General features: G+C 41.0%; 7 protein-coding genes and 3 long non-coding RNA genes across 16 annotated transcripts; 3 read left to right on the plus strand and 7 right to left on the minus strand.

Annotated features, from left to right (window-relative positions):
• Positions 1-410: 410 nt before the first annotated feature.
• LOC145434303 (uncharacterized) lies at positions 411-7,121 on the plus strand. Its single transcript, XM_080311669.1, has 8 exons — positions 411-556; positions 3,097-3,323; positions 3,441-3,555; positions 4,209-4,435; positions 4,576-4,699; positions 4,960-5,186; positions 6,389-6,513; positions 6,935-7,121. The coding sequence occupies exons 1-7, from the start codon at positions 481-483 to the stop codon at positions 6,506-6,508; spliced, it is 1,116 nt and encodes a 371-aa protein (XP_080167795.1). The 5' UTR covers positions 411-480; the 3' UTR covers positions 6,509-6,513; positions 6,935-7,121.
• Positions 7,122-9,224: 2,103 nt separating this feature from the next.
• On the minus strand, positions 9,225-23,522 carry LOC145434305 (protocadherin beta-11-like). The gene is made up of 16 exons (XM_080311670.1): positions 21,257-23,522; positions 19,747-19,936; positions 19,570-19,683; positions 18,748-18,884; positions 18,480-18,691; positions 18,269-18,417; positions 15,344-15,626; positions 14,784-14,961; positions 13,758-13,898; positions 13,518-13,688; positions 12,923-13,093; positions 11,854-12,072; positions 10,643-10,885; positions 10,469-10,577; positions 10,268-10,405; positions 9,225-10,018 (listed from the first exon to the last, which is right to left on the minus strand). The coding sequence occupies exons 1-16, from the start codon at positions 21,602-21,604 to the stop codon at positions 9,249-9,251; spliced, it is 3,573 nt and encodes a 1,190-aa protein (XP_080167796.1). The 5' UTR covers positions 21,605-23,522; the 3' UTR covers positions 9,225-9,248.
• A 6,329-nt stretch (positions 23,523-29,851) lies between these two features.
• Positions 29,852-31,983, plus strand: LOC145434306 (uncharacterized). 2 transcript variants are annotated; one of them, XR_013913325.1, is made up of 5 exons: positions 29,852-30,527; positions 31,352-31,465; positions 31,541-31,664; positions 31,736-31,799; positions 31,853-31,983. It is a non-coding gene; the product is annotated as an uncharacterized LOC145434306 (long non-coding RNA). The 2 variants fall into 2 exon arrangements; XR_013913324.1 differs by having other exon boundaries at positions 29,853-31,465.
• Positions 31,984-35,693: 3,710 nt separating this feature from the next.
• LOC145457231 (WD repeat and SOCS box-containing protein 1-like) lies at positions 35,694-46,177 on the minus strand. 2 transcript variants are annotated; one of them, XM_080335429.1, is made up of 11 exons: positions 46,081-46,177; positions 45,836-46,013; positions 42,674-42,825; positions 41,800-41,909; positions 41,459-41,581; positions 40,925-41,106; positions 40,739-40,855; positions 38,487-38,594; positions 38,348-38,408; positions 38,217-38,292; positions 35,959-36,126 (listed from the first exon to the last, which is right to left on the minus strand). In XM_080335429.1, the coding sequence occupies exons 1-11, from the start codon at positions 46,142-46,144 to the stop codon at positions 36,107-36,109; spliced, it is 1,191 nt and encodes a 396-aa protein (XP_080191555.1). In that variant the 5' UTR covers positions 46,145-46,177; the 3' UTR covers positions 35,959-36,106. The 2 variants fall into 2 exon arrangements, with proteins under 2 accessions (XP_080191546.1, XP_080191555.1); XM_080335420.1 differs by lacking the exons at positions 38,217-38,292; positions 38,348-38,408 and having other exon boundaries at positions 35,694-36,126.
• A 7,975-nt stretch (positions 46,178-54,152) lies between these two features.
• Positions 54,153-55,920, minus strand: LOC145434307 (uncharacterized). The gene is made up of 2 exons (XR_013913326.1): positions 55,374-55,920; positions 54,153-55,304 (listed from the first exon to the last, which is right to left on the minus strand). It is a non-coding gene; the product is annotated as an uncharacterized LOC145434307 (long non-coding RNA).
• Positions 55,921-68,976: 13,056 nt separating this feature from the next.
• On the minus strand, positions 68,977-95,821 carry LOC145434308 (solute carrier family 22 member 4-like). The gene is made up of 11 exons (XM_080311672.1): positions 95,618-95,821; positions 95,298-95,519; positions 95,138-95,238; positions 89,963-90,117; positions 89,719-89,890; positions 88,876-88,996; positions 88,699-88,817; positions 73,951-74,165; positions 71,828-72,010; positions 71,622-71,760; positions 68,977-69,581 (listed from the first exon to the last, which is right to left on the minus strand). Exons 1-11 carry the CDS (start codon positions 95,804-95,806, stop codon positions 69,479-69,481), a joined length of 1,719 nt encoding a protein of 572 aa, XP_080167798.1. The 5' UTR covers positions 95,807-95,821; the 3' UTR covers positions 68,977-69,478.
• On the plus strand, positions 90,129-92,680 carry LOC145434309 (uncharacterized). Its single transcript, XR_013913327.1, has 2 exons — positions 90,129-91,469; positions 92,489-92,680. It is a non-coding gene; the product is annotated as an uncharacterized LOC145434309 (long non-coding RNA).
• A 6,370-nt stretch (positions 95,822-102,191) lies between the features above and the next one.
• Positions 102,192-114,345, minus strand: LOC145434310 (retinaldehyde-binding protein 1-like). The gene is made up of 10 exons (XM_080311673.1): positions 114,273-114,345; positions 113,035-113,145; positions 110,868-110,941; positions 109,380-109,507; positions 109,198-109,313; positions 108,578-108,640; positions 108,345-108,503; positions 105,833-105,943; positions 104,052-104,180; positions 102,192-102,409 (listed from the first exon to the last, which is right to left on the minus strand). Exons 1-10 carry the CDS (start codon positions 114,279-114,281, stop codon positions 102,377-102,379), a joined length of 933 nt encoding a protein of 310 aa, XP_080167799.1. The 5' UTR covers positions 114,282-114,345; the 3' UTR covers positions 102,192-102,376.
• A 7,054-nt stretch (positions 114,346-121,399) lies between these two features.
• LOC145434433 (uncharacterized protein F54H12.2-like) lies at positions 121,400-122,662 on the minus strand. Its single transcript, XM_080311780.1, has one exon. It carries the CDS (start codon positions 122,660-122,662, stop codon positions 121,400-121,402), a length of 1,263 nt encoding a protein of 420 aa, XP_080167906.1.
• Positions 122,663-127,649: 4,987 nt separating this feature from the next.
• On the minus strand, positions 127,650-135,000 carry LOC145434311 (uncharacterized). Of its 5 annotated transcripts, none has more exons than XM_080311677.1 (6): positions 134,865-135,000; positions 133,252-133,476; positions 129,341-129,368; positions 129,047-129,281; positions 128,915-128,992; positions 128,494-128,660 (listed from the first exon to the last, which is right to left on the minus strand). In XM_080311677.1, the coding sequence occupies exons 2-6, from the start codon at positions 133,473-133,475 to the stop codon at positions 128,641-128,643; spliced, it is 585 nt and encodes a 194-aa protein (XP_080167803.1). In that variant the 5' UTR covers position 133,476; positions 134,865-135,000; the 3' UTR covers positions 128,494-128,640. The 5 variants fall into 5 exon arrangements, with proteins under 5 accessions (XP_080167801.1, XP_080167800.1, XP_080167803.1 ...); XM_080311676.1 differs by having other exon boundaries at positions 128,660-128,858; XM_080311678.1 differs by lacking the exons at positions 133,252-133,476; positions 134,865-135,000 and adding an exon at positions 129,428-129,831 and having other exon boundaries at positions 128,660-128,858.
• Positions 135,001-141,597: the final 6,597 nt, after the last annotated feature.

A 141,597-nucleotide genomic window follows, 5' to 3' on the forward strand; every position in this document is an offset into this window, starting at 1 on the left:
GTGGAAATTTCAATAAATTGCAGCTCCATTACGGTGGCGTTCTGAAGAAAATGGCTGCGGCCAAATTTTTTTTTGTTTTTCCGTTCAATTTCAGACCACATCAGTTTTTGAGCGCAGTGCCCCTTTAAGGCTTTGTAATAAGGATCCAGACCACCCCATACGTAGGTTAAACGTTTCAACTTTGCGACATATGAGGGTAGAACCCTGGTTCGGCCTGTTTGAAACGTTGAAACCTCGCCTACGCATTTATCAAGAGATGTTCACTCCCGTAATGCCATCGTGGGAGTCGGCCGTGGGGGAATCTGAGATAATCATAATTTTGGGACATGAAAATATTGAAATCCCAGACGTCATTTCTGTCGCAAGAATTTTCAAGATAAAGGAGAATGACTGCGGCTATAGTATCCGTAACAAAGTTTTAAATCAATATAAATATTTTTTTCAGCTATTTTTACGATCATATATAGACGATCCTTCAATATGGCGACTGCTAGGATTGCCATGTTCGCATTAGTTTTACTGATGGCGGGAACAGTCGAAATGACACGACTAGAACGTAAGTATTCGTTTTCACGCCCTATTACCTTATAAATCAGGGGCGGGCAACATACGACCCGCGGGCCGGATCCGGCTCGCGAAGGGATTTTGTCCGGCCCGCGGACAGTTTTCCGTCATACATGATAATGTGGCCCGCAGCCCCAGTCTGCCGAGATTCCTCACTACTTGCTTACTTCGTCAAATTTCAGTGACTGTATTTTATTATATGTGCGTATCCGCAGGGTGCGAGAGCGGAGCTTACGCGTAAGTTCGTCGAAGCGAGAAGACTTGCATTATCGGCATTTACGATGTACTCAACCCTAATGTCGTTTGTGGTAATCATGGTGTTTGTCGACTGCAATGATCATTTACACCAAGCTGATATATCATATTTTTGAATCCGTAACTGCCGACTTGTAGCACGGCACACTTCCATAGGCTTTCGTAAGACACCGCTTATGTCAGGGGTCGCCAACTCAAAATGAGTCGCGGGCCACTTTTCAAATTTCGTGGAGGACGCGGGCCGCATGAATTCAATATCGAGATTAATTAGGCCACACAGTTGAACAAGGACGCTATCTCGTCCCCTACTCAACCCTAATAAATTGATATCTTGGTAAATTTGGGGTACCGGGCTTATCGAACGCCTTGAAATCTTAATTAAGGATTGCACTGTGTTGTTCGTTGATCAGCTGGAAGCAGACACAACGGCGCCTGTATGACAATGCTATTCTCAAATCCACATTGTATCGTCATTATCCGCGAGAAATGGCTTTGAAGTGCCATTGCTGTCGTTAAAGTACATTCATTAAATACGATATATTCCTTGTATACGTGGATAAATGGGCGAATAATGTATCGATTCAGGTATCCGGCCCGCCAAGTACTTAATTTTCCTATATCCCGCCCGCCGACTGGAGAAGTTGCCCGCCCCTGTTATATATGATAGCTGCGTACCAGAGATGAGCATGGATTAGGATTAGGTTTTGAAAAAACAGGATTTGTGAAATTTTGTCGGATTTGGATTGGATTTGGATTAGACATTTTTTTCAGAACGGATTAGGATTTGGATTGGATTTACCTATTTTCTGGGAGATTAAAATGTCGTGTGGCGAATGAGAGAGAGAGAGAGAGAGAGAGAGTCTTTATTTTCATCGAACCAAAATACATAACAAACGGCAGTGATGGTGGTACAGAAAATATGCGTGCACAGTATTCGGTATTAGATAGGAATGATCGATAAGACCGTGAATGTCATCTAGTCTGATCACACCAGCATCAAACAGGTACACTTGACTCAGAACAGTCTGGCTGTAAAAAAAATGTTTAGTTAGGAAAGGAAAATAGAAAAAAATTAAACAATGGTAGCAAATGATCAATGAAGCAATGTCTGGGCGAGGTAGGGCAACAGTGTTAGTGTAACGACAAGAGGTGATCAAGTAGGGCTTTTTTGAATCTATTATAAGGCAATTCACGGATATGTGATGGTAATGCATTCCAGATGATAGGTCCCGAGTAGTCGATAGATCTCTTAGTTAGGTTGCTATTGGGTTGGGGTAAGTAGACGTTTCCTTTAGACGAAGATCTCGTGTAATGGGAATGGACATGTTTAGCAGGTATGAAAAAGTCATCAAACACAGGAGGGAGACTATTGGAAAAATATTTGTGAACAACTTTTGATACTTCGAAGCGATACAGTTCATCAACTCGCAAAATTCGATGCTTACGGTAGTAAGGCGATAAATTGGTACGTAAAGGTACAGATGAGATCAGCCGTATCGCACGGTTTTGCAGGGTTCGAACTCTGCACAAAAATGTTGTACATGCATTTCCCCATACTACGATTCCATATTGCAGATGCGAGTGGAAAAGAGAGAAGTAGATGGTTCGTAGTACTGATCTGGAAACCAAAGATTGGAGACGGGTCATTATTCCCACACACCGAGCTAGTTTTGATATTGTGCATTCAATATGCTGCTTCCAAGACAATGCGACAAACTTTATTCAGATCAGTTATTAATGTACTTATGGTTACTAAGTTTTCTTGAATCAAGTGAATCGTTGGTTGTGAATGCAAATTTTCGAATCCCTCCATTGCATAAATTAGTATTTTTTCTGAATTTCCAGTTGGAATCGGATTAGGATTGGACATGGACTTGAATATGAAAAAGTTATGGATTGGGATTAGGATTTGGATTTGAAGGTTCGGATTTGGATTGGATTGGGACATAGAAATTTCAAATCCGCTCATCTCTGCTGCGTACTAGCACAATTTCGGATTATTTCAGTATTTCGGCTCTTAATCATGGTCGTGCAAATTTTGGTGCACATTAAATTGGGAAAGCGCATATATGCATGTGCATGTGCACTGAATTCTACGATGGGTTTTCAGATGGCTAGGCTACGTCTTATATTCTTACATGAGCACTGAGCAGCCATATATTGCATAACCTTACATCTCCCACATGACCATTGTATTGTATAGTGTATACACACAACCTACGGCTTTTCATCGTGACCACTGAATAACTCTCATTGGCCTTCGTGCTGTAACTGCAGCTGGATCTTCGTTCCATTTCCAATATGACGGCGGTGACTACTGGGTTCGAATCGATTGGTGGGGAACTGTATCATTTGCCGACGCGCAATCCGATTGTAAAACGAAGTACTCAGCAGAGGTGTATCAAGACGTAAATGCCGCTGAATTGGCGGAGGTTCAGTCTCAAGTCGAACAAAAGATTCCAGGAGACTGGAACGAAGTCATGCTATGGACAGACGATGATGGTGTAAGTATCATACAAGTACTCATACGAAACATATGTTATAATGACCGAAGAAATGACGACGTGGATCGTCATTAATTCCGATATTGATGACTATGGCTCGCAATATTCTTCGTATAGACTGCCGAAACAAAAGATTTATTGGTGATATGGAGACCGGGTACTGGTGGACCAAACAGGATTGAGAGCAAGCCTGTCAGCTACAAGGCTCACGGATACGTTTGCTACAAGCCCCGTAATTATCATTTTTATTTTTTAAAAATTATTGGCATGTTCGATGCTCGTGAAACAATGCTCAGTGAGCTGTTGATATTTTGAATCAATAGAGGGTATGACGTGTCGTAAGATAGTACTGTCAGTAAACAAATTTTGCAAATTAGGTGAGGTATTCTTTAGTTGCAACATGCTGCTCAGAACACAGCGTGGCAGATCCGGAATTACCGTATTCACATCAGGGCAGCTCCGAAACGGCTATTCGGTGAAGTTGCATAAAATTAATTCATTTCTCTTGTGGTGGTTTCCAAAGTGGGCGCCAGCGTCCCCTGGGGGCATTAGTGACCTCAACAGGAGCGCTAGCTATTAACTGGGAGAATGAGAGTGCGGAGCAAGAGGGGTGTTATGAACCATAGAAATCAGCGTGGTTAATCGAATAATATATATTTAAAAGTGTATTCTAATAAGAGGTATATGAATATGTGCAGAGGTGGTCTAAGTACTGTTGTCTTGATTTGTTTTCGCAAATGTCATGGTGACAGAAATACATAAGCATAGGAATCCCGTAACAGACATTTTCACAAGACTTTGACATGTCGTACAATCATTATATTCCTGCTCATTGTCCGGTGTCCTTGAATATACGCTACAGTCTGTTCATTATATCGTTCCCAGCCATCGGCCACACTTACGAATTCCAGTATTCCGGAAATGACTATTGGGTTTGGATTGATTGGTGGGGGACGGTCAGCTTTGCAGAAGCTCAAACGCAATGTTCAAGTCATTCTGCCGAACTTGTAAGCATTTTCGACGGGGCTCAGGAGGCTGAAATAGAGAGACAAGTAGAATACAGGATTCCAACCGACTGGTCTGAAGTGATGCTGTGGACCAAAGACAGCCAGGTATTATAAATAATGTTGTTCTGGGGCGAAAAAATAGATTCCCATTGCATAGCAATATCGAAATGATACGCTGTGCAGGCTAGAGTAACCTTGCCAAACATTGAAAGATTCCGTAACGTTGCTTCGATTGCTTGTCACAGAGCACAGGAACGAATGTCATGCTTGTTGTATGGAGAGAAGGAACAGGGGGTCCGAATAGAAAAGAGAATCACTCGCCGAGTTACAAAGGCCACGGATACGTGTGTATCAAAAGGAATAACGAACGTAAGCCAACTCGCTAATATATGGAAGGTGCATATGAAATTGCTAATCGAAGAAGCTTGTTTGTGAGATGTTGGCCTATGTCTGCGAGCCTTGCGTTTCAGCGCCAGTTAACTATGTTATGATCTGAACCCAGATCTGTATCCATTATCACTTTCTGTAGGTGATAAAGTTTGATCGATAACTTCAATGGATGTGGGTGATCGCATCGCCCAGGTGATCTTTTTCAGCGTGGGGGATTCATATTTCTCAATACTTTTCAGCTGGGAATTCCTACCAGTTCGATTTCGGCGGCGTTCGTTATTGGGTTATGATTGATTGGTGGGGCACGACCAGTTATGGCGACGCCCAGAATGCCTGCAGCACCGAACACGACGCTGAAGTAGCCACCGCTCAAAATGCTGAGGTTTACGGCGAATTGCGCAAGCAAATCGAGTATCGCATTCCTCTCACATGGCGCGAAGTCATGCTTTGGACTGGTGACAGCAACGTATGTGCAATGTCCATTAAAATTCACCCGAAGAAAACTTATTTTAGATAGTGTTTATAGATTGCAGTCTATAGTCAGCATAAAGTTGATCGACTCGGAAATAATGCTACAAAAATTAACGCATGTTGCGATGCCTTAGCCAGTGTTGGGATGACTCGAGTCATGACTTGACTCGAGTCAGACTCGAGTCAACTTTTTCGTATGACTTGACTTGACTCGAGTCACTTTGCAAAAATGACTTGACTTGACTTGACTCGGCGCTTAAGAAATGTGGATTGACTCGTGACTCGGAGCAAAATTTACGAGTCAATTTCAAGTCATTAAGTATAAGGTGTCGATTAAATCACCCTATCTTATGTATGTTTGGGTTGTTCGCGATACGCCTGTGTCACTTATGAGAGAAACCAGTCATTGATTGATTGAAGGTTTAACTGATCCTCCATTGTTACATCACAAATAAATTGACCGCAAACGAAACGATCACAGCTTACGTTGTCGTAGTAGCAATAGATTCATCAAGTAAAAACGTATCTTTGTTTCTTAGACGGCTCAGATGCTTACATTGCGCACTGATCACATTCACCAACACTCTTGTATGATTTAATAAACCTAAGGAATATATAGGTTATGCGTTTATATTCTCACGGATGTGTAGATGGGTAGTGAATTGTAACATATCAATTTGTTCAACTTCCCGAGGCTTCGTATTCGATCCTCTATGTTGGCCGATAATAACATACTGTAGCATGTAGCTAGTTACTCACGTATTTTATTAGCAGTTCTTCGAGTGCGTGAGCGATACATCACCTTTTTGCATGTATATTCATTTTTATTTCATTATTTGATTCAAGCTTAATGGCCAATTATTCTGTCCATTCATTCAGTTAGTAAAATGTAATGACTTTGCATCATCTATCATACTTCGAAAATTCAATTTAACTTGAATTATGACTTGACTCGTGACTTGACTTGACTTGACTCGACTTGACTCGAGTCACCTCCAAAAAACGAGTGACTTGACTTGACTCGAGTCACCTTTGAAAATCGATTGACTTGACTTGACTCGAGTCAAAATGTGCAATGACTCGAGATGACTCGTGACTCGAAGGTAGTGACTTGATCCCAACACTGCCCTTAGCTAATGTCGGTGGTTCGTAAGTTTGCAGATATTCTTGCTAAATTTTGTTTATGTGCGTTTACAGGTCGCTAACACCCATGTGATGCTTGTGGTTTCGAGAGACGGGACAGATGGACCGAATCGCAAAGAAGACCACCCGGACGCTTACAAAGGACATGGATACATTTGTCAGAAGCAGATATAATTCGGGTGAGACAAACCTGAGCTGTTCCGAAAAATTGCCCATCTCAGTTTTCCAAGTCGCATTGAAAGCATTTCGGTTATAGTACTGAAATGAATTCTGTATGCTTACATTTCATGTACTATTTGCTCATGCCGGCGAACTATATAGGATAGCCTACGTATAAGCAAAGCAGATGTCTTGCGATATCCGCGATGTGGACGGAACCAAAGCGGTATATAAGATATTTATCGGATGCTTTGTCCACAGTGTATATAACACATCGACTCGAACTATTTTTCGTTTTCTTCCGTATGACGTTATAAATCCCGCCACTCGAATACTCGACTGGAAAAAGAACAACAGATTTTCCTTGCTAAAATATGTCGACAAGTTTTGATTTGCTGCCGACCTTCATTTGCTATAATAATGTATACCACAAATTTTCAGGCCGTGCTCCACGTGACGAGAAAGGCGATGGATCTTTCGACAGGATATGCTCATGAATGTCGGCATCTATATGCTCATTGCTCATACTCAGATTGGGAATACTTTAATCACTTCACTTTATTGACATCGTGTGGTGCAATTCACTTGAACGGATTTCGCTTTTGAAAATACATTATAGCATGCTTGACATCCGTTCGACTTTGTATTTCGCGTTTGAGTTTTCAGTATAGTGCGATAGAACTCGACGACGGCTCGCCCAAATGGGCAACTGCGGCTGTAAATCAACCATCGTCAGTTTATATTTTCATCGGAACAAGACACACACAGTGTACAATGCGAAAAGGCACAATGCCGAACTCCAGCTGTGGTTGAAGAAGCGGTCTTTTAAACTGGCATCTATCTGCTTCTGCCACAGGGCTCAATTTTCACAGTTCCTTTTTCGACGTTAGTCCGCATCTCTTTCTCGCAGTTTCCATTCCTTGCCAGAGCGTTCTTTCATCCGGTCTTTTTCTGAGCTTTTTGTCGCCGTAAGAACAGCGACGCGTGGAAAAAGGAGCCTATAATAACCTCCGAAGCGGAATCGAACCCAAGCCGCCTGGGCGGTAGGCGCATATCGTCACAACCACGCCAGCTCCCCGCGCACCAACCACATTTGTTATTTAGAGACGCACACAAACTTATATAGCGAAAGTGCGATATGTTGCCCTTGTACATGCCGACGAGTTCAGTCTTTTGCCCCACAGCGCTCATAACTAGCTTTACTTATCTAATATATTAATCTTATTATATAATTAATAATATATAGAACTGGTAAATACACACACATAATCCGGGGAGCAACCTGCCCCCAAAGGAAAATGGCGAGATTAAAGAAAATTTTTAAAATTTCAGTGATATAGTCAAATTGTTATTCCTATGCAATTCATGAAGAGGTCAGATTACAGAATTGCGGTGGATGAAGAATTGTCAGGGTCTGTAAGCAGAGGTAGAGATGATTGAAGATGAACAATCTAAATTACAGGAATTATGTTGTGATTCACGCGCACAAGTGTAATTTTAGTCCAGCGGTGCATTAAAGGCATTTCGGAAAATATGCACAGTGTCCAATAGCGTGGTCTTTTGGATCATGTCGAATCGAACGTTACTCGGAATCTGTTAGATATGTCACATGCGTCACATACGACCCCTGTAACGCTAATGACTATTACTTATCTATTCTCCCAAAGTCAGGAGTTTCCTCGTTTATGTTATACGCTGAGAAATTAGTGAGCACACGGGGCCACTTTTGATTTAGCAGTAGTTCTTTTTTCTCGTACATATGATATAGCAATGGTATCTGTATCTACGATCTATATTGCCAGAGTATCTTTGAGTGTAATGAAATCACATGTACAGTGGTGTTATAGATAGCACACCGACAAACTCTCGTCCTATAGTCGATGTGTAGCAAGTATATAGCAACGTGCGTTTAGTGGAGGCAAGTGAGGAAATGCCAGTTATTGGTATTTTTCTACTGATGTTCGTGAATAACCAATTTTCAAAATTTCTACTCCCAAAATTACCCGAATTGGCAAAAATGACGAAAGGAGACGTGAGGCAGAGATGAGCCATATGCAAGCTTCACTTTTGATAGCGACGCGACTTCATAATTTATAATAACTGGTGTAATTCGAATGGTATTGTCGCACCAATGATTCCAAATACATGAATAAGGTCAGGGCTACAGAACCCCCAAAAAAATCGCCCGCGAGTGTAAAAATAACTGAAGCAATACAGGGTAAAGCATGAATTCAATCCTAACAATAAGACATGCGCAGCGATGAAATGCGCTAACGGATATCGACATAACAAGAGGACGGTGCGTTGCAGTATGAATTGTCAAGTTGCGATGCCCAATATTTAGCGCGGAGCAAATACCTTCTCTCCCTGATGTAGCTAGCTGTTCCGTATTTTTCAAACGTACCTTCCATTATGAATACGTAGTACCTGTTAGCGTGATTTACGTACAAAAAGTGCTAATGCTAATGTGATACGAAGCAAGTCGTCATTTGAATCAGCTACTCGTTTGGGTTTTATGTATTTGCGAATCTAAATGTAAAAGGGAATCAGTCTCCCAAGCCATGAACCTCACCGCACGTCACTGTATCAATACCCGCAATCTAAGAAATCGGAAGAAAAATCTAATTAATGTCTTAGTATAGAGAAATCTTCCTGACAGCTTCACAAGCGCTTCAAAACTTTAACTGCAATTCTCCGCACATAAAAATGATGTATGGTATATTTATTTAAAAAAAACGAATAAAAAATAACTATATCAACGTTTCATTATTCGATCAAAGTTCGATATTACTTGCTCAGTGCATTGTATCGCGGATTCAGTCAAGGAAACCTTTTCGTCGCACTCGTCGTCTTTGGTAATTCTGTCTTGTATATCGTCATAGCGAGAAGCGTGTTGTTCGGGTATAGATTCGGGATGCGGGTGTCTACGAAGAGAGCTTCGTCGAGAATGGGTTTTTCCTAGCGACCCCGCGCGGCTCGATCTGCCCAAACTTCCGCTCGAAAAATTAACATCACTTGATTGGTAGTTCTGTGGTGTTGCACAAGCAGACTGGGGTCTTTGTGTGCTATTTAGTCTTCCGTGATATTCGGTGTTATTGCGGACGGTGAATGATTGTCTACGGGAGTCTGTTACGTCAGTTCTGTAGTACAAATCTGGGCGACTGGTCTCCGGGAAATAGCTTTGTGAAGAAAAGTCGTTCGAACGTGAATCAGGGCGATACCAATCACTACCTGATCCCTGTCGAGAATGCGAAGGGGTGCCGTGGTACGATAACTGGCTAGATCTCCTTGTGAGAGATGGATATTCCGAAAAATTGGCTGGATTTCGACAGGTGTGTAAAGGTGGGTTGGCCAGATCTAGCATCACTCGAAGAGGTTGTGTTTCGCTTATTGTCTCCAGACTGCGCGGGTCGTTGCTAATGGAATCGAGATAGTAACTTTGTGATAATCCCCTCTCTCCATTAGCGTATGCGTAGTTGACCACATCGCTGTTGCTATCGTTCCGGTATGTGTCCCGGCTGTAACCTGTGAAATGTTGCGTCTCAGTTACAGACGAAAGTTAACATTTATATAGCGATATACCAACAGATGATGTGTCAAGACACAGGTTGGAGAAATAATATGAAATATGTCGACTTCTTTTTACTAATATCAGTAGGATTTACAGCGGTTTACGTGCATTGTAATTTCCTGCTGTTGATATTTTGAATCCATACAGTGTATTGTATTGTATACCCCACCATGCTCTAGCACAAAAGGAAGAACTGCTTATACCTGGATCTGACGCAGCTGGCATCCAGCATTCATCAGAGTGGCCGTAATTTCGACATGCAGGTGTACATCGCTCACCCATATTGGCTGGGTATCTGTACTGCATTGCGCGTGTTGGCGGATGTGAAATATGTGACTTATCTGAAAAATATAATTTATTCGTAATTCCCTAAAATATATATATCACAATAGGTTGTCACATACCTCTGTCACCTATGCAACTGTCTGTGTCCTTGTCACTGTCACCTCTTCCACTATCGCCATCTCCGGTGGGTATCTCAGGAGTTTTTGATCTTGCAGTTTCGTTCAAGTCCTGTTATTAACACAATATGTATTTGATCAGCTGCCAATGCATTACATTCACATTCGATTACTCACCTCTCTTTGTCTACTGAATGTCGTGAATTTCAGTTCATTCTCGCTGGTTTGTGCTGCCATGGAGGCCTTGTCGGATAGCGACACACAATCCGTCCGTCTGTCCGCGCGCGTTCGTTTCAAGGAAGCGGGCAACGTATTGACAGATTCAGCCTTATCGGAAGTACGGATATTGATTGTACTCGCGCACGACAGTCCGCCTCTTGATCCGATTTCTTCTGTGCGAAAGTTATACACCTGGAACTCCTGCAAATCACGTAATAGAGTGAGGCGATGTTATTAGAGTTTAAGTAAAAATGCATTGAAGACCTTTCAGTTCATCTTTTTATTTGAGTACATGGAAAGATGTGGTTACAGTTGGTATCATTGGTGCTCAAGAAGAAGTACTAACTTAAATTTTGCTCAATTACAGGCAGAAGCAGGGATTTCGAAGAAATGTCAAAACTACGTCAATTGGAAGTAAAAAATGAAGATTTGAAAAGTTCTCAAGTATGCAGTTACAAAAACGTAGATTGGGTGGAGACGTCGCATAATTTCGATGGCCGATCGAAGGAGGTTACCTTCGAAATTGCAGGATCCATCTAACGCCAGTACAAATCGATGCAACTTTCCAAAATAACTTTATAGTTACCTCGATACAGTGGCTATTCCACCAGTTCGTTATGACAATTTCACTGACAAACGTGATGTAAATATATATACTTTATGTGTACAAGTTTTAACTTTACAAAATCCAAAGTCTAAAAAGTGAGTAGTCTTGCGTAAACCAATGTCAAGTAGAACTGGATGCAGTAAAAATACAAAACCACTTGAATAAGTACTGCAAGTCGGGAAATCTGGTTGAATACTTAGAAAAAGTAGAGGTATGATGTATACTTCATCACTGACCCCCCTCTGAGCCGGGAGGTGATGACTATGTCATGTCCGTTCAAATGTTAACATCACCTAAAGGTTTAATTTTAGTGGCCTGCATAAACTGGACTGCGATGCATGGAACTATACACGTGCATGATGACTGTATTTGCGACTGGCTGCGTTCGTATGGATAGCCCGGCGGCAAACAGCGGTTTAACCGAAAGACGACTCACTCATCGTACCAAGTCAAGAGTCCTAACAATGACACGTGAAGCCTTAAAGTTACATCTTTTTGTCTTAGCGATAATATAGGATGAGAATGACTCTCATAATGCGCTTGCGCACATAAACATGCTTACCTTTTTCTCTCTCCGACATTTCAGTACAATGCACACGAGTACTACGAGGAGTATTAGGGTTATTGACGCCAGGCTCGACAGTATGATCGCGGTTATTTTCGTGTTTTGCTCTTCGTCGTCTTCGTGATAATTTGGTATCACTTCCGACAAGGGCAAGTCAACCACTTTGACGCTGATTGGCATCGTAGATTGCAACGGAGGAGAGCCTTTATCGCTCGCCTGTGATCACGAGAGAAGGTATAAATTCGGAGTTCAGCGTTATATCTTTAATCGGCTAATTCAATGCACGCTATACGATTACTAAAATTATTATATGTAATAGGAGACGTGCAATTTTTAGTTCGCAAGTATCCTCAGTTCAAGGAGGATCCATAAAAAATAGTTGATCATATCCGGGATTTGTGGCGTGTTAATTAAAATAATCCAACAGAACACCCGACGAAAGGCGCATAAACGGAAACGTATTAAAGAGCGAGGAATCTTCAAAGAACGAATACAGCAATCATGAACACTATCGCTGTTGATTAAGGAGGTTGACGTGGATGTTAAATTGTCCGACACTCATGCATCGCATTGTCTTTAGTAGATTGCGTTTGTACATTGTATGTGTGTTTTGAAGATGAAAGTAGTAGCGTCACTGGGTTATGGTAATGCTGTTCGATCCTTACGATGTTAATAGCAATAAAGCGTCTCTACAAATCTAAGTCCTGTCCGTACATCGCACGCCCTGTATAACATATATCGTCTTGTGGCAGAACAAGACGAGATCAGAGGAGGAACCAAGTGAGTGCCTACAAGCGTTCATGATTACACGAATCCCCTTTGAAAGCGCTCATACGCATGGAACAAGCTAATAATAATCAATCCGATTATCCATCAATATTTTAAAAATTTCCAGGCAGTTTAATAAGGGGAGATGATCTGCATATTGTAGAATCAATATCTTACACTTGACAGCATTTGTTCGTCTCTATCACTAGCAATCGTGACTTAGTCGCCACACGCCTATAACATAAAGCGATTTGCAAAGCGTATAATACTTGATAGTGGTGCGTCAAAATTATTTTACCTTGATCAAAAGGGTATGGTCTCCAAGTAACTCCGTCAGTTTATTACTGGCGTTGAAGCGTATGCTGCCAGTGACTGGATCAATCAAAAACTTTTGCGATTTGTCGCTACCATCTTCAGCCGCGATGGCGTACCATACTTCAGCGTTGTTCCCGGAATCCCGATCCAGAGTCTGGGAAATCGTAATTCAGAGTCAGTTTTCCAAATTTTTTTTCGGGCCTTGTAAACATAGCATGAGTAGCTGTTCAAACATAGCATACCGTAATATATTATAATCCACAATACTTAATCACAAGCAAAATATGTAGGACTCGAAAACGCAGCATGTAAAAGAAGTGGTAGGATAAACAGTGTCGTAATCGTAGAAATGCCTAATATTAATATTCCTGCAGATAGGCTAATGCATGCGAAGATAGTTTTGACCATACATGGTTTTGGAGAGTTTCTCTGCTATTGCCGTATATTATGGTAGAGGTAAACTAATCAAGTGCATTCATTCAGATTGAACATACGTGTCCAGCGCGTACGCAATTATTAAACAGTTGAGAGCCCCTGAAATAGACGTGCCACTTATTCATTAGCTCTGGCCTTCTTACCTTAATTCGTATGATTGTTCTATCTTCAAGTATCGTTGCATATACGGTTGAATTCGGAGCGCCGGGTTTGATAAAAGTGGGCGGATGATCATTCACGTCGGTAACTTTCACAGTGACGGTAAGATTGGATTTCTTTGATGGCTTACCAAGATCCCGAGCAACGGCTAGAATCTGCATATGTTGAAAAGTCATGTATGTTGCTGGCAATGCCATCCAATACATTGCAAATAGCTAACTGACCTTCCACGCCGGCCTTGACTCCCAGTCTAGCTTCCCAACTAATTTTATGCTTCCTGAGATTGAATCGATTGCGAAAATTCTTCCTCCGCCGATGAGGGAATAGCGAACTTCTCCGTTTTTTGATTCTTCAAATTCTCCATTCTACAGAGAAGATGTCATTCGACTTTATTCACATTTCATACTACTGACGTAACACAATTCTCAAGTAATAATCAAGATATGCAGTATTTATTTCCACCAAAAGTAAAATGTGCATAAATACGTAGATTTATTCGGAAGGATGTAGCATTTATTCAGAAAAATAGACGTGTTCTTGCTAAAATCGAATTGTCAAAATTGTGGGCCCAGCCAACAGAAAGTTGTGGACAATTTGATTCGTGAATATCGGGAGGTCTCGCGAGTGCTATTACGTCACAATATAAGCATGACGTGGCTCGATTTCCAAAATAGTTTCCTTCCCTGCCATCAAATGACCAGTGTCTGTTCATGATGGATGAATATATATTTAAACTCGGCATAAGCGAATGATGTTTCTATTTGGCAGCAGATAGCAATCCACTTGATATCAATTTATCAGAGTGCTATTAACTATAGTTCCTTCGCGTTTGGCCTACACGAAAGAGTTTATTATTTAAAATCAGGCTGATAATATTCAGGTAGAGGCGAGGCATGAAATTAAGGTTTTAGAATACTTTGGTAAGCTTCAAAATCGTTGCTTGGGAAAAGCCATCTGCACTATAATTATTGGGAAGCAAGCAGACTATATTAAATGCTTCAATGATAAGTGATTATTGTTGCAAAAACAAGAGCCCCTACGTATACACAAACACATTAAACCAAATGTCGGTAGGGGAATCAACTTCACTACAATGAGTATAGACAGTTAAATTATAAAAGTGGACTTTGTCGGCTAGTCATTATCAACCTCTGAGTAAAATGTTCTGATCAGCAGTTACGTATATACGATCAATATACTGGATAGCGCTAAATTGTGGAGGCTACTGGGCTTGTGCTCCTGCGGCTTACCTGAGAGAGGGAGAGAGCTGGTGCTCGAATGGAGTCGAGATCTGTTGCGTGCACTGAGTCAATCTCACTTCCCACTTTCATGTTTTCAGCGAGCGTCACAAAATGATGCGCTGACCCGAATTTCGGCGCGTGATCGTTAAAGTCGAGAATCAAAACTTTCAAGAGCTTCGTCGAACATCTGCAGACGATAAATTTAATGAAATAAGAAAGCTTAATAATGTAAAAGATGACTGCTACCAAGAGTCGAATATTCCCCACCACTGCTTTCCAGCGGTCATGATATTACTTGGTAGATTACAGTCAATACAAGTCTACCTAAATTCGCATCTAGTCTTCAAGAATTTATCGTAATTGGCAGTAAATACCAAGCAGTATCAGGCTGGTATGATAAGGATTTCTTCATTGAGCTCGTGTTATAGATCGATCATATTGCTATCAGTATATGTAATATGTATATAACCTATCATATAACGTAAATTAGAATACTCGCTTATGATAACGGCATTTTAACTGCACTCTATGATGCAGTCGAATATGCCACAGACAACTCATCTACTCACTTTTTTGGAACTCCTCTATCGCACGCTTTGATTTTTATCAGATACTGATTTTCCAATTCTCGATCCAAATGGCGGTTGGTTGAGATCAAATTGTCCTTGAGGACAAAATAATTCGTTCTGTCCGTGCTCTTACTTGCGGTACTGGACTCTGATTCGTTCTCGTTGGATAGTACTCGAATCGAATCGATCATGAGAATCACTTGGCCTGCTTGGCCGTGATCCGCGTCCGACGCGGTGACGTGTGCCAGGTACGTGCCCAGCTCGGCATTTTCAGAAACGCAAGCTGCAAGCAAAATAATATACATTTTACATATACAAATTTTCAGTTAAGAAATTCTAGGACGGGTGATTGAATTTCAATTAATATTTTTGGAAAGTAACCGGATGATTTCTACGAAATCATAACGTTCGATGTAGGCGGGTGTAGAAAACATATGGCGAGTATACAGCGATGAGATGCTGCCATCAAGATGACATTTCATCGATGCGCGGTCAAATTAAATAGTACCCAGCCTATAGGCACTAACTCTGTTGTATCTTGTAAGATAATGCATGCAGATGCATATATTGAGGAACGTTCCTCAAATAGGCAGATAGGCCTACGTACAAGTATCGACAGTCATCATAAATGATTTTGATTTTAGTATCACGTTTGAAGAGAGCTGCCTAAATTGCAATATCTGATTTCCATTTTCTTGACGAGTGAGAGACTGTGGGTTAGGGCTGTTCAAAAATAACCTTTTTCCTGAATTTTGCTGATTACTTGATTAAATCGTCAGGTTGCCTTAAAAAACGACGCACACCAAATTTGAATTCATTCCAACCAATATTCGCGGATTTCGTAGAGTTTGAAAATTCACTACGAAATCCGCGAATATTGGTTGGAATGAATTCAAATTTGGTGTGCGTCGTTTTTTAAGGCAACCTAACGATTTAATCAAGTAATCAGCAAGATTCAAGAATAAAGGTTATTTTTGAACAGCCCTACTGTGGGTGTTCGAAATAGGGATGGTGTGAACCTCTAAAAGGTTCAGGTTCGTGTGAACGCGAACCGTTTTGAAAGGTTCTGTGTGAACGCGAACGTGAACCTCATGACGTCACGTGACGTCATATTACTAATTCCAACCCTTCATTTCAGTGAACGAGTGAAGTGATAGCCTGTAATGTACACGATACCCAACGACGATCGGGCCACATTATGCCACAATGCTGAAGTACAATGAAGTGGTTTTAAACGTCGCCAAATGTATTAACTGGGCGCATCAAATGATATAATAATCCCATAAAATCAATATCTTTCGTCGCTTCGACGAGGACTTGCAAGGGAATATAAGCTTACACCTTAACGGTCTAGGCCAGACCGGGCGAATGTATTCGGCCTCTGAGTATTGCTACGTTGATATTGAGCAGAGTGTAAAACGGGTTTCTATACTTGCTACTAATATTACCCCATTAACAAGTTTTACAGCAGTAGCCAACACCCCAATCGCACGAATTTGGTTTTTATGATACATTAAACATATAAAGTCAAGATTGACTCCGTACGCCTGCTAGATTTTTTACATCAGGCAACGATATCAATTTCATTGATTGGCTGAATAAGCATCATTCGATGACTACCTACATGTAGTGTATTTCGCTCTTGATGTGTGATTGCGAGTCAAGCTTACAGCAGAGAGTCACTAAATATTCACTACGGAAAGCTGGATATTTCGAGCAAACTTTTGTAACAAAGCAAGTAAAATCTTTGGGATTGGCAAGGTGCAAGCTAGTTTAGTGTTGATTTTTTTATGCTGCAAAGCGCCGTGCATCGAGTGGCCCGCAGTTGAAATGCAATAAATTTCAACCAAAAATATTATAATGAAGTGAAAATTGTAATATATGAAAAAGGTTCACAGTGCAGAACCTACCAAGGTTCGTTTGTGAACGTGAACCTCTAAATTTATGAGGTTCACATGCAGAACGCGAACGTGAACCTCAAGTCCATACCATCCCTAGTTCGAATATAGTGACAGTGCTAAATGCTCTACCAGTATCGCTTCCGCCATATCCTGTATTGAACGGTTGAAGTTAACCATCTATAGATACTGGTTGTTTTGTCACTTGGAAAATTCGTTATATGTTGCGGTGATGGTAATGTCAACACCATCTCTAACGGAATGTACCGATAGCAGCGGCATTAACATTAGATCACTCAAGTAATCGAATAATCTCTTGTTTATGACTGCCACAGCTAATCGATACTCCCGAATGTCCGCTATCGCGTGGAGTCTTTGATCAAGACGCGTTGTTGATATTTGTAACACTGAAACAGTGTGTGTAATACACTCGTGCTATTATACTCCATCCGCGATTGGCGGGAGTAGTCGAATCATAATCAATGGCAGCACCGTGAACAGCAAATGTCAAAATATACTCGGAATGTTGAGTAAACCCAGTGTAGAATGAATGGGAAATACCTTATTTCTTAGTACACATGAATATCCGTCTTGGTAATGAACGACCATGGCTACATATAAATACACCATTCTTGTAAAATGTTTTGGAGTTACACAATCAAAATCCTTGGCGATACAGCAATATTTTATCGATTCCATTTGGACGTATTCTATGTGGATTTCGTTACAATTGAGTCAATGCTGCTTCAAGTGCAATGAGCGCAAACACGTATAGGAGGAATGATACACGGGTTACCGAGTGCTGAGTGGTAACTAATTTATATGTCTGGCTGAGAATGAGCTGAGATCATCATCAGCAATGTTACGAAGCTATTGATCCATAATTTGCAGTCGTCGTTATCGCAATCATATTTCATCGGGGACATCAATTCAAAATACCATACGAAATAAGATGTGAGTAGTGAAGCTTGTGGGTAAAGCTTTAGAGTGTTCCGTACAATTTTATCATCTTTAAAAGTTCACCAACCTGCATCGTTTGGACCTCGGATGATAACATTGACATCGATCTGAGGGGCATTATCGTTGACGTCTGTGATATGTATCATGAGAACGGTCCTTCCGATTTTCTTTCCCGTAAGTCCAGGCGAATCTTCAGCAGCAAGAATTATTTTCACCCTTGAAATTACAGCGATGATAACTCAGCCGACCAATACATCCGTATTTATTCAATATGTTACTTTTTCTTTTCCTCTCTGTCTGGTGAGCGTCTTAGCTTCACTTCCCCGGACCTACGATCGACAGACACGAATCTGCGCGCAGATATCGAATTCCCGGTGCTTGGAACAAAGTACCGTACTTCACCGAAGAGTCCTTTGTCCAGATCGCTAGCGTGGACGGTCGCTATCACATGTCCAACTGGGAGATTTTCTCTAAGTCTCAAATCATAAACCTGAAAGGGAGTCATGCAGATTTTGCGAATACACCAATCCTACAAGAATATCATACCGATTCATCAAAAACAGGGGCGTTGTCGTTAACGTCGATGACGTTGATGCGAAGAGATAACTGAGCGGAACGTTTGATGGGAGATCCGCCATCCGTCGCTATCAGATCCACATCAAATTGCGGGGTGTTTTCGTAGTCTGAAATAGTGACTCGTGAATGGCCTGTCCACATTTGCCGACCAGGTAACACGCAGAAGCAGATATAGTTTAAGATATCCCTCGCTAACATGGCGTTCCAGTCAGAAAATTATAGCGATTGGTCGAATTGGCTGTTCCACTGCGTAACATATGCTACATGTTACCAGACAACTAGAAAATTTCCAGCTTTTGCAGGTCAGACGCACGTTGGTGGTTCAATTATCGAATCAGACAGAATTGAATTCTAAAGGCAAGATTTTTCATCGCCCTATAGAAAGGACAAACGCCTCAAACTGGCCACGTTATAATGCACATTATACGCCATGACAAGCACATTATACGCACATTAGAAATTAGGCTACAATCTGTGCGGTTGGTAACATTGTTCGCACCAGTCATGATAAGTACCTAGCAACAAGCAGCAATCTCGATGTCTTCGATACAGTCTAGGTGTAGAAGCAATTCCAAGCACATCAAAGTCAATATGGGCATTTGTGCTATCGCAATTATTATGCTTGACTTGCTGTAAATGACCGTGTAATTGTTGTCGCCGTTTCCGTCTAATAGGGTTACCAGAAACTACCGCACTTCGAACGTAGAAGCGTAAATTTTTCTGCGGGTTGGCGACGAAGTCATTCAGACAAAGCGCAATTTGTTCCAATTTACATCAATCAAATGGACAAACCTAATGGCGACTGAAGACTCAAATGCAGATGTTGAGCCCCTGTGTCATCTTCATATTCGTTCACCACAAAATGATCATTTCTTGTCATGGTGTAGTGAATTACCGCATTTTGATCTGAGAATGCAATAGAATACAATGAGAAAAACGTGTTTTGTTAATATTGAAACTTTTACTTACTCATATCCTCGTCGGTAGCCATGAACTGGTCAATATTGATCGTTGACTGCACGGGCGTATCCTCGCTAATGTTCAACTGGAAGATTCCACTTCGTGGTGCTGTTGGAAATTTCGGGGAATGATCGTTCACGTCGGTGACAATCAGCTCAAAATTTTGTAGACGGAAATGATTTTGTGGCAGCATCGCAGTCTGAAAGACAACATTCTGATAAAGTTTTGCGCGTTTGCTCCTAATGGGTTGAAATATGAAGGCTAGCTTAAGCTGGTAAATCCATTGAGATTTTTGTATTGACAAGACAAAAACACGGCTGTGAACAAGCAGTTACCCCGAAGGACTTATGAGCTAAATGATTCCAACTTCCAGGGTATGCGAAGCCAGCAGCCAAAAGTATCATCAATGGAAACATGCGTACACTGTACCGGCCAGCTATAGGCCTAGGCCCTAGCTAGAACAAAATAATTTTCCTGGTTTACATTATAGGTATGCTTTGGATTGCTCCAGGTTAACTCAGGCACTTGTGAGCAGAAAGTATCATCGATCCAATGGTAGATTCAATCATTAATATTAGATCTTAGAAAGTCAGATATCAGCAATGATCGATTCGGGCTGAAGGTGCATGATGCCTCTACAATAGTCCTTCCAATGAAAATAATATATCTCTCCCACGGGAAATAATGATGAGCGGAATCAATGAAATAATAATATAGAACTTCACCATAAGCATATTAATCAACACTTTGACTTTTTAATATCGATCGTCAAACTGAGTCCAAAATTAGATCCGCGGATGCTCGACAGCAGCAGTTTTTTTGACATTTAACATGCGGGCACGATTCAGAAATATTGGTTACAATTTGGACATCACAACTTGGTTCATTTTGATGGGAATTTGCATTGCCTTACGAGGTTGCCTCTCATTATCACCGAAAAGAAAACAAAGTTTAACATTAAAGAATTTCTGTATCCATGGCTTGTCAGCGGGATATGGCGAAGTTGCGACTTTATTGTGAGTCTTGAACACGCAATAGGTTGCTATTGTGTACAGATCGAGTTAGGGGAATCTCCTATACTCCAGTCAGGAAATTGAACGTATCCGACACTTCATTAACAACGATTACCAGTTTGGATTTACGGACTCACACATACATATTGTACATTGTACAATGTACATCGTACGCATACATGAGGGACTTTATAAGCAAAACCTATGGAGCACGTGACTTTCTCAAGTCTCTCAAGTTCGTCATCGTACTACGAGTTGCAAGAATGCTCAATTGCTCATGCGTCGCCTACGTTACCGTAGTCCCCAATTCATGTTTATTAGCATTATTATGAACTAGTCACTCGGTTTTATTCCCCATCATAATAAAGTTTACCTTATTATCGAACGCAAACGGTGTGATAATAAACTGATTGTTGTATATATGCAATACAGAAAATGATTAATAGTAGGTGGTGCAGGTGCAAGCACGGAACATAATTTATATCTGGAAGTCAGTATTTGCATACCTGTACCGTGATTGTACATTCCAGCTCAAAATCCTCACCGCATTCAGTCTCTCTGTCTGCCGGCTCATTGACAGATATAACTCCAGAAAGGCGGTCAATTTTCAGCCATTTCCTACCGGGTATGACCACTTTATTTCCGATTTTCATTCGTTGTCCCAGTATTTCAAAGTACCGCCCAGGCAAGTCATTGAACCTCACATTAAACATCTGAGGTAAATTAGCCACTACGGTGCCTGGTTCCTGCTCTTCTTGGAATTCCATTCGATGCTTTCTAGGGTTGAGTTGGCAATTTGCTTCCATTATCACAATGAGACTCGTAATAGCGAATAGACGGCGTCCCAGCAGCATTATAGTCGTATATGTTCCAATATTTTCACTCTAGCTGATGTAGTCCTCACACACTCAATTCTTGTCGCTGAGTATTCGTCGTCTGTGTTCCTCAGTCTCGTATCATTTGATGCGAAATCTTATTGACTCGATTATTCCGGTTCATAAAATCTAGAGTCACTAATGCTGTAACAGAGTAAGAACTATACATCAGTCATTCGTGAATAACCCCGTCGCTTTTGATCATCTACTAAATACCATTTCCGTGACAGACTGCTCAATAGATATTACACGGTTGGATTCGTTTCGGTGCTAATAGCGATTATAAATCCACTTAGTGTATTGATTTCTGTATAATTTTTTCACGGGTTGAGCGTGGAAAGTGAAATAAAACTTTACGGCGCAATTGTAGTTCTAAAGGCCGGCTACACCGTGAAATTGAATTAGCTATTCCGGCTGAGGTCACACATGTTAGAAATGAGCCACGTTTACGCGCGACTACACGATCTCCCTGTACAATAGATGTCGAATTTATGCATATAACTGACAATACGTGGGCGATTCTAATTTGTTCGCCGATCTCTGAATCATTGATTTCACGCAGACTTTGACTGTAGAATTTTAGCGACCCCACTCTTGCTTGAAGAAACTTTCTACCAGCTACCATAGCATGCTTCCTTTATCGTTAAAAGGTATCCCCAGATGGCAGCGCGTGCGTAAGTCTTATGAAAAATCCGAAATAGGTAACTTTCCTTCACCGCCACACTCCACATGATGGGCGACAAATTAAAGGAGTATAGAATGGAACTCGCATTCATTATGAGCTGCGATGCTGGCGATTTTACTACGACTCTATTTAGTAGACTTTATGCTATTATTGCTGAACCTGGGGATGGGATTTACTCATTCTGATAAAGTTGTGAGGAGGCGAAACCAAAGCTAGGTTTTGGTGGTAATCGATACAGTTGTTTGTCGCAGAAGCACTTCTTATTCCCCGCCATGTTTTGCAGTAACGTATATGCAGTCTGTTTACAAATGTCGACGCATACATAAAGAGCTGGTGTATCGAGCCGTATAATTACGCATTTGTCAACGCGAGACAATGTGACGACACTAGTACACTACTTGTCAAGATAACAACCCCATAAGAGAATTCAGATAGAAGATTATAATCCCCTGCGTACGTATTTATAAATATGTTTGAACCAACTTCCGGAATCACACCAACAATTAATTTTATATTTTATGCCATCGTCAAATCAATATAAGCACCGGATTCAAATGACCTTAATCAACCAGGCGCCGAAGATATTCCGACGCGTATTGTTCCGAACTCTAAAGACGATGAACATGGTATTATATTTGAGCATTCATAGTGTATGTAATCCCAGCTCTCCGTCTAATGCTCCTATATTGCGACGACGGCTTCAGAAATCTCCGACGGATTGAAGTCGCAAATCTACGGGCTTATCTTTCTTCTATGACTCGCCTTGCGAATAATCGGATGGAAGCGAGTGCTCACGGGGGGTTTCGTGAGACGATAACGGTTGAAATGAAGTGTTGTAACTGCACTGCACTGCATAAGTCAGTATGTGGTATGTGATGCATTGTACATTGCCCAATGCCCATTGGCAAAATGTCAGCGGAATTGTCTTACTAGATTGAGCGAAATATAGGCTGGTAGCTGTTTAGCAAGAAAGTAGTAAGCGACTATGTATTTGGATACACCCAACAGAACAACACGAATACACTTATCATACCACATCAACCATCAGGGGCAAGAATTTGAAGTGACCTTTTGACCGCGAATACGACCGTTACGCGATGTTCATTATGCTTATTACTGAGTGGTGAGTATGCGCCCAACGACTGGAACGCCATCATTTCCTGTTGCGACGGGATGGAGATCCTAATTAGAAGCGGCCAGCGCAGAAAGATAAGTGGGTTTGAAGTTGCAGTCGGTGATTGCAGCAGGACAGATGTGTCCGTTTCAGACGCAGTTTGCATCCGCAAGATATACTCAAAGATTAACTTACCCGTGTGAACAGAACTTCATAGATAGCCGGATGCTCACCATTCCATAATGAATTGTACTAAATTTTAAATTACCTCGCATTCTAGGCCTGTTACAATATAGTAGACTACGACAGAATAGCCCACACAACTGCTGGCTCTGGCTGTTGTAGATTTTGCGAACTCAACCTCGATTCTATAGTTACAACGACAACTGATACCTATAGTGACAACTGACAAGGTTGACCCCTACCTTTCATGATTCTGTCTCGTGTCAAAATAGTCGCTTGTTATCATACTATTCAGAGGCTAACGGGCTCGTCCAAGCAAAAGACTTCTTCAAATCAGAGATCGAGAGAAGCGTGAGAACAAGTGCGATGGAAAGAGCAACGTAATCCACAATCTATAATAATGGCTGTGGTATTGAACAAAGGGATGGAAGAAATTTCCAACATACTCAAGATTCTATTAGAAACCACGAGTATTAAACTCTGGAAAATTTCAGTTCCATTAGTTTCGCAATTTTAAAAGTACAAACTCGCGAGCGCGCTATATCTTTCTACGCTCTCTTCTCCTTCAACTGTCACATGATAAATCCATATGAGGGACTGACATCCGCAGATGTATTGATTTTCAGATAATATACCGACGGAAAGACTCCGTCTTATTCTGACTTTGATGATATAACTTCAGTAACGGAACAGTGGCTACATAGAACTATCACATTGTAACATAGCATTGTACAGTACAGTTGATTCAATATCATGAAAACGCAACTCTCTAAATCGGTATCTTCCCGTCGAACATTTTTCCGATATCAAATGGACCATCTGACTATAAGGTTAGCATTTCCAAGTGATATAACGGCAGTCTTGATAATGCAGAGGAGACTGACCTCTCGTGCTAGCGAACCACCTATAGAAATTCCTGCTATTGCGGTAGTTTTAAACTTTCTAGGAACTGATACTAACAAGTATATTGTAATATTTTAGGAGCCGGCGTTGCATAATATATGGAATGGACCACGTCATTGCTGCACAGTGCACATGCACATCAATTAAGCTTGACTGATTTGCAATTCGATGCCTATGTGTGACTTCTGACTTCACACAACCATTGCGGTAAAATAGCCAGATGAGATTTATGACTATATGCTTTGTCTCTGAGTATATTCCCGAGACACTTCCGCTTCAGAAGTATCCTTTTACTTGATCCAATTTCGAAAAAAAAGATTCATGCTGCATGGACCAATTCTATGCCATAATCACTACGAGCTGCTTATTTTTTTATCAATCGCAATACAACAAATCATATATGAGAAATTTCGTTTCACTAATGACCAAAGTCTATATGCAATGCATTCATGCACGACCTGCCATCGCTTCACTGTTATCCCGTGCGAAAACAATATTTTCTCAATGACAAAATTAAAATGATAATTTACAACGAATTGACGGGTCGATTTGTATACGCCGAATTTCCCCAAAATAATCTCACGAGAACCTGTGATCTACCTTGACTACGACGACCAAGACATGTTAGCCACTAAATATGCACATGCAGTGTACAGATGATATTCATTTTACGCTTAAATGTATATACACTACAGCCATACAATTGCTTAACAAATCACGCTTATAATACGACGAAAATCAGAATTAGTCACTGCCTGATCACCTGACGGATGGTTTGTAATATTGGGATGGTCCGATCATTGCCAGACGTAACTACTATTGTGTTATTTTCCAACCGTCGAATCCAAGCTAAATTTCGTACAGAAAGGACAATATTGATATTCCTATTTAGTTTGCAATTACTACAGCAAATTGAAGATACCTGAGAACATGATTAGGGCGGAACAAAAAATTCAATTGAATACATTGGATACATCAACATCATTCAACATATAGCCCGACCGTGTAGCAATTATAAAACAATACATGGTGGGCGTGCTATTTCAGTGGACGTTTTGTTTGAGCGGTGAGTTTATTTATCAGGCGTCCCCTCCTAGGTATATCAATTTTCCCTTGAAATCGTGTTACTCAGTGAAGATACAACTTGGATAGGATTTCATTACAATGATGCCACCATTGGGAAAACGCTTCTTGCCTGGAAAAACCATGTACCATCAACGGACGCTCTGTCATTCATTCTGGGCTGATATGGAATCGAAAAGTTGTCTTTGTGTTTATACTTTTCTTTGCATCCACCGTTGATACTGAATCGTCATCGTGACAGGGAAACGGTATATTGTACCAATAGTGTATGGGTCTTGGTATTGGCACGGATAGCAATCAGAATCCATCAAGCGCCGCGATATATTGTTCGATATTATATTCCGTATAACACGTATAGTAATTTGTTATATTTGACGGGTTCGTTCGATTTCTAGAATATCCCTACTGTAGTATAGAAATATATGCTATATATGATCTTGATGCCACCCAAAACCACCGTCATGATATGGGATAATCTCACAAATTCCTGCTCCGTTCGTATATAAATTACTATAGTATGCCGTAAGCTAATCAAGAGTGGACGGAATGCCGATGCTATAGTTGAATCGAATTTCGTTTTCGTGATGTTGCCGAGACCATGTCCATAACGCAGGCATATCCTGACTTGCCCATCGACTGCTGCTATACTAGGGCTGTTCAAAAATAACTTTTTTTTACGGAGTCCAGCCATTCACTTATTAAATCGTCAGGTTTCCCTAAAAAACGCTGCACACAAAATTTGGTTCAATTCTAACAAGTATAGGAATCCGCAGATCCAATTAAAATTTTTAATTTATTAGGGAAAATTTTAAAAAAAAATTTAAATTTTTTTGCCAACTCCATCAAATTGTTGAGCTGTCTTCAAAGGCGATGCAAAACAAATTTGACTCAATTCCAACCGGTAGAAGCGGAGTTATGTGAGTTTTTCGCTGATAATTCTCGGATTGAGTCAAAGTTGTTTTGCATCGCCTTTGAAGACAGCTCAACAATTTAATGGGGTTGGCAAAAAAATTTGAAATTTTTTTTTTAAATTTGAAATTTAAAAAAAAAATTTCCGCTAATAAATTAAAAATTTTAATTGGACCTGCGTAGTCCTATACTTGTTAGAATTGAACCAAATTTGGTGTGCAGCGTTCTTCAGATTAACCTGACAATTTAATCAGTGAATGGCTGGAATCCGGGAAAAAAAGTTATTTTTGAACACATGAACAGCCCTACTGCTATACGCAGTACGCATACACCCTGAACCCCGTATATATCTTTTATTTTCTATATAGATAGCTTCTTCGGTCCGTGGACATATGAGCATGCGACATTACAGCATGCGGCACCTCGGCATGCGACAATTTGGCATGCGACACATGAGCATGTGGGTTAAATTACGGGTTAGGGTTAGGTTAGGGTTGGATTTATGGTTGGGTTAGGGTTAGGCTTTAGATTAGGATATATATAAGGGTTAATTTCAGGGCTATGTTTCGGGTTAGGGTAAGTTTTTGGGTTATACAGTCACATGCTGATGTGTTTTATGCTGAACAATCGTTTTCCAATGTTGCCGCATGCTCATATGTCGGGCAACCACCAATGGGTTGCGGATTCGAGCCTTCAAGGCCGACCGATTTCGATTCCAGAATTCCTGCCCAAGTGTTGGAGGTTTATCTAGGCTCCTCCTCGCCACGTGATCCGCGTTAGCGGGTCTTATAAAAAGGCTAGAAGTGGACCGTGCTGCAAGTCGGTAAATACGGAATAATATTAAAGATTACCGGACTGGTGTTAAATGACAAATGTAGTCGAAACACCATGCGTATCAAACAAACAAACACATTGATTGGATTGTGGAAACAAACTGGTAGGGGATCACTGCTGTAAGGTTCAAAGCAGGGCCTTGGAGCCGGAGCCGGAGCCCGGAGCCCCGGAGCCGTGCATTTTCACCGGAGCTGGAGCCGGAGCCGGAGCTCTACATAAAATTCAGCTGGAGCCGGAGCCGGAGCTGGAGCCCGTTATTTGAGGAGTAGCTCCGGCTCCGACGTATTTCATAAGATGCTATTATATATGCAACAACCACATCTGCTGATTTATCATAATTGAACAGCAGGCCTGAATTTTAATGCTGTGCACAGCAATGGCATAGACTAAAGTGCGTTATAGTGCAACTATCATGGTATCGACAATTGACATGTATTCATTATGACGTCACAAGCCGGCACGGCGGCACCTATGTCTTCGTTGCTACATCGGATGTTACTGACGGCTGACAGACTCTGGATTACTATAGATAACTAACCTACGGGTAGATTAGTAATACATATATAGACCAGGAATGGCCAACCTTTTCGGCTAAAGGGGCACATGCAATTTACGAACGAGTGCGTGGTCCACTAGCCGCGCCAAGCGGGTAAAGTTTTTAAAGTTTATAAATGAACTAGGTCAATAATATTATTACTTGAGCATATTGCGGGTCTACTGTATACCGCCCACTAGGCTCAGTTTGCAAGGACACGACTATTCGGCGTCTGGCCACATCGATATCGAAGGTCTCAGATAATATGCGACAATCATTTTGTGCCTACATTTAACCGTCGACGATCTTTATGCGAGCGCACACGAGAAAAGTCTTTCTCCCGTAATTGCGAATACGGTTAGACTCAATCGGGTAAATTAGGCGTTTTTCTTTCCTTTTAAAGTAGGAGGTAGGCTACCAAGCAAGAAATCGTGTGACAATTAAACACTCGAAGCGTGAAGAAAAATTTCACTACTATTTTAGTTTATTGTAATGTACGACGATTTACTGAAAATGTGACTGGACCCTGGATCTGCCAATGCGTCGGAACTGATATTTTAGTCATCAACATCCCAAGTGTCGCAGCCAGACTTGTAATTTTTGGGTGGCATTGCAAGTTCACAATCTGAGCAATTCATTTTCGATAATATAATAGGAAATTACCTCGCGGGTCACGCAAAACCCTCTCGCGGGCCAAATTTGGCCCGCGAGTTGGCCACCCCTGATATAGACAGGCCCATTTGATAATTTCAGAGCCGGAGCCGGAGCTGGAGCCGGAGCAGTGGTAATAATGCGGCTCCGGAGCTGGAGCCGGAGCCGGAGCTAATGTATGATAGAAGAAAGCTCCGGAGCCGGAGCAGTTTAAATTTACGGCTGCTCCAAAGCCCTGGTTCAAAGGCATGCATATACTCTTGTAATTTGACACATTCGTCAATCTTGCATCGGTGACTCAGCGATATTTTTATTTCTTTTGCTATTTACAATAGACAGAAACATATCTTAACGCAAAATATCCATACGGTCACACAGACCAAATATTGCCGACATTTCGAACTTGATTCACCGTGTGCTAACATTCCCTAGTGATGAGAGTCAGCCGAAAACCTTTCAATGAACAAATCAGGAATATGAACAATGGACATATTGATTCTTGCAATTCATTCTGATGTGTCTATTATGATAACCAAGTGCGGACTAAAAAATGACTAGAAAAAATTATTGACTCAATACTGTGACTACTCGATTTTTCGTACAATCACTCGGACTCGACTGAGCTTGGACTTAACTCGATGACAAACAAATGACTCGACTTGACTAGAAAGCTGTGAATGAATTGTAACTCGGAGCCTGAGACGGGGTTAAACCCGCTAGACGCCAACCCGCCACACGCCAAACGCCACCCTGCGGCTGAGTCTCTACGTGGCGTCTGGCGTCTGAACGTGTTGAAAGTTGAAACGCAGACTGGCGGCTGAATCGCTACATGGCGTCTGGCGTGTGAACGTGTTGAAGCGCAGACTGGCGGCTGAATTGCTACATGGCGTCTGGCGTCTGAACGTGTTGAAACGCAGACTGGCGGCTGAATTGCTACATGGCGTCTGGCGTGTGAACGAGTTGAGACGCAGACTGGCGGATGAAGTGCTATATGGCGTCCAACATTTTAGGACGCTGTACTACAACATGGCGTTCGGCAATTTTGTGACGCCGCGTTAGATATCGGAATCATGAACTGAACCACAAGTTTGTATTTCTTTCTAATTAGAGATATAATTCTATTGCTAGGTTTATATAGCTCAGTGGTTGAAACGCAGACTGGCGGCTGAATTGCTACATGGCGTCTGGAGTGTGATCGGCTTGAAACACAGACTGGCGGATGAAGTGCTATATGGCGACTGGCGTTCAACATTTTAGGACACCGTACTGCGACTTGGCGTTCGGCGTCTGGCAATTTTGAGACGCTGTGCAGTGTGCAGGTAGCCAGTTGCATAGCGTCTGGTGTATAGGATATGATTTATAGGCAAAGTTACTCATTGAGATGGAAGGGAGTGCTGGTGAATCAAAGTGATTTATCGCTGCATTATTATCTTCCTCGATGGAGGAATAATGTCTGGTACCATAGTGTCCTATATGGTGTTTATATAGCTCAGTGGTCTCGACACAAGTAAATCTCACGGCTCAATGAAATCGGTCCACGTCATACTTTAGTTACATTTAGTCAAAGGCAAATTGACGGCGATTTTTGACTGGCTTGCCGACCATTCAATTTGATGAAACGGGTATCAATTGAAAGCTGACGCTGCACTGATTACGAAAATATAAATAATGTTTCGTTCGATGCCCTGGAACCCCCATAATAAGCCTCGAATTTTTAATTGTTATGGAAATTGACATAGTGACGCAACAATGCTGTCTGGCGAAACGAGATCGACACTATGCTGCTACAGTTATTTGTTTGGTTGCTGGATGTGTTTCCTTGTAGCAATGGCAGAAATGACTTTAGCTGAGGACTTGACGCACCTTATTAAAATCGTTACAGTTGAAGAAAATAGTTGCAGTCCATGCGACATCAGTCTTGAAACTGTGCAAAAGCTACATGATCATATTGAGGTAGTACACTGGGCTAACCGTGTAGAACATACCGTCCGGCCAGATTTACAAGGTTTGTCGATATTTTGTTTTATAGCCTACTTGCATACCGTCCTTCGCACTTCTTAGAACTAGCCTTTTTATTCATAATCGCATGACGTAGCTGGCTAGCGACGTAGTTACGTAGATTACATCAGACGCAAGACGTCAGTACGTACAAATTAGACGCAGCCCGTGGCGTCTGCCTAGCTGATATATCCGACGCCACGCGTCGACATATACAAGTTAGATGCACCCATGGCGTCTGAATAGTTGATATACCAGACGCAAAGCGTCGGAATGTACAAATTAGATGCATCCTGTGGAATCTCGATAGAGGATAGACGATATACATACAGACTCGAAACGGCGACAATCGACATGCACAATTTAGACGCAGCCCGTGGCGGCTGCATAGCTGATATATCCGATGCCACGCGTCGACATATACAAGCTGGATGCACCCGTGGCGTCTGAATAGTTGATATACCAGACGCAAAGCGTCGGAATGTACAAATTAGATGCATCCTGTGGAATCTCGATAGAGCATAGACGATATACATACAGACTCGAAACGGTGACAATCGACATGCACAAATTAGACGCAGCCCGTGGCGGCTGCATAGCTGATATATCCGACGCCACGCGTCGACATATACAAGCTAGATGCACCCCGTTACATCCACTGCAGCAGATGGCAAACGCCAAAATATCTATTTATCCAATACTCAGTTTGAAATTCTTCTTCTTCATTTAATTGTAATTGTATTTGCAGCATGTCTGGGTGAAATACTAAATTCAGGGGTATCCTTTGCCCTCTCAATTCGGAGTTTGACATTTTAATATATATTTATACAGGTATATAGAATGACATTGTACTCCAAAAGAAAGTTTGTGACAAGTCCAAGGACTGAATTGGACAGGACTGATGTACAAAAAGATGGATATAAATGTGGAGTACTTGCTTTGAAGGTATTTGATACTTTCATGTATAATTATGTAGTATGGCTCGAATCGAATAAATGATTTGTACCCTACTCTCACTAGGCTGCTGAACTCTACTGTACAAGTGAGGCATCAATTCCTGATGTAGATCTACAGTTCGATCATTCTGCACGAGCTTGTGAAGACTACCGAAAGTACTATGGCCAACTTCTACTTGATGAGACCGGTATGATACTCCATGTCACATTGATGTGAATCAAGCAAAATTATAATAATATCAAACTATTTTCTGTACAGATGACGGAGAATTGGCAAATTATTGCAATGAATGAAGTAGTCAAATGCAATGATCACGGATTGGGTATGGATTTGAAAAGTTGATTTGTCCAGTATGATAATCCAAGTATTTTATAGGTTGCATGTGACGGCTGTGACCGGCGGACATACCAGGATTGCTGTTACCCAGGGCAAGATCTACCATCTGGTCATTTTTATTGTGCTCGTTGCACTGCAGAATAATTTGAATATAGTTACTTGAATTCTCATTCATCTCCATGCGAGTGTAAGGAGGGGCAGCAGAGACTAGTCAGGGGGAACCGGAGCTACGCAGTTGTTTTTAGTTATTAGGATTACTGATTTCGCAAAACCTGGCAATAGAATTATATCTCTAATTAGAAAGAAATACAAAATTGTGGTTCAGTTCATGATTCCGATATCTAACGCGGCGTCACAAAATTGCCGAACGCCATGTTGCAGTACAGCGTCCTAAAATGTTGGACGCCATATAGCACTTCATTCGCCAGTCTGCGTCTCAACCCATTCAGACGCCATGTAGCAATTCAGCCGCCAGTCTGCATTTCAACACGTTCACACGCCAGACGCCATGCAGCAATTCAGCCGCCAGTCTGCGTTTCAACACGTTCACACGCCAGACGCCACGTAGAGACTTAGCCGCAGGGTGGCGTTTGGCGTGTGGCGGGTTGGCGTCTAAGCGGGTTTAACCCCTGTTGCGGAGCCTCGTGACTTGGTTACAAAACCCTGCAGAAATGACAACCAATATTCCTGCCGCTGGTCTGCAGAAATGACTTTTGGCTCAAATAGTTCAAAGGGATAGCCAAATTTCTGATTTATTCACATTGCTACATACGCGATGAAAAATTATTTCAACAAAACACGTTGTCCAAAGAGCACAAGTAACTTATGCGCATGCGATTGGTAGGCCTATTGGTTTACCAAAGTACCAAGACACTTAACGTGGTTATCAATGTCCGTCCATAATGTCCTATATGGCTTGGACTGTGGGCACAAGCAAATATCACGGCTAAGTGAAATTGGTCAACGTCACACTTTCCATTTGGCTAAAGGCAATTTAACCTTAATTTTTGACCGGCTTGCCGAGCGATAAATTTGATAAAAATCACCTTAAAAAAAACGAGTGACTTGACGTGACTCGAGTCACCTTGGAACATCGATTGACTTGACTTGACTTGAGTCAAAATGTGCAATGACTCGAGATGACTCGCGACTCGAAGGTAGTGACTTGATCCCAACACTGGTTCACAAATCATATTCATGTGGTCCATGATTCTCCCTCCACTCCATGGCTAAGAGCAAATCGGCCTCTTGGAGTTTCACTGCCACCCAGCGTGGCATAAAATGGAAATAGTTAGCTCGGCACTTCTGATCAACTATACGTATGGTTAATGGAAACTCTCGTGACGGCTTTCCGATATAGAATTCATTTTGTTCATCGAAAGCGCCGAATATATGTATGCATGTAATTGCGTATGTAGGATAGGGTTGCCATACGTCTGGAATTTCCCGGACATGTCCGGAGTTTCACTGTTCGAACTAGTGTGCGGGAGGAATTTTTAAAATATGCTAAATGTCCGGAATTTTGAAGACTGGACGTAGGCTCATAATTTTTTCGTAAATTAACGTGAAAACATTATTTTGGGGAAAATCTATGCTGATGCATGATATTTTTTTCGCGATGCGCGCGATTTACTATCACATATATTGATTTTAATATGGGGACCACCACCCTCGCGAAAAGTGCCATAAAATATAAATAAAAACAACCTTCATTTACTGGAATAAGCCTAATTGTAATCGCAATTATAGGAGAACGGTATTTTCCTAGAGATCGTTAAGGCCGTTTAAATGCAATATTCAATGATAGTGGTTCCAAACTTGGCGATCGTTTGCCTTTATTCTGTGGTTTGCGAATATGATGAACGTATAATCAGCTTCCAAAATAGCCCGTGAGTAAGTCTGGGCAAAGGTGCTGACTTCTTTTAGTAATCAGCTCGTCAAATTTTGATCCGGGCCACGAAACATTTTCAAATTGGAGATGGAGTCGTGACCATAAAAGGTTGGAAACCACTGAATGTGGGGTGTTTATAACGCTCCGTCGTGCGCATCGGCATAAGGCTGATCAACAATCTTATGAACATGACTTACCAATGTACAATTACGCTCGCTGTATTTTCGAACTCATCATCCTCCACCAGCTCTACCACTAACTCTGATCATGTGGACGAAGAGTATAGTAACTATAGTAACTATATAGTAATATATGGAACAACCAATATTAATGACAGAATTCATTCAAAAAATCTAACGACCAGATGCATTTACAAAACCAGATTCATATAGCAACCCCCCCCCCCATCCCCTAGAAGTTGCATCGATTACCCTATGGTGGGCTGAAAATAATAGTTTATTTGGGTGGGGAGGGACTGAAAAATGTGGTTTCGGTCCCGGCTACATAACACACAGCCACATACATACTTCTGAATACGGCTGGGCACATACTCGAATCTGAATCGAGTATTAATTTTAATGATTCGAGTCGAGTACTGAAAGACGAATTTTTCGAGTAGGCCAACTGAAAATATACGCTCCTCACCACTGAAAGTTAATTTATCAACCAGAATTGTGGTTTCGATACTATTTTCCACTGTGGAGGCCTTGGAACCTTTATTGACCTATAGCAGCATGCGAAACATATTGTACAAAGCCATGAACGTTACTGGAAATAACACATTTACGAAGTCATGATCATCACACAACATTGTCACGTTGTAATCAGTGCAACGAAATCGGTAAGGTAGAAAAAAATGCGACAGTATCTTTAATGTTATGCATGTAATAGGGATTATGTTCTTTGTCGTGGCATAAAAGGTACATATTTGGAATATTATATTCTGTCATGACGTCGTTATGAGTGATACTCGATTACTCGACTCGACTCGAAGCATATACATAATATGTGATTCAGAATCCAATCGCACAGGCACTCAATTTTGCCCAGCCCCACTGCTGAACTGGATCTGGACCACCTCTGGTTTATGAGCAAAGCTTTGCTCGTGTGACGTCAAAACTCATTTTTAAATCCTCTAGTGGGCGCTAAAGAATGTCCCGGAATTTGTGTCACAGAAATATGGTAACCCTAGGACGAGCTAATGCACATTGCACAGCCCATATTTACCATCGAACTTTTTCGCGATTTCGAGTCAGTTGCTCATATACTTTCAACCAGATTTTTCGGTGAGACGTTGAATTTATTTCCAAAAATTATTGTACTCATGAAACATGCTGAATTGCTGGTTTTATGAGGTTTTCCAACTAATTGCCCCATCAGCTCTCCTGGATTGTTATTACTAACAATGTTCGACGTTACGCGCCACTTTAGGGATTTTTACATGCGCGAATCTGCATGATGCAAAGAAAAAGACAGCCTATCAAATTTTCTAACATCTTATGGGTTGTAGATAATTTGAATGATATTTTGTGTAAATAATTTCACGATCTCGTCCATAAGCTCATACAAGTTTCTTCGAAAGTATTTAAACAATTACGACATAATTTCTATACATACTTTGTAAAACTAAACGGCGGATTTTATAACACTTCTTTAGATAACTTACACAAACTGAGACATTGCTAACCTGTTGTAGGCCTATATATTGTAGATCTTTCATGTTGGTTGTTATAGTTCTTGAAATAGTCTAAACTTTGATTGCCATTAGCCTCCCAGTGTGAGTGAGAACGACTCATTTCGAGCCTGTCCTGGTTACTCGCGTAGGCTTGAGTTCAAAACGTTTTTCATACTCGGCATGATTGGTTTTCATTTGACTCCTGTCCTAGTAGTACGATACGTCGCTCGCTGTCCTAGTAGTACGATACGTCGCTCGCTGCAATATACTCATTTACTCACCCTTATACCCACAGTAAGATGTGTAATCCGAGACCGATATCTCATAACGCTCCAATAAAACCAACAAGTGCTTTGACCAAAATCCTGTGTGTCTCAAACATAACCGAACGGCGAACAATTTCCCAAGTACGCGATTCCCTGAGTTCCATCCCACCTCTGATATTTTTTTCATTTTTAGTCGTTATTATAGAAAATGTGTTTTCAGCGTAGACAGGAAAATAAACCATGGTTTGTTGCGTATGCATAAAAACGACCAGCAATCCCGACAAGACAGCACGCGGGGTCGAAACAGACGAACTAGACTTCGGACGGAACATATTGCAGGTAGCGACGAATAACAGGCGGCAGCAGCACCTCGTCGAGAGCAGCGGGCGGCATGAAGCGTCGAATTGCCAGACGGCACAAATGCTTCAGGGGCATCACCGAAACTTCCACCTCCAGCAGGCTCAGCGAACCGTCTGTGTGTCTGGAAAGGAAAGGACCATCAAGAAACGTTAATGGGCAAAGCGAAAACAAGGCAACGGAGCGACAAGTGTTAGATTGGATGGGAAGATCGCGCGCGAAGCCTTTTGACAAAGGTGTTGTCAATCATATCCCGATTATGTACGTACGCGATAGTGTTCACGCCACTGTCCTCTATCAAATCGATTGTTAACGCTTATTGCTGAGGATCAGTCGCCCAAAAACACGCATTCAGACTCAATGTACCAAATAGCCTGCTTCTCAAATTTAGACAGCTATAAAACTTTGGGTGGTTCTCAAGGGTCACCATATGTTCTTCTTTTGCATGAAATTGAAAATATCCTCCGAGGACGCCTAAATGTCCCCCTTTTTTAGTCAACACCACAGAAATATCGTGGGTAAATCGGGAATCCGAGGCACAGCGATGACCTCATTTTCTTAGTCCGCACACCAAGACTTCCAGTAAATATATATAAATCAGCTGTTTTCACTTTCAGAAAAGCAACTTTTATGAATTTCAAAAAGTGTCCTCCCTTTGGTATTCCAAAATATGGTAACCCTAGGTTATGCAACTCTTCTACGACCGACATCATCACAACCAGACAATGTAGGCCCTGCTAGCACGATATCATAGTCTAGTTTCGAGATCGCATCTATTCGCGGCACCATTAGTTAGACGCCAAGGCGCATCTCGCAATTTCAAAATAGTCACCGCCGATTAACTGTCAAAAGTGTGCGACCTCTCGACCAAACCTACTTTTCGAAATTACTCCCTGCAGTAGTTTTAACATGTCTGCTAAATTATTACTTCTACTTGCAGCGGAGTAGAAATTTACATGACTTTTACTTGGGTAGTCACTAGGGATGGTGTGAACGTGAGGTTCACGTTCGCGTTCTGTGTGTGAACCTCCGAAATTTAGAGGTTCGCGTTCACAACAGAACCTTGGTAGGTTCTGCACTGTGAACCTTTTTCATATATTGCAATTTTCACTTCATTATAACATCTTTGGTTCATATTAATTGCATTTCAACTGCGGGCCACTCTATATGCATGGCGCTGGCAGCATTAAAAATTAACACTATAAACGAGCATGCACCTTGACAATCTCAAAAGTTTTACTTGCTTTGTAACAAATGTTTACTCGAAATATTCAGCTTTCCGTTTGTGAATATTTAGTGTCTCTCTGCTGTGAGTTTGACCTGCGATCACACAACATCACGAGCGAAATACGTAGTCAGCGAATGATGCTTATATTCAACCAATCAATGAGATTGATATCGTTTTCTGATGCAAAAAAGCTAGCAGGGGTACGGGGCAATCTTGACTTCATATCTTTACTGCATCACGAGAACCAAATCCTTGTGATTGAGGTGTTGTCTACTGCTGTAAAACTTGTTATTGGGGTAATATCGGTAGCAAGTATAGAAAACAGTTTTACACTCAGCTCAATATCAATGTAGCGATAGGCTACTCAGACGCCGAATACATTGTCCGGTCTGGCCTAGACCGTTAAGGCGTAAGCTTATATTCCCTGGTAAGTCCTCGTCGAAATTGTTGGCAAAGCGACGGAAGATATTGATTTTATAGGAGTATTATATCCTTTGATTGCCTCAGTTGAAACATTTAGTGACGTTTAAAACGCCAACATGTACTTCTGCATTGTGGCATGATGTGGCCCGAGTCGTCGCTAGGTATCGTGTACGCTAATATAGGCTATCACTTCATTGAAAGATAGGGTTGGAATTAGCAATATGACGTCACGTGACGTCATGAGGTTCACGTTCGTGTTCACACAGAACATTTCAAAAAGGTTCGCGTTCACACGAACCTGAACCTTTCAGAGGTTCACACCATCCCTAGTAGTCACCTGACTACTTTGACTCGATCTAAATTCTTCATTAAGGTTCGGAGGAGGCCTGTCCTATGTGTACAAATTCACAACATTGCATCTGCTGCGACTTGGGTAACATCAATGAATGCTATAACTCCGTAAGGCATCTTGCTTCAAAGACTCAATATTGCACATTCAACGTTCTACCCTGACGCATACGACCGCCGAAAACTATCTCGAAACGGCAAAAATGAAACAATACTTCGCGTAATCACAGTGGGTTGCATACGAATACATTCTCTTGTCATCGTCCAGCGATCTGTTCCCCGTGTATGATGCTGCAATGAAAGCGGTGTCAACGAAAAAGCACTACTGCTACGCATACACTGATACCGCCCAACAACAGCGAGGCGCCGCATTTCCGAACGCTCGTCCCGCAGTCCGTAAAGTGTCGCTTTTAAGCACCAGAAAAAGAGATTCGACACGGCAGTGACGGTGCGTCACCGAGTTCATAAAAGAAGGAAAATCTCACCCCACAGCGATCGTGGATCCGTCGGGCGAAAACGTACACGACGCGCCGGGTTTGTTGACCTCGGTCGACCGCGAAGCTTTGTTGAACCAAAGGTTCCAGACGCGTAACCTGGACAGAACGAGATTGGCATTTCATTGAGTGTGCTCTTGGGGCTTGGACTTTCTCAGAAAGGCTGCGTTTTGGCGCGACTTCAAATAAATCGTTCTGAGTTCTCACGACTAAGGCTGGGTGGGTACACAGATTCGAGTAGGGCGAATAGCACCGAAATTAACAACGAGAAGCATGGCTTTATACTTTCTTTCAGCACCGCAGAAGGTTGTGCATGCGCATGTTCGTGAATATGTCATCATAGTGTCCTATATGGTGTCGACACAAGCAAATCTCACGCCTCAGTGAAATTGATTCACGTCACGATTTCCATTTGGCTACAGGCAATTTGACGGTCCTTTTTGACCGGCTTGCCGAGCATTAAATTTGGTAAAACGGGTATCAATCGAAAGCTGACTCTGCAATGAGTACGAAAATATAAATTTTATTCCACTCGCGGCCCTGGAACTCCCACAATCAGCCTCGAATTTTTCATTGTTATGGAGATCGGCATAGGGATGCAACAATGCTGTCTGGCTCTTTTGCTATTGAGCTACTCTCTCGTTTCGCCTACTCGTACTCGTACCCGTACTCGCACTACACTCGACTCGATCCAAACGACTTGTTGACATGAAATTTCGTGGAAAATACCATGGAAATTACGATATCGATTCCAAAACGCTATTACATGCTAGTTGCCTATACAGCTCCAAATGACAACAGAACGGTCATTGCATACTTTTGTAACTGTGGTTATTTGTATCTCACTAAAATCCTAATTTCATCCGAGGTCTTTTTAGCATCAAATCTATCGGTGAATAAAAAATGTTGCGGTCCGGTTATTTATGAATTGTTCTAGGCCGGAATGACTGGGACCTATAGTCACGTTATTTTACTTTATCATATATGACGCGCGAATTCGAATCAGGATTCCTGTCTGTTTAATATCCGAACTCCTTACATCTATGTTCTATATCGCCGCTGGCACAAGTCACCAAGGGATATGAAGAATGAAAGCAACTACATTGAGTAATGATTGATCAGAGATACACGTCTCGACGGCGCCAGGAAGACAATGATCCCCATTGTATTGACAATGGTTACTGACAGGTGACAAAATTACTGCTACGTGCCGCCAAATCGGGAAGACATATCGTTTCGTCCGTTCTACGTTGAGCGAAACCTACTTCGAAGGACATGATACGAATGGATTTCGCAGTCCCCTGTTTGACAAAGCTTAAGTGACTGTTGTCTAACTGCATTTTTAGGCTACCGCAGCTGCAGTTTCAGTAAATCCGCGTCATTTTCGTGAGTGAAATCAACCCGAAAACAGGCGATACCGACCCTGTATCGCATCAAGATAAATGCTACTCTTGAGCTTGAACCTATTTGTGCCACCATTAGTTGTTCTGCGTCTCGCCAGATAGGATGTTGTTTCGTCACTCTCGAGTATTAGTACTGGAGGCTTAACCAGGCTCTTCGCCACTGGGTTGTGCGTTTAGGCACGACCGAGGTCGCCTACAGAATTCCTACCAAGGTTTGGGGGTTTATCTAGGCTTCTTCTTGCCACCCGATCCGCGTTAGCGGGTCTCAAAGCCTAGATCGAAAGTGTATCGTGCTAGAAGTTGGCAGATCAGGAGTCGTACTGAAAACAATATCGGCTTGGTGTAAATGAATACTAAACACCAAGAATACTAAAACAACAACCACAATAGCGTGCATTACAAAGACGATTCAACTTCTTTCCAGAAGTTGCTGTCCTATTCGAAGCGTATACCCCGGAAGCCAACGCTATATAAGTGGTGCCCGTGCGTACGCGAAGCGTGCTTTAACACCCGAAGAAGCTCAATTACTAGGTTTCAGAGATGAGCGGAATTAATAATAATTACTAATCCAAATCTTGTTCCGGATTAGAGATTCGCAGTACGCCCAGATTCAACTCTATATCCGGAAATGACTGATCTTTTTATAGCCACATGGAAATAGTAATTACTAGAGATACTATTCCATAACGGGGTTAAACACTGAACGTTGCATTCTGGTGTTAAATTTTGTTACGGCTAGGTTCATGTCATGCTGCATTCGAAGTAATGGCAGATTTGCCTGAAAACTCGCTCATTCGTCCAGCAAAACATCACACAAACGTCAGCAGAGAAGTATCAAACCTGTTATCTTCGCAAAGCGTGGCCAGTTGACTTCCGTCTGGGGAGAATCGCACACACGTCAGCCACGAACCGTTAGCACCGCCCGCGAAAATCGGCTCGGGAAGGGGGTTCACGTGACTAAAACACCAATGAAATTGAGTGAATGCGTGCGTGCACTAAAAGACTCCGTCAAGCTGCGTCACATACCCTAGAATTAACAACTGTTGCGTGGTCCCGGGATCCCATAATATAGCCGTCGTGTCGTTAGAGGCGGTGGCCAGCAGAGCGCCGTCGGGCGACCAGGCGCAAGACGTTACGTCATTTTTGTGTCCTCGCAGTGGCTTGCAATAAGAGGCGCTGCGTTTGTGCTCCAGCCTCCACAGTAAAACCTGCGACGGAGCGGCGTTGAATTTCCGCGAAAAATATCGCCAATAGGCGCTGTCGTCAACACGTTTGGCGGTGACTGAAATTGATCCCGGAAAGGACGAGTGACGTCGCTACTCATTCCGAAATGAGTTCCGGTCGACATTGATAATGATTTGGGATGGGAGCAATGACTCGCATTCGATTTCTCGAATCAGAATCGAGCATCGAAATTATGCGCCTCTTTTAACTAAGAAAATTATATATAGCTTCGATTCTTTCTTCCCACCGCGGCACCCTTGAAACCAAATGTTTACATTCGCTCTGCCGATCCTGACAGAGGCTGCTACAATATCATATCGGACCAACGGGACTCACCGTCCTTCCTTTTCCAACCGAGCAAATGAGCGGCGCGGTCGGGCTGCAAGAACATTCTAAAATCGGCAGCGGATGCTTGTTCAGCGTCAGCGTCATATTCCCGTCGTCGTTCAGGTCCCAGACCTTGCCAAACGAAAAGGGTTAACGTATGGAGACCGGAGTTGATCAAAGTACTTCAAAGCTACTCCAAGGGGAAGTAGAAATGGAGAATGGGTTAAAATTACCCAAGTAAGTAGTTTCAAAATGTGGATTTCGACGAGGGATCGTAGGTAGAACACGTCTTTACTGAACAATGAACACTTCTATTAGAGACGTGCCGACAACGAAGCAAAATATTTTACCTTCATGGTGCGATCCTTCGAGCTGGATATCAAAAGTAGTTCTTTGTCATTCATGAAAGACAGGCTCGTAATGCACACTCTGTGGTCCATCAAATTGTAGATCAGCTCACCTGCGAGCGAGAGGATGGAATAGTACAAACGGTAACAGCGATGCGATCTCTAGATCTGACATGTTTCATTTGTTCATCATTGACCGAAGACCGAGAATACGCTAGCCTACAAATTACCACGCACTGACTTCACCAATCATGATACGCAAGCTTTTCGATTGTAAAAATATCTTCAAAGCATTTGTATATCATTGCGCAGTGAAAATATACGCTTCTTGCGATAGCAGTCGTATAATCCGCTTGTAAGGCAGGTTGCAGGCACTCTCGCCAACAAAAATTGAACATATCACTGCGATACTATCACAACATCACGGGCTGTTCATTTCGGCTCGAAATCAATTATAGCCTGGAGCCATGGGCTCTGCACGTTTATATTATGTGGCTATAAGAAGCCGTGTGACGTCACAATCACTAGAGATAGGTGACGGAATAGTCACTAGAGAACGCACGTTAGTTTTTGCCAAAATTATTCCATAATGAAGAGCAGGAATGAAGTACGGTCGGTTAGCTACGGACCAACAAAATCGAAACAATGCAGTCAGGGCTATATGGTGGTAATATACACGTGAGGCATATGAATATTGAAATGTAACCGCGTCAACGCATATCATAACTATTTCTTCTCGGAGCCCGATTCAGGCCGTGATGCCCAACGCTGAAATTACGAAATGTGCGAGGTCTTTTGGGATCACAAAATCAAAATCACGAACTTGAAATATACGCGAGAGCCATACTCTCGTTACTTGAAAATTTTATATCCTTACCAGAATCTGGATTCCATAACTTGATCTTGCCGCAAGCCAGGCCGGTCGCCAATAAAAACACCTTGGATTTGTCAGAGTCGATCTTGGTGGATACCGGACTGAACACCATCGCCATTACACTTTGCGAACAATCGATCGTGTTGCAGTGAAACCTGAACACAACGAAGGCAGATTGGTGGTAGTGGTCTCACACGACAGGCAGTTTATAGATTTGGAGATACTGCACAGAATAGGAATTTGTGCAGTTACGAATAGAACCAAATCTGATCTGAATGTAACTTTTGTGCGAATTTCAGACTATAATGAATATCCACCGCAAATTAGCGTGAATTCTGCTGCACGAGTCGGATGTTTGTTGACCTCCGGTGAACCCCTGAGACTGGCTGGCTCAGTAAACCATCGGAGATCGTTCGAATCCAGGTCAAGAACCACCGACTTAGGACGTTTTACCACTTGCCTCTCTGCTCTGCTTATGAGGAGTGGGCAAAACGGAGCATACCAGACACCATCGCATTGCGTACAAAACAAGAATCGGTTTTCATAAGCCATTCGCCGCCTGTAGCCTGTGTACTGAATTTGTGACGTCATTTGTATTTGGTACGTTACTATATATCAAGTAATATTTTCGTACCTTGTAATTTATTTTGAGCTACGAGCATCGCCTATGCACGCATGCTTGCAGCCGGTCGTATTTTCGATTGGTAATTCTGCGCTATGATGATAGGCCACTTAGCTGAAGATGCAACTTGACGGACATGGCAAAAAAATTAACCGACCGTAAGCGTGGTTATTCGGATGGCAATGGTGGGGGGGGGGGTGCGATTGGATTACTGGCACACCTTCAAAGTTATCAAGCGCGACGCCTACGAAGTACTTGAAAACGAATTAATGACACCGCAGATTAGTATACAATTGAAATAAAATTGCACGGTTACAATTTCATAAAGATAGGCCCTCTGTGCGAGTAATTGCTACAACAACCAAGATTACCGACATGGGTCACAGTTTAACGGTTGGATTCCTCGATAAATTACCAAATACCGCACCCATTTACTAGCATTACCGCCGGAAACCATCGATGCACCATTCCTGCGGTCGAACAACCGACCGGAACCTCATAATGCAAGGTTGCTCAGTTGATTTTGAGCAATAGGTCTCACAAAAAAACAACAGCTCGACATTCCTGTCATGAATAAATTACGGCTAAAACACCTTCCAAAGGGCAATATAACGCTGTCGAAGTAAGCGGGTAACTACATAAACATCCGTGTCTCAAATATCGAATGAAAATGCCTGAAAAACATAATCCCGCATAATGGTTTGTGACGATGCGTAATACTACGTGCAGATTTGCAAAATGACAGTTATTACGACTACAAACCGTTTGGAGGTGTGGTAGACGAAAATTAACAGACAATTTCAATTTTACTTTCAATGCAAACAGATCTCAAGCGGAGTATTGGCAACGAAGACGGGCATCGTGCAAGTTAGGTCAGAGTCTGTAATACAATCGAAGCAACGCAAATTACAGCACAGGTTATGTGCAAGCTTTCGGGCGCACATGGCCATGGGCGCATGTAAGTGCGATTTCAAATGAGAACCGACAAGCGATCCTGATCACTTTCGATAACACTTGACGCGATTAGACACTATATCTGTTTCGGTCCAAACATCGGGGAATTATTAGTATTGTTACAACAAACATCCATGCAATCCATCAAAAAAATCCGCTAATAGTACAATATTGGTTCAAATCAACATTTGGTAGCATGATACCTGTAGCTATGCGTCTAGGCGATTTGTAAGCCCCATTAATGTAATAAACTGGTCGCATTGATATTGATTCATTGCGGTTATCGCGCAATAGGTCCTCAAGTTTGCATGTCCACTTGTCTAGATAGAGATTCTCGATTTAGTGAAAATCTAGCAATTACTATCGCGCAGTTCCGACAGTGGTTCAAGATATTATGTCAACCAAAACATCAATACATATTGCATTTCGGCCATTTTTGATATCCGACGTCGCAAGTCATATCCTAAACAGTAAGATTATAATGGGTAGAGCATTTGCAGTGAATGAATATTTACAAGGTGACACCATATATGACATCGATGCTGTTATGGCTGATTTTGTTCATACATATAGCCATCTTTTGTATATGAATACTGGATAGTATATCGTTAGAGGCATGAAATCTATGAAGTTAACGCACGATTCTGCCAACGACCGAAGTAATTAGTAGGACCTAAATAGTGTATGGATTGGTAAACTGTATAATGCACAATTGCACAAAATGTACATTCAACTGTAATCTTGACCTTACCTTGAACTATTCGAGATTGTAAATTATGCTCGGGGTGCTGCACAATGCAAATTCATTATAATATTTAGCCTCGCACTGTGCTTACATGTGAGTACAAATGTACTGAATCTGCACTTTCAATATCGGACAATTATATTGATTAGCCCATACCACTCGCCTGATATGTTATGAGGACACAAGAAGCCAATGGTCTTCGTTGAGTATAACAAATACGCCAAGAATGTACGCAACCGTTGTGACTAACTAATTCTGTTTCAATATTAACTAATATGAAACACCACGTTTATATCATTTCATCATCACTTATTTTGAAGATCACCAGTTAAATGATTGGACCTGTATGACATGTCAAAGTAGTTAAGCTACCGTTTACCAACAGCATCGCAACCGTTCCAGTTGCGGCACAAGGGCGAAGGGTGGAAACACACCAATGACTCTTGGGATGAAATCATGTTCACATCGATATTAGTCAAGATATCGTCAGATAAATCATCGTGCCTCTCGGTCTGAAACAGGCGTTTCCAACTCAAAGGTGGTAAAGGGCGCATTTCCCAGCTCGGTAGACGGCACTGGCCGCAACAAGGCGCAACATTACAGCACTTCTCACGCTATGAATGCAGCATTTAGGGGGCGAAACTATGTGAGAGCCAACGATGTAGCCTGAATCCGAGTGTAAATTGTGATATATGGCACTTCCCGAATTTGGCACTTGGTGAATTCGGCACTCGGTACGTATGTATTAATGTATTAGTGTCGTTAAGCGTTAGGTTAGGAATGTTAGGATTGCCATTAGGGGCCGCGAAGTGCCGAATTCACTGGTAATTTAACTGTCACATACTTTTGACATTCGGGATCATCAGAAACGGTTCGCAGTCGGACTACGTCCACGAAGCCGTTACCGCGTGACCACGCCAGCAAGGAACTGTCAGGCGAAAACGCGTTGCAATAGCTTTCCAAGGAGTTGCGACTACCGGTTCGTCCATTGTGCAATCGGAATCTCTGCTCTTGAAAGCCTTCTGCAACACAATCACGGGCAATGTACTTTAGGCAGAGACTAACGTACGAAAAATTCGCAAGACCAACCGAGAGCATGATCCTCTGCAAAGAATCTGGTCCTTGGCGTGACGTTTGAAGATTTCTTTGTCATTAATGGGTTGATCAATGTTAAACTTATATATCTGCAACATCAAAAGATCAGCGTGTAATCGGTCGAACAGTAATTTTGGGCGGTGTCTGTACTAGCCACATACTAACAAGTCATTGGCTATTACGATAAAGGCGTGTTCGCAATAACTCACACTCATGAGCTACGTCATCGAAATAACATCAGTCGTCAAGGTCGTAAAAATCAACATAGTCTCTTTGCTACTGAGTCGATTTGTTGTATCTCGTCCTATTACGATAACTTCGACTTATTTTGTTATCAACAGTAATTATTGAAACAGCGCACTGACCATGAGTGACGCATGTGTGAACACTAGGGCTGTTCAAAAATTACTTTTTTTCCCCGATTCAAGCCGGTCACCTCTTAAATCGTCAGGTTGCAGTAGAAAACCTTGCTCACCAAATTTCACTCGATTCCAACCAGTAATGGCCTCCGCAGATCCAATTAAAATTTTTAATTTATTATGGAAAATTAAAAAAAAAAAATTCCAAATTTTTCTGCCAACCCTATGAAATTGTTGAGCTGTCTTCGAAGACGTTGCAAAACAAATTTGAGTCAATTCCGACCAGTAGAAGCGGAGTTATGTGAGTTTTTCGTTGACAAATCGCGGATTATCCACCGATCAAGGATAATCCGGGGAATATCATCGAAAAACTCACATAACTCCGCTTCTACTGGTCGGAATTGACTCAAATTTGTTTTGCAACGTCTTGGAAGACAGCTCAACAATTTCATGGGGTTGGCAGAAAAATTTGGAAATTTTTTTTTTTAATTTTCCATAATAAATTAAAAATTTTAATTGGATCTGCGGAGACCTTTACTGGTTGGAATCGAGTGAAATTTGGTGAGCAAGGTTTTCTACTGCAACCTGACGATTTAAGAGGTGACCGGCTTGAATCGGGGAAAAAAAGTTATTTTTGAACAGCCCTAGTGAACACTGAACAGGAATATCACAAAACACTGCGTAATTATGGCAAATATAATGTCGCATTATTCTAAGTCATATAGAAAGTCGTCTCATATTCTCATGGCTGTTAAATTGCAAATGGTATAGGTTTTATCTATTCACTGACAGTGCGGGATTTGGAACCAAGACAATGAACTCTTCAGAATCACGTGTAGCGGCTGTAGGCATAGGAATAGTGCTTCACCGCACCATCTATGGTCCACCACAACGGAGTCTTATATAGGCTATTTAATGTATATCCACATCCAATCTAAACATAAAGCAGACAGAAACATCTACTCGTTAAATACCAGTAATAATGACATCGCAAGGAACATACCCTGTTGAGCCTTCAACAGAACCCTATTTCTAGCAGTGGATCGATACTTCGTATTATATTTATTGAATTATATATTTCCTCCGCTCAAGACACACAATGTAGATGTTGTACGCAAGACACAATACAATGTAATGAACAGATAGGAGGATGTCGAAACGTCCAGCTAAGGTTTCTTAACGTAGCATCCACCACGGTCTAGTGTTCTTGTTCGATCGTGATCTTGATAACATGGTAGTAAAAGACACTACATATGCGATGTTATGATGATCGAATATCCAATTTCAGACCTTGCTTAGTTGTTTATCTACATCACTTCCAAATTAAATTAATATCATATATCACATTCATATTTAATCGACCTGTAGAAACAATTAAGCGAAAGTGATAGCCGGTAAACGCAATAGATCGCATGGCCATCGGGACATGGGTGGCACTGGCAACCGTAGACTGCCTTGGCTTGAAAATACACTGGACTCAGTAAACTGTCTACTAGTAATGGAGTTTGATGTCGCAACCTAAACGACACAAATAAACCTGAGCAGTACAAAATGGATGGATAAACACATATAATATTTGACATTCCATATATTATCCAAGAAGAGGCCTTCAGCTATGAACATGAGCAGTATGGATGGATGTGTATAAAGCGCATAGAATATTTGACATTCTGTAATGTTTTCCTAAACACTGTCAGGTATATAATGCTTTACTTGGAAGACTTATTTATTGCTTTATGACATTCAGAAATGAGATCACGGTAGGCTATATCTGTGAGCCAGATGCAGTCCTCAACCAAATCATGCAGAGACTGTGTAGACTACTTTCATGCGGACTCCTGGTCATGTCTATTATTCCTATCTGATACCGATTACTGTGTCTGCGTTTTTCCTCTGTATCATCATTGTGGCTGTCTATTTGTTATGTATTTGGTTGGATGTTCTCTCTATCAATAAAGCTACATCTGAATTGTGCGGCACACATTGCCAACCCAGGCTTGAAAAAATCACTGTGTTGCTGCAGTCGGTCCAAATTAGCTCTATAGTCACATCAAATATCTTGAGAAAATAGGCTTTCATCATTTTTGTGATCAAATTTTTGAAATATCTTTGTTATGTAGTCCTTTCCTTTTTATTTGTGTTAACAGACAGAAAGAGAAAGGTAGTTCATGTGGTTTCAATATTGTATACAAATGTATTGATAGAACAATTATACCTGAATAAAATTAGAAAACTGTTCATCAGCTTCAGTCCTCAAACAGACTGATATATTGAAGAAAACACATCTATCAGCTTACAACTTTATGAATCAATCATCTTTACAAATCAGTAATTCATATGAGGTGGTAATTTGTTTCTACAGCGATGATAATTGATGGTGTGGCAAGCAGAATCGGGACAGAGACAACGCTGTCCAAACGTTTCGCAGACAGTTTGGCCCATGACATCTCAGCTAAGATATTTCCACCCGATACACTTCCGACGACCGATTCATATTCCTACTCAACCGCATGATATTTGAACATAAATTTATACTCTCGACTTTGTGAAAATCAAAATCTGTGATTTCTATCGCTCGGTCTTATGTGCATGCAATTTTAAAGCCAATCGCTCATCACCATTTTGTGGCGATTTCATTAGAACAGTCGTTATATTCACAATAACATCAGTCGCAGCACCAACATATCCCCCAGACACGATGTCCGAGTGCCAAAGCAGTCCAAACACACCCCAGACACGATGTCCGAACACCCCCAGACACGATGTCCGAGTGCCAACGCAGTCCGAACACACCCCAGACATGATGTCCGAACACCCCCAGACACGATGTCCGAGTGTCAACACAGTCCGAACAAACCCCAGACATGATATGATGTCCAAACACGATTTCCGATTGGCAACACAGTCCGGACATCGTGTCTGGGGGGTGTTCGGACATCATGTCTGGGGTGTGTTCGGACTATGTTGCCACTCGGACATCGTGTCTGGGGGATATGTTGGCGCTACGACTGACGTCATTGTGAATATATCGACTGATCTTATTGTGAACATGACTGTATTTATTGTGAACATGTGACTATTCTTATTTTGAACAAAACTGTCATTATTGTGAGCATAATCGAACCAACTGTCCTCGAAATATATGATGAAGTCTGAACATATGTTGAAATATATTGTAGGCTTGCTTAATTGAAAAGACTTCTGAATTTTTGGTCTAACGTGTGTGGGCTGAGACTCTGAGAGGTTTTGAGCAGATTGCAACTCGCTGGTCATTTAGCCTACCATTCAAATTTTAATATTCATTCAGTTTATAAATGTTTGTCAAATATCTACCTATACAAATAACAGGCAACTCATTCCTGGTTTACATGAAATAGATGAATTAAAACGAATTGAAACAGGCAAGATTGGCGCAAGAGGAAGGGGGAGTCAACTGGCCTCACACAATTTATTGCAAAAATGTACCATGATTCCAACCGTAGGCCTACTTCCCTCTTAGTGTCGCCAAGTAATCTCAATCTATAGCAGTGATTCTCAATCTCTGGTCCGTGGCAAGTTTCCTGCCGGTCCGCCGAATATATTAGAACTTTGTATCTAATTCCACGATGCAAGAAGTTGGACTCTTGTCCAATAGTTATAGAAGACATCAAATTTTAATTTTATTCGGACGTTTCAATGTTTTTTTGTATGTTGTATTAATATAGAATTCATGTTCTACTTCGCGCATATGTCACAATGATCCAAGTGTCGCGCGAAACTGTTTAAAAGTAGGCTAGCCTCCAAAGCTTGAAAGCTACATAGACTTTGAACAAACTTCGTTAAATTCCAACAGTCCAAGTAAGAGACACTTGGCAGTATAATAGAGGCTATAGAAAACGGCAAAAGTTGCATTTCTTTCAAACGATACCGAAAAATCACAGACGAGTTAGTGTTCTATAACAAGACTTCATGAACTTCGTCTCGCAGTAGTTTCAATAGTAACCCGTGTAAATATCTAATATCAAAAAGATAGCATGAAATGAAGTTTTCAATGTTACATGGGACTGGGAGTTGCGTATACGGCATTTGTTGTAATAAAATCTAGGGTTAATTTTGATTTCTCATTTCTGAAGGTTCACCGGTCCATAACATTTGGTTTCAAGTGTTACAGGTCCGCGAGGTCAAAAAGGTTAACAACACTGATCTATAGGTTAGAATTATACAGCAAACAGAGAAATAACCTAAGCGCTTTACCCCTAATAACATATTACACCCGAAACGCTCAACCTCTTACAACGAGATGCGAGATCTAAATCATAACTATGAAAGTACACTGTCTAGCTAATACAGACCCAATTACAATGTACTGCATATAGATAAATGGCTGTGTAGACAGAGGAGTTAATTAAAATGTAATGCATCTAGATAAATCAAATGGCTGTCTGTCTGTAGACTGGAGATTTTTCAAGCGTCTCTACACTATATTATATTTTCGTGACCACAGCCCCACAGCTATACGAATACCTAGAATAATATGCCGTACTTGGGTCGTATTGACATCCTCCTATCTGTACATAACATAGCATTGTACACTGTGCGTCAGTGCGGATGAAAATAGTACAGAAACGCTGTTCCGGCTCTTTCCTATATATACGGTGATGTTATGAATTGATGGAAAATGTTTAGTAAACTAAACTGAATGGTACCTCTTCTATCGTACCACCTTTTTCATTGATGTTTCACATGTGCATCAACCATCATTCCACTCCACAGCCATGAGCCGTTACCATCAACGACTAGTGACTAGTGAGCATGAGTAGAGTACTGACTACTGAGCAGCAGAGATGCCACTGAGATATTTTGGAAAAACCAAGATTCGGACGTTGAAAAAACCCAGAAAAACCCAGATCCTGTATTTCACTCAAATTTATATGATATAGCTGTAAAACAGTGACTGAGAGTCATCAATGACAGTTATACGGACACAGAAGAAGTTTTAGCCCTTGATATTGAAATCCCAACTGTGCATTGTCATACTATACATTTTGCTGTTAAATGAGCAAATCCATCGAAATATGATGCTTTCCTCTCGACACATTGCTACGGGCATTCGGTAAGGGGGGTAGGTCAATACGTGGTTTATTATATATTCGTAATGTTTGTCACAATGCTAACCCCCATCTATGATGAGGATGATTTTAGGGTAGTTCCAGTGACGGTGAGCTGACCAGATATATTAAAAATAGCTTTCGATTCATTAAACCTGGGACAAGCACTTTTATCTGGGATGTTTAGTCGAAAAAGAAACTGCCAGATCATGAAATTAAGGGTACATTTGAATTTGACAAACCCCTCTCACTCTGAATAACTTGCCCGGGTGCCCATGCAAACTCTCTCTTTGAGTGTCCCTGTTGAAAGTGAATATACTCTGATGTCAACATGGTAGATTAGTTAGATCAACATTTGGCCTTTCCATGTGCATTAATTGCATACTTTACAGCAGTTACATACTATTTACTGACACACAACGAATTTGTTGCAGCGCTAGCATTCAAGTCCTAAATCGTTTTGAGTTGCAAAACAAATGCTCCAGAGTTGCCTTGTGAAAATGACTTTCTGCGACCTAGTAGTCAGTATTCAATTAAGCTCTCTCATCACGCCAAGACCTCTCATTTTAATAATAAATGGGTATCTTTAGACTCTGCCGTTTCAATCGCAGTAGAATCCGTCGACATCATAAGATCTTACTAAGCTAATAATCAATTTTGCGCCGTGAAATTGACCTGACAAACCTGATGTTGAAAAAAACCAAGATTTCAAGCACAAAAACCCAGAAACCCAGGTGATGCTCGAAAAACCCAGATCTGGGTGGAAAAACCCAGGAGTGGCATTATAGAGGATGTAGGATGGAGTGACGACCCATTGTTCTCTTCGATTGGATGCATTATGACGCTTTAGATAGGTCATGGTCTAGTGCTTAGGGACCGATGTTCTGTTGCGAATCAAAACTGTGTGCGGTAAGTAGCCCGTAGGTGAGTACTGCGCTGTCATTTTGATACTTGTATATGTCTATAGTCTGGTGGACTGATTGGTATGGATGAAGAAATGATATGGGAGGATTGGGAGGGAGTGACGGAAGAAATTATATATTTCTGCAGAGTCTTGGATAACTGGAGAGGAGCTTCGTGTACAGAATGTTCCACAATAAAGGAGCTTAAAACACGCCAACACCCATGATCATCCAACTCCCGACAGCAACATGGATGATGATAGAGCGATCTCCATACTGAGGACTGCATGTGAGTCAGCCAACTGCTTCATAAAATCAGTACCACCATTCGAGCAGCTTAATCTAGATTCTATTTCATCATTCATAAAAGAGGTTAATTCCAGATATTGTGGAGTTGGCGTGATTGAACCAGTTTTACCAATATTGTTCTAACATTTGCCACCAAGCTTCTTCGTTGTCTGGCTTTCCACAATGAGGTGCTGCAATGGTTTTGCTAAAGGTTTTCGATGAGTTGGTGCGTGTAAGAGGAAGAGTCTATTACTTCTGCTTCTGGTGTCAATCGACATGAGTCCGGTAAGGATTTATCATTTGCAAAATATTGTCAAAATAGTAGATGGTTTGATATTCACTTATGACATAAATATGGTATTCATGAATTTAGGCTCTCGAGATGCGTAATAATTCCTGAGGTGGTCAGTAACAAAGTAGGCCCTGATTCTACATTTTCTAAGTAGCCGATATAGGCTTACTCTAGCAGATTTTACCCACTTGCATGTACTAGCGTTGGTTATTTTTTTTCACTACCTGTTAACTCACAGTAAAGGTGAGGCAAAAGTACTTACTTTTTGCACTCTCAATTTTGTAACGTAAGATTTTAGTTTGGATATAGCCATTATGTGTATGATTCAAAATGCCATAAAGAGGCATAAAGAGGGATTGCAGCAGTAACTACTTGAGTACATTTCAAATATTATACATCCACCTGAAGTGGTTTTTACATGTCGTGCTGGCAAATTTTTCCAGATAACGGAGAGAAAGAAATACCGCCTAAAATATCCGTCAAGTAAGTTCACTGGTATTCTATTCAGATTTTCATTCTCCATGGAAAGGAAGCATCAAAACAAACAGTAAACAGTATCCTCGGATAAATTCGTCAAGACCATTGATATCAAAAATTGGTTGATTTAATAGTTTTACAGACTTATGAAAGTGTGGAGATCCTGGAGGATGTACTGGACAAGTCCATGATGCACTTTAGGAGGATTTTTTTAACATAGTTTTGTTCGCTATGCCTTTCAGAAAAAGCAAGCCAAAATTTCTAAATATTCAAAAGGGTTACGTGATGGATTGAAGGAGGTATCTAAAGTTAAAAATTAGCCTTTCTCCCAACAGTTTTTTTCCCTATGGGACGAGTGCTGCCTATTCCCATAGGGGTTCCTTCTGTCGCCAAGGAAACCAATGCAAAGGTTGGAACCTTGACGTGGTGTGTTGGCTTTTACACTAATACCGACCGGCAGCGTCTCTCAATACAAATCACTTGTTCCATACCGAGAACAGATTTACCAAAGGTATAAAATTAGCACATTCGTCAATGTTACTCAACAGCATCATAAAAAAAATCGGTTACAACTTCACACTGTGGAGCTCTGTACACCAACACAAAGTCTCATTCCCAACCTATACATTTGGATACGCCAAATTTCAAAAAGTAACGGACATTAGCAATTGCATATATGTATTCAAAAATTGCTGAAGAGTAGAAAATTTCAAATCACAATTCTGAATCAGTTAGGCTGAACTTTTCTATCCATGAAATGCAGCTGAGTCAATAATCAGATTGCTTGAAAGAAAAATCCCGAAAAATAGTTTCATAGTAACATAATATGAATTGATCACCCATAATTCATTCAATTTATGATGTAGGCTACCTCAAGATTGGTACAATTTCATCATCATCATTGATTTATGAGCAATTTTATCAGTTCAATACACCACAAAAATGCGATACGATGAGAGACAGGAAGATGTCGAAGCGACTAGGAGTAGTCTATGGAATCTGACACCCACCTTGGCCTAGGCCAGTGGTTCCCAACGTGGGCGATTTGGCGGTCTAGGGGGGCGAAAATGACGAAGGGGGCGATAATGGACAAAGGGGGCGACGGGGGTGGAAATAGCGAAGGGGGCGATGACGCGTCAAAATGGCTGACCTTTTTTTTTAAAATCAACCCGCAGAAATTTTGTTACAAAGGTGTGTCAAATTAGCCATCGAGCCGAAAATTTGACCTTTTTTTTAGTCAACCCGCCGGTGATTACAGTTTGTATGCCCAATTTTCGGTACACAAAATTTGGAGGGGGCGATGATCGGTGTGGATCTTGAAAAGGTGTGGATCTTGAAAAGGTGGCGATGGGTCGAAAAAGGTTGGGAACCATTGGCCTAGGCGATGTCAAGGAGGCATTCACACTGAATGAAAGTAAAGAAGATAGTATAGAAAAAGAAAGCGACAAGGAATAGGGCGGCATGGCATGGAAAGCGAGATCGATAGGTCAGTCGTGGTCCGGTAATCTTGAGGATGGACTGTATTCATTTAGTAGTAATTGCTTGTATTTCGACTTGAATGTGGACATGCTTGTCGACTATCGGATGGCCGGCGGGATACTGTTCCACACATCTGGTCTGGTCATATGATATTTGGAAGACGTGGATGCGCGTGTGTTGTACTTGTGCGCTTTTGCTTCCGAGGTGAAGAAGTCATTGAAATATTCGGGGCAACGACCGGAGTGGAACTGATACATAAACTTGGTGATTTCTTCATCATATCCTCATTCTTCGATGAACAAGTTACCATTTCTCTTACTGAAGCTCCAGACGTCTGCATAAAATATAAGGGTATATGTGAATCATGTTTAAAACTGCAATCAATCGATATATGATTACTTACCCCTGTATGATTTACTTAATTTTTGTTATGAGAGGACAACATCCTTGATTTCGATGTGATGGAGTTTCTCTGGAAGTTGCTCCCGAACTGCAGGTCATTTTTCTACCTCCTTCGGCAAATTCGAGCATCAGGTTCACTGGGACCATTAGGCAGCTTCTAATGAATAAGATATTCATGGATAAGATATTCATGATGCTTCCTCTCATCTGCTTCCGCCATTAAATCAGGTCTACGAATCCTGAAGTCTGAAGAATGATCCTTTTTGTTCTTTACTAGCCCGTTTATTAGAGTAACTGCAGCCTTAAATCGCGCAATGAGTCGTCATATTCCGTACACTAACTGTTCAACTGCACCTGTTATGAGAACAGACCTGGCGACTAACTAAATCGCGAGAAAATCGTCCAACAGCAGAATAAAATGCCATTCCACAAGCGCTGCAGCTGATATTATTTACCTTAGCGACGCGCGTTGTCCCTAATCACTCAAGCGTAGCCAGCCTAAACGGAGAACAATGGGTCGTCACTCCATCCTACATCCTCTATAGTGGCATCTCTGCTGAGCAGCCTTGCCAACTCTTGAGTCCTGAACCGATGGACCAGAATCCCTCATCCTGCACTTGAAAATCGCTAGATGTCGCTAAATGTTAAAGGGGCACTGCGCTCTAAAAATGATGTGGTCTCAAATTGAAGGTAAAAACGAACAAAATTTTTTGGCCGCGGCCATTTCCTTCAGAACGTCACCGTAATGGAGCTGCAATTTATTGAAATTTCTACAAGACCAGCTGCCGCGGCTGCTTAACCCGCTACATGGCACGATATCTTCACCGTCGCACTTGCTCGACGCGATTAGGCAGTCACGCAGAGAACGAATTTTAGATAGTTGTCAGCCGATGTTATGAAGGAAATGTGTCTAAAGGCTATAATAATTTCCAGAGTCACTATAGGTACCATATGTCGGCAATCTGAAAAGAGGATACTTTTTCAAAATTTTCAAACTTGGAATGGTAAATTTTTTCCGACTTAGTGGCAGGTTGACTAAAAATAAGGTCAACTTTCCGGCTCAGCTTCCGAAATAGCCGCCGGAGCGCTACTTCAGTGATGATTTACTGTATCTCAGTCCAATTTTACCATATTTACCATATAGTTAACCAAAATTCTCAAAAAAGAGGACATTTGGGGGTCCCCCGTGGACACTTTAAAAAAAGTCAAAAAAGAGGACAAATCCTCTTAAAAGAGGACGTATGGTGAACCTACCATATGTCACTCTGAGATTAAAGTCAATGTAGGCCGCGTCAATGCATATCTTATATGTCCAAGTCTTTGCTTTAGCACTGTAACAGCTGTCCCAGCAGGGGGCCAATAATCTTCTCACGCACCCCTGCACCCAACCTCGTTTCTCCTGACCTTAATCTTATTGACAAAGTAGGCTAGTCTGCGAGGCACGTGTTCTCAGAGCTCTCATATTGAGGTTGGCGCGCTCGCTCTTCAGTCGTAAGATAGACAATTGCATGGCTTCATTTCGCTTCATTTATTCTTTTATATTTCTTAGTGTACCACAGTATCATTTGAACCTGGTAAATCTACAAGTTTCTGACCACTAATTACTACTATTTGGCTGTTCTGTGCTATTAAAGAAAGCTCCTTGGATCTGCGTGTGTGATCAGGATTAAACGAGTACTCAGAGCGGTAATTAGTCAGTTGACTAGTGCGTTCAATAGGAACTGTAGCCGTAGCGTCGACTCCAATCAAGCAATATACCAGCGTGTCTTGCAACAAGTCATTGCATCGACCGCTACAAGCACTTTAGCACCACTTTTTGAGCGCATCCACATTCGGATCTCAGCTGCCGAAATTGTTCGATTTGGCCTCGTTCTTTTGTGCATGCTGTCTGTTACTAGAGGGATCGTCGATGAGGAGCCCAGCCAAATTTCCAACACATAGAAACTAGAAGGAGCCGAGGCTCGAACCAGTTACGAATGGTGTCTTGACAATCTCAACTTCAGCGAGGCGGTCAAATAGTGACCAGCGTAGCCACTCGATTAGAAGTAGAAGAAATTACAATCACAGGAAAAATATAAGCTACTTCAAGTATAAGTAATAAACCAAAATCTGAAAAGCACTAAACGAAGTAACTTTAAAAACTAGAGTTGGTCGATGGATCGCAAACTTTTAGCAATCAATCAGCAATTCATCGCCCAGTTGTGACAATGACGATCTCATAAAAGCGAGGCAAGAGCATATCTCATAACTATACTCTATACTTCACAAAATCCCAAGTTTAAAAAGTAAGAAGTTTTGCAAAACAGAAGTGAATGTAAATAGCCTACACCGCGTCTCTCTCATTTATGTTTCAGCTTCGTATTTAGCCTATATAGGTTATAGCCAATTATAATGCTGAACGCAAACAAATACCTGTTTTGAATCAGAGGTCTCAAACACGCGGCCCGCGACGGTATTTTGGATTTCGAAGTATTCGAAATCCCGCCTGTCCTCATTCCTCGCCAAAATGTCTGTCATTTCCCCTCAACAATTTGGCTTCCGAAACAAACACCAAACCGCTCATGCCCTCCTAACAGTGGCCGAACAGTACTATGATATCTCAGAGAAGCGAAATGTGGGATGTAGCATTTTTCTCGACCTAAAAAAAGCGTTTGACTGCGTGGATCATAAAATTCTCATCTCGAAATTGGCGCGTTACGGACTTACCTCACTGGACGCCAACAAATGGTTGCGATCTCAGACACCTTGTCCTCTCCTCACCCGGTGACCTGTGGTGTGCCCCAGGGCTCAGTACTTGGACCGGTCCTTTTCACCTTATATGTCAACGACATTTTTGAAACCTCCTCATTGAACACCACACTGTTCGCTGATGATACTCACCTCCTCTCTTCCGCATCTTCGACGGCAGAGCTGGATGCCCTGACTGGTGACCAAATGCCCAAAGTCCATGACTGGACGGCCCAGAACAACCTTTGCATAAACGCCTCGAAATCGCAATTGCTGACAGTCAATTCAAAAAATAACCTTTAGAACCGTTAATATCGCTGGTCAGCCCGTTTCCAACAATGATAATGCCAAATATCTCGGAGTTTTACTGGACTCGAACATGTCCTGGAAGAGTCATATTCAGTCCCTAGAAACTAAATTATCACCGAAGTGCGGCCTGTTCTACAGCCTTGGGCGTTTCATGCCAGCATGGGTTCTCCTGATACTCTTTAAATCATTAATCCAATCGAAGTTACATTATGGCATCCTCTGTTGGGGGGCTGCCAGTAAAACTGCACTCAAGCCACTGCAGAAACTACAGCATAAAGTGCTCCGAATCATAGCTAGGGCCCCAAAGGGGCCTGGCTGCCCATCCAATAAGTCGCTGCTGAAGAGATTCGGCGTCCTAAACATAGAAGATATGCGGAAACTAGAAATCGCCAAGTTTATGTATCAGTTTCACTGCGGTCGTTGCCCCGAATATTTCAATGACTTCTTTACCTCTGAATCAAAAGCGCACAAGTACAACACACGCGCGTCCACGTCGTCCAAATATCATATGATCGACCGAAAAGATCATCGCTCCATCAAATATGCCGGACCTGATGTGTGGAACAGTATCCCGCCGGCCATCCGACAGTCGACGAGCATGTCCACATTCAAGTCGAAATACAAGCAATTACTACTAAATAAATACAGTCCATCCTCAAGATTACCGGACCACGACTGACCTATCGATTTCGCTTCCCATGACATGCCGCCCTATTTCTTATCGCTTTCTTTTTCTATCCTGTATTCTTTACTTTCATTCAGTGTGCATGCCTCCTCTTTACTACGCCTAGGCCAAGGTGGGTGTCCGATTCCATTGACAAATCCAAGTCGCTTCGACATCTTCCTGTCTATTCATTGTATCGCATTTTTGTGGTGTATTGAACTGATAAAATTGCTAATAAACCAATGATGATGATGATCGACAATATTTAACTGCCAAATATCTTTTTTTTTGGAAACTAGAAATTCGCCCCAAAACTACTCCAGAAGCCTGAAACTACTCCTCAAACTTCACTATTACATCACTTTCAAAAGTTACCACGCAGTGGAAGATCAATGAATACTTGGGGCGATTTGACATTTCTATTGCTATGGCACATGTAATCATTATATTCAAGTTGCTATAGATCTGTTCCAATATTCGAAGGTAAATCTAACGCTGATTTAATTTGACTTAGGTAATGACATGATCAATAGTCTTGTTATCAAGAGTATGTCCGAAACCCGGATTAGGCTGCACTGTTCCACTGCTCCGATATCAGATCAATCTTTGTAAAATTCTAAAATATTCTACCTATAATTGTGACACGTCAAATGTCCGGTAGGTGCAAAATTATAACGCGACAGCTTTGACGATGTCCTGATGCATTTGTACTCTCGCATTATAGAATGTATTTTTTTTTACATTCTCTACTCGCATGGTGTCTACAACTGAATATATAGCAACTATGCCAAGTACAGCAACAATTTTATTCAAATATTTTAAAACGTGATTTTTTTCGTGCCAGGCGTGAATTCACTAGGTTCTCAGCCGTGTTTTGGCCGTGGCCCACCTCTTACAATAGTAAATCACATTTTCAAGATGAGTGTGGAATGTCAGTCTGCATGGTCCCGTCAAATAAGGCCTACTCGGAAATACATTGAATTCCCCTATTATCGGTGCTGCGGCCCGCGGCGCTTTCAAAAAGTAGGGAATTGGCCCGCCAGCACATTTGAGTTTGAGACCTCTGTTCTAAAACTACTACTAAAACACGAAAGCACAAAGGGTAAGGTCGCAATAAACACTGCAAGCACATCTAACGTTGATTTAATTTGACCTTGGGAATGACAGGAGCAAACGCCTACTCATCAGGACTATAATTCCATAGATCCAGATTAGGCAACACTGCTCAAATGTTCCGATGTCAGATCAATCTTTAATAAATTCTAAAATATTCTATCTGTAATTGTGGCACGTCACATGTCCACTTAGCTGCAATATTAAGACGCAACAGATTTTACGTTGTCATGATGCATTTGCCATCTCCCATGGTATCAATAACTCACTATTTTGACGAATTATTCCCAGCACAAAAATAATAATTTTATTCAAATGTTAGAAAATGTTTTTTTTTTTCATACATGTGATTACATTTACACGATGTTTGTGGAATATGCCAATCTGCAAGGTCCCTTTAAATAAGGCCTATTTGGAAATGATACATTGAATACCCCTTATTGATGCTATGTGGCCCGCGGCGTCATCAAAACTAGTAAATTGGCCCGCAAGCACATTTGAGTTTGAGATATCTGTTTTAAATGCTAGGCCTATACCGTCGAGCTAAAAAGTCTCCCCACCTCTGCGGTAGACCTAGCTGTAAACCCCGGGATTCCAGCTCGCAAATTAGAGAGTAGTATACTATGATATACGCCAGGGGTTCTTGAAGTATGGGTCGCGAAGAGTATATAGTTTTGGGTCTCGACCGCACTAGAGCAATCTTTTAATATGTAGTGCAGGCCTATGTCAAATTTGTTGAATTTCTTGCAACGAAAGAATTTCTTCGCGATTCGCGCGCTTACCCGTGGTTGGTTTCTAGGGATGGTGTGAACCTCTGAAAGGTTCAGGTTCGTGTGAACGCGAACCTTTTTAAAAGGTTCTGTGTGAACGCGAACGTGAACCTCATGACGTCACGAGACGTCATATTGCAATTCTAACCATGCATTTCAGTGAAGTGATAACCTCTATTAATGTACGTACACTGTACAGCAGGGGCAGGCAACTTCTCCAGTCGGCGGGCCGGATATAGGAAAATTAAGTACTTGACGGGCCGGATTGCTGAATCGATAGATTGTTCAATGTTCACCCATTTATTCAATTATACAAGGAATAAATCGTATTTTAAGAATGTATTTTAACGACAGCAATGTCATTTCGAAGCGATTTCTCGCCGACAATGACGATGACAATGTGGAGTTGAGAACCGCATTGTCATACAGCAGTAGTTCTCAAAGATTTTAAACACGCCTCCTTTTTGATGGTGATAAATTCCGCGCCCCCCTTCCTTATCATAATATCACAAAATATCAAAGAGATAAATCAGAATGCTAGCCATCTCAACGGATAGTTTGATGGCATTAAAGGTTATGGCTATTCATGAGAGAGTTCTCAGATATGAAATTCGTACAATATACAGAGTAATCACCATAAGCTGGAGGTAAATCGCGCGGAGCGCGAAAAATTTCCAGTTAACTGTGACTTCGCGCCACCTTCAGATACTTTCCCATCCCCCAGCTTGAGAACCGCTGTCATACATGCACCACCATGTCTGCTTCTCTCTGATCAATCAACACAACAAGGTGCAATCCTAAATTATGATTTTAAGACGTTCGATAAGCCCGGTACCCCAAATTTAGTAGGTGGCGAGATAGCGTAGTTGTATAATCCACAGCTACAAAACCAATGTGTTGTGGGTTCGAATCCGACTCCAGAATTCCTATCTAAGACTTCAAGCTTTATCTAGGCTCCACCTCGCCATCTCATCGGCATAATTATTAAGCTGTATATCACAAAAGCTTGGCTGGACGTGTGCCGTGCTACCAGCAGTTGGCGGTTACGGAATGAAAAATAAGAAATATCGGCCAGGTGTAAATGACCATTGTGGACGACTTACACCATGGTTACCACAAACAACATTAGGAATGAGTACATAGTTAATGCTGACAATGCAAGTCTTTTTGGTTCGACGAACTTACCCGTAAGCTCCACTCTCGCACGCTGTGCAGTGCGCACACCACGATATAATAACACACAGTCACTAAAATTTGACATAGTAAACAATAGTGGGAAATCTCGGCAGACTGATGGGCCACGGGCCATATTATCAAGTAGGACGGGAATCTGTCCGCGGGCCGGACAAAATGCCGTCGCGGGCCGGATCCGGCCCGCGGGCCGTATGTTGCCCGCCCCTGCTGTACAGTGTACACGATGCCTCGCGACGACTCGGGCCACATAATGCCACAATGCTGAAGTACATATTGACGTTTTAAACGTCGCCAAATGTATCATCTGGGACATTGAAATGATATAATAATCCCATAAAATCAATGTCTTCCGTCGCTTTGTCAACAATTTCGACGATGACTTGCAAGGGAATGTAAGCTTACGCCTTAACGGTCCAGGCCAGACCGGTCAATGTATCCGGTGTATTGCTACGTTGATATCGAGCAGAGTATAAAACGGGTTTCTATACTTGCTACCGATATTACCCCATTATCAAGTTATACTGCAGTAGCCAACACCTCAATCGCACGGATTTGGTTTTTATGATACATTAATTATATGAAATCAAGATTGAATCTGTGCGCCTGCTAGATATTTTACATCAGACAACAATGTCAATTTCATTGATTGGTTGAAGAAGCATCATTCGGTGACTATACCTACATCTAGTTTATTTCGTTCTTGATGTTGTGTGATTGCGGGTCAAGCTCACAGCAGAGAGTTACTAAATATTCACAACCGGAAAGCTAGATATTGCGAGCAAACTTTTGTAACAAAGCAAGTAACATTTTTGAGATTATCAAAGTGCATGCTCGTTTAGTGTTGATTGTTTTTTTTTATGCTGCCATCTCCATGCATAGAGTGGCCCGCAGTTGAAATGCATTAAATTTCAACCAAATATGTTATAATGAAGTGAAAATTGTAACATATGAAATAGGTTCACAATGCAGAACCTATCAAGGCTCGTTTGTGAACCTGAGCCCTCTAAATTTCTGACGTTCACACCATCCCTATAGTTCGTACGCATCAGAGATCAATATGCCGGGTAATACTGCCAATAAGCGAGACACGCTACAATATGGCTTCATCATGAAAATGTGTCGACTCTTATTACAAAAATAGGTACGAATTCATGATACGATTTGTCGGCATTGGTTTGTCGGGAAAACACCGTCGGATATCGTTGGGACTTGGGATGCTTTAGTGAAGAGGTGTGAAACAATCGGGTGCGGGACTATACAACCCATTCCGCGCCGGAACACATGAAAACATGAAATTTGAGCCATTACATGACTGAGCAAAGTGCGGTGTCAACAAGATGTGCGGAGATAAAACCAAAATGACCGTCACTGGTTGGCAAAATCTTGAACATCGATACGCCCGGTCGTTGAAATGGTCGGCACCGGCACAGTTCCGTCCTTGCAATCTTAGTATAGACAGTATAGTACAAATGCCACCCTCAGAGAAGAAGAATGGACCCCAATCTGAAGTAGCGCGCGACAGAAATGATTTATGGAGCTTCGTTGCGTACAGTCGCCTGCGCGTTCTCTATGTCATGCATACCGGTGAAACGTAGGATACTAATATTATAAATGTATTGTTCGTGATATGTGAGTCTTGGGTCGCGAGATGCATCTAAACTCAGATTTGGCTCGCGCGACCTAAAAAGTTTAAGAACCACTGATATACGCAGTCAAACGATTTTTTGACATAGAACAAAATGCTACATAATATACTCTCCGTTTCTCCGGTATATCATAGTAGCCTACTGTTCAGCCACTGTCAATTTGGCATATGAGTAGAGCGATTTATTTTACCCAAATAAGGGAAGATTTTGACCTCAAAAATCAAAATTTTGACATTTTTTGACATTAAAAAACTTGATTTTGATCAATTGATGACCTCATGTGTTTTCCCACATTATGTTAGAATTGTACTACTTATCTTCATTTCTGGTTTGAAATGTCTGTCCTTACGAAGTATAGTTTGACATGAAAAAACTTTTTGACAGAAAAACTGACAAATTTTTACTTGAAACTTTATTTTGACGAAATCTGGACTCATGAAAAATTCCAGTAGTTACATTACGCATTATGGTAGAAATAATTAAAATTTGTTGTATTACAACGAAAGATACTTTCCTACATTTTCGGGTAGAAAGTGTCTGTCCATACTAAGTAGCTTGCCAAGAATGGAGAAAGAACGTTCAACAGCAGTAGTTGTTGGCAGGCAACACTGAAGTTGTGCGTACACTGCTGGTGACACACCTTGTTGCTACATTCTGACAATATTGTCTACATCACAATTTTTCATCATGCACTTCTTGACATAAGAACCAATGCCCACGCAGTCTTGATTGAGTTAGGATCTTGCGGTACGTTCAGCATGACACCATGTCAACTTATTTGTTAGATTTAGCCCACAACCTGGGCCTAGGCGATGTAAAGTGTAGGCATGCACACTGAATGAAAGTAAAAGAATATAATATAAAGTGGCAAGCGATAAAATCAGGTGGCAAGTGACAGAAGGCGAGATCGATATGTCAGGTCGTGGTCCGGTAAATGGTGAGGGCTGACTAGTATTTATTCAGCAGAAATTGCTTGTATATCGACTTGGATGTGGACATGCTCGACGACTGTCGAATAGCCGGCGAAATACTGTTCCAAACTTCAGGTCCGGCATATTTGATAGAGCGATGATCTTTTTTGTCAACCATATGATAGTTGGACGACGTGGACGCGCGTGTGTCGTACTTTTGCACTTTTGATACCGAGGTAAAGAAATCATTGAAGTGTTCGTGGCAGTGGCCGCAGTGGAACTGATACATAAACTTTGCAATTTCTAGTTTCCGCATATCTTTTATGTTTAGGACACCAAATTTTTTGAGCAGTGATTTGTTGGACACACATCCTGGTACCTTTGGGGTCGTGGCTATAATACGGAGAACCTCATGTTGTAGTTTTCGTTGTGATCAAGGATAATCCGAGGATTATAACTCCGCTTCTACTAGTTGGAATTGACTCAAATTCGTTTTGCATCGCCTTTGAAGACAGCTCAACAATTTCATGGGGTTAACAAAAAATATTGAATTTTTTTTAGATTTATCCTAATAAATTAAAATTTTTAATTGGATCTGCGGAGTCTTATACTTGTTGGAATTGAACCAAATTTGGTATGCAGCGTTTTTTAGGGTAACCTGACAATCTAATCAGTGAATGGCTAGAATTCGGGAAAAAAAGTTATTTTTAAACAGCCCCACTGTACAGGTGATATGGCGGAATGCTATCCACGGCCTTCTTGAAGTGTCGGGGTTTGCGTAATGGTAGCTCGACGTCCAGGACAATACCAATGTAGTAAACAACATTTACTATTCGGTAGCAGATAGCCGTTAAGTACTAGCAGATTTTCAATATCTGTATGCCCATTACGTATTGCATCTTTTGACACAGCTTGTTTACTTTACACTCAACGCAGTTTAGTACCATGTTTCTAACTTTCTGTAATCGCTCCTGCTGTCCGGTATAATGAAATCTGTCATGTCTGGATGCTGAACAGTTGGAGATTAAAATTGTAACACTGCACAATGACCTCCACGTCAAAGCCCACCAGGCTGCACGTAGCAAACTTTTGGTGCCTTGATGAAACGGAGAAGTACAGTGCTGTATGCACACTGCGCAGCGGCTATGAAGGTTGCAAGCGTGTTTTGTTCGACTTATCGTTGTGAATCAGCCTCTTAGGACATGAACTTCATCAAAAACAAACACAGAACACGCCTCTCTGATGAAGACACCTGGAACACTCACTCAGAGTTACAATGTCAAGTTACATTCCAATGTAGAGCGCACTAGTTGATTGCATGCAATGCCAGGCTTCCCACTGACTGATATAGAAACAGATAACATGATGTCCAGTCTAAAGTGTGACATGATATGTTATAAAATTTGAGTTGACTGTTGCTGTATAATTTATACGAACATGGTGCGGAATAATTCATGATTTCTTAAAAAAATTTAGTGCCTAGCTAGTTGAAATGAGATGTTTTGATTTAAAAGACTTTTTTAGAGGTCTTACCGCAATGGGATTCCTGCCCATTGCTATGAATATCAAAGCGGAAATTCAGTCTATTGCGGGCAAACGGCGGGAGTAAATGGTTGCCCGTCGCTTCAACCAGCATACCCAAGAAGTAGCTCTTGGTTGCAGAAAGGTTGGTGACCCCTGCTTAAACATTATGATACACCCTAAGGCAGGGGGGGGGCAAACTACGGCCCGCAACACCGTTCTGTGCGGCCCGCGAGAGTCTAAAGAAACTTATTAAAAATATTGATAAAATGCGTACTAAAAATCGAATTAATGCAGGAACTTGATGAAACATTTTCTTAGTATATTTTACCATGATAAGTCTGAGGCAGTGGTTCTCAAACATGGGGGCGTGAAACATGGGGGCGTGAAAGCATCTGAAGGGAGGCGTGAAGATGAGCTCGACTGGATTTTATTTCAAAATCTCTCAACCACAGTAGTTACTATAGAATGTAAACGTGGAATGGCAGCGACCGATTTTGCAGCTTCGTTCCGCTTCGCTGAAGCTTTACTCAGACTTATTTTACGGCAGCTACTGTAGAATTTCTGGCAATCCAAAAGTTGTCTTCCAGAGCTCAGAATTTACTGAATCCGGTCTTGATCGAAAGCTACTGTCGCACTGATTTCGAAAATATCAATCAAAATATGGTGAAGCACCGTACTGAGATGAAAAACCACCCTCAACATCTAAAATCTGCATTGTTCAGAACAATCGGATGACCGCAAAACAATGACCATAACAATGACCCATTGCGGCTCTTCGATTGTTCGGACAATGCCGATAATTCAGACTTGGAGGGCGAATTCTAATCGGTTCAGTGCCTGATCATATTTTTATTTGCATTTTCGGAATCAGTGCGATAGTAGCTTTCGATCAAGACCAGATTCAGTAAATTCTGAGCTCTGGAAGACAACTTTTGGATTGCCAGAAATCCTACAGTAGCTGCCGTAAAATAAGTCTGAGTAAAGCTTCAGCGAAGCGGAACGAAGCTGCAAAATCGGTCGCTGCCATTCCATGTTTACATTCTATAGTAGTTACCCTCCATGCCATTAAACTATAGATAACTAACCTACGTAGGTTAGTTATCTATAATTAAACTATCCGTTGGGTCTGCTAGCTTCCTGGTTGCGTTTTGTGATATGTCGATAAGGGGGGCGCGAAATCTTTCACCATCACAAGGAAAAGCTTGAAATCTTGCAAAAATCTTGAAAAGCTTGAAAACCACTGTTCTAAGGTAAACACTTTATATATTATTTTTATGTTTAATTTCTGGCGCGACAGCCCGATCTCAAGGCCCACGCAGTTTTAAAGGTTTCAACTGCTAAGCATCACAGAAATCCTAAACGAGATTGGCATAATTCGGATCACGGTCGTGATTTCAGATTGGCCACTTCAGTTTTAACTTCTTCAGTGATGTGCTTATTAAAAACGATTCGCGCGTGTCTTAGGTAGATTCGTTCTCTGTATGCATAGAATTACGGTATTTATATTTTATCTATACATATAGTAGAAGCGTGTTTGAAGATAACATGGTTATGATGCTGTCAGCATTGTGTGTCCTGGAACTGAACCAAAAGTGGAATTAGTAAGTCTATCAACAGATCAATTTGTACAGATTTAAATTTTAATCCTCTTCTAAGAATCGGGAAAACCAACTTTCATCTCCATCGCTTTGACAAATTGGTTATTGAGGTCGACCAGCCTATGAAATCTCGCCACTGTTTCTGACGCGTGCATAGGATATCGTCAAAGCACTGTTTGTTTTGTCTTAAATAAGCATATATATTATCTCAATGTCCTCACTATATAATCAAAAACCAATATTGCGTTTTGGTTTATAATCCCAATTTTATATAGTGCGGCCCGCGAATGGATTCAGATGTTGAATGCGGCCCGCGAGCTCAAAAGTTTGCCCACCCCTGCCCTAGGGTGTACGATAAACCCGGTTGAAGAGCCATAATTTGGGCTACTCCTCGCCATAAGTTTCATGTAAGCCGGTGGTTCGTAACCATGTCTCCAGCGCTCCTGGATGAAAATTTATATTTCAAAGGGGGCGGACACACTCGACGGGCGATAAGGGGGGGGGGGGGCGCCGGGACGTTATGGGGGCGTCGAAGGAAAAAAGGCGTTACTGTCAAGATGGTGTAGTAGTTGTCATTCAATTCAATTCAATTGAATCATTTCAATACAAAAACACAAGACTGCGATGCAATGGAAGATAGGGATGTGACGAAACGACTTGGAAGTAGTCTAGTCTTCGAAATCAGACAACCACCTGACATTGGCGATGTAAAAAAGAAGGCAGACAAACTGGATGAAAAGTAAAAGAAGATAATAAATAAGGACAGTAGACAAAAAGAGATGGCATGTGTCGGAAGGCGAAATCGATATGTCAGGTCGTGGTCCGGTAAACTAGAGGGCTGGCGAGTATTAGTATATATAGTCATAGGGATACAAAGTTCTGTAGTGCTATATATGCTTGAGATCTCTTTGAAAAAAGATAGTTAATATTGGGACTTTCGGAATCGGTGTGAAAATAGAATTTGATTGATACCATTCAGTACAAATTTTGAGCACTTTCGATGAATTGCATTGTCGCAGGTTAGGCACGACCCGCCCGTGTCTCCCCTGGGCCTCATCTCCTTTCGCGCTGCAGTTTTCAACAATATATATGAAAATTGTTGATGTTGGATGAAAAATGTTCAAATTTAGTTATTCATGAACATAATCACTGAAGGTGTCATTATTTTCCTCTACTCATCCTGGCGACATGTGCAAGGCACTGCCTGACTTGCCTTCCCGACTGCACGTCACTGGAAGGCACAATATCTTCACGACAAGAAAATTCAACTCGCATAACTAAATAAACAAGATCATGTCAGATGCGACATATACACTATAATACACTATACAGAATTCCAGACCGAGTCACAGCAAAAGATGATTGACCATGACATAGAAACAATCACTGAAAAGAAAAGCACTGATAGTGTTGTACGTGCCTTGCCTACCAGACACTTCAAAATGAAGGACAGATTTCGAAAATTTAATCACATGTTGCGATACTGGATTGTAAGACAACATCGTGTAATTGACAATCGATTGTCCAGTATCTAACAATTAGGATTCGCCACAAACTTTAGTGATCTAGCGAAATGCATATATCATTCGACACTTCCATATTTCGTATCCACTTGATCTGCACGGGCACAATGCGTTTGTCGGCACTATATTATTGTATAATCGTCTCCCGTTCTTCTTCGGTGGCAGGAATCCTGCTACCGGCTTGAGATGTCGTTTTCGGAAATGATTTGAAAATATTGCATCCGAAAAACCTAAAATTATTATAGATAGAAACTTTCTTACAAATGGTCACAACATGCATTCAGCGATGAGCAAATACCAGATGATTGTTTTGACCGGCTGGTTATCGGACTTCTACCTATCACGTTGATACATGCTTTTTTCAATTATAATTTTGAAGTCTCACTTTTAGTTAAATTATACCTCATATTTCTTCACAATTAGAATCATTCGAGTAAAATATATTCATTTGAAAGTGAGCGTGAGTTATTGCGGATGAATTTGGAATTTGTGCCTTGCATTGGTCTTGGACCCCCATAGGGTAATCAACCGAACTTCTGGGGTTCCTTCGCCCCACAGGGTCCATTTCACAGCTACTCGAAAGCCCGACTTCATTGTCATGTAGGATGATCATTTAGGCGCGTATATGAACAATTGACAATTAGACAATGAACATATACATATCAAAGGTCTCGGTCAACATGCCTCGGTAAGTTTCGGCACCTAAGTGCCTATTTCTGTAAATTAAATTTTTTCGGGGTTGGAGTACTCATATTAAAATCAAATACATGTACACTAAATCGCGAGAAGGAATTTTCAAGTTTAATGACTACCAAAAAATACTTTATAAACTTATTTTTATTCATGAAATAATTTTGGACACCGTTCGTGCTCGACTCATAATTGGGGCGCTTTGGGTTGCGACTGTATCGACCCTGGATGTACGTTATCATCATCAGAATTACCGGCAGCGCTGATATAAGCGGTGTCTTCAAAGATTTAAGGCTCGTGATTATGCATCTTTAGCTACATGTTCTTGTTCATGCCACACGGTTAGACTATTCAAGTATTCATGGGTTTCTGGGGGGCGAACGCGGGCGGGCCAGTTGCAATTAATTACTTAGTTGAAGCATAGTGTTATTTTCTGACCTTTGGAGAAAGTTGTCGCCATTCAATAGATCGCTCACACGTAGGGCTGGGCAAAACCGAGTACCTGGGTGATTCGATTCTGAATCACGTAATATGTTTCGAGTCGAGTCGAGTAATCGAGTATCACTCATTATGACGTCATAACATAATGTTATACTTCAAAGTTCAAATATGAACCGTTTATGCCACGGCAAGGAATATAATGCCTATTATCCATCTCATTAATGATACTTTGATATTTTTTCGACCATACCGAGTTCATTCCACTTGGTGAAAATGTTGTGGGATAATCATGACTTCGGAAATGTGCTACGTCCAGAAACCTTCGTAGCTTTGAACCATATGATTCGTATGCTATGATACCGCCAATCAAGGTTTCAAGGCTTCAACAGCGAAAATTAGTATCGAAACTACAATTATCATAGATAAATTAACTTTCAGTCACGAGAAGTGTATAATTTCATTACTCGAAAAATCGTCTTTTACTACTGGACTCGAATCATTAAAGTTAACACTCGATTCAGATTCGAGTACTCAAATCATTGTGCCCAGCCCTACTCACAGTCACGCGTACCATAAAAATTAAAAGAGAAACTTCTTTGAGACGCGCACGATTACCGATGTGCATGTATTCACCAGACGCAATATTTCACTCTGCTGGTCACATTTGTACAGCGATACTCAGATTGCAAGGACAGGGCCATCCGCCGCGATCTTCGGCCACGTTCTATCGCCGGACATCTTTCTGGGATCGCATTTCGTGTTTGCTAAAACTTGATCTGCCGTGGTGTGTCTTTTTGGCACCGAAAAGATGGTGCCTAATATAGTCCCGCAACCTCAGGCAGCACACATGAATACAGTTAAATTCAATTCTGTCATATGCGTATTTTTGTTTAGGCCTATTTTATATTTTTATTTATCTGGAGGCGGGTACACAACAATTAAAAATCCACCGACGCTATGTAACTTGAGAACAGCGAATTTTTTTTAAATTGAATATATCTGCTCAAAAATACTCCACCTTATGTCAATTTACACAAATTTCGAAAGATTTGCGGGGGGCATGGCCCCCTTTGCCCCCGACTACGCCCAAGGCTCTGGATTATACCTGTCTAGCAAATAAAGACAGACAAATTTGTTACCGTTTGTTTTGCCTAGCTTCTTGCGGAGTGTCTGGTATGGAAACACCGAGCGTTTCAGGTACATAAGTAATTCCAAGTATCCCGGACAGTATAGTTCCGATGCCCATGGCTACGTTAGGCGCGAAGTAATTGTACTTTCCTGCAATTTACGATAGAGCGTTTCTTAGTCGAGAATATATAATACATATCAGTCACGGTGGACTTACTAGTATACATCAAGTATGGTGTACTGAATGATCCGATGCGTGCGGCAGCTGAGCAGATACTCAGGGCGGCACTTCTATGGAGAGTAGGTACGATTTCGCATGACATCGAGCACCATACATACCATACAGCCGAAACAGACGCCTTGCCCAATATCGCGAAAAACGTCGACGTAGAAGGTAGGCCTGAAATATTTGGACTGAAAATCGCGAACGCGGTCAGAGGTCTCAAAAGAAAATGTGCTCGCGGGCCAATTTCCTAGTTTTGATGACGCCGCGGGCTACACCATCAATAATAGGGGTATTCAATGTATTGTATAATTGACAAGTAGCCTAGTCTTTATTTGACGGGACATAGTACGAAGAATATTTATCAGTTGAATAAATTAGCCCAGAAAAGATTCCACTTTTGGGTGGTTTGCAACATAATTTCAAGTTCTAGATAGCATATAGGCCTAGAATTCCACAATGCATCTCGGGGTCCGAGGGGGTCCGAAGGGGTTCACATATCCCTGGTTAAGAACCCCTAGAATAGAAATATCCAATCACCGAATAATCCATTGGTGTTACAGCTGTTGAGCGTACCAGTACCTTCCTCGCCACGGCGATAATGATGTGGATGAAGAGAACAAAGATCACCCAGGATGTAAAACTAACTATACATAACGGGGGTAACGGAATGCCAATGGATTCCATGTTGACTTGATTAGATACCTATATACGCTACGTAACGCAAGTAACGACATTTTGGTATATTAGGCTACTATTTCACAAGACAGTTAATAATTTGTTGCATAAGTGGTCGTACCAATTAGTGACGGCGTTCCTAGTCACAAGTCCTTCCGTGATTTTAACATTTAACTAAACTCTAGTCATTTATATGTTATAATCCAGTCAGTCCGAATTCGAGTAATTTTACGAAATGTTGGGCCCAAGTCCAAATCACAATACTGTACTGCACTGTACTGTACTTGCAATGAACAGATTGTGCGTATAATCAACTATGTGCTTGCGCATTGTGCATTGTGCAATAGTCTAACCAGGACAGCTCATCTATGCGAAACATCGGCGATATTTTGAGAAACAGACATTTATAGTAGCGTTTTAATCGTTTCAGTGATCGCTCGCATGAATAACAGAGGCCTAATACCAGTGGAGTGGTTATCATACTTTAAAGCCTGCGTACTAATTTTAAATCGGCAAAAGTATTCGAGGACTAATGTAACATGTGATCTAAAAACAAGGGCCATCTTTGCAGGCATATGTGCTAGAAATCTGCGTTAGGGCTTTGTCTTCAACCTGATTCACTAATATACAGTTATAATCTGGGTGTGCCGGTATAGTAATTGGCCAAGACGCCTTGTAGGTAGCAATGAGCCTGTAATTCTGACAATACAATGCTTATTCAATATCAATGCTTATTAGAGATAAGCCTTTCAATCAGGGGTACCCGATCTTTTTTCACCAAGTCCCCCTTTAACAAATTTGAAAGTCAATGACTCCCTGATTATTTTCCACCTTTTGAAAAATTACGAAGCGTTAATTTAATTAAAAACTGGTTTATACAGTAACCGGCGGTTTGAATAATAAAATGATATAAATAAGATACTCAGTAAACAGGATAGTATAGGTACAGTAATTTATTATTACATATTCATGAAGAACGCGTACGGACAATATACATACACGTAATTCTTATCAATAGGACAGCCCCTTACGTAAAGTATCCTTAATATGCAAATGTCTTGAAATGAATTACTTCAGTTTTGATGTTTGTAAAATGGCATATTCACACATCTGGAGGTGGGATTGCTGAAAAATAGAGGTCTATAGGGAAAAACCAGGGATCAGATTTGAAGTCATCAGCCTGTAGGCCTACTGAGCTAAAAATCACAACAATTATGACTATTATTATTATCGATCAAACTGAACTTGGATTATTATTATTTGTATCACAGGTAAACGCCACCATCATGAGTCATGCAAACGAGTCGTTACTAATATCAGCTGTCATACAGTGAAGCATTTACCATACAGTACGTACCTTCTGTGTTTGTTAGGGAGACGCAGAAAGCATTGACATTATAATCAATTAATCATACATAATGAAATGACACATTCCATACCTGCTGGTATGAACGGTAGAACAATGCCTGAAATGCCGCAGAGAGTCATCAGCAATAAAGCAGTTCTGGGCCTTCCTAAATAATTCATCAGAGGGAAAACTGCAAGGTATGCCGGAGTCTCTGCTAAACCACCAAATAAACAATTGAGAAACCGGTCAGTGCTGAAGTCCGTCGAGTAGATTGTGAATGCGTAGTATACCGATGAAGTGATGAGCCTATTGTGAAAACATAGAGAAAAAATCATGCTATAGGATTACAGTGCTCTCGCGAACATACAAATAGGCTACCTCTACTAGGAATAGGCATAGTGATTCGATTATTCGAATTCGAGTTGAGTGAGAGACAGATGATTTTTCCGAATACTACGATTATACGCCCGTTGTTACTAAGAGTTACATTAACAAAGAGAATTGTAGTTTCGGTTCTTTTATTCAACGTGGAAGCACCGAGACCTCACTTGGTCTTATCACATCATTTCGGCAACTAGATCAGCGGTGGCTAACCTTTTTGGCCAAAGGCCCACATGCGGCTTTTCGAACAATTGCGCGGGCCAATTGAGTGTTGATGGCATTTTTCAGTCGTCCGGTATGAGCGAGCAGCATTAGGTAACGACGAGCGAAGTATTATCTTACTTTGCACCAAAAGTGCCGACATTTACACCAAAATAAATCAGGAAGTAACTGAGTATTCATGTTGTAGTCGCGCAAAGTTGGAAATAGGTTAAAGTAAATGAATGAATTCGGTCAGTATTGTTGGTACTTGCATATATCGCTGGATGCATTTGTATCGCGGTGTTCAGATCGCAAGGACAGCAGTATTCAACGCCTGATGGACATATCAATATCGAACGTTTCAGTCAACACGCGTCGACCATCTTTGGAAAAGGTTTCATAGCCGCAATCATTCTGGGAGATCACTCGCAAAGTCATATGTTGACCGAAATTTTATATACCGTGGTGTGCTGTGGCTCGGAGATTGGTGGCGCAGAAAAGCTAATCCCGCGGTCTGCACACCAATAGACAGAAACCTCTCAACTGCCTCGAGCTATACAAGGAATATTTCGTCTCATTATTGCGAATACAGTTAGGCTCATTTCTGTAAATTATGCCTATGTTTTCATTGTGATTTTGTGCAGGGAGTGGTATTAAATGCAAGAGACACAGAGACAGAAAATTGCCGAAGCGCAAAGAAAAATTTCCACCTAAATAAATCAGCCGCGGAATACTCTACTTTTTGCAAAATTTACAAAGATTTGCGAAAAATGTGAGATTGAAACGGTTCCCTTCGCCTTCCTTGGCTATACGACAATGCGTCGAAGCTGTTTTATTCGTCATCGGCATACCAAATTTCGCGGTCACACTAATCATATTATTGGTTGAACATGCCATGCAGTTCACAATAAATTACGGAGGCAAGCAATTTTTCGATATTAAGCTTTTATAGAAAACTACCGCACGGGTAACATCACATGTGACCCGCGAACCACGGGTTGGCCACCCCTGAATTCCTGAAAATGATATTTTTGTGAAGTCGTGATTAACATACTGCACAAAATGTCAAAAATTGTAACAAAATGCAATGAAACAGGTATGGTCAAAATAATATCACATTGTCTTTATGGGATGTAGATCTGACGCTGTTTTTGTTGTCGTCTAAAGGGTACATATTTAAACTGTCCCCAACATCCACACTCTTATGACGGCATAATGAGTGATGCTAGTAGTAAGGGTACCTGGATTATACGCCCGCCAATCAGAGAGCGCCACGTCATCCTAATTGCCACGCCCATTTTCATACCCTGAGGGTACATTCATCTGCTACGTCATCCGTGCCACATCATCAAGCGCCACGGCTATAGTGCCACATCATCCATCCATTGCTATATCATCGCTGCATTGATTGCCGCATCTTGATACTTTTCTCAGATATTGTATTATGTGTATTTAGGACTAATATCATCCGTCCATATTTTTTAAACTTGATTTTATGTGTATAAGTTACGGTTTCTGCAGTTTCCACATTTTAGGACTTATGATTGCCGCGTCAAAACTTACCTTGGCTATAGAATCGACAGATATTCTATTATGTGTATTTAGGACTATGTCATCAATATGTATTGATTAACTTGAAATGTATCATCACTAATTAATTAACATAAAATGCGATTTTGAGCGCTGCGACTTGATAATATTAATCCCTACGCTTCTGATGAATGATTTTATGTGATTAGGACCTCGGTAACATTCAGATTCTGCAACGATTGTTTGGATATACATTTTAGCAATACCCCACTAAACTATAGGCGGTTATATTACTCTATTGACCGGAGATAACTCATCCGTCCATATTTTTAAACTTGATTTTATGTGTACGAGTTACGGTTTCTGCGGTCTCCACATTTTACGACTTATTTTGATTAGACGCAGGTAAGCGATTCTCAAGTTCGGAGCTATGGATCATCAGCTCGCAGTGTAACCGCTACCTGTATAATGTTTGCATGTCGAGTATAAGGGTATTTAACTCGGCACTAAAATGCCAACGGAATAGCCGCAGGGAGCCGGTTCTCGTTGCTATAATTAAACGAACACCTTCGCCGCAGGTACGCGATCACCGACGTTATAATGATAAGGACAAATTAGCCGCATGAAAGCGAGTCTAATGAATATAACGACAGACAACAAGTTAGTTGAAAAGTAAAACTAATCGTGACCGATGCAAGACGGCGTGAAACAGCGCTTTCGCTCGATTCTTGTAGTGACCACAATTCATACGATTCAGTCCTTTTCATGTCACTAGAATAAGGGTGATTAAACCGACAGTGAAACGCCGCTTCACAATTGCAAGTTAGTGTAATGCAAATTTTACCCCTTCAAGGGTTATAAAAGTATGGACGGCAAAAGGTATAATTTTGGGTCGACATGGTGCCTTAGCTATCTATCAATAGGTATGTAATATTTGTTGAAATAGTTGCTATTGATCATAGACCAAGCTTGCTTTCAGAGCTGGAAACGAAACGCATATGAAAATTTACCTAGGTGTTCCCCACACGCATCAAATGTAGGCCTACTCAAGTGTTTATGAGGTGGCGAATAGTTCGATGGTTGTTGGCATGCAAGGACGTCACATAGAATTGTGGAGTTTTCTGTAAACTATGATCCAGTGATCATTTTCAATCACTATATTTTTCATTAATCTAAACTAAGTACTGTTAGTAGGCAAACCCTAGGAAAGTATATCCTCTGATAAAAGCAGGAGTAATTTGTTATCCGTGAAATAAATAGATGATGCGACTCTAATGGACATAAAGTGCGAAAAATTACATTTTATCCCGGAACGTAGCAAAAAAAAATCGTATAAACTTTGTAAAGTAGATAGAAAACTACACCATTCCGATGCAGTGAAGACTCTTACACTCAGGATTTTGTGCAGTACATACTAATTTTACATTGCGGAGTATTCCATAAACGTTAATCCAGTGATCCTCCTTCTATTTTCAATCACGATCCGTTTATTATTCCAGGCTTCGAACCCCGTAGCCAGTACGTTTTATGAGGATTAATATTTTTAGATTAAATATAGCGTATCGAGACTTCGTGAAACTTACTTGGAAATAGTTATTTCTACCCTAATTTAATAGATTTCTCAGACATCGTAGCAACGGAACTGGGTTGAGCGAGCGGTTAAGGCGTTGGACTTAAGTTTCAATGAACAAGTGTTCTAAGGGACTCATGTTTTAAGATAACCTAAACGCAAAGTGCACGAATTTCCATAAACATGATATTCTTCGATATGATCAACTGAAACCACGGATGTGGTGGGTTAGAGTCTTGTCGTGATGGTCCGTTTCGAAATGCAAGCGGATGAACTAGACCAAAAGTTTCGAAGATGCGTTTTATAATTGCTCTAGGTGTGAAATAGACATCGCACTCTTGCGGGGAAACAACACGAATTCAGTCTTCACACAGCAGAAACACAGCCGCTTGGTTAACATCACAAAACCGCAATTGAACTCAAGATTGCCATACACGGAATCGCTGTTAACGATGTCTGACTGCGGCGTTTCGACGAGTAACGAAATCTCGTATTTAGTATTGATTGTGACACATAGTCAAAACAGCGACAGTTTTCACAACCCGATACATACATTGAACCAACTGATGTAAGGTGAAACACTACGTTCGCAGCAAAAAAGTTTGCAGGGTATGACCACCACCAACTTAAGCGTGAAATGTACAAATTTCTATGTTGCGCAAATACCACAAACTTTGCTTGCTTTCAGTGCCGGCAACTAAATGCAAGACAGAATTTACGCAAAAGTTGCTATTCTGAAAATGTTGTCAAGGTAATAGTTTAAAAACTTACACTTGAGCACTACGAAATGTTCAAGTACTTTATCTTTACACGACGTTTTTTGTAAAATGAATACTAATATTATTGAAAAAATAAAAAATAAAAAGAGCGAAAAATTACATTTTATCCCGGAACGCAACAAGAAAAATCGTATGAATTTGTAAACTACTTATTCATGACATAATAATAATTCTACTTGTACACTTTTTCACACTTTATAACACTTTAAGTAGTACTTAACAGTTTCAGTTTTAAATAAAATACGGAATATAAACTAATCGAAAAATTCGGTTACCAATTTCGCGTAGGCTATGCATACAAATGAGGAAAGTTACATCAACGCGTGTTAACTAGTTGTATCGAGTTATCGAATGATTTTTTTTCTTTACATCAAAATAACTAGAGTGTGTAACTACATTAAAAACGTATCTAAATGAGCTCCAGGTCATTGTGATTATGCAGCATACCAAATTTCATCACACATTTCATGATGGAACAACTTTAAAACTAACGCAGTTCTATAGCAACTTTTGCCTAAATCTGTTTTCGGTAGCATGTACATATCCATAGTCAGCTTTAATAACAGAATTACCATGCTAATATGTGACTCCTCACCTTGAAACTTGGTACCTAGTTGTAGGACATTGTGATTATGCAGCATACCAAATTTCTTCACGCATTTCATAATGGAACAACTTTAAAACTAACGCGGCTCTACATCGACTTTTTGCGTACATCTGTTTTGCGGGAGCGTATAGCACGTACCTATACATAGTCAACTTTAATAACGGAATTACCATGCTTAACATTGAATCCCAACTCTAAACTTGATTCGTAGTTGTAGGACATTGTGGCAATGCACCATGCTAAATTTCATCGCACATCTAACGATGGATCACCTTTAAAACTAACGCAGTCGAATACCGACTTTTAAGCATATCTGTTTTGCGTGAACATAGCATATACCTATGCATAGTCAATTTTAATAGCAGAATTACCGTGTTAAACATTGAATTCCCACCTTGAAAGTTGGTACGCGATTATAGGACACTATAACAATGCACCATACCAAATCCCATCACACATTTCATGATGGAACAACTTTAAAACTAACGCGGCTCTACATCGACTTTTTGCGTATATCTGTTTTGCGGGGGCGTATAGCACGTACTCATACATAGCTAACTTTAATAACGGAATTACCATGCTTAACATTGAATCCCAACTCTAAACTTGATACGTAGTTGTAGGACATTATGGCAATGAACCATGCTAAATTTCATCACACATCTAATGATGGAACACCTTTGAAACTATCGCAGTCGAATACCGACTTTTACACATATCTGTTTTTCGTGAACATAGCATATACCCATACATAGTCAATTTTAATAACAGAATTAGCATGCTAAACCTTAAATTCTCACCTTGAACGTTGGTACCCAGTTGTAGGACATAATAACAATGCACCATACCAAATTTCGTCAGGCATTTCATGATGTAACACTTTCAAAACCAACGCAGTTCTATACAGGCTTTTGGCTAAATCTGTTTTTCCGTAGCGTAGCACGTACCTATACATAGTCAACTTTAATATCAATACATGTTTATCGTAAGTCCTACACAGTCATGATATCCGCCCGAGTTTGACTTTTAGAAAACATTATACCGACATCGCGACATCTTACAAAATTGAAACCGCGGTGACTGCTTGAGAGACCTACCAGTGATATCGCAGTAATCTAGTTACTTCCACAAAATAGTATGTATTCAACTTACTTGCCACAAATCTAACGCGCAAAACAATTTACTTTGCTAACGAAAAGTGCTGAGTCATCATATCATTATCCACGCAACAATACACCTAAAACATACTATCGTACAAAATGGTCGCTAACCTCTTTGTGCACCAGCTGTAAATCTCACAAGCAACAAGTTTCAAGATTCCAGTTATTGAAAAAATGTTAAAGTGTTTCTCCTGCGCCAAGTCGTTATGTTGACGAAAGCGTATATTGTAATATCATGATCGATTTGCATTCGTTGCTCACAAACTGTCACTACTCTAAATAATTATTTTTCACTCAAACACAACAGCATACTTGTCGCCATTCGTTTTCATCAAGCACGAGTTCAATAAACTTACTTACTACGACATGAATTGGTATTTTTATGTTGTGTAAATAGGTAATAATTAATTTTAGTAACACTATACCAACATCATCGAGTTGTGCGAATAGATTTACATGTGGTGTTATGGTTTTAATCGAAGTACACTGCACGATCTAATGTAGAGTCATCTCTATTGTATAGCAACTCGGTAATCGAAATGCATGCATTAACATTTAAACAGCGATCGTGTTTCGTCACGCGAAAAATATGTTCACTACTGCGATACTCTGCACAGGGCATGCAAATCCTTTTCACACTCGTAATAGTATACCAACGGCTACCGGCGACAACGTTTACCAATACCAACGACACTAAACATACGATACCTACCCAATCTGCAAATTGTTTCGATTTATTCTGTCTGTTTCAATTTAAGATAAGGAAGCCCATTTCACTCAATGTATCGATGTCTACGGTACTCTACAAAATTTTCTGATTAATTCTCCCTATGCTTATTTATCACAAGAAAGATGATTTGATACCTAAAGTACGAAATACTTTTTCGCTTGAGCTAAGCCGCAGCGCCTGGAGTGGAATTTTACGGGGTATGTGGACTCATTTCGTAGGGCTCTATGCCATAGGAGCATACTTTACGCTCCAATTCGATTCCCACACATTGCATATAATTACTAACAGAACCATTGAGTACCAGCCTTGACATTTTCCGTAGTACTAGATGGCATGTATACAATTTCACGACATCCGACATTACGACGAAGACTATCAAAATATCGAAAGAAGCCCTCTATTCTTTTCTGAAATAATCAAGGTTTTATCAGGACTTCCCTTCATATAAACTCCACCAGAATCACTAATAACCTCTCAAGTGTACTCAATTTACTCTAATTTGATACTCGTGTACCAAATCCCTATTTTCCGCAAGTATGATAGAGGCTATCGCTCGATACTCAACGATTCGTAATTTTGCTGGAATACAAGTACAATTAGTTTAAAGTAGTTTGAGGTTACGTTTGTATCACCTCGACAAGTGCTATTATCAAAAAATGCTTTTGCTAAACTCTTACACTTTCACTAAACTTCTACACTGAATCTTGTAAAGTAGATAGAAAAGGAAAACTATTAACATAAGGTAAGTGAGGAGCACGCAAATTTCGATTGCATACAAATGCCACAAACTGCGCTAACTTCCAGAGTTGTTAAGTATAGAAGTACTCGTACGTCTTGAGAATACCCAAGTAGGTTTTTTGCCTACATGTACCAAATACTCTCAAGTCCTTATGATATTGGAGTACATCAACTTCATGATAGCTACAGTATTAAACAGAAATAGACCTAGAGTACTAACGTTTTTGTGCAGTGAGAGTTCGCAAATTATCGAAGTATTTTTGTTATTTTTATTGCGATAAGTCATTCTGCAGCGCAAAAATGCGTCGTAGGATATAGATGAAACTAGCACCACTCATCAAGACCGCTGATAACAGTACATTTCAACATTTAGTTGCAGTAAATTTCGAGTAAAGTACAAGAAGTGATGATTTCCGAGTGAGTTAAAAAGTACGTATTGCAGGTATAGTTTACCTGAAAACCGAATACTCTGAAATAGAAGTAGATGCAGTGTAAATAGTTAATCACTTGATTAAGTATAGCGCAAGCAGATAAAACCTATACTTGAGTACTACAAAATACACGAGTACTTCGCTATCGACTCCCTCCACGTAATAAGTGACTACGGTTTAAGACTGCTTTTACCGATACTCGTCAGTTTCCGTTTTAGATAGAATTCGGAAACCAAATAATTTCATAAACATAAGCTAATTAAATGAATTTACTCGAATGTACTATGCCGCGCTGATAAGATTAATTATAATATACTTATCACGTTAGAGCGATTTTTCTAGCGTAGAAAATCTTTAAAATGTAGTAAGCAGGCCAATATGAAGATATTCGTTGAGCTGAATAAACATAAAAAATACTCTAGACTACTTTATCGGTACTTTACAGTTTCAGTTTTAGATAAAATTTGTCCCTTTCACTCCTCGCTATCTAACATGTTTAGAATATATTATTTGCGATGATACGAACCCGTAAAGTACTCAAGTAGCTTTTCGTTGGATATAGATGAAACTGACACCACTCACCAAGACCACTGGCCCACTGACAAAAAGTACATTTCAACATTTTAGTAACAGTAAAGTCCTACTAAAGTACAAGAAGTCATGATTTCCGAGTGAGTTGAAAAGTAAGTATTGAAGGTATAGTTTGCTCGAAAACCGAAAAAACTCTGAAATAGAAGTAGATGCAGTGTAAATAGTCAATCACTTCATTTAGTATAGCGCAAGCAGGCCAAACCTATACTTGAGTACTCCAAAATATACAAGTACTCCCTCCACGTAAAAAGCGACTAGGGTTTAGACTACTTTATCGGTACTTGAAAGTTTTAGATAAAATTTGGTGAGACTTTAAATTTTAAAGTAGTTTGAGCTTACGTTTGTATCACCTTGACAAGTATCATTATCAGACATGAAAATGATGCTATCAACTAATACAGAAGTTAACACACGTCAATGTGCTTCGGAATTCACGAGAAATTGCTTACTAAGAGAAGTATATTCTTGTATACACAATAGTGGAGAGAATCTTTAAAATGTAGTAAGCAGGCCGATGGGTATTCATTGAGTTGTATAAGCATAAAAAACATTCCCGCGCGCGTCTTAGTATTAGGTGGTAGGGTAGGAAGTGTTAGGTTTAGGAGCGCGCGGGAATCGAATTGGAGCGTAAAGTATGCTCCTATGGCATAGAGCCCTACGAAATGAGTCCACATACCCCGTAAAATTCCACTCCAGGCGCTGCGGCTTAGCTCAAGCGAAAAAGTATTTCGTACTTTAGGTATCAAATCATCTTTCTTGTGATAAATAAGCATAGGGAGAATTAATCAGAAAATTTTGTAGAGTACCGTAGACATCGATACATTGAGTGAAATGGGCTTCCTTATCTTAAATTGAAACAGACAGAATAAATCGAAACAATTTGCAGATTGGGTAGGTATCGTATGTTTAGTGTCGTTGGTATTGGTAAACGTTGTCGCCGGTAGCCGTTGGTATACTATTACGAGTGTGAAAAGGATTTGCATGCCCTGTGCAGAGTATCGCAGTAGTGAACATATTTTTCGCGTGACGAAACACGATCGCTGTTTAAATGTTAATGCATGCATTTCGATTACCGAGTTGCTATACAATAGAGATGACTCTACATTAGATCGTGCAGTGTACTTCGATTAAAACCATAACACCACATGTAAATCTATTCGCACAACTCGATGATGTTGGTATAGTGTTACTAAAATTAATTATTACCTATTTACACAACATAAAAATACCAATTCATGTCGTAGTAAGTAAGTTTATTGAACTCGTGCTTGATGAAAACGAATGGCGACAAGTATGCTGTTGTGTTTGAGTGAAAAATAATTATTTAGAGTAGTGACAGTTTGTGAGCAACGAATGCAAATCGATCATGATATTACAATATACGCTTTCGTCAACATAACGACTTGGCGCAGGAGAAACACTTTAACATTTTTTCAATAACTGGAATCTTGAAACTTGTTGCTTGTGAGATTTACAGCTGGTGCACAAAGAGGTTAGCGACCATTTTGTACGATAGTATGTTTTAGGTGTATTGTTGCGTGGATAATGATATGATGACTCAGCACTTTTCGTTAGCAAAGTAAATTGTTTTGCGCGTTAGATTTGTGGCAAGTAAGTTGAATACATACTATTTTGTGGAAGTAACTAGATTACTGCGATATCACTGGTAGGTCTCTCAAGCAGTCACCGCGGTTTCAATTTTGTAAGATGTCGCGATGTCGGTATAATGTTTTCTAAAAGTCAAACTCGGGCGGATATCATGACTGTGTAGGACTTACGATAAACATGTATTGATATTAAAGTTGACTATGTATAGGTACGTGCTACGCTACGGAAAAACAGATTTAGCCAAAAGCCTGTATAGAACTGCGTTGGTTTTGAAAGTGTTACATCATGAAATGCCTGACGAAATTTGGTATGGTGCATTGTTATTATGTCCTACAACTGGGTACCAACGTTCAAGGTGAGAATTTAAGGTTTAGCATGCTAATTCTGTTATTAAAATTGACTATGTATGGGTATATGCTATGTTCACGAAAAACAGATATGTGTAAAAGTCGGTATTCGACTGCGATAGTTTCAAAGGTGTTCCATCATTAGATGTGTGATGAAATTTAGCATGGTTCATTGCCATAATGTCCTACAACTACGTATCAAGTTTAGAGTTGGGATTCAATGTTAAGCATGGTAATTCCGTTATTAAAGTTAGCTATGTATGAGTACGTGCTATACGCCCCCGCAAAACAGATATACGCAAAAAGTCGATGTAGAGCCGCGTTAGTTTTAAAGTTGTTCCATCATGAAATGTGTGATGGGATTTGGTATGGTGCATTGTTATAGTGTCCTATAATCGCGTACCAACTTTCAAGGTGGGAATTCAATGTTTAACACGGTAATTCTGCTATTAAAATTGACTATGCATAGGTATATGCTATGTTCACGCAAAACAGATATGCTTAAAAGTCGGTATTCGACTGCGTTAGTTTTAAAGGTGATCCATCGTTAGATGTGCGATGAAATTTAGCATGGTGCATTGCCACAATGTCCTACAACTACGAATCAAGTTTAGAGTTGGGATTCAATGTTAAGCATGGTAATTCCGTTATTAAAGTTGACTATGTATAGGTACGTGCTATACGCTCCCGCAAAACAGATGTACGCAAAAAGTCGATGTAGAGCCGCGTTAGTTTTAAAGTTGTTCCATTATGAAATGCGTGAAGAAATTTGGTATGCTGCATAATCACAATGTCCTACAACTACGTACCAAGTTTCAAGGTGAGGAGTCACATATTAGCATGGTAATTCTGTTATTAAAGCTGACTATGGATATGTACATGCTACCGAAAACAGATTTAGGCAAAAGTTGCTATAGAACTGCGTTAGTTTTAAAGTTGTTCCATCATGAAATGTGTGATGAAATTTGGTATGCTGCATAATCACAATGACCTGGAGCTCATTTAGATACGTTTTTAATGTAGTTACACACTCTAGTTATTTTGATGTAAAGAAAAAAAATCATTCGATAACTCGATACAACTAGTTAACACGCGTTGATGTAACTTTCCTCATTTGTATGCATAGCCTACGCGAAATTGGTAACCAAATTTTTCGATTAGTTTATATTCCGTATTTTATTTAAAACTGAAACTGTTAAGTACTACTTAAAGTGTTATAAAGTGTGAAAAAGTGTACAAGTAGAATTATTATTATGTCATGAATAAGTAGTTTACAAATTCATACGATTTTTCTTGTTGCGTTCCGGGATAAAATGTAATTTTTCGCTCTTTTTATTTTTTATTTTTTCAATAATATTAGTATTCATTTTACAAAAAACGTCGTGTAAAGATAAAGTACTTGAACATTTCGTAGTGCTCAAGTGTAAGTTTTTAAACTATTACCTTGACAACATTTTCAGAATAGCAACTTTTGCGTAAATTCTGTCTTGCATTTAGTTGCCGGCACTGAAAGCAAGCAAAGTTTGTGGTATTTGCGCAACATAGAAATTTGTACATTTCACGCTTAAGTTGGTGGTGGTCATACCCTGCAAACTTTTTTGCTGCGAACGTAGTGTTTCACCTTACATCAGTTGGTTCAATGTATGTATCGGGTTGTGAAAACTGTCGCTGTTTTGACTATGTGTCACAATCAATACTAAATACGAGAATTCGTTACTCGTCGAAACGCCGCAGTCAGACATCGTTAACAGCGATTCCGTGTATGGCAATCTTGAGTTCAATTGCGGTTTTGTGATGTTAACCAAGCGGCTGTGTTTCTGCTGTGTGAAGACTGAATTCGTGTTGTTTCCCCGCAAGAGTGCGATGTCTATTTCACACCTAGAGCAATTATAAAACGCATCTTCGAAACTTTTGGTCTAGTTCATCCGCTTGCATTTCGAAACGGACCATCACGACAAGACTCTAACCCACCACATCCGTGGTTTCAGTTGATCATATCGAAGAATATCATGTTTATGGAAATTCGTGCACTTTGCGTTTAGGTTATCTTAAAACATGAGTCCCTTAGAACACTTGTTCATTGAAACTTAAGTCCAACGCCTTAACCGCTCGCTCAACCCAGTTCCGTTGCTACGATGTCTGAGAAATCTATTAAATTAGGGTAGAAATAACTATTTCCAAGTAAGTTTCACGAAGTCTCGATACGCTATATTTAATCTAAAAATATTAATCCTCATAAAACGTACTGGCTACGGGGTTCGAAGCCTGGAATAATAAACGGATCGTGATTGAAAATAGAAGGAGGATCACTGGATTAACGTTTATGGAATACTCCGCAATGTAAAATTAGTATGTACTGCACAAAATCCTGAGTGTAAGAGTCTTCACTGCATCGGAATGGTGTAGTTTTCTATCTACTTTACAAAGTTTATACGATTTTTTTTGCTACGTTCCGGGATAAAATGTAATTTTTCGCACTTTATGTCCATTAGAGTCGCATCATCTATTTATTTCACGGATAACAAATTACTCCTGCTTTTATCAGAGGATATACTTTCCTAGGGTTTGCCTACTAACAGTACTTAGTTTAGATTAATGAAAAATATATTGATTGAAAATGATCACTGGATCATAGTTTACAGAAAACTCCACAATTCTATGTGACGTCCTTGCATGCCAACAACCATCGAACTATTCGCCACCTCATAAACACTTGAGTAGGCCTACATTTGATGCGTGTGGGGAACACCTAGGTAAATTTTCATATGCGTTTCGTTTCCAGCTCTGAAAGCAAGCTTGGTCTATGATCAATAGCAACTATTTCAACAAATATTACATACCTATTGATAGATAGCTAAGGCACCATGTCGACCCAAAATTATACCTTTTGCCGTCCATACTTTTATAACCCTTGAAGGGGTAAAATTTGCATTACACTAACTTGCAATTGTGAAGCGGCGTTTCACTGTCGGTTTAATCACCCTTATTCTAGTGACATGAAAAGGACTGAATCGTATGAATTGTGGTCACTACAAGAATCGAGCGAAAGCGCTGTTTCACGCCGTCTTGCATCGGTCACGATTAGTTTTACTTTTCAACTAACTTGTTGTCTGTCGTTATATTCATTAGACTCGCTTTCATGCGGCTAATTTGTCCTTATCATTATAACGTCGGTGATCGCGTACCTGCGGCGAAGGTGTTCGTTTAATTATAGCAACGAGAACCGGCTCCCTGCGGCTATTCCGTTGGCATTTTAGTGCCGAGTTAAATACCCTTATACTCGACATGCAAACATTATACAGGTAGCGGTTACACTGCGAGCTGATGATCCATAGCTCCGAACTTGAGAATCGCTTACCTGCGTCTAATCAAAATAAGTCGTAAAATGTGGAGACCGCAGAAACCGTAACTTGTACACATAAAATCAAGTTTAAAAATATGGACGGATGAGTTATCTCCGGTCAATAGAGTAATATAACCGCCTATAGTTTAGTGGGGTATTGCTAAAATGTATATCCAAACAATCGTTGCAGAATCTGAATGTTACCGAGGTCCTTATCACATAAAATCATTCATCAGACGCGTAGGGATTAATATTATCAAGTCGCAGCGCTCAAAATCGCATTTTATGTTAATTAATTAGTGATGATACATTTCAAGTTAATCAATACATATTGATGACATAGTCCTAAATACACATAATAGAATATCTGTCGATTCTAGCCAAGGTAAGTTTTGACGCGGCAAACATAAGTCCTAAAATGTGGAAACTGCAGAAACCGTAACTTATACACATAAAATCAAGTTTAAAAAATATGGACGGATGATATTAGTCCTAAATACACATAATACAATATCTGAGAAAAGTATCAAGATGCGGCAATCAATGCAGCGATGATATAGCAATGGATGGATGATGTGGCACTATAGCCGTGGCGCTTGATGATGTGGCACGGATGACGTAGCAGATGAATGTACCCTCAGGGTATGAAAATGGGCGTGGCAATTAGGATGACGTGGCGCTCTCTGATTGGCGGGCGTATAATCCAGGTACCCTTACTACTGATGCTAAAATACTCGACTCGAAAGCTATAATACTTTATTCGCAATCGAATCAGTAAGGTACCCGTTTTGCCAGTGAACTGAAGACCATATCACAAACCCACCATCCGTACGCAATCGCACAAAATCTGGCAGCTATTCCACTTTTGAAAAGTACTCGAGTGGTCTCCACGACACCTGTTGACGATACGTTTCCTTTACAAGTAACGTGATTGTTTGCATTCTGAAGATTAAGACAAAAAGCGAAATAGAAATTTGTTAACCATGCTATCCATATTTACTCTCAATGCTTCTACAAACTGCTTCTCCCTGTTGTTTTGCTTCGCAATGCGACGAAGGCACCTTATTGCGTCGTCACTTCTACCTTGTTGGGCTAACCAACGCGGTGACTCCGGACAGAACCTTTAGATTTCAATCAGTCAAAATAATTCTGTCCGCGTTTCAGCGGTATTAACGTACATTGCCAGAGAGAAAGAAGCCCGTCATATTTTATCTAATGATATGTTCTTGATATTTCGAGTGCATGAATATAACCAGAACTGGTCTGGTCCGTAACGAAGTTTTGTCTGCATGCGCTACTGAATCAATTTCCACTTCTACTCGACAGTTTACTTGTTACAATTTTGATCTTGTAAAGTTGAAACTAGTTTTGTGATATGCTGGCATCAATTTGATGAGTAAAGCTATAATAACTAGTCGAATTAGTCCATGGATGAAGGTAACTGAATTTTGGAAAATTGCACCTATATGTAGTCTACAGTGTCATTAGTAATTCGCGATGGTCGTGAAGATACATTTTGCTATTTCCAAATTAGCCACAGCCGATTAACTTCTAAAGCATGCGACACCTTTAATACTTGAGTACTTTTCTTCCCTTCATCTTTTCACTTCCCTAGATGTAGTTTTGACATGTCTTTTAACTCACAACTTCTGCTTCTAATTTACTAAATATTTCAGGCATCCCCTTGACTTCTACTTGAGTCCAACGCTGACTACTTTCACCACATCTGATTGTGATACCACGCAGGCGACTCGTGGCATGGCGCGAGTTCATTGCTAAATTCTATTAGATCCGAATTAGGGGAGCTTCTTACGCCCGGCCATGTCATGTTGCAAATGCTCACCAGCAGCAAGGGAAGTAGAGTAGAGCTCCGGCGGCACTCATAACGCCCACAAAAATTCGCCACCGTTGGAAAGCGTAAGCGAATAAGGCGAGGCAGCAATATCCGAAGTTGTACCCGAAGAAAGATGAGATGCCGATGACACTACGCCATCGCACTCCCGTTACTTCATTCACTGTAAGTATATATCGAGTGATCGATTAAGTTGACCACTTCAGTACCGGTATGGACTCCATCGTTTCATTACCGAGCACGAAACATAGAATGAAATTCGTGAGGGAAAATAGGCCGACTCCGACGTTCGAAATGCAGTACACAGTGTAATTCCAAGATAGCGCACATATCGCTTGAAATACTACTTGCATCACGCTCGAAATGCTGAACATTGATCTGCGACCATACCTTAAATGCACATGCACACTCTTAGAAATATTCGTAGATTTACCCAAATTATACCGGTAAATTTGTCCCGTCAGTTATATTAACGGTAAATGCCCGTTAAATTAATATACGGGCACGTCAAAAGTAAATTTACTTGTTTTTAGAGGGTGAAAAAAATTACAGATTAAATTCGTAGAAGCAATTTACGGGATAACCAGTATTTCAGATTTACTTTTGGATTTGTAAAAGCAATTTACTGGATAATAAGTATTCCGGATTTACTTTTGCATTCGTAAAAGCGATTTACTGGATAATCATTATTTGCAACATTGCTATTGAACTCACAATTCGATCATTTTACACGCTTACGGTCTTATGTACATATATATATGTGATTTTCGTAATTACATCATGTTTCAATCATCAACCAAATTATGACACCGATGGCCGTGCTGATTGCTAATCGGTGAATGGTATCCGAACATTTGGGCATTGCAGATACCATCGTTTATATCGCTTCATAAATTGTATCCTTTGAGACATCAAGGTCTAGCAATAGTAGCATGGCAAGCGAATTTGGTATGTTATGTAGTTTTACTGCAGGTATGATCTTTTGTGTAATTATCTGTTGGACCAGTTCTGCCACCATTGTAGACTCCTTAACGCATGTATGATGCAAACTATATATCGAAACACCGGAGCTGGAGTTTAGCCGCCATGCTCCTTTGCCATTGCGACGAGAGCTTAGTGGACGAGGGTAGTAGACGTCCTTTACCTTTTTCCTGCGAATGGCCTTGTGAATTGTTTGATCATGAATTCGTAGCTGCTCGAGCGAACAGTACATTGTGACGCCATACATATTCCAGACATAGTGGCGTCAGACGTCAGACATATCCGAGCCTGAGCACGTGCGGCTGAATGTTCCGAGATAGATATTATATCGACGCGATGTTTTCGTATTGGATAATAACAAGATGCGTTGCTGTAAGATATTGAGGGTTTCGAAGCCACAGCTTAACTCTAGCTTTAGAATATTGCAGGTGTTGATAGCAGATATTGTAGGTATAGCAGTATCCGAGCTCAAATCTGGCAAGTTATTCTCAGTCATGTTTCTGAAGACGCATGTATTTTCGTTACAGTTTAATGGTGAACAGAAGCTATGGCTTATAAGAATGTATTACATTTTCTGACATTGAACTACACGAAAATGGAAGCGTTATGGCATTATGAATCATGACGTCGAATGCTTACGTGATAGAAAGGGATATTTCGCCTCTCGCTTCTAGCACGATGCCGTGCGAAATACATTGGACGTGCGATGGAAAGGAGTATTGCCAGAAAAGTTTGCAATCACGCTGGAAAAGATGATTCAGGTACAAAGTCCTAGGCCAAGGGTGTCCGTATCAAACTCAACTTGCGTCGCTGGCCAGATTCAAACTTTCAAACCGCTCGCGGGCCGGATCAGTCAAATCATTCCAAAATGTTACGGTACATCAAAACGCCTGACCTTACTTTTCGCTTAAATAGTTTATTATCAATCCTGTATACATTTTGGTATATTACATAACATTCACGATCATATCATATGGATATATTCTAGCAGCACCTTTACTCGCAAATAACGGAAGTTTGGCAAAAATTCAAAGATTGATCGTTTGAATTCAACCGCTTAAACACTGACTCTAACCACGGAATAAGCTGACATATTTGTATGCTCCCTTTGTTTTAATCGTAATCTGCCGTTAACTCATCGTATGCGCTTTGAGGAACACAAGTGATTTAATTGTTAACGTAGACGTTAGAATTTGGCTCATTATTAATCGTCATTCGGGTTTCTCTGTCTGTCTGGGGCCTTAGAGTAGAAGTGATACAGCAATGCGACCAAATATATTTGAATTGTATTTTTTATAACTATTATATTTTCAATGCCACCTGCATATAACAGTTTTTTTCACTTCACGAATAACTACTTTTATGCTCATTTCTTCATAAAAATATGAACTCAGTGTGCACTTTTTGGAGTTTTTGGAATTGGATGTCAGTATCACCAACTTGTTCCTGATGATGACTAGAGTAAAACCATAACACCACTGTCGGATAATTATATCACGGTCTATGATCTTGACATTTGTGGCCTTGCGGGAAGCATTTCTTACAATAATATCTCAACATTTGTTAGAAAATGTGCTGGGTAATACAGGGGTTTTTCAAACTACTCGGAATTGCTTCGCAGGCCGCATGCGGCCTGCTGGCCTTATGTTCGACATCGCTATCCTAGGCCATCATTATTTGAGAAATTGAAAAGAATATGAAAAGTCGCAATATGTCATACTATAGCGTCTCAAAGTTTCCAAATTGTAGCGGTGTTGATGACAGCATAATCTTTGTTCAGATTATAGAAGAACCTACAAAAGAGCATGGCCCAAAGTACAGTCCTTCAACTGCTGCTGAAGTTTTGATGAAGCCCTCTTCATTCAGGCAGTTGCTGACCGATGATCTCCACAAGAAAGACTGGATTTTCGTCATTATCCACACTTACTTTTTTTTACGTGTTCCCGCACCAAATAAACCTGATTCAAATTTACTTGTCTCAGGAACGTAAAACTGCTGCAAGGGACCAGACGAGTATATTGATATTACAGCAGATTTCTGTTACCTTAGGTTACGGAAATTTTCCGTAAAATTTCCTACGGTCAGCATATGTAAAATCATATTACGGGGAGAGTTATTTCGAATTTACTGGTCTCATCAGCGTAAAACTGCTGCACTGGACTAGACCAGTAACTTGGTATTACAGCCGTTTTCCGTTACATCAGATAACGGGAATTTTCCGTAAAAATTTTAACTGTCAGTCTTTGTAAAAATAAATTACGGTCAATAATATTTACTGGAAAATATTTTTCAAATATACTGGTCTCAGAGTCGTAAAACTGCTGCCAGGACCAGACCAGTAATTTGGCATAGAATATTTTTAACAGTGATGCACGCACATGTACAAAAACTGTTAGGATGGATTCTGCGGAGTGAGGTTGTTACAGATTGTCGACATGCCAGGCACTAATATCGTCTGTAATAGGCCTATATGGAGAAATTAGTAGCCAACACTCTACAGTCTAGAGTCCCTAGAGCAGTGGTCGGGAACCTATGGCTCGCGATCCATACATGGCTCTTTTTGGTATAAGATATGGCTCTTTGCCGAATATTTATTTTCGTACTGAATTGATCACTATTGCAGCGACTGGTTGGTAAATTTTCATCACGGCCAATATAATTATTCTCGTGGCAGTATAAACATGTCTTTGAGAGGTGCAGACAATGCCATCTTCAAGTTTAGGGGCTCGGGCCCCCTCTTTTCAAAATCATCAAATTTAAGTAGCTGTCACGCCGGCGGTCAACGTCTCTCGAGAATTCTATGTACCCGACTCGAAATCTTGAATTGTGCGATAACTTGATTAATCAAAGAGCATAGCAGACATGGCGACGCCCATTTCAAAACGCAGTTTTCAAATACAAATTGTCTTGCTGATCTACGGCGCGAAATGAACTGTTCTGGATGTGACATTCGCAATTACAAACTCGAATTACAAACAACACCATAGCTATCCCCACATTCTTGATTGGTAAGTATAGCTCTGTGTAGTGCCGGGGCCGGCACTAAAATGTATGCGTGTAGCGCAACGTTATGTTACCGCCGAATACTTTGAGAATTGAGAAGTCGATAAGTATTTAGATTTTCGGAATCAGTGTGACAGTCACATTCGATTAAAATCAGTTATAATAAATTCTAAGCTACTTATACGATGAATTGTGTTATCAGTGGTGAGGCTTGGCCCGTCTGTGCCTTACCTTTCATTTCGAGCTTTATTTTCGAACAATAATTACCAGTTTTTACAGAGAAAATATGGCGCACACGAGGAATCCCATGTGTATAGTGAGTTCGAATTAGTGCTATACCATGATGTCACGAATTTTCAATTGTGACGTAACAGTTGATTGTCAGGTATGGCTCTTTGGGAATTGAGATGGAAAAAATAGGGCCAATATGGCTCTTCGGACAAAAAAGGTTCCCGACCACTGCTCTACATGCAGACAATTCCAGTGATCAGAGCAGTGGTTCCCAAAATTTTTCGGCTTGTGGCACACTAGAAAAATTATGTAACGCTCACCGGTACACTCACAAGAAAGTATCCCATAAATATTGTCAAAATCAGGGCGTTTCGTAAATCAATGAGCTGTTCTTTACCTACAAAACGATTGCTTGATTGATGGCTTCCAAATGAATTGACTATACCTAGCTATATTTATTTACAGCAAATCCTGAAAAGTATTGCTGAAGTGAAAGTTGAATTCTAGACAATGTGCTCACTGCTCATGATTTGCGGCACGATTACTAGTATATGAGTTGATTTCAAACGAATCAAATAATTTTATTCAGACTTGGCCAAGTTATGATGTGGTTATTAGCTTATATTACCCTATTCATCGTCAATGCCATGATTGGTTTGATGGACAATTGGACAATGGACATGGTCAGTTGCGCTTATTCATCAGCCTGCTTAAGAAGTTAGACCGAGAGAGTGAGAGAAATATTTATTGATTCGTCCAACCGAAACGAAAATAACATCAGCGCATGAAATTATAACAAGATACTTAACGGTGTAGGACAGGGTGTAATCGATATGACTCTGGGTAGGGTCAACTAGTCTGATCACACCCTGCATTAACAGTGTCAGATATTCTTTATACCGATTTTTAGTCTACATGTCTTATATTCAATATTACATAACGCGTTTCCAAAATCCCGGAACGACACCTGAGAATCTGTGGCGGCACACGACTGAACACGGTTTGGGAATCAGTGGGTCAGAGTCAGAGGTGGCCATCAGATAGGAGTTAAAAGTCGACACATAGGACTGCGTCAAGAAACTATACGCCAATGTCGCGAAAACCATATGCAAGTTTTCCCTCTGCAGTAAGAAATGGTGTTGAAGCATGATGAACAAACTGAAAACGGACATATACACCGCAAATAATGTTTTACCAATCTCCCGATAATCCGGAAAGCGCTCCCAGCATCTTTCCAAATTGGTACAATGACACTGCGACAGGAGCTTTCCAATCGTTTTCGCAGATCATGGAGAACTGTTAATTGTTCGAAAATGATAAATAACACCCCGTACGAAATGCAATGACTGACTCACGTCCATAACGGCTGTATTTTCCGTGCTGGGAGAATTCCACGTCACCCCATCGTTACAGTTGGTGGTTGCGGAACTATTATCGCTTTTGAAATACTGTGGCCATAACTTTACCGGATATTTACTGTAATTCCTATCGTAAATTTTGCATCGACTCGCCACCCATTCATTTTTGTCGTTCAGCTCTAGAGGTATGATTGTCGAAACGATTTGTTGAGTTGAACCCTGTATATCATGACGTTGTTGATCTCTGGCTATATCATCTCGTATATGTTTAATGTTTATCTTATTCATAGCAATTGTATGGTGTATTGTATACTCACATTTCGGTTGGTGGAATAGTTTGCAAATTCCTCTGGATATGAACAGTGATGATGAGGCTCATATTGCGAAAATACGAAATGGATGCTAGCAAATGCGTTAGGAATGCCGGCTACAAATGACATCAGCAACATAAACTTCTGGAACCGACCCCAACTGCCCGCTGTCTCCAAAGCTTCCTCAATATCCATACCGGTATCGCTACTGATCCCTATTATTGAAGTGTGGTATAACATAGCAATTGTTCGAAGTTCAAATCGGTCGGTACCTTGCGGCTATTTATAAAACCACAACATACTGATAATGTCGAATATACCGCATCTCGATGATCTTAGGTACGTGGTTTTTGATCTTCATTCCAACTCTACTCCCGCCAGACCCTCTCAAACGTAATGGTTGAGGTTGACCGTTGATTTTTTTTAGTTATCCTTCCGGACACTGCCGTCAAAATCCAGATTTTGCCTCATTTATAACGATTTTTAGTTGTGCCTTTGCAATCGCTTGACTGTCAAAGCTATAGAGGAGGACAAATTGCCAAAAGGGAGGATGTTTCAGCGTCCTCCGATGACATTATCGATTTCTTGAAAAAGGAGGACAAATCCTCCTAAATGAGGACTTGGTAACCATGCCTAAGAACCATAAGACCAACAAAGCTCAGTATGGCTTGTCGTTACACACTCAGGCCACCTGCAATCAATCCCAGTGAGAGTAATACATAGTCTTGATGAGCTTGATGATATGTAGCGATTCGGAAGTTGGTTAATCTCACTCGAAGCACGATTAAAAATTTTCAGGAATGATGAACATCATCCGTGATTACGCTAGTTTTTCTGTTCGATAATTCGATAATTCGAAATGCATGTTGACTGCCGCCATCACATGCTCATTGAATTACGCGTTAACGGCCGCATAATTATTCATCGACGACTGCAGGTTGGCCACTGTTTCCGTTGACCTATCATCTGTAATATTGTATATTATGTAATATGTATAGACATTACGCCAAAGCATCCCACTGATAAACAGGGGTATTGTTGTTGTTGACTGATGTATTTATGGTGTTTTTTGACTACAATGGTCATTTACTGCGGGGCAGATAGTGTAGTGGTTTCGATAAGCGCCCACCAATCTAACGGACCGGATCCGATTCCCGTCGGAGGTTTATCTGGGCTCCTCTTCCCCCGCCGTTGCCGTTCTTACGGCGACAAAAAAGCCCAGAAAAAGACGAAAGAAAGCACTCACAAGGAATGGAAAGAGCTGGTAGAATTGCCGCGGCTTCAAAAAAGATCAACATCGAAAAGAACTGTGTGACATCGGGCACTCTAGGCGGAGGTGGATGTTAGAGTGAAGGATCGCTACCGATGCGTGTCGTTCGACGTCCTCCTATCTGTTCATGACACCGCATTGTGTCTTATCGCATTGTACATTGTGTGTGACTTGTTCAGATGAAAAATATAATCCAAAGATGTTATGTTATGTTACACCAGGCCGATATTCTTTGTTATTATATTCTTTATTCACAGTAAAACTGGTAAATACACACATAATCCGGGGAGCAACCTGCCCCCAAATGAAAATAGCGAGATTGGAGTAAATTTTTTAAAATTTCAGTAATGCAGTCAAATTGTTATTCCTATGCAATACATGGAGTCTAAGTCAGATTACAGAATTGCAGTAGATGAAGAATTTGCAAGGGTTACAGAGCAGAGGTAGAGATGATTGAAAATGAAGAATCGAAATTACAGAAATGATGCTGTGATTCACAAGTATAATTTTAGTCCAGTGGTGCATTATTATTATATTCTTTATTCACAGTAAAACTGGTAAATACACACATAATCCGGGGAGCAACCTGCCCTCAAAGGAAAATGGCGAGATTGGAGTAAATTTTTAAAATTTCAGTAATACATTCAAATTGATATTCCTATGCAATACATGGAGAAGTCAAATTACAGAATTGCAGCAGATGAAGAATTGGCAAGGGTTACAGAGCAGAGGTAGAGATGATTGAAGATGAAGAATCGAAATCACAGAAATTATGCTGTGATTCACAAGTGTAATTTTAGTCCAGTGGTGCATTCAAGGCCTTCCGAAGAATGTGCACAGTGCCCAATAATGTGATCTTTTGGATCATGTCGAATCGAACGTTACCCGGAATTTGTTGGATATGTCTCATGAGTTTTTTGCTCACGACCCCTGTAGCGCCAATGACTATCGGTACAATGTTTATTTTGCATCGCCACATTTTCTCACATTCCATTTTGAGGTCTGCGTATTTGGAGTGTTTTTCTGATTCTTTTTGCAGTAGGTTGTGATCAGCTGGGACAGCCAGTTCAATGAGTAAGCATTCTCTTTTCTTTTTTAGTTTGACGATTATATCCGGGCGGTTGCTTCTGATTTTGCGGTCAGTTATATCTGGTACATCCCACAGAATTTTTTATTATTATTTTTTCTTTATTCACAGTAAGAAACTGGTCAATACACACATAATCCGGGGAGCAACCTGCACCCAAAGGAAAATGGCGAGATTGGAGTAAATTTTTTAAAATTTCAGTAATGCAGTCAAATTGTTATTGTTATTCCTATGCAATACATGGAGTCTAAGTCAGATTACAGAATTGCAGTAGATGAAGAATTGGCAAGGGTTACAGAGCAGAGGTAGAGATGATTGAAAATGAAGAATTGAAATTACAGAAATGATGCTGTGATTCACTAGTATAATTTTAGTCCAGTGGTGCAGTCAACGCCTTCCGAAGAATATGCACAGTGCCAAACACAGTGGCGCTTATCGTCTTATTCAGGCTATGTGCGCCGCGACACGAATTTATTGTAATGTCCACTTCTTTGACTACGTATTCTTTGGGGACGACTTTTTATTCTTGCTCCCTATCGATTTCAGTCTCTGTCGCTCCCATGCGTCCCCATCATAGTCTCTGCTTCCGACTTGTAGCACGCGGCTCACTTTTAGTCTGGGCTTCTCAATGCACTACCGTAGTAGTGAGGTCGACGATGAGGAACCTAGAGAAACCTCCGACACGTAGAAGCTGGTCAGAACCGGAATTCGAACCCACGTGCATTGGTGTCGTGACTGCAATGTTTTGATTTCGTTATGATTCCGTAGCACTGCCTACTTCTAGGCTTTTTAAGATACCGCTTACGCGGATCAGGTAGCGAGGAGAAGCCTAGATAAACCTGCAGCACTTGAGAAGAGATTCTGCAGTCGATCTCGGTCGCACTGGAATCGCACCTATCGGTGTTGCAGCTGGGGATCACACCACCACGCTACCAATCGCTACAAAGGTATTATCTTGGCAATATTTGACTGGTCCGGTCCGCATGCGATTAAAAGGTTTGAATTCGGACTGTGACAGAAATTGAGTTTGATACCCCTACTATAAAGAGAATGAACCCCGAACTCGGGGAAATTTCGCGGTCAGTCGGGTACCATTACCATATAGGAGTATTTCCAATCGGGTTCACTCATCCCAATAGAATGCTTTGCATTTGAAAGACACGAAACTTATGCGAAGATTGTATTTCGACATCACTCTATAGGACTACGCTTTTCAACCATTGTGTTTTGGAAGAAGTTCGTTTGATATTCATTTTAAGGATCAAGATAACTACTATGTACCGCCAAGCTTGTGAAATACAGGTCATTTCGCTCCAAAGTAGCTCAGTTATTCAATTTTCAGTTTTAGAGCCGATGACGTTGTCCGTGACACGATGTCGCAAAAGTACATAAAATTTGTATAAATATATTGGTATAAATTTTCCAACAAAATGAATTTGACTTATATTGATGATCCATAATCAATTTATTTACATTAGACTTGTATATAACGTCAAATAAATTGCCAGATATTTAACGACGTGCTATATTTGTGACTATTTTGTGACTATTTGTCACTCCATTGCCTCTCTTGGCAGTGAGAATTAATTTAACTCGGGTAATCATCATTTTAGTTTCAGCGTGAATATTAAGGTATTAAGCAGCTTGTAATGACTCGAGTCGCAAGTTTTTGGTGACTTGACTTGACTCGAGTGATTTCCCGTGACTCGACCAAGTCATATGACTCGAGACTCGGGCGGCCAAGACAGGCAGTTTGTTGTATAACTTCGAAGAATAGGACGCTAACACATTATTGGTATTTCGTTTATCAGTGCTCGAATATGTGAAATACGGCGGGAAACTGCGTAAAGTGAACAATATTTCAATATTTTGATTGTGAGGCATTCAATATCACTCGAACAGAGTTGTTAAAAGTGAGTTAAACAGGATTGAACTCGAAAATGAACAGTGAACACAATGACTTGAAAGTGGACTCGAGTGTCAACTCAACAGTGTGACTCGAAGTTGGAACTTTGAACCCTGACTTGGATTTGGACTTTACTAGTGAATTGAAAATGACTTGACTTGACTCGAGTCAAAACTATAAAAAGTAGAAGTGACTTGTGACTGAGGAACTTATAACAGCTGAAATGCAATAATTTTCATACAAAGATGTTATAATGAAGTAAAATTTGTTATATATGAAAAAGCTTCTCAGAACAGAGCCAACCAAAGGTTCGTTTGTGAACGTGAACCTCTAAATTTCTGAGGTTCACACATAGAACGCGAACGTGAACCTCACGTTCACACCATCCCTAGTTACAACCCTGGTATTAAACTCAAGGTCAGCAGTTTTTTATGTTGTTATTTAAAATCGAGTCATCGATTTCATCATCTGGGCGAATATGAAGATAGTTGTGGCACGAGTAAACAAGAACAACTACAATTTTCATGTCGAAATAGATTATGAACGTGTGCCATAGACTAGGGTTACCCTATTTTTGTGGCACAAATTCCGGGCGCTCTTTAGCGCCCACTAGCGGATTTCAAAATGAGTTATGAGCACATTGTCCATCAATATGACGTCACACCAGCACTAGAGGTGGTCACGATCCGGTCCGAGAGTATGTGGTTGTGTGTTTTAAATTTTAACCAGGCCCGAAGCCACATTTTTAGCCCCCTCCCGCCCAAATAAACATTAATCTTGGGTCCACTGCAAGGTAATCGATGCAACTTCTGGGGGCTTACTATATGCATCTGGTCGTTAAATGATTTGAATGAATTCTCTCAATAATATTGGTTCTTCCATACATTACTAAATAATTTTTATCCTCTCTCCACCCACATGATCGGAGTTACCGGTAGAGCTGGTGGGGGGTGATGACTTCGAAAATACAGGGAGCGTAATTGTACATCGTTAAGTCATGTTCATGTCACACCGATAAGATTATTTATCAGCCCGATGCCGGTGTGCACTGCGCACCACTGAGCTATATAACCACCGCACACCCGGTGGTTTCAATTTTTTATGGTCGCGACTCCATTTCCAGTTTGGAAATGTTTCGTGACCGAGCTCAAAATTTGTTAAGTTGATTACTAATTAAAGGTCAAAGACAATTGCCATCCCACAGGGAAAATTATTTGCCAGTGAAGAAATACCAATTTGAAATCGTGGGCGTCTTTTAGTTCAGTACGTTTGGGCGATTTCAATATCTTTTGACATGGCAGGCAAGAAGTCACGAAATAACACTATGTCGTTTCGACACTCTCCTATCGGGGCCTACGTCGGCACATTTGCCCAGACTTACGCACGGCCTATTTGGGAAGCTGATTACGTTCAACATCTTCGCGAAAACCAGAATTAAGGCAAACTACCCCCAGGTCCAGAACCACTATCTTTTAATAAAGAATCTAAACGGCCTAAACTAACTCTAGAAATACACCGTTCTCCTGTAATTGCGATTACAATTAGACTTATTATTAGACTCTGTAAATGAATGTTATTTTTATTTATTTTTGATCGCAGTTTTTGCGGGGGTGGTATTCCCCACATTAAAATTAACATATGCGATACTAAATCGCGCGCAGCGCGAAGAAAAATTTCATGCAGCATAAATATAGCCAAAAATAATATTGTTTACGTTGATTTACGAAAAAATTATGAGGTTACTTCAAGCCTTCAAAATTCCGGACATAGGCATATTTTAGAAATTTCTCCCGCACGCAGTTTCATCAGCGAAATTCCGGACGTATGGCTACCCTACCATAGACCCACTCCGGAAGCAGATACCGTCGATCTGTTTCCAAATTCTGTCGCCGATATTTCTATACAAAGTCGGTTCCGACTCGGCCGAGCCGGTGTCGCGCCTGACGTTGAAAAGATTTCCGGGCTTAAATCGGATCTATCTTCCATTCATACGATCACTCCACGATAAAACTTTCTACTATAGGTTATGGAGTCTGATCCGGTTGAAACACGACTACAATCAACATTCGGGTTCAGGTTCAATGTGCGCGTCACGATTCCACGTCTGCAGCTGCATCGGTTCCTTCGCCCTATACAGATTACTGCACACTAACTGATTGCAAAGTTGAACTGAAAATTGCGAATAGCAGCAATAAAACGGATCATTCAATCACGCTCGTTTGAGTTCTTTCTGCTTGTACCAAACCCAATGAAAACTTTTCTTGCATATCACTATATAGCTTGCTATGTAACTATATATTACTACCAAACAAAAGCGTAGTTTTTCATACTGTATTTGACGAAATGAACATATATGAATACATCAATTTGCGTTGCAATAAGGATAGTTGATAATCGCGTCAAAAGATCTTTAATGTAAGCAGTCAGCCATTAATCATCATCGCCCAGCATTTTGATGCCGATATGAAGTAACTCTCTTGTCGATGGTGAGGATAAATCATATCACAGAGATGTAACATCGTCTTGATTGTCGTCCTAAGTCGTTTCCGTATGTCACGTTACATATGAAACAGAAATGTCAATATCAAACGTGTCAGAAGAACTTGGACTGAAAAACGTCAAAGTAGTTCACTTTAGTCAGTGGTTCTCAACCTCTTTGTCTTCGCGGACCCCGTTTGGACCGTCACGGACCCGCGGACCCTCTCAAGTTTTCGTTCAAAATTAGCTCAATTATCGTGCAACAGTCATCTGTCTTGTGCAAATATTAACTGTAGGCTAGTGATAAACAGTCACAAAATGACTTTTCTTGGAAATAACATCACACGATATGCATAGAAATCGGGTAGACTTTTATTATTTCGAAGCAAATTTTGCAGCTGTACTTATTGTCTTGAAAATCCACGTATTCGATTTGAGATGAACGAGTGTCGATCGAAAATCCATTTCCACAAATATATATTGGCGGAGAATGTAATATTAATGCGTAACGCTTCTGACGACAGCTTTTGGTGAGAGTTTTTAATGAACATATCACTCCAGCCTAGTCATTTCTATCTAGCATCTCATCTTGAAGTTATTTAGTGGATATGTCACAGGAGAAAATAGATTTCGTGGCGAGGTTACAATTCCATCACTGGAACAGATTAGGAAAATATTTATATTTCAAACGACGTTTACAGGGGCGGGGGATAGCGTAGTGGTAACAGTAAGCGCACACCAATCTGGCGGACCTATATCGATTCCCGTCGGAAAAAGCCCAGAAAAAGACCCGCCGAAAGAAAGCACTCACAAGGAATGGAAAGAACTAATAGAAAGGGCCGCGGCTTCAAAAAGATCAACATCGAAAAGAACTGTGACATCGGGCACTCTAGGTCGAGGTGGATGTTAGAGTAAAGGATCGCTACTGATGCGTGTCGTTCGACATCCTTCTATCTGTTCATGACATCGCATTGTGTCTTATCGCATTGTACATTGTGTGTAACTTGTTCAGATGAAAAATATAACCCAACGATATTGACAACTCCAAATCCGAAATGTTTTGCAAGACCTTGCTATCTCCAACATTTCATTTTTTCACAAACCCCAACAAGACATCTCTAAACAGCAAATGTTTGCGTCGGCAGGCTATAGGTAATTTGACAATTAAAATTAGTTTTCAATGACGTATATTTCATCTCAGACGACCATTTTAATGAAGTGAGTGCTAAAGTTTTAGCAATTATGAAGCGAAACTGTCTCATGCTCTTCCTAATAGAAAATAAAATAAAAGTTAGGTTATCAATCATCTTACAAATTTAGAGGTTTTGTGGACCCCCTGAAAATGCTTCGCGGTCCCCGGTTGAGAACCAACTACTTCAGTGGTAGTAATAGTCAGTGTAAGGTGACCAGACTATATAGGTGTGAAATCACTTATAAATTCCAAATCGTTGGAATTACATTACTCCATTATGGACACTTGGACAGCCATTGCTACTATATTCATCAAATTGATATTCAAATATGTCAGTGAAGTCAAATTGAAGTCAAATGTAGACTAAAAGACATAGTACAGAATACCTAGTACAGAATGGAAGGAACTTCTTGAATTGATACATGAGGCGAATGAGAAGAAATGGCATTATCATCGATCCATCCCAACAAATTTCAGACTAGCTGCGTTTCAGACGCTTATACTTACGTCATTAAATAGCATCTGAACCATCTCGTTTCCCTTGTACTCAGGTCCGCTTCCTCCAAGTTCTTTGGGGAGATATTCTTTTGGAAAATGATTGTAGAAGTCGTCAAGCTCTTCTCCGTAGATATAGATCTAAGTAATGCATAGTGATGACTGATGATTAACGTAGAAACAGTGCATTTCTAAACTCGTATTATGATCTGTTTGCGCCCGGTTAACCATGTTCAAGCTTCTATTGCCGCCGAATCGACAGTCAAGATGTAAATCATAGAGCCAGCAATTAAGCAAGTACTCTTCTATTTGATGGGATGTATTACTTTTATTTAATTTCGGACGTAATCCCTAATTTAACACCCTCGATACGTTCATTGCTTGCATTGAGAACTACGATAACTTATCGTAGGCCTCGCTTACACTTATGTCCTTGGGGTTGGCACTCGCAGTCAGAGTTGAGAGCAGGCCTACGAGAGTACGAGAGGGGGCATTTTTGGTGAGTTGCAAGTCGAAGTGAGAGTCGCACTTTTCAAACTGTTGGTGTCGGGAGTCAGAGATCGAGACGCAATTCTCAATCGTAGGTAGTTCTTAGCTAGAGTCAGACTCGTTGACATAATTTGGCGAGAGTCTGGATTCGACGTACAGCAATACTTTCCCGATTTGGAATTGATGATAATTCCCGCGTACAGCTTGTATTCATGTATTGAAACTACGGCAGTTTCCATTACCAGTATACTATAGGGTGGCAACTTTTAGCTGACTAAGTCTTGATTCGGACTTACATAGCGAAGTCGGAAGCAGAGTCAGAGTCGCAATTCCAAATTACATAGGTCGTGCGTCGGAGTCAGGGTGTCGAGTTGGAATTTTATGAATGTCGGGAGCGGAGTCGCATAGTTTTTTTTGCGACTATCCAGCCCTGCCTATACCCCATTATTATCGGTTATGGTCGGCAACGCATTATACCTGTACAAGTGTAAAGTGTAAGTAAACCCGGGGGTCGGGTGAAAGTAATGGAATCGCTGATTATAATTTATGTTTATTTACGAAATATCTTTTGGCCCCGTGGAGCTCGTTCCTTCCCCCGAATGGATGTCGAATCGACCATCATTACGCGACGATATACTTGATCGGGCTGGAAAAGGTAGCCTGTACGACGTGGACATGGACATGTACATGTACATTGTAGCCTACAACAATGTAGTAGACTCTTTCAGAGTAAAATTATGAGCAATAAATAAAGTCCAAAATAAAAACTTCGAAGCTGAAACTATGGGACAGTAAGTGGGATTTTTAATTGAAGATTCGAATCTGTCATGAGTATCTGGAGTATTTGTTTGTTTTGGGGTATTCATGGTGTTTGTCGACTACTATGGTCATTTACACCAGGCCGATATTTTTCTTATTTTTCCGTAACTGCCGACTTATAGCACGGCCCACCTCTAGGCTTTTGGAAGACACCGCTGCCGCGGATGAGATGGCGAGGAGGAGCCTAGGTAAACCTCCAACACTTAGGTATCTGGAGTACAATTATATAACTATCAAACAATAACGCGAACGCACAAACCATTGCTGTGAGTGACAGCTGCATAGTGCATATGCATTAAGCAACACACCACCATACTGCGCTTTCTCGTCGCAATAGATCAAAACTACAGGTGGATTGATTTGAAATATCCCGAAAGCTGTGATGCTCATCAGATCGATTCAAATGCAAATGTTAACGCAAATTTACCGAACTATGCCAGCAGTAGAATATGCATATAGGCCTACAGCAAAATATTCTGCTTTACCCTTTCAAAGAGTTTCGCTTTCAACAAAGGCTTGATTAAATTGTAACTCTTCGTGAAAAACCATGGCTGTCTAATGCAATGAATTCCTTTGAATCTGCACGGAAAAGATCCCTGAAAAGAAGAAGATATGGAATAGAGATTGACCTATACCGTACAAGAATTTGAAATCGATCGGACGAGGCGTCGCATATGATACACGAGTGATCTGTAATCCATCGTATTCATGCCTCGTGATTGGTTCTTTAATCAATGATGTTGTACCGAATACTGACGATCACGGATCATATCGTACGAAAATAGCATGGATCAGGGATATCTAGAACTCTAGCTAGAGCGTAGTCCAGTTATAGATAGCATTGGTATGGAGTATGGCTTTGAGCAACTTGACGTTCTGACTGGCTTTCGGCTGGCGCAAGTCAGCTATTTGGATATTCCCGCTCAAACACGGACATGTTTTATAATAGCGTTTGTTTTAAATGCAACCCTAGCTGTACGACGCGCTTTAGGTCTCGAAGTGAAGTATAGTGAATTTTGCGGGACAGTGACCAGCAGTAATGACAATCATTGTTACGAATTCTAAATGTGCCTTGCTACTACTAAAAGAAATCATGTTGGGTCAGCGTTGAAAGAGCGCAGTCATAAGTAAATGAAAAGAGCAAGAAAGAGCCGCGGGATAGGTACTAACATCGAAAAAGAACTGTGGCATCAGGCTCGCGATGGATGTCAAGAGACCGCAACTGGTCGTTCGGCATACTCGTATTTGTTCGTTACATCGCGTTGTGTGTTATCTCATTGAACATTGTGTGTGTGTTGTTCAGATGAAAATATAATCGGAAGATTATTGATTATTATTACACTGTATTCTTTATTCACAGTAAAACTAGTAAATACACACATAATCCGGGGAGCAACCTGCCCCCAAAGGAAAATGGCGAGATTGTAGTAAATTTTTAAAATTTCAGTTATACAGTCAAATTGTTATTACTATGCAATACATGAAGAGGTCAGATTACAGAATTGCAGTAGATGAAGAATCGGCAAGGGTTACAGAGCAGAGGTAGAGATGATCGAAAATAAAGAATCGAAAGTACAGAAATATGCTGTGATTCACACGTGTAATTTTAGTCCAGTGGTGCATTGAAGGCCTTCCGAAGAATATGCACAGTGGGGCTCTGCAAAAATGACTTTTTTTTCTCAAATCGTACTGGCTTCTTGATAAAATTGTTAGGTTACCTAATTTAAGCCTACACACCAAATTTGGTTCAATTCCAACCAGTAGCCGCATTGCTACAGGAGAAGAAAGTTTCTATTTATTATATAAAAATAAATAACCAAAAATTTGAAAATTTTCTGTTCACCCCATGAAAGCGTTAGGTTGTCTATAGAAAGGTTTTTCACCAAATTTGGTTCAATTTCAACCAGTGGCAGCGAAATTATCGCCGTCGAAAAATTTGGATTATGAATAAAATAGTATTTACGGTGACTAATTCTTTACTTATTTATTATAGTGGTGCCCACCGTAAATACTATTTTATTCAAATCCAAATTTTTGGACGGCAATAACTCCGCTTCCACTGTTTGGAATTGAACCAAATTTGGTGAACATCGTTTCTATAGACAACCTATCACTTTCATGAGGTGAACAGAAAATTTTCAATTTTTTTGTAATTTATTTTTATATAATAACTAGAAACTTTCTTCTCCTGTAGCAATGCGGCTACTGGTTGCAATTGAACCAAATTTGTTGAGTAGGCTTAAATTAGGTAACCTAACAATTTTATCAAGTAGCCCGTACGATTTGTGAAAAAAAGTCATTTTTGAAGAGCCCTAATGCACAGTGCCCAATAGCGTGATCTTTTGCATCATGTCGAATCGAACGTTACCCGGAATCTGTTAGATGAGTTTTTTGCTTACGACTCCTGTAGCGCCAATGACTATCGGTACAATGTTTATTTTGCATCGCAACATTTTCTCATTATGATTATCAGTATTATTATTATTGGCTCCTGAAACACAGCGTCACAATAATTATATTAAGACTTAGCAGGACATATCATCAGTTTGTAGCCCAATACATGCGCCAATATGATGTTTATGAATAAGGGCTAGTTTATTAAAATTTCATTAAACTTTCATTCAAGAGTGATTCTATATTAACTGTGCCTCCATCTTTGTCGGTTAGTCTCCCTCGAGTGTGTGCAATAAATTCTCGGTATGGCAGGGACAAAGAGATATTCATTCTTATTCAATTCACTAATTGTTAATGATGGTGACTAGATGCCGTTCTATTGAATGTTATTTAATATTTAAATATACCGTCTTGAATTCATAGACCCTAAAACCAACGATCAGAAGTCCAATGTAATGCAAAGCGATAATATAATTAGTAATTACTTAACAATGATTATAAACATCCGTAGTTCACAGATATTGCAAGCCCTACATTAGATATGTGTCTTTGAAGCAATGGTATAGCATACCATCCAAAATACTGCACGGTGTAAACAAGTACCTGTAACATGTCCACCATCGTTTTATAGTCATTTAGTCCAACAGAAGCGACGTGGGTCATTGAGTAACCTTCAAAATCTTCGACCAGACACAATCCGTTGATTTGCGTCACCTCGCTCGACAGAAGCTTTTCCAAAACGTAGACAAGCGTCTGCACAGCCTGCGAGTAGCATGGTATCATTACAGTATGGATTTCAGATAGACATCGAAAATTGAATTGATACTGATACTGACTTCGATGAAAGGATACTCGACCGGGTCCCAATCTTCAAATCGGAAAAACATTACGACACGACCCTGAAAAAGCAATTTCACAAAAGCTGAATTTGCATCTGGCATGGAATGACACCATGCAAGCGAAATATACACAACATATAAATTGGGCATCCATAATACGAAAAACCTGAACACGTAATTCGGAATAGGACAGATGAGAAATGGTCGATATGATCCTCCATTTCAGTAACTTTCGATATGAACTAGTTAAAAACAGATCTTGTTCAATGACCATACCCACTATACTCCGACCTGACGGTTTCATCCATTTTCGCTTGCGAACTTGTAAAATTTCTAAGCAAATTTTGCGGACCGGTAGACCTTCAATAACTTTAACTATCTGTAGGCGTCGATTTCGTATCATGCTTGACTTGTTTTTTTTATTATAGGCCTATACGCGTGCGTGTGCACTGTGCATTGTACGATTGTACATCGTAACAGTCTCACATCAAATACATGTATAATCCTGACAACATTAAAATTCACAATGAGATATTGAAGCACTGGGCTGGGCCTGGCCAATGTAGTCTTCTACTGCGAAAATCAGCAATTGGAGTTTGACGTAGCTCAATACTCACTTCATTATCTCTTTGAGGAAGAACACCAGGCTGGCCCCGAGCCACTCGCTGTTTCAATTTCTCCAGGTTCACTCCAGTAAATACATGAGGATAAGTCAATCTGTACTTGACGTAACCTAGGGAAACGCCGTGTGATTATCTCAGAAGTTGTTTCATGAGAATGGATTCAATAACTTATTCACCCTTCATGAGTTCCAATGTTCTCGGAACGTCGAATTTTCTAGCCCGCAGAAATTTTACAAGTTCTTGATCGCTAGCATTTTCGAATTGCTCTTTCAATCTTTTACTCGCTTCGTCCTCCTGATCCAATCTGAATGTTGATGAAGTATTATGGACACGTTAGCATCTCGGATACATGCTTCAGTTTTAAACATTGGCGTCACAGTTGATTACAGTATAGCAAGGAAACAATGAAGAATAATAAACCTAATATGTATAACTTGCCAACTTGGCGAAGGCTATTTTCCCCATCGATAGTTAAATTTGTGGCACATTTGGCAAAATATACTCTGTTTTTGTTGTCTCGTAATATATTTCGATGGATTGATGTGATGTATAATAACTAACTACATTGAGATTTTCATTCAACATTTCCACGGCAATAGTAGCATATCATTAATATGATTATATTCTTTATTCACAGTAAATGCACATAAATTGTGGGAGGTAACCTGGCAACCCTTGAAAAAAGGGCGAGATTGAAGTAAATTTTAAAAATGTTGGTAATACAGGCTAATCGTTTTTCCTGTGCAATACATGAAGATATCAGATTACATAATTGCGGTAGATGAAGAATTGGCAAGGGTTGCAGAGGTAGAGGTGATTGAAAATGAAGAATTGAAATTACGGAAATTATGCTGCAATTATCGAGTGATCTTCTGGATCATGTGGAATCGAACGCTTTCCGGCATCTTTTGGATATGTCTCACAAGTCTGTTGCTTACGACTCCTGTATCGCCAATGACTATGGGAACAGTGTTTGTTTTTCATCGGCACATTTTCTCACACTCCATTTTGAGATCAGCGTATTTTATTTTTTTGTTTTCTGCTTCCTTTTATTACGATCATTAACATTGAATACAACACATTTGACACTTATCACCTTTTTGTTGTTTGTGGTATTTATGGTGATTGTCTACTACTATGGTCATATACACCAGACCAACATTTTTTATGTTTGATTCCGTATCTGCCGACTTGTAGCACGACCCACTTTTTAAAAGACACCGCTTACGCGGATGAGATGGCGAGGAGGAGCCTATAGATAAAACTCCAATACTTAGGCAGGAATTCTGGAGTCGACCTCGGTCGGACTCGAACCCACAATCCATTGGTGTTGTAGCTGTGGATTATACCATTACGTTACCTTGCCGGACTGATGCGGCAGGGCCAGTTTAATACGCAATCCAGTAAGTGACGTTGCTACCGGCAAGCATTACTAATACATAGTGATACTGGCGACATTTCCAAATCTGCAACATGAAGTACGAAAAACGTACGGTACGATAAAAATATAGGAATTTTTTACTGTACCATAGTTGGCAAAAATATCGCACCGAAACTTCATAACGTACTTTTCGGTCCAATCCAATCGTACCGTATACCCAACCAATTCGTCGGAGGTCAATATTTTCGCAATTATCAAACACGTATAGTAGGGACGAACTTACTCTTGGAACAGTCGTCTTAGATTCTTCAAGCTAGATTCCGTTGTTTCCTTTGACTCACCCAGTTCTTTTGTAGCCTGAATTTCAACGCAAGAGTTATTTTAATTTTTCCCGTGACAGCGAACAAGGATGCGCATCGAGCACATACTCTTCCCGTGCCTTATGGATAGTTTGCCGGGCTACTTTATCGAAATTGGGTGATAGCAACACACTCTTCTCGATCGACAATAGATCGATTTCTCCTTATGCTGCCATAGCGACAATGTAACTACTAGGGATGGTGTGAACGCAAGGTTCACGTTCGCGTTCTGTGTGTGTGAACCTCGGTAATTTAGAGGTTCACGTTCACAAACGAACCTTGGTAGGTTTTGCACTGTGAACCTTTTTCATACACAACAATTTCCAGCATAAAGAATAATCATGAAACGAACAGGCACCTTGACAATCACAAAAATTTGCCCTGCTTTGTTACAAAAGTTTGCTCGAATTATCCAGCTTTCTGTTTGTGAATATTCAGAGACTCTCTGCTGTGTGACCCGCAAAAGAGCGAAATACTCTACATGTAGGTAGTCAGCGAATGATGCCTATTCAATCAACCAATGAAATTGATATCGTGCTGTCTCATGCAAAAAAAAATCCAACAAGCGTATGGGGTCCATCTCGATGTCATATGTTTGTTAAATCATAAAAACCAAATCCGTGCGATTGAGGTGTTGGCTACTGGTGTATAACTTGTTAATGGGGTAAAATCCGTTTTACACTCTGCTCAATATTACCGTAGAAACACTCAGACGCCGAATACATTGTCCGGTCTTGCCTAGACCGCCGAGGCGTAAGCCTAATCTTATATTCCTTTGCAAGTCCTCGTCGAAATTGTTGGAAAAGCGACGGAAGATATTGATTTTATGGGAGTATTATATCATTTGATTGCTCCAGTTTATACATTTGGCGACGTTTAAAAAGTCAATATACTTCAGCATTGTGGCATTATGTGGCTCGAGTCGTCGGTAGGTATCGTGTACTACTGTACATTAATCTATATCACGTCACTGAGATGTAGGGTTGGAATTAGCAATGTGACGTCACGTGACGTCATGAGGTTCACGTTCGCGTTCACACAGAACCTTTCAAAAAGGTTCGCGTTCACACGAACCTGAACCTTTCAGAGGTTCACACCGTCCCTAGAAACTATATTGCATTTGGAATGACGTTATCGATCAGTTCAGATCGGTTCTATACCAATACCGAGAAAACCGTTACCGAGAATAGACATTACCGAGAATGGACATTACCGAGAATGGACATTACCGAGGATGGCCAACTCCGAGAATCTATCTTTCTGAGAGGGACGTTGTCAAGAAATTTTTACCTGAGAATCGACACCGAATGTGGCAACGCCGGGAAGCATTGTCTTTACTCGGTAATGTTTATTCTCGGTGGTGTCCATTCTCGCTAATGGCATTCTCAGTAATGGTTTTCTCGGTATTGACCGGACACCGTTCAGATCAGATCAGTTATGTAACGATTCGTAACGAGAGAGAGAGAGAGGGAGAGAGAAAGAGAGGGAGAAAGAGAGAGAGTGTGTGAGAGAGAGAGGGGGGGTGAGAGAGCGAGAGCGAGAGAGATATTTCGTCAACCGATGACACCAAAATAAATAGAACTCACATAAATATGCAATATTTAACAAACCCAAACGGTGGTTTATCGGTATTGACTGCTATCGGCGATATCCCGATATGATCATGACGATCTTCGTGTCAACCGGAACCAGGGTAAATGGTTATTTAAATGAGATAACCTCATAACGTAATAACGACTCCAACACTTTTACGGCAATTAGTAGAGATACGTAGATATCTTATAGCTTTGTGTAGTGTCGCTGTCTTAACCTTAATTTTTCGGCGTGCCCTATCATCTGCATCGCGTGAAACGCTTTAAGTTTCGCTTTGACACTTTTTCGTAACCGGACAACGTATATTCTCATGCTAATATAAACGAATTCCCGCTGGTTTGTTACGCTACGTTAGATTGGGTCAGCCAAACTGCATGCGATGAGTTTCATGCCCGAAGACTGCTGGATGCTTTATAGTTTAGCTACTTGTACAATGTACATACATGGTCGTAGGGATCCTACGAATCCACAATTATCAAGCCTATAATGTCTTCATACCTTAGATTTTGTATGGCTCGCTAACTGGCTTCCCATGATCGGTTCGTGGTCCTTCCAGGTAAGGTTTGAATTTTCGATTTCGTCGGAATCGAGAGTTCTGAAAGATCCAGTCTAAAATTCAAAGTAAGATATGAAGTTAACTTGATTAAAACGTCCTGAAAAGAAAGGTCGCATCTCATCCCGACATTCTTCTTCCTTGTTATATATTATATATAGATCAATATGACGAATTGACTACTATATGAATGCAATAGAAACTGCGTCTTCGCTATGCCTTTAGATTTGCCTTAGCAATTGTCGGCGTCATAATAACATGAAGATATATTATATATTATTTTCAGAAACTGTAAAAGATGAGTGGTCCTGTCACTCTCGGCAAGACAGGTGAGCCCCGCGCAAGTAGAAAATTAAAATTAAATTAAAGGATTTCGCTGTCGAATATCATCAGATCATAGATGTAGATGAATAAAAAAATAACTAAAGAAATATGTCTCATATATGCAGGAATAGTTACCAAAGAAGACAGCTTCGCTGCTCAAGTAGAAGGAGTAGCGCTACTCAACTATAAGTAGAATAAATTACAATAATTTCTAATCAATTGCAGGTATCAATGATGATTTCCAAGATATCCCCAAAACTGATTGGAAGTAGAAAACGACAAATTTCTTATTTACTCAATCATTTTTACAAAGCATATTTCATTGCGACCAACGCGAAATGACTATAATCACACAGCATATAGGTGCAACTGTCGGAAATACATTCCGTTCCCGCGAAGCGAGGGCTTGTCCACAGTGGAATCAGATAGAACTGACTTGAATAAATCCGTTAAAATAGTATTATTGTATTACTTGGACACCTCTGATACTACTGCAGAAAGTAGTCTAATCACCTGACGACTACAAACCCTAGAGCACGACTCACTCTATGTCTATACTCCGATGGCCGTATGGACTATGCGTACAACAAAATACAAAACAATATGTGCCTACTTTATGCATAGTATACTGAAGTAATCAATTATAAACCCATAATAAATATGTATAGTGAATGGTTTTCACCTTAGGACCTTATCTATACCCTAGTGATGCATCCTATAAAAGACCGGTTCACAATGTCCTGTATGAACAATAAAATAATTAGTATTGCGAACAATCTAATTCGATATATTTGTTATGATATCATATCTACCAAAACATTGTCCACAGCCTATTGTGAGTGTATGATTGGTCACTTACCGCTGCCATCTTCTTCCCTAAAAATTCCGTTCTGCTCTACACTGCGATCAGCTTACCATTTCACGAAAAGGCCTCGCTGCATTGCTTATATGCAGTCGCTAATCCGTATCGAACATCCATGACATACTTGTTGATCCTGATGAATCATGCGATTATCCAGTTGCAATCATCCGAAATGCGAGAGCTTCCATGAGGACCGCCATGTTCGATTGATGAACGCATCACCCTTGTCCTGGAAAAGAAAAAAGATAGAAGAGTATATGCGAGTTCGAACGTATTGTAACTCACATATAGCTCATCCGATCACCCAAGTAATCCCATTGCATTATTCGCATACGCTTCAGTAGCCCTGAAAATAAATCCATACCAATGAGCACTTGAGCAGCTCTTACTCACCCTGCAAAATCCTAATGTTCTCTGAATTCCAAATTGCGGATATGTCTGACTTATTTTAATTTCCTAGCGATGATGTCACATAACTTAAAATGCTCTTTTTTATAGTTTTTGGACTTAACATAATATAGTGCTGCAAAAGCTGGTTCATTTGAGAAACTATTCAAAGGACTTCTATCCAGCAATTTAACAGTGAGATATCTCACCAATCACATATCGTGAGACGTTTCGTGCAAGAAGTACAAAATTGAATTGACAATGTTATGTAGCTTATGCGTAGCATTCGAAATCGACCCGACTCGTATAGTCAAACTAGAAACTCAAAGCCGAATCAGTCAGGAGGGACTACCAGAATTAGCCCGACCCTTGCGTACAGTACCAAACATGGGAACCATTCGATATAGCGACGCCTCGATTAAACAAAGACTTTGCAGTCTTGTGACTGTAATTGGGATAAGGCATATTTATGCCGAAAGGTCCATTGCTCATTAATTTTCCCAACATTCGTAATCCACTCACCTTCAACAGACCAGATCATTCAATTCACGACTCATTGGATTGTCAGCTATGCTTGTGTGCTCGGAATCCAACGGCTTTTAGCAGACTGGATTGTATAACTTTTATATGGATGGCGACCTCTCGAAATGTTCACTTACACTGACTATTTTACTTTGGTCACCGTATGCTATCCGCGGCCTACTGAATGTTGTTGGCCATCTGATTCTAATAGTGCCCCTGTTGCTCAACAAAAAGGAAATCATGTATTACCACTGCTTCACTCACAAACTGGACACTATACTGAAACTCGAACAATCATCCGAGAATCTTTACTGTTACTCAATTTTTCGCTAGTGGTGTTGGGATCAAGATCTATATATACTCGAGTCACAAAGTCACTTCGAGTCAATGCATATTTTGATTTGAGTCAAGTCAACTCAATTCGAATCTTTTCTGGTGAAGTCAAGTGTCAAGTGCCGGAAATCCAAGTCAAATCGGAAGCCAGTCGTGATTTTAATCAAATGTGAAATTTCTCGAACACGAACAGGAACCGAATGCTCATACCTAGGGCTGCATTTAAAACAAAAATCAATTTAAAAGAAACATGCGTTTAAAACAAGGCCCTTGTTTAAAACATGTTTTTATTTTTTTAAGCCATGACGTCACGAATATCCAGGTGTGACGTCATATTGGATTGATATTGACAATTGAAAATACAGGGTAAATATAGATCCCTTGCCGAAAGATCTGCGTACTGTACTGTGCTATTGAACCGACTATTTTGAGGGTTCCAACCATCCCATATCGTATACGTCGGCGTTATCGCGTGGTATTTGAATATTTGAGCTGGTTACAGCGACTCCTGCCCGCGTATTCATTGTATGGGGCCATCCGTCTTAAAAGAGAGTGACTGGGAAAAAGAGAGTGACACGTTTCGCTTGTAAGTCCATGTTGCGTCACGAACTTGGAAGTGCGGGTGTTATACCAAATTACAGACACCGTATTTGCGGAAAAATATCGTACCGCAATTTCTGACCGCCAGTCGTGGCGTACCAATTTGTTGAATACAACTCATCCATCTCAATGCTGAGCAGCATCAAAACCAAAAATCCAATTGAAAAGGTTTGACCTTTGACCTCTTACGTACACCTGTATCAATCGAGCTCTCGAGTCACCTGTTCTGTATGGGTTGAAACCAATGATATAATTAGCCGGTCTATTTTTCCGCTCAATGCGATACGCACCAGGGTCCCTCGTGCGTGGATCTGCCTATATACGCCGACTCTCCCACATAATATGACGCTGTCGCTGTCAGCCCGAGTGACAGTAGCATGTCTGAACAATTCCCAAACGACAGCAGTACAAGAAACTGCCCCGAGTCAGGATCGAATTCACGACCTTGACATTACGAGACTCACGCGCTGCCTACTGCGCCATCGACGCCACCGAGTCTTGGCAGCGACCTTATCAAGCCATTATGCTTCAGCTCTAGATTTCTAGCTATGATCCGACATTGAAGGCGAATTCAATCGGCCTCCATTGATGAAATATGAGTTAACCAGAGGTGGTCAAAGTAGTCAAGTAAGCTACTCAAGTACGAGTAGAAGAACTTCTTCCGTAAGTAACCTAAAACTACTTGAAGTACAATTGACTAACTTTACATCTACTCAAGTAAGTAAGTAGTTGTGAAAACGATCGTGATTAGGTCGCATGGATTGTCAAAAGCTGCAAATCGAGCTATGCGAAAGGTGCAGAGCGTTGATTCATATTGATGCATACCAGGAGGTATCCAATTTTCAACAGCATAAGCATTTGTCCGTATGATGGGATGAAAATGATAGTATTGATATGGAAATGCGAAACTGGTCCTCTGTTTACTCGAACAGCCCGTTTTAGACAATATCATGGCATGGCGTCCTCCCCCATATTATAAGGCCCGTAGTTAGGTCGAAAAGCAATACGGATAAGTGGTCTATTTCTGTCCTAAAGAAATAGAATACACTATGCCCTATTATGACATAAATCTCCTCACTGGACATCTTCCGTTGAACGCGGTATCTAAACCACCTTGGATTATCAATGAAATAATATTTACGGTGACCAATTCTTTAATTATTTATTATAGGTGTGCCCACCGTAAATACTATTTTATTCCAATCCAAATTTTTCGACGGCAATAACTGATAGAGTGATGATCTTTCATTTGATAGTTGGACGTCGAGGACGCTCATGGGTTGTACGTGTATGCGCTGTTATAATTACGAGGTAAAGAAGGCATACAGATTGTTGAACTGATACGTAAAGTTGGCAATTTATAGTTTTCGCATATCTTTTATGTTTAGGACACCAAATCTTTTGAGCGGCGATTTGTTGGACACTCAACCCGCTCCTTGGTACCTTGGCAATGAATGGAGTACGTAATGTCGTGGTTTTTGCAGTGGATTGAGTATGCTATACTGACTGCCCCCCAGTATGCGGCCATATCGTAACTTCATTTGAATGGAATTATTGAGTCATTAGTCTACCGAATTTGAAGAGTATGATACCAAATCAATTTAGGATTTGAAATGTCGCTTGGTTACGAATCTCAAATCCATAACAGAATTTGGATATGAAAATAACTATAATTGATTATAATCAATCAACAATGAGTGCGGAACTGCCCTCAGCCTTAGTCGGTTATACTGGGAATCACTTCTATTGGTAGCATAAAAATATATATTTTAGGGAGGTATTCTTATTTCTCTCAAAATATTTGAAAAACTGAAATATATATAAAAAAAGTCAGAACTGTTCTCACCAGCCATCAATATCAAATAATCAATAATCGTCGGATTATATTCGCAGTTTTTCATTTTCTCTTCCCTGATACGATAGGATAGTTCATCGCATCAATAGGTTTCGCATCCATCGCGGACAACTTCGGATACGCATGTTTTCTCGGCTACTGTGTCATTATGACTCTCACTTTATTTCGAGCATATTGCCCATGAAGTTGGGTCGTGACCAGAGGTGGTCAAAGTAGTCACCGTCCCTACTCAAGTAGAAGTAAAAGTAATGCCAAAATTTCTACTCAAGTAGAAGTAGGAGTGGCGGTTCACAAGTAAGTAAGTAAGTAGGTATTCTACGCTTATTTTTGCCTAAAAAACTGAAAACTGTCAAGTAGAAGTAGAAGTAGTCTAAAATAATAACTACTTACTAAGTAGTGCAAGTAGGCAAAATCTACTTCAAGTATTACAAAAACTAGAAGTAATTCGTTACTGACCCCCTCTGGTCGGGACTGATGATATTACACATGATGGCAATCATCGTAGGATGCCAGTAGTTGGTGTCGGCGAGCCATTCATTTCAGCTGCTGAATGGATCTCGTCTCTGATCGCGCCTGCCGACAAGAGCGGGACGTGGTCTAGGATGGAGGAGTAGGTAAAGTGATGAAATCCACCGCCCGCTACGCACGCGAGCCTGTTCGATTCTTGCTAGTACAAAGCGTCGGAGGTTTGTCTAGGCGCCTCCACCCCTATGTTGCTCGTTCTTACAGCGTCAACAGTCCAAAGGACCGATGAAGTATGTACGCATGGAATCGAACGAAAATAAGCCGAAAATATCAAGATCTGGCGGAATTATTCTGAGGTAGGTATCAGATTGATACAGCGTGAGTGTCTGATTAAAACACTACTCCGAGTCGTTTCGGCACCCTCCTATCTTTTCATTTAATCGCAATCTTGTGGTGTATTGATTTGATAAAAAAAATAATAATAAAATGATGATGAAGATGAACGTAATTGGTCGTTTCAACATCTTCCTACCAGTTCATTACATCGCTTTGTCTTGTGTAGGCCGATCGAATTGTACATTGTATGTTTTGAGTAGAGTAAAATATATAAATGCCTACGATTATTCCCATCTCTCGCCATCGACGCTAGGGAATCCGATTTGATTCTCGGCGGTATAGCGCGTTCCGAAACGTCAGCGAGCTCCTCCTTCCCCGCGACGCTCGTTTTTACCTTTACAAAATATAGCCCAGAAAAATAGCCGATAAAGGACGTACGAAAGGAAAAAATGAAAAGAGAAACGAAAAGCGCCCGAATAAAGACTATTGGCCTACTAAAATGCTGTTACATTGAGCAAAAGTCCGAGACTGGGATACCAAAATTGGACGTTTCGACAGCCTCCTCTCTGTTCATTAGATTGCATTTCTGTCGTGCAAGCTATCGCAATATACATTGTGTGTCTTGAACGGACGAAATTATTATAAAGACTACGATAATTACGATTAGCCTACTATTAAAACTGCTGATTATAATCAGATGATGATTTGATTAAAAAAATTTATAAAATGACGATGATGAGAACCGAAAAAGCACTTCGTCAGCCCCCCGTTGGTCCTAGTCCACATAGGGTGATGATAGACCAAACTTTAATACATGTAGCAAAACCGGTCCGGTATGCACTACGCCATTCACGGACGAGCCGGAATAGAAACGGCGAACTCCCGAATGATCTATTTATTTATAACGGCTTATTATTACGCTCCTAAATCGAGAGTATTATTGTTAATGTTATGAAAAATTACTGTGTATTTGCTGCCAAATATTTCAAATTCCTGAATGATTTTTTCAATAATATTGATATAGTTGCAATGCATATTAGAGAGATATGATGATGTTCTTTTTCGCCTGCACCATCGAGATGCTTTGACGACGGAGTTGCGATACGGCCGTGAGGTCATCTAGTCTGCGCTCCCGTTTCTCTCTCCTCCGGATGCTATCCGTGATTGCTGATCGCCTAGCAGGATAGCGGCGGATAACAATTTTCGAGTCTTCGGTATGACCCGGCCGGGGATCGAACCCCTACCGATCGAGAAGCCGTACGCATAACCATTACACTATTTCTTTTTACCCTCTCTCAGCACTCGTGAATAAGTCAAAGTCAAATGACCATAAATTAATTAGTCATGTAGAGAGAGAATCATCATCATCATCATTTATTAATATTTTTACCCAATCAATACACCACACGATTGCGAATAATTATTTGTCAATCGTGCAGATCAGTAGTTTGATAAATGGGCGGAATGTGCCAAATCACGATTTAACTTAAACAAACAAGAATTATGAATATGAAAGATAGTGAAAGAATTAGCTCATTCTCAATTCTGCAGCAATACTCGAGGGGATTTCCCTTCTGACTGTGCGGCAATTAAAAAAGGGGAATAATTAGAGAGAAAACGAACAAAGAATCTGGATTGACCTTTGTACTCAGACATGAGACTTGAGTACTTCTACTTGTACTTTTCCACTCCTGATTCTACCTCGCCTGACCTCTGGTACACGAGACTTGTGTATTTAGTAATTTTTTTTTATATTTTCCCTCGAATAACAATGGATTGACATTTAATTTCAATGGTATGCACGCCGACGAATCGGTATAGTTCTCCTGGCTTGACTTGTCGTTCCGCGGTGGATTGATTAATCCAGCTACGTGTAAACACGATGGGATTTGGGAATATTTGTCCGTCAAACATGACGTCAGTATAGTATTTGTTCCTTCGGATCCGTATGTGAGATCCCGGTTCGTGTTTTAGGTGGATTGTCAACGCGTTCGGCCAGACGAAACGATGCAAGGTAACGATTCTGGTCTGCGTCATACTGTTGACCTCTTTTTGCTCCCTGGATAGTAGCGAGTATGATCTTTATGATGCCAACGACTCCCGAACGCTCGTAAAAAGACTATAACGTATGCTGTACAAGGTTTATTGAACATACACAATCTGAAAATACAAGTCACGAGCGTTCATAAAGTAGATTTTTCTTTGTTTACAAAATCAAAAACGAGGCGATCATTCACACGTTTATCAGAACCAAAAGCATCTAAATAATCGAGGGTACCTACACCTTGACCCCTTCTAATTAGGAAAGCGGTACAATGTTCGCCGCACACAAACGAACGTAAAGACTGTAATTGCACACTAGTGAAGGTATAATCGTCCGCGCCCAATAACCTATAGATCTCCTTCTTCAGAGGCGGAATCCCGAAAGAGTCGTGAAAGTGCGTGCCATCTTGATCGGCGAAGATACAGATCCAATGCGAGCCGCCCTTCGCGTTAGGGTCGTAATTGATAACGACTGCGTACGGCTTAGGTAGCTTTGCTGGCAATAAATCGATCGCAAAAGTACCGGCAAATAAATCTCGCGTGTCGCGGTGATTGAATAAAATATGATTAATTTGATCGGTATTCATACGGACACTACTTCGCGCTTCTCTGAGATCTCCAAAAGTTGTTGGTATTCTTTGAGACACAGTAGAGTCGCACCTTCAGGCAACCCCGCGGTAAGGGTCATGTGAAGCTTCACGGACCCGGTCTTCTCTAGTTGAAAGCAGCCTTGATGCGTACGGTCTGGGGTCAAATCGAAGGCAAACAGAGTGTATCCCGCCTTATAATTCTCAGAGTCGATAAAAAGATCTTCCTGAGCATCCCACTTCCCGGTGGATTGGTAGACGCTGAAAAACCCCTCGAGGTTTGTGTTTTTATCAAAGTCGAATCTGAAATTACGCCCGTACAAAAGCTTCCCGTTCACGTTGATAGCCAGATTTCCGACGTGATAGTGACAGAAATTAAAGGGGTTTCGAGTCTTACTACCGTTATAGGCAGCGGTCGGGACCAGACCAATCACGATTCGTCGAGGCATGACCCCGGAAATCAGCGTTTTCTCAATGGAGGTATCACCCGCTCCAAAAGAGTGATTACTCATTTCGAGCTTTATAATAGGGTATTTCGCCGTGTGCGTACGAAGCATCGTTTTGTGTGCCAAACTGACAGAGTCTGAAACTTGAATTTGCTTGACGTGCAATTCCACTTTTTTCAGTATGATTTTAGAGTCGGCAGACCCGAGGAGACAGAAATCGTCATCGTTACGGATTAATCGCAACGACAGATCCACGTTATCCAGTAAATATCTGTCCTGGTCGAATAAACCGAGCGGTATCTTGCCGATGACCTCGAGCGTTGCACTGTCAGCGGTCAGGGCTTTTCGTGCCGTGAAGCCGACGTTGTCTGCCGTGAAAGCATCCTGCTGTTTCATCGTATCCGGGATCCAGCCGATACATTTCAGATAGGTTTCGCCGGCCGCGCGAGAGCTATTTAGTAGATGGAAAATGAAGCTTTTGTAGGCGTGATTGTTGTCCGATGTGGTGATCAGCTTCGAGCCCAGATACAGATCGATCTGCTTGAATAAGGCGTCAAATATATCCGATACGACAGCGACGTTGTCTCCCCCGATCGTGGTGCAATCTTTTTTGGTGACTTGCAGTTGTATTTTCATAAACGAGCTGGACAAATCCAAGTAATGATCGCTACCTTTCACGTTAATCTCAATGACATCGCCCAATTTATCCGGTGTAGCGATCAACGTGCTGGTGTCGGCGACCGCCGTTTGCGTCGGTGGTACCGTGAAAATATCTAATCCGCTGTTGAGGCACTCGGCCGAATTTTCGTGCATCAATTTAGCCATCGAATATATCTCTACGTCTACGTTTCTTGTTTGACGTAGTACCTCCCCGCGCGCCCTTTTTAAGCTTTTTCGTGGCTTTTCGTTTACGACCCCCGATCGCGGTATCGAGAAGCTGTAGACCTCCTTCTTTACTCCGTGATATAGCGGATTGCTTGAACGAGCGCCCGGCCACCAAATCTTTTGCGATATTTGACCCGGTACGGAGGATTTGTTTCCCCAGTATCTTGGAGCCTTTTGACACTAGAGGTAAGACCGCCCGGCCTATGGTTCGAAAAATCGACGCGAGTCCGCTACCGCTTTGCCTGGACCCCCGGTAAAACCCGTAATTCCCAGCTCCGGTCTGATAGTGGTGCAACACGGCTTCTCGGTCACAACAATAGTGCACTTTCATAACGACACCCTGAGATGTATCGTGAGGTCCAAACCCGAGATGTCCAATAATTCACCATACTCGTCCCTTATATAGATGCAGAAATACTCGAAACGGTCGAGTCTGACTTTGGCGTAGTATCGATTTTGAAATATATGGTTTTGTCGCTCCCCCTCGTGTAGCGCAACGACTCTTAGCAACGGGACCAAAGCGTCACCCACCGGCGTCGACTCGATGTCATTGCAGTAGATAAAAGCGTAGAGGCTTTCACGCGACTCACGAACAAAGTTTATCTCCATAAGAGCAATCTCAAGACCTTTACAATCCATTCCGTGGGGTAGGGTAAATACGGGCCCGTCACCGGTCAGTGTTTGGAACGTCATCTCGTAAGTGAAGGGTCAATTCAATGTCACCACATTTAAGTTCTTTTCCAAGAGAATCTCTTATGCTGATGCGTACGCTACGAAAGCTGTTGGCATCGGCGGGTAGGTAAAACGGTTTCCTGAATGATACGTGCTGTCGTTTCATTTCCGGTACCGTAACGGGGATGATTCGCAGCAGTCTGGACATATAATCACCGACCGGGAGATGGCGCACGCAATCGCAATATATAAATAAATACTGAGATTTTACTATCGACGAGGTATACCACGCATCGAATTCAATGTGCTCAACCTCGCGTAATGAGATCGGAACCTCTCCTTCCTCCGCGATGATGTCGTCAATATCGTATCTCTGATGCTCGTGTATGATACGGTAGTTACCGAAATTCGCGTAAGGCCCGAGCGTAGATGTGAGCAGAGAAGAATTCGGTGGGAATCCCTCGCATACCAATCGATTCTGGCTGGGCGTAAAGTACCAGTGATAGCCGTTCACGAGTTCCTCGCTAATTCTTTGCATTAATTGATCGACATTATCGAAATCTCCGGTGGGTAACTCATAGACTTCGGTGACGTCTTTGACAATCGTATTCCAGAAGCTCAAGGTCGTGGTGGGTTCTGTGATCACAATTCTATCTTGAAAATCATGGCTGAAGCTAATTTCTTGAAGAGCGATCTGTTTACCCTCCGATTCGATTTCAATCGGTAATTCAACCGTGAAATCGGGTCCGCTCCCGAATATCGTGATATAGCTCATAACGCTTTGACGGCTCCTCGACGGATCAGTAGGGTCACTGTAACCGGAGCTGTTTTAAACGCGATAGGGTTATTGTTCTTGTCACGAAGATATACTCGTATATTTCGAATATTACTCTTGGCCAGGGGAAAGAAGTAAGGCTTATCATACACGCAGTGCTGTATTTTTCCTTCTTGCGCGGTCACCGGAACGCTTCGAAGGAGAGGTACTAGCTCGCTGCCGAATACACGAGGTCTGATCAGATCGGTGTATATATAAATGGTGTCTACATCTTTCACGATGGTTTTCGGTCTGATTAAGAACTCTATTGGTTTTTGTTTCTTCAAAACATGATGTTCCACTGTAAAATAACGCGGAAACGTGTCCTCGATGCTGGTGAGACGCGGACCCGCACCACTGATTTTTTTGACCCGTATCAAGGGCTCGTCGGCCTGTGGAAATCGACTCTTGAGATACCTAAAGCTCAAGCCGAACACGCCACCGGTATATTGCTTGATTGTAATTTCTTTCTCGTATCGCAAGCGAAACTGTTCCAACAGATCCGGGACACTGCGATACTTGCCGGGCGGTATGTAATACACGTGACGATGCCCGCTGTCAGAAAATTCGATACCCGCACGCTTGTGGTCTACCGTGAACGTGGGCTGGAAGCTTACTGGGAACATGATCTCAGCAAGCGATGCCTCATATCTTTCTGTATCATATTTTAACTCGGAGAATAGTTGGGTTACAAAATCGTTCGCGGTGTTAGCCTTAAAAACGCTCATTGAAGAATTACTCGGTAAAACCAGAAGAGTCATCCTCGTCGGCGGTTTGGAGAGACAGTACCCTAGTTAACGAAGATATATCCGTCTGGGTTTCGGTGAATAAGTTATACACAGTTACCCCCACGATAAAAAGCAGTATCGCGAGCTGTAGAACCACCAAAGGTATCCGTAACGTACCCCGCTGCGATAAATCCATGATTACCACGGTCGAGTCACCGTCTCTGTTTTATACAAAACTGTCAACGTAAGAGTCCATCGATTTTGGATAACCCTCCCAGCGCACTAGATATCTCCGCTTGCGCCCTCTACCGATCACTCTCTGTATCGATTCTACGCGATAGACATCGTCTTTTTTATCGATGGCTTGTAATTCACTTTCGTAGAACGTTCCACTAATCACGTCCCCGTTATAATCTCGGATGGTGTACGTAGCGGGGCTCCCCAATTTCCGTGTGTGTACGTAAAATATCTCGCGAGTCCAAGATCCCGCAGTCCCTTTCGCAAACGTGGCACGTCGGGTGGTAATTCTCACTGGTTGATCGACGGGTAGCTTGGGTGACACCGGAGGTCCGGTTCCGTTGTATAGTCTATCGAACACCAGAGACGCGTTGCTATTGGTAACCTCCGACGGTCGCATTAAAATCGCGGTGTGATACGTTTGGTTATAGCTCTCTGCGATATCACACAACACGTCGATGTAGCGATGTGTGCGGTTCTTGACAAAGTAGCGATTCAATATATTGCGGGTCGTACGAATTACCCGCTCTACGACGCTAGCCTTAGTATCAATGTTGGTAAAAAAGTGCTTGACGTGGTTGTCTCTAAAAAACCTCTGTATAACCGACCCCGTGAATTCTTTCCCGGCATCAGTCTGAACGACGTGTGGTCTCTTATGAGCGAATACCTGGTTGAAGCCCTCGATCATATCTATAGGACGCTTTCGTTTCGTGGCGTATAAAAACATATATTTCGAAAAACAACAAATTGACACCAACACATAACGATAGCCATCATTGCTACTAGAAATATTAGACAAGTCCATGAGGTCACTCTGGATCTGAATAAATGGCCCGCCGACGATCGTCTTTTGTCGTTGAAATTTGCCTGTATACGGATAGAATAGGGTGTAGCTATCCTCTTGTTTCAAATCCTTCTTGTCGGGGTGCAAGTATTTACCGCGATAGCTCGCCGGGGCTTTGATATCAAAATATTTATCCTTACTCGTCATCGTCGTAGGCCGTCCACGACCCGTAGAGCTGGGGCGGCTTCCTGTTAGCTCGACGGCTACGTTTGATGATCTCTTGCAGTGGCGGTGATCTTTTGGCTATCTTGCTTGTGGTGGGGGTACTTGGAGACGACGGGGCTTTCGGTGTTACTTTCGAGGTGACCCGACCCGGCTTCACTTCGTGCAGTAATTCACGGAGAGTGGCTATCTGATCGTTCGTGAACCCGTTGGAGGTGTCGGTCATCTTCATCTGAAGAGGCTTGTCGATCTGACCCCGTTGACTTTTATACTTTGAGATGGCAGAGTTATACAAGGACAATTTCTTGTCGGCCGAAACGTCCATAGTCAAAATCGCGCTGATCGATCGGTCCAACTCGGAGTTCAAATCAGTCGCGTTAGAGGGAGCTAGAGGGTTAGGCGATATGATCACTTTTTTGAAATTCATTTTTTGCCAAAAACAGATTTCAACAACGATGCCGCCAAGGGGAGGATTGACAAGATACCGCTAATAAAACCTCCTCGTTGGGTGTTGGCGTGTAATACACGTCTCTTGGTCTTCAAGCTCAACTTTTTACTTGTCAGCTTTCGAATTTTGTCTTTATGCGGGTGTAAATTTTGTATATGGCGTTTTGACAGTCGCAGATTGCCGTTCAAAACATTCACACAGACTTCACAAAATGCCTTCACCAAACCGGGCGAGCTCCCCAATAATATATCCTTCCTTACCGCGGGCGACGCCTTGGACAGAAATTTCAAAGTCTCGCCGTGCTTCTTAATATAACAGTGACGTTTCGGCAGCGATTTGGTCCGAGCCATTATGAATATAGTGTCAAAGTGCCGGCACTTTCGCTATTTATAGTGGCGTGTACAACACGAGTTCATCCCCAGGAAACACCCCTGTTTTAACACGACTAGAATCGGGTGTGGCTTGCGTCAAATCTATAAAAAGGTACCCGTGAGCGTTCTTTGTCGCATCGGCATACGCATCAACTAGAAACTTGGAGTTACCAGGGTACATTTGCTTGCCAAGCACTCGAATCTGAGATCGATCTCTAGGATTACGCATGATAATCAAATACTGGGTGCTGAGACTGAGGTCCCTCGATCTTTTGGACTGGAAATATAAATTTTGGACCGCGAATATTGTGGTCACCGATTTATGATTCGCGTAGACTGTAAAAAAGGGGGTCACCCTGTCCGAAAATTCCATTTTATCGTCAATAATTAATAGAGTAGGACAGGGGCGGCTTGTCGCCAACTCATCCAAAATGGAGAGATCCGAGTAAAACTCAACACCTTGCAGCTCGTCAAAGGAGTCTTGGTAAGCCGTATAGCAATAGATAATTCTTTTAATTCGCCCCTTTGAAAGCTGATCGATATTTTTTATGACTTTAAATATAAAAGTACTCTTCCCCGAAAACGACGGTCCTGCCAAAAGACACGCCCTCCCTGTCGAGAAATCCATCACCAAGGCTGTTTTGACACGACGAGACATGTATTCACAAACACACTTCTATATATAACAAGGACAGGTACACGAAAAAATATGGCGATTCAGAGCGTCACGCAAACCGTCCACACAGCGAATCTTACAATGTCCACGAGGCCGTCTTTTTACACCAGAAGCGAGGTGTCATAATCGACACGAGAAGACGAGGCATCATCAGGGCTCAGCGGTGTCCTGGCCAAGGCTCGAGGTCTACGAGGGGGAGGGTAAGGTGATACCCGGCCGGGTGACTTTTTTGTTATGATTTTAGTCAGATTCGGTCTTGGTAGCACTGGCGACTGATGTATGTCTCTGGCACGCTGTGGTGTCGCCACGACAAACGGGGCAGTCAGATTCGGTCTTGGTATCACTGGCGACTGATGTATGATGTCTCTGGCACGCTGTGGCATCGCAACGACAAACGGGGCGTCAACCACGGTAGGTGATGTGTCGACGGATTTAGGGGCGCGACGATCTTCTCCCGCTCGGAGATAACCCTGGTTCATGAAGCGGTATCGGTTAATGTCGTTTCCTTCATGAGTCAAGCGCTGATCGCGGCTCTGTACGCTGCAGGCGGCACGATCGGTTGGGTCTGTGAAGCCAACTTGACGACGATTCAAGATACGGGCATCAGTCAGCAGTCGGCTCGTCACACCATCGCCTTCATACGTGAACACAGGTAGAAACTGCAGCTCCGTCACACACCGCAACAGGTCGTTTCGAAAGCTCATCCATTCTAGAAGACAAAAGATAGTTACACATGTGCCGGGTAATGACTATTACCGCTTGTTACCTGGTCTCAAGGTGGTGGCAATGTGTAGACGATCCTGCAACTCTTTCTTGAAGTGAGTAGTTTGCTGATCGGTCAGATTGTCTTCCAGCAGAATATCTTTCAGCACAGAGACACGATGCCAGTTGGCTTGGGTGTCGCGGTGAAGTCTATTGAGTGAAAGCTGGCCACAAACATGACTAATGAAATCGCTAGCTGAGTTGTGAGTCATCTGGGAAAAAACAAAAATAACACACATATTACAAACTGAAACGCCGCCTTCGAAAACTAGTCGCAAGCGACAGGCGTTGATGATAGAAAAAGCGTTCAATATGGAACAAAATTTCACAGTGAGCACCAAAAGATAAACAATGTATCCCAACAAAATAGTGTCTTCGTTTTAACATGTCTTTGACGTGCCGCCGAAACACTATAAAATAAAATAATAGTAAGACTCCATACTTGTGTCACAATATACAACCCCACCTGTTTTTAGGAATTCCATGCGACTCGACAGGTCTTGTAGCTGAGACGGGCGAGGAGGACGCCAGCAGATTCTTGTGTCTATGAATAAACGTGCCTTAGCAACGACAGAGAGCTAAGAGCATATTTACACACCCCCAATCTCCTCCAAGATGTTTCTGAGTCTTCTCACGTCCATGTTCAAAGCCTCTATCTTCAAGACCTCAGCCAAAAGTTCCACCCGGTCTGCCCCACATTCGTGTCGTATGATCAGGCCAAACAGAACGCCAATCTCAAACTTGTCTTTCTGCTCGCACGGAGGTAAATGATCGTACCCAGACATGTACTCCCGCAGCGGGAAGAATTCTGCATGATCAATGTATTGATCCATCTGAGAATTGCGACAATTATGATTTCAATTTATGATGAATCATAACAGTTTCAACTCACCACGATTCCTTCTATACGCTGATAAAATCTGAAAAGAAAAAACTCATTGTATTATACAATCATGAAACACAATACGCTTTTCCCCACCTGCTGTAAACTATTGCGATGTTAATGCTATCGTCTGTAAACAACACGAGAAAACGAGCACTATTGTGAAAGGTTCAAGATGCATAGAATAATTCGAGTCAACATGAGAGCATAATGTGAAAACAGATATAAAAAAGCAGAGAACATGAACAGTGCACATTTGAAAAAATCATAGTTCCAAGGGTCTCGTATGAATACCATCTGATTCGACTATTCGCTTACAGTAGAAGTGAGACAAGGCCGATCGAAATTGCTCATAGGTAAAAATGGAAGCATTTTTTCGCACAAATCCAGAATTAATATCCCCATGTGGTTTTTTCTCAAACAACACTTTCCGGTAGATGTCAGCAGTCAGTTTGTTTACTTTCGAGAGCCCTTTGCATGAGTACTTATCCTCATTACAATAATAAGTCTTTGCGGACAGACCAACAAAAATATTCGATTGTGCCTCAATTTTGAAAAGACCACTGGTCCGTTGATCATATCGATTACGAGCTTTACAACAGGCACGTTTATCATTGAACGAGAGAGGATTGGCCAAAAATTCATCACGGTGCTCGTCACAGGCGATTGCTGGAAAATATTTGTGAAAATTTTCAAAAAATTCTGCTTGTTTTTCGGGTCGTACAACTTTTAGCAGGCTGTCAGAGGAGATTGCGCCGTACCAGGAATCAGTGTCCGAATATGCTAGTGCGATGGACCGTGGCAGGAGGTAGGTGGACAGATACGAATGGAACCGTAATAAGGCCAATTTCGCATACCCATACACAAAGTACCCAATGTGGTTAGGTTGGTTCCAAACATGTTTTCTCAATTTCATGGACACCTCAAAAATATCTGGTGACAACTCAATCATTGATTTAAATCTGGAGTCATTTACCAAGACCATAGCTTTTTGGCGGTTAACAATCTTGACATCAGAATATTTTGTACAATTCGAGATAGTTTTACCTATACAGGAATTTGCAATGTCTTTATAGAACTGCCCCAGTGGCTTCTGGGACGGGTCATCGTCAGCCCGTCTTCTAGCCTCGGTTATCGTATCTACAAGAGAATTGAAACATTCAATGGGTTCAAACTCGATAGCTTGAAATACCTTAGTAACGATTAACCCGTTCTCGAGATACCACTTCAATAGTGGTGTTATTAACAATGTTTTTGTGGCCTGCAGAGTAGCGATCAAGAATTTCCGTGGCCGTTTCAAAAAACCATGTTGTTCAGCAAATGCTTTCATGTACGGGCCTATATCATCACGACTTACGTAAGCATGTTTGAACAGGGGACAGAACTCACTAAAATGCTCCTTGAGGTGACTAGGCACATGAATATCGACCTCAACGGCCCCAAAAAATTGATCTTTTGACACCAACTCTAAGAGTTTCGAACTTGAAAGGACCCGACATTTCACCATTTTACTGGATTCGAGAGTTTGAATAAAGGCAGCTATATCACTTCGTTGGCGCATAATGACCCATTGACATTCTGTGATGTACTCCAATTTATACCCCACTTTTTGAATATACTGGATTTTACGCTGCGTCGCGGCCCAGCGGGCTTGACGATCCGGGCTGGCTCCCAACTCGCAGCCGTGACCGTGGTGAAAACATCCAAACAGCTCAAGTGCAACAGGCCCTTGTGGGGTCCTATAATACCCATCAATACAAATCTGGAGCAGGCCGATACGATGCTCAGGACCATTGAATTGATGTTGGATTTTGACCCCCCGACAGTGCGCAATGTAGCTTAGCCATTGGTGAGCCATTTTTCCATAGAGCGGTGCCGTTTTTGTCCTGGAGAATAGAGTAAAATCTTCATTAGGTGACCACAGACAAGGATAGCCCCCCGGTAATCGTGAACGAAGAGTATCCAAATAGAGACAGTTGGCGTCGACCCCTAGCACCTGTTCTACAGGTAGAGCGTTATCACCATAGATTTGGGGTTTGATTTTTGTGACTTTAGCCTCTGCATATCGCAATGAAACAACAGAAAGCCCGCCACGTAGATTTTCCCGTATCAAGGTGTGTATATGGCTATACTTTTGATTCAACAAGGTAAATACAGGTGGTATGCTATTAAACATAAACCGTGATGCCAGAGACGGCAATGATATACCGTCTTTACTCATGTCAATTGAGTAACGAGCAAAGAGTTGCTTGTGCTTTGTGAGGGCCTCCAGTAACGGCCCGACATCTAAACTGACATAGAAAGATAGATAGTCACGAAAAGTAGTCATTTTATGTTCTGCCCACTTTGATTGACACCAAAGATATTGCTCATCTGTTATATTAGACCGTTTCAGTTTGTTATAGAAATGTATGTGGTCTGGGAGAGATTTTTCATCCAATACCGATAAATCAGTGAAATAGTTATACGGAAAAAAGGCCTTCGTTGAAGCACAGTTATGACAACGTGTGTACGCATCATAACTTGTACCGGCGCCAAGATACAAGGTCACATCCAAAAATCGAAATCGATTAGTCGACAAGGACATATACGACGTACCCCTCTTAACAATACTGATAGGGTCTGATAAGTACTCCACCAGATATGGGATAATCAAAGGTATATCATAGCGAGACCCATTGAAAGAGAATACAGGTAATTGACTCAAATAATTCAAAAAACGATGTTTCAATAAGGTTGCCGGGCTCATACGCTTGACATCCGGCTCAGCGGTATGCATTTCTTGAGCAATACAATCTAATCGCTCCAACACGTCATGAAATTGTTGACATAATGACTCAAAACAATCACTTTGGATCAATTCAAAACGTGACATCATTCTAGCAACCAGCGCCCCAGGGTCGCCATCACTAATCAGTACTTCTGGGGTCTCGTACCCTGGGTAATTACATGCGAAGGCCACCGCGGCCGGGATATGATGATCTACATAGTGCACATTAGCAGTGTCGTTTGGGGTCGAGCCTTTTTGTAATATACTCTCATAGTCAAAAACCAAGTTATACGGGTAGAAACGAGATGGTTTGGGCACGATTATACCCAACTCGTCCAACGCTTCAAATATAGTAGGCTCAGGCTTGAACATACCCCCACGGTAGTGGTTAGGAATGCCTTTAAAACAATTATGACGTTTGAGATAATATTTTGAACTGAACAGGCGATGACAGGTCTCACAGCTATAATTCTTACAATATAAGTTCAAATTTTTAATATAACATGAATGTCTTCCTCCCTCTAAATGAACGTGAATTTTCAACCCCTCCCGAGCACCGTGCCGTAGTATATAACCGACCCCATCTTTCAATGTATATACACAGATGGATACTTTAAGACATGACTCGACTTTATCTAGGTCGTTCATACACACACCAGAATCAGGGTCCCCATATAAAGCGGAATATTGTGCCACCAGAGAGAGTGTTTTAGATTGTAAGTCATCACCACGATAATTACCACCACAAAGCATAACAGCGACACAGCGAAATATACAATAATGATCGTCATAGGGTACACCATGTCGATTTTTCATTAAATCCAAAACACTATGTGAATTCACAATAGACTTTGGGATTTCGATTGTACTACACCCAATTAATCTGAAGTCAGATTTGTACACGTAAAAGGTCACGTTTGTGACCGCCAAGACCGCAAATTTAGTATCGTCTCTTTGAAAGCGAGCACTCTCGAAGCCCGCGTCCAGGTCTATATCGCTTACAAATTGGTCAAAGTCACTACGATTGGCAATCATTTTAGGTGTATCCAACATAACACCAGCGTTCTCGGACGCATGATAGTATCTCAATTCGCTTGTCTCAACATTATCAAGTATGTGGGCAAAGGCGTAATTGATTCTAAAACCATACTGCTGTGAGACGAAGATGTCCTGTAGATCGTTGATGACGTCACTGGGGTTGCGGCCGAGTATACGGAAATTGTGTAGGCTGCGTATACTGTGCGGTGCGAGTGTTGAGCTGCGAATGGAGTGCCAGTTTTCTTCCACGATCTCGATCAGATTTTCAGGTATACCCAAGCTGCTTGGTTGTGCGAAATCAGACACAATTCTAACAAGGTGTCGTCGCCTAGACATTCTGGAAACAAAAAACACAGAATCAATAACAGCTAGCACAAAACACACATTAATACATATGATATTACAGCATAAGCATGCAATAAAAACATGATAGCACACCAAAACAGTTACACATTCGTATAAAATTTCATGGTGGCTCTGGCAGCTGACATCTCTTTGAGAAAGGCAACTTTCGCACGCATGATGCGTTCCAAGGGTAATTGCATACGCAAATCCTGCCCGTTCGACTGAGATAGTATTTGCGAAATTTCTTGCTCTATCCGGTTATAATCTTGAGTGAATGTTTCATGAGAAGGAAAACTAGATCTCGAAAGTATATCATCCACTTCCCCCAAAATAGTGAACATCGCTTCCGATGGGGCGATTGAGATAGCCTCAACAATGGTCGCCTTGAGGTGCTCCATCATTCGTCTACTGTATTTACCAAACCTCTCACCCCCAGGTCTACGTCTGGATGGGAATACAGGAGGTTGGGCTGGATTTTCTACATTTTCTGGAATATCATTTGCAGGGCTAATCGCATCGAGCAGGTCTACCGGATAACCACCTTCCATCAATTCTGGTATCCCGTTATCAGCCATAGTCATGAGCAAAGATTTGTGATTGTAAGCTCAATTTACACTTACTTATAGACACTGTAGCCACATGACAAGCAGAAGAAGGGACTCAACACAGTTTAACAGTGCCAGCAAAACGCGGGAAGGAATTTTATGACCCTCCACTCGCCTTTTCCCCCAACCATTTGAATATACATACAAGCCTCTTTTTTCTCTCGTGTCATACTCGCATACCCAATTTACACTTACTTATCGACACTGTGAGCCACATGACAATTGGAAGAAAGTACTTAAAACAGGTAAACAGAGCCGGCAAAATTCGGCAAGAAATTTTATGACACTCTACTTGGCTACCACCCTTTTTTCTCCAAAGCATTTGAATATAAATACAAGACTCTTTTTCTCTAGTGACATACTTACAGGCATAATTACATCATGGCATGTAAATACAACCCGTACGAAAATACTGCAACGAAGCGCAAGCTAGATATTGACTTGAAACGGGCTGCCCCATCTCATATTCCAAATTTCGACAATGCCACCAGTTTCTATGGCACGCAAGTCAGCTTCGACGGGCGTGTGCAATTGGCGTCGACCAGACGACATGGACCCAAGATGACTTATATGAAAGTCTTGATCACAGATGGTAAAAAATCTCTACCAGGGGTGATATTCAATGACAAATTACTGGACTGCATCGAAACTGCATACAGACAAGGTCATACTATGACATTCTGTAACATCAAGATCACTGCTGACGCAAGAACTGATGCCCCGTCATTAATCATTGGTCACAATTCTACTGCTACGAAGAGCAAAGCACGCTTACCCTGTCCAGAGATGGTTGAATTCCGGTACGTGTCCGCAGAAGATATCCAAAAAGGCTTGTACGATGACAAGATTGTTAATTACAGAGGTCTCTGTATTGCCACGGATTCTGAATCCATTGGCACAAACTCGGAGAGACAGCTACATTCATATGCACTAGTGAATGGTGACATTTCTGTTGATCTGAAAAATTGGGGTATTATACCGTTATTCACTGCTGACAAATACTATGATGTCACCCATCTACGTGTACAAGTCCGATCTGGCAAACGTGAGCTGTTCTTACAAGACTATTCGCGTATTTGTAAAGAGTGAACTGTTTCATGTATGAAATAAAAGAAACATGTGATTATTTTGTTTACACTATCAGAGATTAGGGTTGGTAAACTTTCTAACCTGCCAGAATACATCATCTTTCAATATCATACTACTAGCTATCGTCTCGATTCGGCAATCTCACACGAGCGGTATGGAAAAGAGGTTATCAGATTGTAAAACCGCGTGTTTGTGAGAGCACTATACGGAGTGATAATTAAAACAGAGCGGGACAGTACCACAGTACATTAACAGGGGGGAAAATCGGCGTGATACTTAATCAATACTCAACTCTCGCTTCCAGTATAGTGACCAAGCGACGGCCGAGACCAATGTCCAACGTTTTCGAACAAAGAGAATAATTCCTCGACCCAGCGGGGTGTATTGCAGGACAAAGGCGCTGTGCATGTCTACGAGGCGACATGACTGATTTCGAAAGCGAGATTGTCGCTCCTCGGCACAGCAGGGTGGATCACAAAACAAAAGGCGCTATGCAGTCTACGCGGCCGCATGTCTATTTTCGAAAGCGAGATTGATCATCGTTAAATGGGTCTTGGACAAAAGCAACGATAGCAGCGCGTCGTATAATACCCGAGCTGAGTAGTTATAGTATACTATAAACCTGATCCTCACACCACCGACGAGCCGTAACCACAATTCTAATACCGCGACAATCCATACACAATTATACACCATACCGAGAGCTTTCAAGGTATCTGTCGGCGGGCTTCGATCGATTGTCGACACGTGATCCGTGCTCTGTGACCCGTAACAATAGCGGGGTTTATTTACATGGATATTCTTTCCTGTCCTCGAGAACTCGAGTTGACACGTATATTTATAGACATAACAGATCATTTCTCCCGTTACATCTTCGATCAATAACAAAGTAGAGTACGATTCCAGTATGACACAGCCCGTAGGCGTCACTCTGCACAGACAAACGTAAGTAATCGATACTCCACTTTGGCGTATCATCTGGCCGGACGCGCGTTGACAATCCACCTAAAACACGAGCCGGGATCTCACACTCGGACCCGAAGGAACAAATACTATACTGTTGTTGTTCACGGGGAGATATAAAAATTATTAGTAAGTGTATACCAATGAAATTAAAAGACAATCCATTGATGTTCGTGGGAAAATGTAATAAATACTATCAAATACATAATACACAAGTCTCGTGTCCAGAAGTCAGGCGAGGTAGAATCAGGAGTGGAAAAGTACAAGTAGAAGTACTCAAGTCTCATGTCTGAGTACAAAGGTCAATCCAGATTCTTTGTTCGTTTTCTCTCTAATTATTCCCCTTTTTTAATTGCCGCACAGTCAGAAGGGGAATCCCCTCGAGTATTGCTGCAGAATTGAGAATGAGCTAATTCTTTCACTATCTTTCATATTCATAATTCTTGTTTGTTTAAGTTAAATCGTGATTTGGCACATTCCGCCCATTTATCAAACTACTCAGATCATAAGAAATAACACTGGTCAACGCATATTTTTAGGCAGACAAAGTAAGAGTGGTTTTGGGGGTTCCGAAGGGCATAATTCCGAATATGACCTTCGTTTTTTTCAAATTGGCTCTATAATCCATGGATAATCCATGGGGCTATTTTGACTAAAATCTCATATTTTCGATGTATATGTATGGGATAGATAAAAAATCGGCTCAGTCGTACTAAAAAGTTCAGAAATTCAATCTGCTTGTTATTTTAACACGCTCAAGACTGTTTTAAATCAAAATACATCAACAGAATTATATTTCGGGGTATTAGATTCATCATAATTGGAGACTTTCACTGATATCATGTACATAAATAAACAAAAATTATTTACCTAAATACTCAAATAACGTTGCATTAATTGAATCAGTTTTATGTCAACCACCTATTTTAAATTCAAAATAATCAGTTGGAATTAATAACTTATCTTAAAGCAAAATTGGTTATTGTGCTATTTTCGGTTGTAAGCAATTTAGCGCAGTTTTTCGAAAGGTTCCAGCAATAGTCTACCATAATACGTTCGTTGCATCTGCACTGATATCTTTCTTTTGTTGTTTTGATGTTTTGGTGGAACCTTTCCCCTTTCTATTCCCTCTAATCAACAATATTATCAGAAAATATATCAAGATGACTGAACAGGAAGTGAGTTTTAATGCTCATGTTTGCTCCAATGTTTCCATATGCAGATGCCAATTATCGGACCAACTGTTTGTAGTTAGGCGCTTTGTGATCTTCCAAAAAGTTTTCTTTACTACATAGGGTTACCATATACGTCCTCTTTTAAGAGGATTTGTCCTCTTTTTTGACTTTTTTGAAAGTGTCCTTGGAGGACGCCCTTTTGTCCTCTTTTTTGAGATTTTGTCCTTTTTTTGATAATTTTGGTCATATTTATAGCAAAATCCAACTGAGATGCCGTAAATCAGCACCGAAGTGACGCTCCGGCGGGTATTCCGGGAGCTGAGCGGAAAGTTGACCTTTGTTTTTAGTCAACCACCCGACAATGTGAAGGGGAAAACTGTATTGTGGGCACCGAGCCATGATCACCTTTTTTTTAGTCAACCAACCACGAAGTGGGTAAAATTTACAATTTTTTGAGGAGTCTCTTTCGGTTATGCAAGTCTGAAAATTCTGATAGTGTCCTCTTTTTAGATTTCCAAAATATGGTAACTCTATTACTACATCCTAGAAGGGATTCCATACAGTGAGCACCTTTCTTGATATGAAATTGTAATCCTTAGTCCGTATTCGAATCTAAGATCCCTCAAAGATTCCAGATTTAAGCTTCTCGTTTGATATGGTCAATGAAATGCGGTCAATGTCCCTCAAATTTCAGCGACTACTTTATCTCCGAGTCAAAAGCGCACAAGTACAGCTCACGCGCGTCAACGAAGAACAAATATGATCAGGCCGGAATACAAAAAAACGCATTGCTCTATCAAGTATGCCGGACCCCAATTGTGGAACAGCATCTCGCCGGCTATCCGACAGTCGTCGAGAATGTCCGCATTCAGGTCGAAATACAAGCAATTTCTTCTAAATGAATACTAGCCATCAGACTTCAGGATTAGAGAACCACGACCTAATATCGACCTCGCCCTCCGCCACATGCCATCTCATTTTGTCGCTTGCATCTTATATTCTCTGCATTATTTTTCATTATGTGTGCATGCCTCTTCTTTACTTCGCCTAGGCTAAGATGGGTGTCTGATCTTAGAGGCTACTCCAAGTTGTTTCGACACCTTCCTATCTTTTCATTGTATCGCAGTCTTGTGATGTTTCGAAATGATGAAAATATTAATAAACTGATTGATTGATTGATGGATGGATACTATAGGTACACCCACTTTGTTGACTTTACGGAAAATTATGCATTTACAAGTGAAAAGAGATGAGAAACATATGAGTATTTTAGTTAAGCTTTCCATGGAAAACCTTGATAGCTTTATACTCCTCTTTCATCTTGGTAAAATAACCAATGGGTACAGGAGAAAATATATACTTCCATTGTGCAAAAGTACAATTTTTAGGCTTGACTAACTGCTTTTTTAACAAACAACGTTCTCGCATCAGGTCATATAAATATTGATGGAATAACTGACGAGGACGACATGAGTGTTCGTCATAGTCAATTATCTATTTATGCGCAGTATAAAAGTATAAAAGTCTAAGATTACTTCCTACCAAGTGAAATATTCCAGGGTAAATACCGTGATTTTAAGCTTTTTAGGGGTATAAATGTCTTCATTTCTAGAGCCAATATGGCAAAACTAATGTGATATTCGTAATCAGCAACCTCGAAAACACCGGAAACGGCTCTCAGATGTTCTGCCCAAAAAAAAAATTTTCTCATTTTGTAGGCCAGTGTAATATTTGACAAAAATTGCATTTTCGGTGAAATGAGATATATAGTCAGGGTTGCCATCGACATGGACTTAAAAATAAGGACAGTTGAAAAATTAGATTAGGCTGCCAATAAAAGCGATTTTGCATATACTTTGTATTAATACTAGCCGTAGCATATCACATTACATACTTTTCGCAAGAAACAACCTGTTCCTGCAACTCCTTGTTATTAGAAAGTGCTTTATGGATCTCACGACAGCTCAGGTCTAGGTATACTATTACTCAAGGCCGAAACAGCACTTCGTCAGCCCCTCCAAAAAAACACGCTGGTCCGGGGCCCTCTATAGGGTGATAAACCAAAATTCTTCACCTCGTTCTGATTGGAGGCGTCAACCAAGATGGAAAAAGTTTAGACAAAATCATTTTTGAGCGTATGGAGCAATAACTCCAGTAGCAATGCTTGTAGTCTTGGTCCTGACCGAAGCAGACTTCCTTGCGATGTTGGAATCGGTGAATACCGCTTTGAACAATTGCGATGTGCAATCGTTGTAGAGGAGTGATTGCTGGTGTTTGACAGTATGGAATGCTCAGGTTCCCGCAGCAGCAGCTGCCTAGTAGTCTATGCTGGTCGTTGGTGTTGATCGACTTCATTGACTGGCTCGAGACAATCATTATGACACACTTCTTGTGTTTTGGGGTATCAATGTGAGTTGAAATAGCGGTCTTTCCTATGGCCTCCAGGTTAATGTCACAATTGCAGGGATTGCAATGTGCGAAACACTCGCCCTTCATTAAGCTTCCATTGATATCTTCGAATTCTCGCTCATAATCGTCACGAAAAACGTTTTTATGCCTATTCATTTTAACTGAACTGATTTAGATACAATTTAGATAAATTTATCAATGATTAATAGCTTTACTACTTTTTAGCCCAAGTGTCGACTATACTTCGCCCTTTTCCGGTACGCAATAAATGCTGCCTTCCCCACAGCTTATTCCAGTGGCGGCTCGTGACAATATCGGGTGGTGGGGCAAGGGCTGCGAGCGACTTTTATCAACATGACGTCACAATGGCGTTTTCCAACGTAAAAAAGTAACTTTATGATGGTCACATGAATTTCCCGACAACAGTGATTTTAACGTAGGTGCCGCGAGAGGTTTGCCGGTGAGCCGTGACTTGAAGTGTGGTAACAAATGTTTTATTCATTTATTTTTAATCAAAGGATTATTTTACAAAATGTACGTGAACTAAGAATCGTCCCTATGCCACGAATCAAGTATCAGGTCATCCTTAGTAGCATGCGTTTTGATTTCATGGTAGAGTTATAGATTACGCAAATCGATAGACCCTAAAATCCGACCGTCACCCCAAATTCGAAATCCGGATCCAGTCCGGCCAGGTAAAAAAACATTGAAATCCTGCTCCGGCTCCTGAACCGGACTGTGGCCATCTCTGGTTACGACCACGTGATAATAGGCAACCAAAGCGGAGGCACCCGGCGTACGATTGGATCAATAGACTGGACAACTTCTAGACCTCTCATTTTCGCTCTAAAGGCAACTGCGTAAACTACGTACGGAATAAAGATTCAATACGATTCATGTTCGCACTTGACTTGACCTGACTAATTCCAATGACTAGAACTCGAGAGATTGCGTAAGCCTAACTGGAAAGGTCAACGAGTTCGGACACATACGCAATTGTTATCTCATAGATTGGGCCTGTTATATTGAATCCAGAAGATCAATTTGAATGGTCTTTGAAGAACTAAGGACAGCAGCCTCGGAACTTCGGTCTCGGAACAACGTAGGACATTTTGGCCTTGAAACTGGAGACTGTGACACAACACATACGGCTTACTGTCTATAAGTCTGCTGCGAAATCGCCGTTGGAAAATATATTAATCAATAAATACATGAATAAAAGCCGTAACTTAGTATACTGTTACAAGAAATCATCGAGAAGTAGCATACGCAATCTCATAACCCATTCCGGTATGGTACACTGTCAAAATCAATGCAAACAGACGAACACCGAACTTTGAGTAAAATAGATCGAGGCATAGGCTGATCGAATGATCAGCTGTTAGCCGACATCGAAAATGAAATAGCTATCGCAATTGACAGGGGATTGTAAGCAAATGGTTTGAAGGCCACAATTTCACAGTGAAATGGACATTGGCGAACATAAAATTATGTGAATATTTGAATGCAAACCGAGAATCTTGGTTAGCTGTTTCATGCGATCATCGAGATATACCATTGGAAATATCATCACCGATCTCGTTATGGAACGCAGACTATAGATTAGCACAGACCGACACCGGCTTTTGCGTGAGATCCGCAATGACGTAGGTAGGCTAAGTATTAGATCAGCGCGCATCTCTACCATACTCGACCTCGAAAACGAAATAACTGCCTCAATCATTGAGTGTCAACTTTAAGACTTGGCACCGCGTTCGATACTAAAATCAAGACATACCGTGTGAAAGCTCATGACAGATCTAGGTATGGAACATCGTTAAAATCAATAGAGACCAATAACGGCTTTTGCGTAAATTTGTTGGCGATAAATGA

Source organism: Botryllus schlosseri, chromosome 2 (assembly GCF_051294905.1).
Source record: "Botryllus schlosseri isolate E-star chromosome 2, Bs_hap1, whole genome shotgun sequence".
Classification (NCBI taxonomy): domain Eukaryota; kingdom Metazoa; phylum Chordata; class Ascidiacea; order Stolidobranchia; family Styelidae; genus Botryllus; species Botryllus schlosseri.

What these genes read in the sequence shown, in the direction of transcription:
- LOC145434305 (XM_080311670.1), bottom strand. Translation starts at nt 21,604, where the DNA reads ATGCTGCTGGGACGCCGTCTATTCGCTATTACGAGTCTCATTGTGATA. An exon ending in AATGTACAATCACGGTACAG is followed by an intron (nt 19,937 to 21,256) that starts GTATGCAAATAC and finishes GTTGTCTTTCAG; the next exon opens with ACTGCGATGCTGCCACAAAA. An exon ending in CCGAGGTCCAAACGATGCAG is followed by an intron (nt 15,627 to 18,268) that starts GTTGGTGAACTT and finishes TTTTGCTTGCAG; the next exon opens with CTTGCGTTTCTGAAAATGCC.
- LOC145434303 (XM_080311669.1), top strand. Translation starts at nt 481, where the DNA reads ATGGCGACTGCTAGGATTGCCATGTTCGCATTAGTTTTACTGATGGCG. An exon ending in CGAAATGACACGACTAGAAC is followed by an intron (nt 557 to 3,096) that starts GTAAGTATTCGT and finishes CTGTAACTGCAG; the next exon opens with CTGGATCTTCGTTCCATTTC. An exon ending in TTTGGACTGGTGACAGCAAC is followed by an intron (nt 5,187 to 6,388) that starts GTATGTGCAATG and finishes GTGCGTTTACAG; the next exon opens with GTCGCTAACACCCATGTGAT.
- LOC145457231 (XM_080335420.1), bottom strand. Translation starts at nt 46,144, where the DNA reads ATGACAAAGAAATCTTCAAACGTCACGCCAAGGACCAGATTCTTTGCA. An exon ending in GATGATCCCGAATGTCAAAA is followed by an intron (nt 42,826 to 45,835) that starts GTATGTGACAGT and finishes CGTTGTGTTCAG; the next exon opens with GTTTCACTGCAACACGATCG. An exon ending in ACGCTTTGCGAAGATAACAG is followed by an intron (nt 38,595 to 40,738) that starts GTTTGATACTTC and finishes CGTTCTGTCCAG; the next exon opens with GTTACGCGTCTGGAACCTTT.
- LOC145434308 (XM_080311672.1), bottom strand. Translation starts at nt 95,806, where the DNA reads ATGGATATTGAGGAAGCTTTGGAGACAGCGGGCAGTTGGGGTCGGTTC. An exon ending in CATTCTATGTTTCGTGCTCG is followed by an intron (nt 89,891 to 89,962) that starts GTAATGAAACGA and finishes ATATACTTACAG; the next exon opens with TGAATGAAGTAACGGGAGTG. An exon ending in CTCTACTTCCCTTGCTGCTG is followed by an intron (nt 88,997 to 89,718) that starts GTGAGCATTTGC and finishes TGAAATCTAAAG; the next exon opens with GTTCTGTCCGGAGTCACCGC.
- LOC145434310 (XM_080311673.1), bottom strand. An exon ending in CGAGCCATACAAAATCTAAG is followed by an intron (nt 110,942 to 113,034) that starts GTATGAAGACAT and finishes GTTGAAATTCAG; the next exon opens with GCTACAAAAGAACTGGGTGA. An exon ending in TCGAGTATCCTTTCATCGAA is followed by an intron (nt 108,504 to 108,577) that starts GTCAGTATCAGT and finishes TGCTACTCGCAG; the next exon opens with GCTGTGCAGACGCTTGTCTA.
- LOC145434433 (XM_080311780.1), bottom strand. Translation starts at nt 122,662, where the DNA reads ATGCACGAAAATTCGGCCGAGTGCCTCAACAGCGGATTAGATATTTTC.
- LOC145434311 (XM_080311674.1), bottom strand. Translation starts at nt 128,687, where the DNA reads ATGTGTGTTATTTTTGTTTTTTCCCAGATGACTCACAACTCAGCTAGC. An exon ending in TGCCACCACCTTGAGACCAG is followed by an intron (nt 128,396 to 128,452) that starts GTAACAAGCGGT and finishes TTTGTCTTCTAG; the next exon opens with AATGGATGAGCTTTCGAAAC.